At 42.9% G+C, this 122,518-nt stretch overlaps 4 protein-coding genes across 7 annotated transcripts in view; 2 read left to right on the top strand and 2 right to left on the bottom strand.

Annotated features, from left to right (window-relative positions):
- The window catches only part of Dync1li2 (dynein cytoplasmic 1 light intermediate chain 2), a 23,897-nt gene extending 14,368 nt beyond the window's left edge, over positions 1–9,529 (top strand). Inside the window, exons 7-13 of the mRNA XM_047528983.1 lie at positions 1–123; positions 1,907–2,018; positions 2,571–2,630; positions 3,611–3,652; positions 3,949–4,066; positions 4,891–5,007; positions 6,580–9,529. The exon at positions 1–123 is cut by the window's left edge and continues 13 nt beyond it. Coding sequence (XP_047384939.1) covers positions 1–123; positions 1,907–2,018; positions 2,571–2,630; positions 3,611–3,652; positions 3,949–4,066; positions 4,891–5,007; positions 6,580–6,680 — 673 coding nt within the window. The 3' untranslated portion in view covers positions 6,681–9,529. The remainder of the gene's footprint in view (positions 124–1,906; positions 2,019–2,570; positions 2,631–3,610; positions 3,653–3,948; positions 4,067–4,890; positions 5,008–6,579) is intronic.
- A 16,324-nt stretch (positions 9,530–25,853) lies between these two features.
- Cmtm4 (CKLF like MARVEL transmembrane domain containing 4) lies at positions 25,854–84,307 on the top strand. Its single transcript, XM_047527874.1, has 4 exons — positions 25,854–26,235; positions 71,675–71,851; positions 75,714–75,812; positions 76,829–84,307. Exons 1-4 carry the CDS (start codon positions 26,050–26,052, stop codon positions 76,991–76,993), a joined length of 627 nt encoding a protein of 208 aa, XP_047383830.1. The 5' UTR covers positions 25,854–26,049; the 3' UTR covers positions 76,994–84,307.
- Positions 82,923–93,387, bottom strand: Cmtm3 (CKLF like MARVEL transmembrane domain containing 3). 4 transcript variants are annotated; one of them, XM_047527876.1, is made up of 6 exons: positions 93,289–93,387; positions 92,716–92,909; positions 89,460–89,615; positions 88,489–88,584; positions 87,974–88,094; positions 82,937–86,058 (listed from the first exon to the last, which is right to left on the bottom strand). In XM_047527876.1, the coding sequence occupies exons 2-6, from the start codon at positions 92,860–92,862 to the stop codon at positions 86,030–86,032; spliced, it is 549 nt and encodes a 182-aa protein (XP_047383832.1). In that variant the 5' UTR covers positions 92,863–92,909; positions 93,289–93,387; the 3' UTR covers positions 82,937–86,029. The 4 variants fall into 4 exon arrangements, with proteins under 4 accessions (XP_047383835.1, XP_047383832.1, XP_047383833.1 ...); XM_047527877.1 differs by lacking the exon at positions 93,289–93,387 and adding an exon at positions 93,230–93,248; XM_047527875.1 differs by lacking the exon at positions 93,289–93,387 and having other exon boundaries at positions 82,938–86,058; positions 92,716–92,990.
- A 5,156-nt stretch (positions 93,388–98,543) lies between these two features.
- On the bottom strand, positions 98,544–103,333 carry Cmtm2 (CKLF like MARVEL transmembrane domain containing 2). Its single transcript, XM_047529012.1, has 4 exons — positions 103,199–103,333; positions 102,906–103,064; positions 99,185–99,286; positions 98,544–98,651 (listed from the first exon to the last, which is right to left on the bottom strand). The coding sequence occupies exons 1-4, from the start codon at positions 103,331–103,333 to the stop codon at positions 98,544–98,546; spliced, it is 504 nt and encodes a 167-aa protein (XP_047384968.1).
- Positions 103,334–122,518: the final 19,185 nt, after the last annotated feature.

Consider the following 122,518-nt stretch of genomic DNA (forward strand, 5'->3'; position numbering starts at 1 on the left):
GATTTACACATCAGTGAAGGAAGAGAAAAATCTCGATTTGTTGTATAAGTACATTGTTCATAAAACATATGGTTTCCACTTTACCACACCTGCCTTAGTTGTGGAAAAGGATGCAGTTTTTATGTGAGTTCTTTAAAGGTGATGCTTTTAACTCCTTCTCTTTTTATAGTACATTTGCTATTTACCTTTTACCCTTTCAAATTCAGTACCTTTTGTCCCTGTCTTGTGTAGGCAGCTCTCTTGCTATGTGGGGAAAGTGCTTGGGCTGCACCTTAGAGGTGGTAGATACACCTATCTTTCCCTTACTGCTCTTTCTGGACTATGAGACATTTTGCCTGAGGGAAATAAGTGGCATAAGCAGGGGTGCTTCCTTTCTTCATTGCCAAAACATAAGCATGCCATTTTTGGCACTTGTCAACTCTGGAGAAGTACTAACAGGGGGAGATAGTTGAAATATAGGGGATTTCATTTAAGGATCCTGAATATTTTCTGTTCCTCTGCCCACCGACAGGGGTGATCCTCCCACATCCCTGTCAGTGTGGATTTTGGCCACACTCAGCGCTTAATTTCCAACACTTCCTATTGGGAGCCACTGGGATTGATTGTCATGCCCGCAACTTGCCTACTTGTTTTCTTGAGTTTGTGTCTTTCATTAGAGAACTGTGTTTCTGAATGTATAAATAATGATGAAACTGTGTTCTCTAAGAAGGCTTGGACTAGCAGTAGATGTTCAGGCTCAGATGGCCTTTTGGCTTAACAGCTACATTTGTTCATTCAGCAGTTCTTACTTGGCATCTCCTAGATGCCCATGTTCTCCACCGGGGACAAAGAAATGTATGAAATTTGTTCTCTGCTATGGGACTGAAAAAGACACACAGCCAAAGAGGGGAAGGGCAACAGAGAAAGGCAGAGGGGGTGATGCTGGAAGATGAGTAGTGTATCCCCCACAGACCAGAAGGGTGGGGGCAGCCATGAGAGGCTGGAGAGCCAGATACCACCAGGAAACTGAATAGGTGACTTGCACATTTGAGGAGAGCCTCACTTAGCCTAGACAACATATTTGCTTTTGGAGAATCATCCAGAGCAGTCAGGGGTACTGAAGGCACAAGCTCAATGAGTGGGATTTTTTTTTGTAATTCTTCAATGCCCAAATCACACATGATTCTGAGGAACAGAAGGAACTGGGAGCCTACTTGAACCTGGGGCTGGTCTAGAATGGAGAAACATCGTGTGGCTTTTTTTTTCTTTTTCTTTTGTACTGAGGAATTAACCCAGTGGTGGTTTATCACTAAACTACTTTTTTTTTGAAACAAGGTCTCAAAAAAAAAGAAAAAGTCCCAGTGACTCAGGAGGCTGAGGCAGGAGGATCTCAAGTTCAAAGCCAGCCTTAGTGACTTAGCAAGGACCTGTCTTAAAAAGGACTGGGGATGTAGCCTAGTGGTAAATTGCCTGGGTTCAATCCCCAGCACCAAAAAAAAAGAAAGAAAGAAAGAAAGAGAAAAGAGTCCTCAGAGAAAGACAACCCATAGGAGGGAAGATTCCATACCAAAGCTCAAGAGAAACAGTCCCTACTTAAGCTTTGTCCTCTCTTTTGCTCTCTGTCAAAACAGGGTCCCCTTATGCCCTTGCTCCTCTTTAAGGGGAGTTGTGGGAGAGCTCTGATTGCTTCTAGTGGGGTCATGTGTGGTCAGTCGGATATCACACTGACCCCTTGGACCTGGGACCTGTGAGTTCTGTGTGGAGCAGGACCTGCCACACTGATCTGAAGAGGTGTATCTGCTGTGGAAGTTGCAGACCAGATCTTAACGGGAAAGAATCTCACCCAGGAATGCTTTCTAACGTATGTGCTCTGGGCATGATGTGAGGTAGTCCCAGGAAAAGCAAGCCAATCCCTCTTTGCCTTTAGACCTGCAGGTTGGGACAATGAAAAGAAAATAGCTATTTTACATGAAAATTTCACAACCGTGAAGCCAGAAGATGCATATGAAGACTTCATTGTGAAACCTCCTGTGAGAAAGGTACCCATAACAGTCACTTTCAATGGGGAAAGAAACGTATAATCAGGTCTTGGGCTGTGGTATAGCTCAGTGGTAGAGTGCTTGCCTAGCATGCATAATGCCTTCGGGTCCATCCCTAGCACTACAGGGGAAAAGGAGGAAATAGGTCATACATTATACTACTTTGAAGAAATAAGTAGTACAGGGACCTCTTGTTAGCCTTTAAATGAGGCCTGGTGTTATGTGGATGGCTCAATATGTTGGAAAGCTAGCTGGCATGTCCCAGTAAGTCCTGACAGTGTTGTTGCCATCTCTGGATTATTGTTACTAGATCCCCTCTCTACTAGGATCTGAAGACCCTGATCTGCCAGGCTTTAAAACTATCAATTGACCCAATGCTGTGGCTAATTTTGGGATACTGTGCCAGGAAAGAAAATGTAACTGCCATCTCAGGAATGATCCTCCAGGCCCATGTGGAGGCCCTAGCTCAAGATTCTCCTTACAGCATGAATTTTCACAGTTGCTTGGGAGTGTTCTTGATCCGTGGCTACAAATGTGTATGTCTCTTCTCAGCTGGTCCATGACAAAGAGTTGGCAGCGGAGGATGAGCAGGTGTTCCTAATGAAGCAACAGGTAAGAAGAGAGGGAGATCAGAACAGAGGCCTTCTCATGCCTGAAATGCCAATTCCCTAGGATGGGGCTGGGACTATCTGCTTGTGAGAGTCACAAAGAACTTGCAACATTACAGGGGTTGAGACCAGGTCTCCTTTTCACCTCCTCCTCTTTCTAGGAGTGGTTGGGGTTGGACCACCTGCTTCAGAATATCTGCCACCTGCCTTACAGATTCTTAGAGGAATTAATAGGCTTAATATCTTTTTAAGTGTCATTTCTCTGGAAGTTTAGGTTTTCTGATACACTGTCTATATTGAAAGTTACACTAAGTAATCTGACCTCACTTCCATTATTTTACATAGCTTCACATAACTCTGGTTATGTGAAAGGCATAAAGGCAGTTAATGCCCAATTTGTAGGGTTGGAGAGTAACTTCCTAAAGCTGACAGTTTAGAATGCAACCCAGTCTCACATTTCTTTCACCTAGATTATTATTAGACATGTCATGGGTCTGCCTGAGCGTCCAGGTGGGTCCAGGGAGGTTTTGATAATTGTTTTTCCAACTCTTCCTCCTTTCTGTGCTCTGCTTGCTTCCTTAGCTTCAAAACTGGTTAACTCGAGGCAGGCGTGGTGGTGCATGCCTGTAATGCCAGCCACTAAGGAGGCTTAGGCTGGAGGATCACAGTGCTAATGCCAATCTGGGCAACTTGATGAGACCCTGTCTCAAAAATAAAAAAGGACTGGGGCTGTGGCTCAGTGGTAGAGTGCCTCTGTCTTCAGGTGCAATCTCCATTACCACCAAATAAAATAAAATAAAATAAAAAAATAACCTGGTTACTTGGATAATCTTTTTCACTATATACCAAATAGGTTTTTTGCCTTCAGAGTATATGACTTGGTTAATGGCGCCCTCTAGTGGAATACTAGGAGTAAGTTTTTCTCCTAACCTCAGTGCACTCTGCCAGCCTTGGTTAATGGCCAGTTTGTCCCTCTCTTTGCAGTCACTCCTTGCCAAGCAGCCGGCCACACCCACAAGAGCCTCCGTGAGTACCTTATACCACACAAAAGGGTCATGGCCTAGTGTCATAGGTGTCTTCAAAATTTATACCATTATTTATGAGAGCTTATGTTTATCTGGGCTTTTCATATTTTCAGAGGGAATTTGGTTTCTCTGAAGATCCTCTTAGGAGAAACTGAGACCTAGGAAGGGGCTGAACTAGGACCAAACTCACAGTTCCTCACCTAGATTGTGGAAAATATCTGGCAGAAGCATGTCTTCATTTTTAAAATTTGCATTTTTCTGTTATTTTTATGTCCTCTGGGCTGGTTTTGGACTTAGGAATCCCCTGCAAGAGGACCTTCTGGCTCTCCAAGGACCCAGGGCCGGGGAGGGCCAGCCAGTGTACCAAGCGCCTCCCCAGGAACGTCAGTAAAGAAGCCAGACCCAAACATCAAAAGTAAGTATCCTGTTTATAGAGAATTGTTTAGTCGTAGGACTGGAGGGGTGGCCAAGGTCTCTTCAGTTGAAGCTCTAGGAAAGCTTGGGGCTATTCTTTCCCCGAAGTAGGGCTGCTTTCCCCTTCCCCTCTCCCAGAGGGAGGGATTTATGGATGGCAGCAACCAGGGCCTGTTCCTTTGTTGGGATTGGTACCCTGTGAATCTGTTTGTTTATTTGTTTGTTTTTTGTTTTTTTAAGACTTCAGGTCCTGCAGATGCTTTCAGAAAGGAATACAAAATAGAATGTCACTTTAAAATGTGTATTTTGAGTTTTATGTCTCATGTTTATATTATTACTATTTATGAATTGCAAGTTTTTTTTCTCCTTCACTACTCTTGTCGAACTAAATTACTTATTAGTTTAAGTAGCTGTTATTCCAGCAGCTTATTGATAGCCAGAGATATTGGTTGCAGTAAAACCACCAAAACAAAATTCTTTTTAATTCTTGAATGTTTGATGGGTATCTTCTACTTAGGTTGTGAGCTTTTTATGGCAGACTGGGAGTGTTAAGGGCTTGTAAAACTTTGAAAAACACTGCTTTGAGGACAGGGAGATGGTGTGGAACACATGGTATCCTTATGCTTAGGTAGGAATTATAAACCTGTTCCCACATAATAATCATGCCAACACATAATTAGCCTCAGCATTGGTGCTGTAAGGACTCAGAATAAATGAATGTGATCCTAGGATGGTGATAGCCACAAATGGCCAATTTCAAGTTGAGAACTACTTTTTGAAGTTGTCCCATTTGTGTGACACTTTCTTTGCTTACTGTTTCCTTAGATAATGCAGCAAGTGAAGGGGTGTTGGCCAGCTTCTTCAATAGTCTTCTGAGTAAAAAAACGGGCTCTCCTGGAAGTCCTGGTGCTGGTGGAGTGCAGAGCACAACCAAGAAGTCAGGTATAAAGGGGCCTTTAGAGACTCGTGGCCCTTGTGGCCAAGCTGTGCTAGAAGGATGGGAATGCAGACAGGATTACGTGCCTTCATCTGGCCTGCAGACTCAGTGTTCTGAACAACCATGTGGAAGTAGATCGTTTCATACTGAGCTGGATGCTTTCAGTGGGTTTGCCTTATTACCATGCAGGTTTCCCAGGCACATTTAAAGTGGGATGTGTATATATTTAGGCTATTCGTTGAGTCAAGATACAGCCTAAATTGTACATGTGACCCTGTTACAGAAGCTCTTTCTACTGGCGATCATGGTCTAGGGTAAACTATTGCCATTTTATTTATTCTATTTATTTTTCTGTGATGCTTTAAAAGGATTTTGTTTAGTGCTCTTAGTCTTGCCATGGGCTGGAGCCTGTGAACTCTCAGTGTCACTAAAGGGTCATCATCTCTTCCTCTCTGAACTCTGTGGTGGCCCACCCACTATCTTTCCATGTAGGCTAGTAGACCAAGTTTTTCTTGGAGATACCTGAAACAAAAGTTCCTTGAGAATCCCACATTTTCCCAGAAAGCTGGAGGACATTTCATTTTATTTGTGGTACTAGAGATTGAACTCAGGGCCTTACACATGCTAAAAGGACATTTTAAAAGGGTCTTTGCCTTATACCAGGTGCTGTGGCACATGCCTGTAGTCCCAGAGACTCAGGAGACTGAGGCTAGAGGATCATAAGTTCAATGCCAGCCTGGGCAACGTATTGAGACCCTGTCCCAAAATAAAAAATAAAATGGGCTGGAGATATAGCTCAGTGGTAGTATCCCTGGGTTCAATCCCCAGTACCCAAAAAGAAAAGGAAAAAAAGGGTCTTTGCATTTAATTTTCCACTGACTAGAAGGTGTATTAATACAGTGTTTTCCCTAATTAATGTTTACGGAGCATATGAAACCCTTAGGAAATCACTCCATTTCCTGGACAGTCTGAACCTCCAGCAACTCCAAAGTTCTTAGAGTCTGGTCTGATGGCTTTGGCCATGGCCATGACCATTTTTCCCTTGTTGGAATTAGGGATCATTTTCCAGGCTCCTGTTAGCATTTGAAATAGAAAAATGTGAATACCAACTGTGCAGGATTGAACTGCCTGGCTTTGGTCTCATCTCATTATTGACATGGTGTTTTCAGACTATGCATGTGAGTCAGTCCATAGTATTGTGATTAGAAAAAAAAAAAACCTGAATACCTCTCCAGCAAAGAAAGCAGTTTGCTGTATACCTGAAACTCAGGTGACCATTTCTAGGAAGATGGCAGTGAGTGCACGGGGGTTGGTTTTCAGAAAGGCCTTTTGCATTTGGCACAGAGGTACCCCCTTGCCAGGGGCAGCCACATAGTTGGGGGAGCACAGACTTATGACATTTGGAATTAAGAAAGACTGAGATAGGGTCTGTTTCATGATCCTTGAAAAAAGGGCTTTCCTATTTTTGTTTCACCACAAATGATTATAGAATTCTGTATAATTTTAAATGTTTCTTTTTAAAAATTCCTTTCTGTTCTCACACTGCTGCTTTTCTTTTTTCTTTTGCCTTTTTTAAGGACAAAAGACTGTGTTGTCAAACGTTCAGGAAGAACTGGATAGAATGACTCGAAAACCAGACTCCATGGTAACAAACTCCTCAACAGAAAATGAAGCCTGATCCTCCTGAAAAAGTGCACATGTCAAATGACCAAATAACTATGTATATTGATCTGCTAAGACCAGGATTTTTCTGATACGGCACATGCTATCAGTTTTTTGGGGAAGGGGAGATGAACTTTAAAAAAAAAAAAAAAAAAAACTTCATTGGCTTGTCCGAGTGTGAAATGCACATTTAGGAAGGTTATGTGGCAGACCCCTTGTTAGGGATAACCCTTGGACTCTCGGGCATGTGGCTCTCATGGGAAGCCAGCATAGCTAGGCTCCTTGTAGTGTGGAGAAAGGGGGCCCACTTTCTCTCGGGGTGGAGCAAATGAGACCAGGAAATCATTGATCAGATGGCGGTTAGTCTGACCAGTTGTGTGTTAGCAAATTCTCTTGTTCTTGGGAAGCAGATTAAGTAGCAGAAAGCCCAGAAAAGAAGGATTGAAAGGAGAAATGAGAGATGTGATGGTGGGGAAGCCGGATGTTGAGGTAGGTGGAGGAAGGAGGAGATGAGCAGTGTTAGTAAATACTGTGTGTTCAGTAGAAGTCGAATAATCATTGTTTAAGACTTAAAATTAGAAGCATTTCCAAACTAAACACTAAGCAAAATGGAAAATAGACTTGTTCTAAATGCATCTTTAGCTTATGGAAGATATGTTAAATTGGGGGGCCTGAGTCAGGTGGAGCTGACACAGGGGTGGGAAGATGTCAGTTGCCCAGGACCCACATGCCTGACCCAAGCCTTGTCCTTAGGGAGATGTTGGGCTCCATGCATGTGCATCGTGGAGCAGGCAGTCACTGTGGGCTGTGATCAAAGTCAGCAAAATTAGTTTACTTTGAGTTGTGTTTCCTAAATAGCTCCTGCTTTCTTTTTACTTTTTTATTTTTTATTTTTTTAAATTACCACAGGCTGGCCTACAAGTAGAAAATGGGTAATCAACCTCTCATTCTACCATAATGCAATGTGCTACAGAAAGTTTGGGGGATGTTTTTAATGTAATTGCACTCTGGTTAATTGGCTTGCACCAATCCCTGCCTTACAGTCCGTGGAAACTCACGGGAGTTCCACTGATGCAAAAGGGTCTTGTCCTAGCTCCCTGGTCTGATCATTGCTATCAGATGGACAAATAAGTGTGAATGTTTTATAGTGAAAACAAAAATGATAATTTCTTTTGTGTTTTTCATAAAATGTAGCAATTTTTTTCTTATGGAAATGAGAGTTTTAGGTGTCTCCCCATTTAGGGCAGATTCATGCACATTGTCATGTCACGTCACTATTCTGGGAATGACTTCTGTGGATTTAAAATGGCACTTTTAATTTTATATATGACACAGCATTTAAATGCAAACACTACCATGAAGTTAATGTATAAAACATTTGTTGTCAAACCAAGGGAAAAACCACAGTTCACTTATGTGGCGTTTACTTTTTTTATATAAATGTTTGTTGTACTGTGTCTCAGCATAACTTCCCTAATGTCATAACTTTTACATACCAGATTTGATTGACCACTAACATAGTAGTACTGGGCATAACTTAATATCCTGTTATATAACAGAACTCTTAAAATTGTCTTGACTTGCTTTTGTAAAGGTCTGAACACTGTTAAGGAGAAAGCTGAGTATTCACTTGCCTTTCTGACAAATGAAAAAATGTTTATTGTGCCAGTTTTATTGTTGAAATATACTATTTTTTTCTTTTTTAATTCTTCTTTTTTTTTTTTTTTTTCCTTTTTAACATGTATTGTGGCTTCCAATTTCCAGGTTGTCTAGGTGATGGCAATAAACTGACTGTGGAGTGGTAGTTGTGGTATAGCAACCAGTAGATGCCAAACAGTTCATGGCCACACTTAAGGTGGGGGTCACTTAATCCCTCTGTAGTAATTGGGGGCAAAATGAATAACCTCAGAAACAATAAAAAATTTTTGGAAAGGCACATGCCTAAGAGGAGGGATACAGTATGTTTATAAATAGTAATGCAAAATTTAAATTTTTTATCATTTGAACTGATAAGCACTTTTTGTGTCAGTGTAAAATGTCGTAAAACCTATGAAATACTATGGTGCCGGTCTTGTGAAGGAAGGTTTCTTGGAGACCACTTTTATTCTCATGACCAGTGGATGTTCCCAGTATCAGAAGAAACTGATGCGTAGTGTCATGTGCTCAGTGGTTGCCAAAGTCTACCAACTTTGGGGAGCTTCAGGGTTATTTTTAGGGGGTGGAGGAGAAATGATTTCTGTTATTTTGGGGTTTTCAAGCATTGGAACCAAAGGCAAAATAATAAGCAGCCTTTACTTTTTAAAATAAAATTCATTTTATTTGCAGAATACACTTGTATGGTAGACTGTTAAAGACAATTTTATGACTTATTTATATACATTATTATAGTGATTACATCTGCTGTTTGTCTTTAAAATGGAAAAATCGAAGAAAAATAAGCCCAATCTAGAAGATGTGGCCCAAATAAAGGCCATGAATTGGTCTTTCCTAAAAATGCAACAGGTATGCTGCTAGATTATTTTGTTTGCACTTTTTTTTTTGGATTGGCATTTTAAAATCAGTATTTAAACTGAAGACATTGTCATGTTTTATTAATTTAATGAATTCGGAAGTGACTGCTCTGTACATCATGACCTTAACAATGTTGATGCTGTAAGTGAAAGTTCACTGTCGTCTATATGCTAAGTTCATTGGTGTTTTTAACTTAAAATAGGACTGCAGATTATCCCCCACCAGCCTTAGTCCAGGGGTGTGGCTCTATCCGGGTGCAGTATGCAGTCATGTGGAACCTTACTCTCTAGTGCTGGGGAAAAAAAAAGATGTCTCTAATTACTGGCTTCAATAAACACGAATCCAGACTGCTTACAATTTTGGTGACTTTTCTTTTTGATAAATCATTCCACTGGAGAACCACCACTGTTAGCTCATCATATGGGGTATCTGATCATGTAGCTAAAAATACTCTCACTTGAAAATCCAGGAATTCTGATAAAAAACATTTTAAAACCATAGTTTATAGGTTGTGGAGTTCAAAGGTATGTGTAGAATGCAGGAGGGTTTGTGAGTTGTCTGTGTTTCTGGCCTCTTTTATAAATTTTTCATTTTGAGTGATTTGCACTTAGCCAATTTAGAAGCATTAAGAATTCATAGAGGAATTCAGAGTAACTACATTGTAATGCTTTCCACTTACTTAAAATGGAGCACAGTAAAATTTGCTCAAGAAAATCTGGAGCTTTTATATTTGACTACATGAACTGCATATCTGACTGTTGCACTCATACAAATTATCTCAACTTATTTTGAAAATTGCAAACCAACAGAAAAGTTGAAAAAGAATATATTGAACACCCGTATTATTTTTCATACGTTCATTAATTTTTAACATCAGGGTATTTTACCCCTAAATATATCAGATGAGGTCAGGTCAGTTGTCTTACAAAAAATTCTGGATTTGTTGTAGTGTTCCCCTCATGATTTGATTCAGGCTTGACATTTTTGTAAGAATGCTATACTCTGCATAGTGTACATGTTCCACTGTCACATTGGGTTGTCCCTGAATTGGTGATGCTGGTTTGATTCCCTGGCTAAGGTGGTATCCCTCAGGTCTCTCAAGCAATCAGTAGGGTTGTTTGAGGGATCATTTCATTTTATGATACGAATAGTTACATTGTAATAGCGAATATTTATATTAGAGGTTGCTATACAGCAGCCACTCTTCTGGATGTTTTGTACAAATTGATTTAATCTTCACAACTCTGTGAGGCAAATATAACTCTGTCCATCCTGGTTTCTAGATGAGGACACTAAGGCCAGGGACAGGCTAAATAGCTGCTGAGTTTAGGGCCAGGATTCATCCCTGGCAGTATGCTCTGCTGGCACTTGTGTTGCTACCTCAAAGCAGATGGTGAAATACAGCAATTGAAAGTGTTCTCTGTGGTGATGCTCACATGTAATCCTAGCTACTTGGGAGACTGAGGCAGGAGGATCACAATCGGAGGCCAAGCCTTCACAACATAGTGAGACCTGACTTAAAATAAAACGAAAAGAAGTAGCTCAATGGGAGAGTGTTTGCTTACGTAGCATGTGTTAGGCTCTGGGTTTGATCCCCAGTACTGTCAAAGAAAAAGAAAGTGTTATCCGAGGTCCTCTGCATCTACGTGCTGCTATTCTGCCTCTCCCTTGCTGTCATGGATGGAAGAGTCACTCTTATTAGGTGGACAAAAGTGACAGAGTGTATCCAAAGAGAAAGTATCCAGTGCACTTGTGCAAAAGGAAAAGGGGCTGTAGTCACATTATCTTACTGGAAAAGTCAGAATGATGTACCTGCCACTCTCTTATCTAGAAGGAACTTCCCTCTTAATAACGTGAGGGCTCACGTGAGCACTGGCAAGTGCCCTTGGCAGGCCCTGCACTTCACCTGTGTGAATGTCCCTGGGTGTGCATGCTAGGCCAGGGGGCTGGTCTTCCTGGCCTAGGGACCTGCCTTAGGGACCCTCACACACACAGTGATAACCCACTCTGGATTCCCTGTCCTACCTTCTCTAGACTGGAAACAGCACATGAAGGGAGACAACTGGAATGTTGGGAGGGTGTGAGCTCAAGTGGGTTCCCATCCCATTCTCTCATCAAACCAAACAAGTACAGTAGACAGATTAGAATATTGATGAAGAAACAAAGCAACACAAACAAAATTTGAAATTTCTCCCCACTGAGGCCTACTTTCCTGAACTTCGTAAAGTGGGCATGAAATTTCTAGTCATGAACACAGAAGGTGCACATATGCTTGGCATATGGTAAGTCTTCAGTGTGGTTGCTGGTTGAAAGCAATCCCTAATTAACATTGTTCTAGCAACTCCATCCTTTGCCCCCACCCATTTTATTTGTGGCATCTCGGTTTATAGTTTAATCTCATCTCTTAGGAAAATGGAGGTAGAAGGATTGATTCCCTGTGACTATTCATAATTCTTGGTGCAGTTCCTACAAGATGCCACTCCTGAGCACTGAATTCTGGAAGCAAGGACAGTGGTATTTGGTACCGTTTTCTTTACCCTGCAAGGACTGCAGATAACCAACAGGATGCCAAGTGCTGTCTTGAGATGCTCTGACTGCTGGGTGAGGCACAGATGGTGTTTTCTAATGGGAGACTGAGATGACAGGCAGTAGCGGTCCAGAGAGTGGTCCAGGAAGAAGTGAAAACTCCCACTAAAGATAAGTGGTGTGTCCTGCTGCCTCATAGTAAGCCAGGCCATATCATCTCATGGAACTGGTAGGGCTGTGGTTCTGGACAGTAGGGATCAGGGCTGTGTGCATAGGCAGTGTTTTTTGGTATTGGGGATTGAACCCAGGGGCCCTCTATGATCGTACATCCCCAGCCCTTTTTATTTTGAGACAGGGTCTTGCTAAGTTGTAGCCAAATTTTGTATCTGGCCTTGAACTTGCTAACCTCCTGCCTCAGCCTCCTGAGTCACCGGGATTATAGGCATGCACCACCATACTCAGCCCTTCCAAGTATTTCTAACCCTGTTAAGAAATTCCTATGTGGGACAGACTTACAAATTTTTCCAGTACTCTTAACAGGACTTTGTGTTCCATCTTGTTTTTATCAAGTAACTAAAGATAAATGAAAACAATGAGATATTTTCATGTGCAATGCTTTTCTGTGACATTTATTTAATGGAAACTTTTTTACATAGAACCGAATCAAATCCCTAAGTGATCATCAGTCTCCTCCATCTTCCCCACTGACCTTTGCCCACCCCACAACCTGCTCATCCCATCAGCATCTGCAAAGAACTAAAGTCCTACTAGAAACAAAATGTGAAGCATTTTTTTTTTGGAAACAATTCAACAATTTTAAAACTGTGTTCCTTTTTAAGGCAATAATTTATTTTAAAGAGTAAGGGTGCCTTGGTACATCTGTCAGCAGCCTGTGTCATGTTACATCTGTCCTTGATATTTAAAATATTTGGCACCATTTGACTAGGAATCCATTTCTGACCTATACAGACTCATCTAACAATACTAGCCTGGAATTAAGCTTGGGTGTATATGGGAAACTAAACAACTGTAATTATTTAAATTTTGCATATAGAAAACGCATGCATATTGAGATGGTATTTCAGAGGTTCTAGTTCACGTCCCCTGGTTTTGTGCCTAGAGAGGATATCTTCTCTCACGCGAACAGACTGCAGTGCGGGAGCACAGGCTCTGCCCCCAGTTGGCTACCTCCTTGACAGTCCTATTCCCATTTGTAAAAGCTGAAGTCTAGGGGTTCTGAGAACATCATCTAAAATGGGGTTGAGCAGTTTTGGAAGACTGAAAACTAAACAGACTTGATTTATTTTATGGGTGATTGGTTGGTGTGACTCTTTAGAAAGACATGTTTGGAGTTTCCCACCTGGCTTTGGAGAGCCTCCAGGTTCCACAGAATGTTCTTGAAAACATTCATTCACATGCAAGGTTCTGAGGCTCTGTATAGGTATGTGTTTCTATGATCCTTGGAATTTGGATTCTACGGCCAAATGGATGGTTCTTGCAGCTTCTCAGTACTCTCTCTCCTGCCCATTCTTTTGTTATTTTAGAGGAAACCAGCATTGTAAATTGGTGGATTTGCTATGACTAGGACAGCCCTGGCAGTTTTTGCCCCCAAGAGCAGGTTTCTTCTATTGTGCTCTTGGGCCTACTGTCCTAGGCACAAAGGGAAGTTAAGCAAACATTTCCTCACAGTCCTTGTGGGAAGTATCACAAACAGCTTCAATCCAGCCACTCTGCCTGCCAGAACTGCTTTGACAAAAGGAAAAACAGCCCACAGTCAGCTCTGACACCTGGGCTGGGAACCCAAAGTCAGGTAGACTGGTTTGAATTCTGGCCCTAGGATTTAAGAGTTGTGTGACTGGGGAGAAATCCCCAGTATCCTCCTCTGAAGTGGCAAGGAGATGCTCACTCACTTCCCAGGGAGGCAGGATGAACTGGTCGAGGTGAGTGCTTAGTGCAGTGCCTCTCCTGCACACAGGATCCTGAAGCAGAACCAGCCCTGGATTAACTGTGGGATGAGAGATCTTAGTTCTTGGAAGGGCCTTAAAAATTGTCACCTTAGAGATGGGAAAGTAGGTCCAGGGAGGGATCTTATTGCCAAGATTCACAGAAAGCAGGATTAACATTGGAACAAGAATCCCGGTATTACCACGGTTGCCTTCCTCTCCCACTCTGCACAGCCCCCAGGCCAGGCAGTGCAAACCCCAGGTCTTAAAGCCAAAGAAATAAATTACTACTTTAGACTGAGCAAGAAAGCTATTTTAAGCCAGACAAGCTCTCAACACCATAAATTCCATCACCTGGGCAACTGCCTGCTGTCTTGGGCAAGGCAGCTCTCTGCCATCTGAATGCATGAGCATTCAGATATGTGGTTGAGGTATGGCCTCCTGAGGCTTCTTCCTTACCTCTACTTGGCAAGGAGTTGTGGGCATGGGTGGTGACACACTAGATGCTGGTAATGGGGAGGTGCACAAGGCGTGCCCTGTCCCTACAAAGCTGGTAGTCTCCTGGGAACAAAAGACAACCCAAATGGTATCTCTGACACCACAGTCAGCTTATCCCCACTAAAAAGCCAAAATATTTGTAGGGCTCTTCTCCCTGAACAGTTTGGCCCTAAAGCCTTTAGGTAGGCATGGCTTGGTGTTTGTGCTTGGGGGTGGAGTGGGGATCTGAGAAGACCCAGAGCAGATTTCTGGAACTTAAGCAGGATGAAGAGTGTCCCTATGAGTGGGTTTGGGAGAATGGCCTGGCATGTAGTGTTAGTCAAAGCAGGGTGAAGAGACTTCCTGCACAAGTGGGACAGGTGCAGTTTGGGTGAGAATATCCACATGGAGTAGAGCAGCCAGGCCTGGGCGTGAGAACCTGAGTCGGGTGGCCCCATCATGTCTGGGCAGGGCATCTGTGCAGGGATGGGTATGACAGTGGGGATGGGAGATCAGTTAAATAACATGGACATCGGTCCAGTTAGTTAATGAAGGATAATAGGGGGTTTCTCACCACCAGGGAAGGGAGGCATAAATACTGAAAAGAGGATAAACTAGAATGAACCCTATGATGTTGGATTGGAATTGGAGGGGTCAGTGTGAACTCATGGTTTTTAATACACACATAGGACATAAAAACAATGAGATGTAAATATGTACACAGATATGCATGTGTTCATGTGCATACACATATCCCTTAGCTTTTTTCACTAAGAGGACCTGGGAACAGCAGCAGCCCAACAGAAATGAGCACATCTTGTGCCAAGATCTTGCTTTCTAAATACCATTCTCCAGTAAAATACACTGAGGGGCTGTGTGTAGTTCAGTGATTGAGCATATGCTTAGTATGCATGAGGCTCTGGGTTCAATCCTCAGTACCTCAAAAAGAATTTGGGGTTCTTTGGAGAAATGACAGATGCAAGGGCTGGAACAGGAAAATCAGAAGATGAGTCTGGAACTTCTGTGCCAGAAAGTAAGGGCACAGAGAAATACGGAGACCAAGACATATCAAAAAACAAAGTCACTGGCCAAACCAGGGACAATTTGAGCATTAAAAAATAAACAAATAAGCCATGCACAGTGGTGCACATCAGTAATCCCAGCAACTTGGGAGGCTGAGGCAGGAGGATCACAAGTTCAAGGCCCAGCTTGGCAACTTAGCAAGACCTTGTCTCAAAATAGAAAGGCCTGGGGATGGAGCTCAGTAGTAAAACACCCCAGGGTTCCAGTCTCATTACCAAAAAAGAAAAGAAAGTAGGTAATGGATTATAAGCCAGCAAATGAAGTAGAAAGTCATGTGTGTCTATTGGTATAAATAAGTAAATTGAAAGTTCCAGGGGCTGGGGATGTAGCTCAGTGGTAGTATTTGCCTAGTATGTGTGAGGTTCTGTGTTAGATCCCCAGCCCTGTAAAAGAACAAGTTCCATGTGAATCAGTATTCCATTCCTTACCAACTTAAAAGCTGAGCTTGGCACATTGGTGGTGCATCCCAGCTACTTGGGAAGCTGATGCAGAAGACTTAAGAGTTTAAGGCCAGCCTGGGTACCTTAGTGAAATCCTGTCTCAAAAACAGAAAACAACAAAAATAACATTAAAGTTATAATATTTATTGAAATTCATTACAATATTTATTTTGATTTACAAATTATCCCAAATGTATTTATTACAGAGTATATTGTGGTGGAGAAGCCTGGACAAGTCTAATCAATTGTTCAAAGTGAACATCATTAGTAATGAGACAAATGGCAATCAGAAGCCTCTTGATAAGATGCACTTAAAAGAATATACCACTTTGAGGTTATTTCTGCCAAAAATGTATAATCAGAATCCAATTGTGAATAAACATCAGACAAACTCATATTGAGGGAAAGCCTAGAAAATAATTTTCAACTTCCAAAATGTTAAGGTCATGAAAGTCAAGCAGGGTCTGAGGAACTGTTCTAGTCTGAGAGAGACTAGAGACACAATGAAGGGCAACTTGTGATTCCTGATGGCATCGTTTTGCTACAAAAATCATAAGGACACTCGGCAAAACTCTAATAATTGGATCTGAGGGTTTAGATGATAAGAATATATCAGTAGCAAGTTCCTCATTTTTTGTGTATTCTTGGTTGTAAAAATGTACACTAAAGTATTTGAGGGTGATGAGGTATTAGTTTGGCAACTTACTCTCAAATAATTCTGGATAAAAATGGTGGTCTTGGTATTCTAACTTACTTCTTTTGTAATTTTGAGATTGTTTCCAAATAAACTAGTTAAAATAACCACTATTTAGGTCTGCCCATGTATGTGGGATAAGAGCAAAAGTGGTATGACAGGCCTTTCACAATGGCCCCTGAAACCTCCCCAGCCCCACTGCTTCTTTAATTCGTATATTCTTCAACTCCTCCCCAATCTCTTGGTCTCCCACTCTGCCCTTGCTATGTCCTACTACCATGTGTTCTTTGCCTGCCTTGACCACTTGCCCAATCCTTCCCTCAAAGTTTAGTTCAGCCTCAGAAAACTTGGAATGGAATGACCCAGTTATCGTACTTCTCAGCATATACCCAAAGGACCTAAAATCAGCATACTACAGCGATGCAGCCAGATCAATGTTTATAGCAGCTCAATTCACAACAGCAAAGCTATGGAACCAACCTAGGTACCTTTCAACAGATGAATGGATAAAGAAAATGTGGTATATATACACAATGGAATATTACTCAGTCTTAAAAGAAGAATGAAATTATGGCATTTGCTGGTAAATAGGTGGAACTAGAAAATATCATGCTAAGTGAAATAAGCCAATCCTCCAAAAAAAAAAAGGCCAAATGTTTTCTCTGATATACGGATGATAATTCACAATAAGGGGTAGGGGAAGAGAAAAGTTCATTGGATTAGACAAAGGGGAATGAAGGGAAGGGAGCGGGGTTGGGAACAGGCAAGACAGTGGAATGAATTGAACATTACTTTCCTATGTTCATATATGAATACACACCAGTGTAACTCTACCTCGTGTACTACCACAAGAATGGGAAGTTACAGTCCATGTATGTATCATATGTCAAAATACATTCTACTGCCATGTCTATCTTTTAAAAAATTCAAAAATTAGGGGCTGGGGTTGTGGCTCAGTGGTAGAGCGTTTGCCTAGCATGCATGAGACACTGGGTTTGAGTCTCAGCACCATATATAAATAAATTAATAAAATAAAGGTCTATTAACATCTAAAAATATTTTTTAAAAATTAAAAGAAAATAAAAGGTTTAGTTTATATGTTCATGAATCTGGCTCCCTGAACTCTTGGGGCATTCTAATTGCTCCAGGATTTTCCCCAATAGGTCTGGAGACCCCTAAGCATCCATAGATGTACTCTTAGGGTCCCTGAGGCTGTTTTCCCTCTAAAAGGACTCTACAAATTATTCAAGGTAACACTGTCTCTACTGTCTATTTGATCCTAAAGAGATAAGACTTTGAATTAATCATCTGTACTTACTGTTTTCACCCAAATCTGATCACTTTAGTCCCTTGCCTACAGAACAAAGTGCAGCTCCAATGGATCCCCTAATGGCAAAAGTTTTGTATTAATCGGTTTTTTTAAATTGCTATAACAAAATACCTGAGATAATTAACTTAGAAAAAGTTTATTAAGCTCATAGTTCTGAAGGTTCCAGTCCAATATTGGGTGGACCCATTGCTTTAGGCCTGGGATGGCAAGGACATGCAGGGAGAACGTGGTAGAGCAGACTGTTAGCTCATGCAAGGAAGCAAGAGAGACCTGACGGAGTCGGGTCCCAAATTCCTCTTGGGGGACATACATTCAATGAGGGAAGGACCCTCCTGCAAGGTCCCACCTTCCAAAGATTCAACAACCTCCCAACAGTACTACTCTGGGACCAAACCTTTAACATATGGGCTTTTTATTTTGCCAGTACTAGGGATTTGAATCCAAGGGTGCACTACCACTGAGCTACATGCCCAGCCCTTTTGTTTCTTTTTTATTTTGAGACAAGTTCCCAAGACTGGCCTTGAACTTGTGATCCTCCTGCATCAGCCTTCCTAGTAACGGAGACTATAGATGTGTAGCAGTATGCCCAGTACACATGGACCTTTGAGGGACCACAGCAGTCTTTCAGAATCTGTTCCCAACTTACCGTTTCTGCCCATTTGTTCCCTTCCTTTCCTTTCATACCTCTGAACCCTCCCCATGTATCAATAAGAACCCAAACTACTTCTTCCCTTTGAACCCCTCGGCCTTTCCACCAGGGCCTGAGCTTAAAACAGGCTCCTCTTTCCAGAATGCCTTGCCCTGCCTTGCCTGGTCAGAACCATGACACCAACAATGAGTGAACATTTGCACAGTGTTGACTTTGTCTCAGACACAAGTCTAAACCCTTTTCAATTTGCAGATTAGGAAACTGAGACCCACAGACGTTAACATTTTGTCTGAGGTTACGCTGCCAGTTAAGTATGATCCTGTGTTCTATGGGTGGTTCCTACCATGCTTTGGGCCCTGAACCAGGCCAGAGATAAAAGAACATTGCCCTCTAGGAAATCATGTTCTGGAAGGACAGCGTATAAATAGGAAACTATGAATCATAATGTAGTGTAATAAATTCTTTGATGCAAGTACTGTGAGAGCCAGGACAGAAGCATTTGACTGAACCTGAGGACTCAGGAAGGTGTTCCCAAATAGCCTGAGTCTTACAGAATGTCCAGGAGCTAGCCCTTTTCACTGAACTGTCCTGAGAGTTAAATGAGTTAATATATGAAAACCAAGTACAGTAGCGTCTGGCACAGAGAAGGCACTACGTAAATGTCATAGCCTGTCCTACCAGAGAGGAAAATCCTACCTGGGGTTTATAAGCAAGCAAGAAGACTGTCTCAAGAGGATAGGAGCCATGTATGAGGCCCTGAGTTCAATCCCCAACACCAAAAAAAAAAAAGGCAGTGGAGAGTCAGGGGCAGTTGGCAGGATCACACACACCGTTGAGTGAACTCTTCCGTGCTCTCCCCTTGCGGTTCCATCAATATCTGTAGCAGCAGACTCCTATCCCCACACATCAGACTGTCTGGAGGAGATACTGAGAATCTACCCCTTGAGTAATTCTTATGTACCTTAAATTTGAGAATCCCTACATTCTAAAGAGGAAAATCCCAGAGTAGGATTCTTATTGGCTCAACTCAGGTCCTATATCCACTCTAATCTAATCATTAGGTAGGTGGAAGGGAACCATGATTGATCTTTCTTGGGTCGGCCGTTCACTATTCCTGGGTGGGCACCGTCTGTCCAGGAACATGGTGGGTACTTCAGCATCAAAATGAGGGGGTAGCATAAGAATGATGAGCAGATCACTATAGTTCCACAATCACTCTCCCAACCCCAGTGCTCTGTCAAGAGCCTGGCTCTCAGTACATGGCCCAATACCTGGCTAATGGGAGTGGGACCTCAGTAGATACTTGTTCCCTCGTGGTTACCTCAGTGGCTCCCTGAGGTTCACATGGCTAGTGACACCTGTACTAGAGTTAAGTGAAGGCAGTTTCCACATTTCCTTGTGGTCACTTTTTCAACTTCTTCCCCAGAAAAACACTCCCGTTCCTCTCTGGTAGAAGGGAAGAGGGGGCAGCAAGGGTGAAGCTCAGCAGCTCCTGAGCAGATGAATTCTCCCTTGTATTGCCAAGCACCAGCAGGGCCTGGAGATGTCAGGAACCATAAATTGGGGTCCCATAATGTAGGATGCTGTTGAAGGCTACAGTGAGGGGTGAAAAATGGATTGTTTTGGGTTGTCCTTGATTATAGGAGTCGAAGGAATGTCAAACTGGAAAATCCCAGCAAGCACTATTTTTAGAGGAGACTTGGAAAGCACTTTTCCGGCTGAAGAGACAAGTTCTTGCAGAAGCAGCAGTTAACTCTAACCCCTCAACCATTCCTGCTTGGAATTTGCTCAGGCCCTGGACCTTCGCCCTAGGCATGTGGGAACATTGCTGGAGGAGTCTGGCATTGCCACAGAGGAAAAGGACAGGACATTGACTTCTTTCAAACACAAAAATAGGGGTTTTATCTTTATATCTTTGAGTCTAATCTTTCAGACATAAGGATGTTATACTGGTACCTTGTTTAAAAGGCCTTTGGAAGTAGAATCATCTCAAACCAAGTTGTTAGTCTTGAAACATTAAATATAAAATTTATTGTGCATTTGGTTTTTGTGCTTAATGTTGATAATTGTTAATATAAACTTTATCAGCCTTCCCATTACATACTTTATGCTTGAAATCTACTTAACCACCACTACTCTATTTTCAATTTAAGGTAGAAGTCTCTCAGGGCTCCTCCTAGTTACTGAGTTTATTAAAAGTAGATTAGATCAATTGCTTAATTGAAGTTACAGAAAAAGCTACCCTACCCCCAACACTGGCAGGAATACAATGAGGAGAGGCCCAGATAAGAAATGAAGTGGGAACCCCTCTCGTTATTTTCAGACACTGCCTTTAGGAACAAAACATGAAGGGATTAGAGTCTGAGAAGGTGTTTGGTCACATCCCTTTGTGGAATTAGAATCTAAACTTGTAGTACCAATGCTTTGAGTTCGCGGGTCTCCATGAGTCCTGCTGCTCAAAGGAATCAGTGTGTGTGCATGTGTACACAGGGGGATTACCAGATCTCGAGGTTGTTGCTCTTGGAGGGAGTTAAGCCCAGGGCTAAAGGGGAGGAGGCTAAATTTGATCCAGGTGAATTGAAATATCCATAAGTAAAGATGCTACAAGTTGGGCATTGTCTGAAGAACAGACAACATTGTCCTCTTGTCTGGCTAGCTGGTGCTGCGAAGAAAGGTCATCCAAGAACTGCCCAGGCTGAAAAAGACCCTGTTGTAAGAGCCTCCTGAAGCCCAAGCATGACTGCTGGTGTGAATTATCCCTCCACATAATCTGGCTGCTCTGAGGATACATCCAAGATATGTTCAGGGTCTAAGATAAGAGTCTGTAAACCTGGCAGAGTCTCTACTCTGGCAACAATGAATAAGAGTAGCATCTGGCTTCTTCATCAGTCTCTTCTCAGTCTGGGTGCCTTGAGTCAGCCCTGGACACGTGGGCCAGATCCTGGAAGGGGGACCTGTCCAAGGGCCATCTGTTTCTTTGTCAGTTATTGTCTTCATTTTGTTTTTAGCACTTGTAGACACCAGAAGCACAGTTTTGCCAGGGGCTTGTGATGTATTACAATTTAACACAGAGGAAGAAACCATAATGCCAAGTTTTATCTACTATTTAAGGATCCATGTGGGATTCCCAACAACACCCTTTGGAAGTCTGTGAACTTCTGTTAAAAACCAGAAGAGAAAATTTTGAGTCTGTTTCTGGAACTAAAAATAAACTTGGGCGAGTGTCCAGGAACAGAGCGCAGTTAATGAGTCCTGGAGAAGAGCCTCCAGTCTTGCCTCTGCTCCATCCGCGTCTTCTGGCACCAAAGCCAGAGGGAGCATCCCACAAGGCAGGCCCCCTGGGAATGCTCTCAAGCTGAACACTCTTTCAGTTGGAGTCCACCCTCTAATATGGCCCCTAAGGCCTTGCAAAGAATGGTCCCTGGCTCCATTTCAGTTTCTGGTCTTCTCTGTCTGTCTCTTTCCCTTGAACTCTGCACTTGAGTTCTTCAACAATGCTGAATGCGTTCATCTCTGGGCCTTTGCACATGTTGTATCCTCTGCCTGGAATACTCTTCCAGCAATCCTTACCGTCCTCTTGTCTGGCTACCTGGTGCTCATATTTCTGATCTCAGCTCAATTCTGACCCACAGATGCAAGGAAGTCCTTTTGCTGTTATCTGACACACCATGATGAATACTCTCTCTCCCTCAATAACTCAGCATACACTCTGTCCTCTCTACTGGTTTTGGTACTTGCTCTCCATGTTCCTGCAGGCAGACTTTGTTTGCCTTGTTTACCACCAACTCCCGAGATCCTTTCTAAAAATTTGTTTTAAACTTAACTTTTATTTTTATCAGAGTAACATGGGCACATAGTTAAGAGAATCAAATAGTTCTACAAGGCCCATCACCCCCTCGACATTCCTGCTTCCCAGAGGCAACACTTTTTAACTTTTAACTGACTAGTTTTTGTATTTCTTTTCTTTCTCCCTTTTCCTGTCTTTTGTGGTGCTGGGGATTGAACCGAGAGGCACTCTACCACTGAGCTACATCCCCAGTCCTTTTTACTTTTTTTTTGAGACAGGGTCTCACTAAGTTGCTGAGGCTGGCTTCACACTTGGAAATCCTCCTGCCTCAGTCTCCGGAGTTGCTGGGGTTAGAAGCTGCTACAACACACCGGTCTTGTACTTAGAGATTTAATTAACACACATACACTGCTATCCTTGATTTTTCAGTTTAAGCATCTGCTGATCTCCCCAAGTGGATGGAGTGTGTTCAGGTCTCTTGCCCATCTTCTCTTCTTATCACACATACATACTGCCTGATCCCCCTCCTCTCTTCCCAAAATGGGTATGTCTTTTAGGTAAGTGCTTCCTTCATTATTTATGCCATTATAATTATGCAATGCTATTCACAGTTGAGCCATGGGATTTGCCATCCTTACTTTCCCCTTTATGTTCATCATTTTATTCTTCTGGAAGTTAATATAGACATTTGCTTAGTTTTCTAAGCATTTATCAATAATTTATCTCAAACTATACCCAAACTATGTATTTTTCCTTTCTGTGTGTTCAGACATATTATTTATTTATTTTTGGGTGCTGGGGATTAGACCCAGAGCCTTCAAAGCTTTGTACATCTAGGCATTTTTTTTTTTTTTTTTTTTTTTTTTTTTTTTGAGATAGCTTCTCAGCTGTTGCCCAGGTTGACTTCAACTCCTGGGCCTCAACCTCCATGTAGCTATAACTACAGAAGTCGAGCTATCAAAAACATTTTGTCTTAAAGAAGTCTCTCTCAAAGACTCTGGCCCTCCATTCTGGATTCCCCCCCACCCCCCGCCCTCTTACACAGTGCCCTGCCACTTCATCCTTGGGTCCCTTATCACCTCCCTCTTGCTGCATCCACTTTTTCCTGCTAATCTTCCATTACCTTGGTTTAAATTCTTGTTTTGGTGTTCTCTTCCGCTATACTTAGCTGAACCAGACTTCTAGGTGGGGATCATTTTCCTGCAGGGTATGAAAGGGTTTGTTCCGTTCTCTCTTTGGCACCAGGGATTGAACCCAGGAGTGTTTAACCACTGAGCTACATCCCCAGTCCTTTTATCTTTTGTTTAAATTTTGAGACAGGATCTTGCTAAATTGCTTAGGGACTGACTAAATGCTGAGGCTGGCTTTGAACTTGTGATCCTCCTGCCTCAGTCTCCTGAGTCACTGGGGTAACAGGTGTAAGCCACTCTGCTCCACTGTTTGTGATTTCCAAAGTTGCTGTGGAGAAGTCTGCCTTTCTGATTCCTGATTCTTAATAATAAAACCTGTTCTTTTTTTGGAAACTCAAGGATCTTCTCTTTGCCTCAGTCTGAGGGGGTTGGGTGTGGGTTCATTTTCATTCACTCAGCACTAAAAAGAACTTGTTCTTTTTTTCCTCAAGAAATGTTATTGAATTATCATCTTTTGTTTTCTCTTCTCCATTTCCTCTATTCTACTTTATGGAAGTCTTATTCTATTATTTTCTTGGACTAGTTCTCTAATTTTCTCATTTTTTCCTCTCATTTTCTTTCTTTTGAAAATTTTTTTGAAGTGCTAGGGTTTGAACTCAGGGCCTCATGCATGCTAGACAAGAGCTCTACCACCAAGCTATGTCCTCGACCCTTTTTAGTTTGAGAAAGGGTCTCATTGAATTGCCCAGGCTGGCTTTGAACTTGGGATTCTCTTGCCTCAGCCTCCTGAGTGACTGAGGATCACAGGGATGCACACCCACACAGAACATTTTTAAAAATTAATTAATTAATTAATTAATTTTTGTGATGAGGTCTTACTATGTTTCCCAGGTCAGTTGAGAACTCTTGGGCTCAAGTGATTGTTTCGCCTTAGCCTCTAGAATGCTGGGACTAAAGTTGTGTGGTACCATGCCCAGTCCCAGCTTACTCTAAAATTTTATGGTTACATCTTCTAATTTTCTTTGAAAACACAAATATCTATCTATCTATATCTACACATAGATATATATTCATGCACAGTGATTATGTATAAAATGGTTTATATATGTATATACATGTTACAAACATTTCATGACATATATCTTATTTCGTCCTTGCTTTTTCTTGCGTTTTGATCTCTACTATATTACAGGTTATCCTCAAATGTTTGGTGACTCTTAGCTGTCGTTTATATTTCAAAGTAGGGCCCAAAAAAGTTCATTGGAAAGTCTGTGCCTGTAGGTGAGATTTCTCAACTGTCCATGTTGGGTAATCATTGTGTTGAGTGATCCCTGACTAAAAGACCTTCTGTTTTACTTTCTCCAGAGAACACAACTCCAGATTGGAGCATGGGTATGGGAGGGGATCCAGGGAGTCCAATGCTTCTTTAAAAAGTTTTCAATTGCTCGTCTTATTTTTTGTTCCTGTCTTCACCCCCCACTTCTAGACATACTTGGTACCAGCAGATGTCAGAGCCTAATCCAGCCTTATTCAACCTGTTGAACTCGTACTCTCTCCTCAATTCTTAGTATATTGCCTAATACAAAGTAAGTGCCCCCAAAATATTTGTTGGTTAAATAAATTATTAGTCATTGTCCTTCCATCTTTGAAAATAGTTGGTACCTGTGCTCTGCCCACCACTTAGTGTGTGACCTTGGACAAACCACTTCCACTCTGGAAGTTTTAGTCCTCTTTTCTATAAAATAGCAATAATAACACCCTATCCAAGTGCCTTGCTCAGTGCCTAGAGCTGGGGAAACTCTCAGATATTTGTGGTGTGGAAGAGTTCAGTATCCAAGTGACAATTCTTAGAAAGCTAGCGTTTTACTTAACTTAAAATTAGTCTTCACACTTGAATTGCAAATTGGTCCCTAATTAATGTCTTCAGGGCAAAGTCTATGCTTAATCTGGCTTGATGTTGACACAGAGGTAGCAGAACCTTTTCAGGCAAGAGAGGAAACTAGCATTAGTTACCAAGAACTTACTGTGTTCAGCAGGCCGGGGGTCCAGAATTCATAGGGGACCAGTGTGGGTCCTGGAGACTCTACTAATCCCGATTTCTCACTCCAGTCTGCTGTTCGTCAGAACTGGCTTATTGCAGGGCGCCCCGCGCAGAAGCCCACACTTACCCATCTTGTCCTTCACACAGTCTGGTGGCACAGTTCATCTTGGTCCTCACCGATAAGTCCCCCAGTTTACCTGTTGAAGACTCCACTTTCTCGAAAGGAGAGACTGATGCCCTGGGAAAGGAGTTCCATGCTTCCTCGGCCGCCTCGACCCTCCCTCGATTCCTCCAGGTCCCCACCACCGCTTTTCCGGAAGGCTGGTGCTCCAGAGCTTGGACCGCCGGCGCCCACCAGTGGCTCTGCCCGCGCGCGCGGCGCAGGTGAGGGCGGGGCCTGGGGCGGGGCCGAGAAGACGGCGCCCCGCCCCGGAGGCCGAGGCGCTGCCCCTCCGCCTGCACCTCGCCTGTCCGCGGAGCGCCGCCGAGCGGCCAGCGGGCGGGCCCTCGCTCCGCCCCCTCCCGGCCGGCGCGCGGCTCCCGCCTCCTTCCCTCTGCGCCCGCTCCCGCCTCCCTCCCTTTCCGCTGCCGAGGCGGCGGGAGCCGAGCCCGAGCGGACCGAGCCGCGGCCGCAGCGGGCGGCGGGCGCAGAGGCGGCGGCGGGCCGCGGCGGGCAGTCGTGCGGCGGCGGCGGCGATGCGGCGTCCCCGCTGAGCCCGCCCGCTCCTGGCGCCAGGGGCCCGCCGCGCGAGGCGGCCCGGGCCAGGCGGCAGCATGCGGAGCGGCGAGGAGCTGGACGGCTTCGAGGGCGAGGCCTCGAGCACCTCCATGATCTCGGGCGCCAGCAGCCCGTACCAGCCCACCACCGAGCCGGTGAGCCAGCGCCGCGGGCTGGCCGGCCTGCGCTGCGACCCCGACTACCTGCGCGGCACGCTCGGCCGCCTCAAGGTCGCCCAAGTGGTAGGTGCTGGGCGGGGCCCCAGGTGCGGGGCGGGCGGCCTAGCCGCGCGCCTTCCCTCGGCGCGCCCCGCTCCCACTCCCGCTGCGGGGGCGCAGGCCCGCCGGCCTCCGCTGCGTCCCGGGGCCAGAGCGTCCCGGGTCTTCGTATCCCTCTCTCCGGCAGGGTTCCCGGCCGCCCTCCCTTCGCCGGTCCCTTGGCCCTCAGCCAGAGCCTGCCCTCTCCAACCTGGTAGCCTCAGGTGTGCGGTCTACCTGCATACCTGTCCCCGGGCCTACCTGGCCACTCCCGCTCTCTTTACTGGACTAGGTGGTGTGTGGAGCCTAGCGCGGGGATCATGCGATTTTCTGGGTACTACTGGGCTTAGCAACCTGTGGCAGGTTTTCGGGGCCCGCGCAACCTCCGCACGGTCCTTCCCTGGGTCTCTGGAGACTGGGGACTGCTGCTTGGTTTCTTCCCTTGTACCTAGCAGGGTGCCTAGTGTACGGTGGACGCTCAGTAAATGTTTGTTGAATGCGGAGGCTTGTAGCCGAGATGCAGTGGGAGAGCCTAGATCTGCCTGCTTTCTCCAGTTTATACTGCAGAGGTTTGAGTCCTCCTAGCATCCTGGAATCCTCTGCCCAACACCGGGTGTCAGGCACTGCCCAGTTGGTACCCAGAGTTAAATCACTCCAGTAGGGCAGCCAGTTTTGGAGGTAACAGAAATCGGGAACTTTTTGTTGGACTTGTCCGTAGTAGAACTCATTTCTCAGGGTCCTGATTTTTAGCCCCATGATGTTCAGGGGAGGGGTCTGTCACCCCTGTTCCTGTTATGGGGTTTTTTTTGAGAGGCCTCTCTGGGCTGTTGCTTAGCTCTTTTGTGGACAAGGCATACTGCAGCTTGGAAAACCTGTGTATTCCACATTTTCCTCTACACAGGTAGGCCTCCCCAGCCTCAGAAGCAATTTGTACGGAACTGCAATGTATGAGCATTTTATTTCTTGAAGCATTGGTCTTGATGTACTTACTTGGGTGCATACATAAACATTCCTTGGGAATAACATCATGTGTGAACACCCCTTAAATAAAGGTCCCAGTGTTTGTAAATTACCGAATCACAGACTGTTTTATCTCTCTCATGGGTGGGAGGCTTGTTCTGCTGATTGCTGGGGGTATTTTTGAAGAATTTTAAAGAAAGATAAATGGAGTAGGTTATCTGTCTAGACTTTTAAACTGAACTTAATTTAGTAAGCCAGAATGTTCTCAAAGATGTATTGGTTTTGTAGTTAGGTATTGCTGTCAGCAAAGAGAATGTAGGAGGTGGGGAGGAGGTATGTAATCGCTTTTTAAAAGCAGCAGCTAGCCAGTGTTTGAGTATAGTACAGATAATCAGAAGTGAACAAGAAAAGGCCCTGTGAGGCTGAACTTGGACCTGGTTGGAGTACAATACCTTGTCAAGTACCTTGCTTTGTTTACCCTGTTGGCCTTTGAAAGTAAATAGAACTTGCCACTGGAAAACTGTAACTTGCCACTCAACAGATCTGGTAAAAGAATTGAAAATCAGTTGTTTGTACAAAGTGGGGATTATCAGCTTATTATTGGGACATTGTCACCTATGGCCAGGAATGGAAGTCAATGGTATTTATTCACCTTTCAGAAAAATACTATTGTGTTTTGTGGGGCTTTAATCTGGAAGAACTTTGGGGCTCAGCCCCTAAAATCTCTCCTAAGTCTGCAATTTGTTCTTATAGAATTTAAACATCAAGAGATAGCCAGTTAAGGAAAGGGACCCATTTGAAGGGTGTGGCAACTTGGTAGTCTTGGCGTACTTGGCTGCTCAGCCTTAATAAAAATCTGGGTTTTTTCTGGGTGTGGTGGTCTCTGCCTGTAATCCCAGTGACTTGGGAGGCTGAGGTAGGAGGATTGCAGATTCAAGAGAAAAACAAAAACAAAAACAAAAAAACCAAACCAACAACAACCCTAGGTTTTTAGGGGAAAATTCCTTATAGAACTGCAAAAAATTGTACTCCAAACTGGAAAAGAAAACAAGAAGTCATTATGAAGATAGTTCTACAGTGTTACAAAACTCAGAATTCCATCAAGAATTAAGAGTTTTAATAAGTTCCAATTCTCTGGGGGTAGGGGTATTGGGTAAAATTTGACTTTTAAAAGTTTTTTTTTTAAAGATACTTTTTGTGGTATGTGGCCAATTGCAACCTGTAGATAGATTCTTGCTGCTGTGGCTGCGGCTCATAGAGAAGCAGCATTGTTATTATCATCCTGAGAGCTTTTTAAGAGTTAGTGGCTTCACCTTGACCTTCTGAATCATAATCTGCATTTTAGTAAGATTCCCCAGGTGATCCAACATGTGTGAGACTTACCTGTGTGTATCATCTTAATGGTAAAAAAAGTCTCCCAGAGCTGCTCACAACCAGCTCTATCAGTACCACTCATAATAAAAGTCAACTATTAGCCCGAGATTTTTCTGTAAAATGAGCTGGCACCTCTCTCAAAAGATTTAGAGAATGAGGTAACATAAAAACCAGCAGTTATTTCATTAGATGTTTAATTGGTGTGTAATAAATGTTAACTGTCATTGTTGTTGATTAATATTTTCTGTCTCTAAGGAAATGTGATTGTCCCCCATCATAATTATGTATTTTAATTAAATATAGTTTACTTCCTGATGATTTAAGTTTTTAAGTGGAATGTCACTTGATAGTGAAACTAATCTGAATTATTATGGAAATTAATCAGTGCAATTGCATAGATTATATCTTTTCAGAACAAAATCTGGACCTTTATTGGGGAGAATGTCAACAGTGTTTATATCAAACAATAAATGTTCACATTTTGTGGAAAAAGTTTGAGCAATTGACTTAAATGAATTTCCTTCTTTGACTGATTTCTGTGAGAGCATATTGGTTTTTAGCTCCCAGACACCATTTAATGAAATACCTGTAGTTTATGTAAGCCATTTGCTTATTATTATTTTTTTATCAACTTGATTGAAAGCAGACTTTTGCTCTTGGGATGGGGTGGGCATACTATCGTATAGACTGTAATGTGGGAACAGGCCTTCCTTGGATAGGACAAGACTTTTAAAATAGTGAAGTCCTCCAGATCAAGATGTTTTTATGATCTTTAGGCAGCCCAGTATCCTGTGTGTCAGTTTTTCCAGTGCTAGAGTGATAGACTTGATTAGAAGGGTTTTGCCTTCTTTGTGGGCTGTTCCTAACTTGGAGGTCTCTTGTGGCACTGGGCTCTTCCACTGATTGTGAACTAGTCTTCTCAAAGGCATGTGAGTTCCAGAAAGACCCTTCAGGAATCTCTGGTTGCTTCATATCCATTTATTGAGTCCCTACCATGCCCAGTTGACCTGAAAATGCTTTGTTTAGGAGTTTATATAGCATAAGATGGGTAATAGGAAATGTATAAATTAAAATTTTAGTTCTGTTAGCAGGGCATGGAGGCACATGCCTGTAATCTCAGTGACTAGGGAGTTGAGGCAGGAGGATCCCAAGTTTGAGGCCACCCTCAGCCATTTAGTGAGACCCTGTCTCAAAATAATAAAAAGGACTAGGTAAAGCTCCCCTGAGTTCAATCCCCACTACCACCCCTCACCCTTCCCAATTTTTAGCTCTTTTGATTTTGAAATCTCTCAACCATATCTTCTCTGGCTTCTTTGTGCATTTCAGGAAGTGTAAGAATTAAGGGGTTAAAATAAGGTGCTTAGGTAACTCAAAGGCAAATTGAAGTTATTTGCATTTCGGGTTGGGTAATGGCATATCTTTTATTTGGTGGAAACTTTGTCAGTTTTCTATCTCAAGACAGTCAGCACAATCCCTGACTGAAACCTGCTTTCTGGAGGATGTGCTGGGGTGGGATAGTATTAAAAAACAAATAACAAAAACCCAGACTGTGTGTTTACTAAAATCCATTGGGAACATAAATTAAAGGAACTACACAACATAAAAATAGCTACATTCATAAAGCTATAATTTTGTGTCCTAACCATAGCCAAGGTGCAGAGCTTTTCAGTTCCAGATTCCCTCAAACATACAGTAACAGGTACTTAATAAATTTGTTGCTGCTAATGGAAAACTTCCCCCATTTTGTTTATTAGTTAAAACATTGTAACATTAAATAAAATTAGAAATCATCTTAGTATGACAGACTCAAATGAACAGAACTTTGAAATTTTTTTCTTTCCAAAGGCTATGTAAGGTCCTCTGTGGTGAAGTCCTGTGACATGATTTCCAAACTTTTGGCTATTAAACTGTATAGTAAATGTCCTCATGAACAGAGCCTGAATTCCTCTTTGAATTGTTACTATTTTTTGTTGTTAATTTTTTTTTTTTCTGGTGGAGGTGGGGGTCCCAGGGATTGAACTCAGGGATACTAGACCACAGAGCTGTTTTGTATTTTAGGACGTGAGTGTGCCTTCCTGAGTCCTGGATGTTTCTCTCCTGTCAGATGAATGTAGCCATGGTTTGAGTGTGTCCCCCAGAAGTCAATAAGTTGGGACCTTAATTCCTCAATGCAGCAGTGATTCAAGGTAGGGCCCAATGGGAATTGTCTGGGCCATGGGTTTGGAGCCTTTGTGGATGGATCAGTACCTTTCTTCTGTGAGTTCTTGCCCTCCTAGGACTTACGGTTATTGTGAGAGTGGGTCATTATGAAGCAGGTCTATTACTCATGTTCTCTCTCTCCCCTGTTTCATGTTCATTTGCCCTTCTGCTTTCCACCATGAATTGAAGTAGCACAAGCCCTCACCAGAAACTAAGCCACTGTTAGAGCCTTGCTTCATTTTAGTTTTTTCCCTGCTGTGACTAAAAGGACCTGACCAGAACAACTTTAGAGGTGGATAAGTTTATTTAGGGGCTCACGGTTTCAGAGGTCTCAATCCATCAAGAGTAGGCTCCATTCCTCAGGGCTTGAGGTGAGACATCATGGTGGAAGAGTGTGACAGAGGAAAGCAGAGAGAGAGAGAGAGGTCTCCACTTGCCAGATACAAATATATACTCCAAAGCCATGCCCCCAACTCCCATCTCCTCCAGCCACACCCTACCACTTAAGTTACCACTCAGTAAATCCCTATCAGGGGATTAATTCACTGATTGGGTTAAGACTCTCACAACCTAATCATTTCTCCTTTGAAGCTCCTTGCATTGTCTCACATGTGAACTTTTGGGGTACGCCTCACATCCAAACCGTAACACTCCTGACTTCTCAGCCTCCAGAACTGTGTGTCAAAAGAAGCCTCTTTTCTTTATCAATTACTCCAGTCTCAGATATTCTGTCGTTGACTAAAACAAATGCCTACTTGAGTGCCTGAGAGAGACCTTTTTCCAGCCTAGAGGTAGTACTGGATATACCTGAGCTGCACCATATGCTTTGTTTATACCCTTAGGACTAAGGTGTTTATGACAGCCACAGCTGATTTTTTTCCCCCCCGACAGTGATCCTCCCAGAGATGTTAAAGTAACTTGCAGTAGCAGCTCTTTGGCCTTCAACAGCTGCTACCACTGCCTCTTGTGTCCTTATTAAGTAACCCCAGATCCTTTTGTAGGATGATGTCAGATTTCATTGTAAAAATAAAGTTATTTGGTATGGAATAGAGACAGAAGGCCTGTGACAGTGATCACAGATAATACATTTTCCTAAACAGTCTTAATTTTCTGTGTTTCTTCATCAGAATATAAGTAGTCTTAAGTTTTAAAAAATTATTTTACTTTAAATTATGAAATATCTCAGACACTGAGTTACAGCAATTCATGTATCACATACTTGTGTATTCACAATGTGTCCTGATATTTTTATTTGGAAAAATTAGTTTATTCCTTGGAGACAGGCTGTAAATGTAAGAGAAGTAAAAAGCAGGGCAGGATAAGATGGGATTTGGATTCCATAGCAACATGGGACTTCGGAAGCAGTAAGGATAGACTGGGAAAGGTACAGTAAAGAGCAAGGCACCCTGTCCAAGGGAGTGACTGGTGACCTCAGCATCCTGGGTGCAGCAAAGAGCCAATTTAAACTTTGAACTCAGTGTAGAATGGTTCAGGACTCAAGAGTGGGGGGACTGCAGCTGGCTGAAGAGGGGACAAATGAGTGGAAGGTACAGAATTCAGAAAGTAGCACCTCCTTGGGGAACAGATTGTGCTGTTTTAGTGTTTGGAAACTACCTTTTAAGCAGTTTACTCTCTTGATGGGAAGGATTTTTGTGTGAAAATTTCTCTTTTCAAAGGGGGTTCAGCCTTTATCCCAGTGTGCCTTGAGTGTGGATTTGTTTTACAGAAAATGAGGGGTTGGTCATGGATTTTCAGAATGGGGTCCCTAGAGTTTATTAAGGAAATAATGGGGGACTGAGTCAGAATCAAGGCTGAGTACTAATTTTATTTCAGAAACACTAATACAAACTACACTAAGCAGAATAAAGCAAGTTCTTTTGACTAGAATTTTATTGTACTGACTATTTATATGGATTGAATACTTTAACTTTTTTTTTTCCTTGTCTGTGGTGCTGGGGATGGAACCCAGGGCCCCACACATGCTTGGCAAGTGTTTTACCACTGAGCTATATCCCCAACTCTTAATATTGGTTAATGTTTTGAGTAATATACTGCTACCTCAGTCTTGGCACTTCGGATTTATTTTTCTGTTCCCTCACTCTGTTCCGGAAGATGCCCACTTGGCTCTGTTCTTTAGGTCCCTGCTCAAGAGAGCCCTTCCCTAATGACCATGTTTATGGCAGGACACTGGTCCTGCTTTTATCCTCTTGAGCTGCTTTATTACTCTTTATGGGTGGGTCAGCTCCTTGAGAGCAGAGTCTTCGTGTTGAATTTTCTGTTGTGCCGTGTCTAAAACAGTGCCTAGCATATAATAAGATGCTGAATAAACAGTTGGATATGTGTGTTTTTGATAAAAGAAAGAAAAAATAATGGATTATTATCACAGTTTGTAAGGTCAAGTTATTTGATAACATGGAATTCATGGAAAAACAATCTATTTTCACAAACTAATGGACTTTTTTAAGTGGAAAATATTGGGGAGAAAATATGGAAATAAAATGCTATCGTAATGACTTTTTCTGTTTTAACATTTTTCAAAAAGAGTGTCTACTGCTACTGGGAAACAGAAGCTTTTGCTTAGGAGACAGATTTTTGTAAAAGTGGGGGGGGAGCATAGGAAGCTTTGCCAAGCTTTTTGCTTAGAAAAGTGTAAAATGAAAACCAGGGATTCTGTCGTCATCAAAACTGTCCGCTTTCTGATTAACATGTCAAGAGAGTTGCTCCTGTCTGCCAAGCAGTCAATATATTTTGAGACCCCCTCAGAGTGGAGTAGACAGTGTAAATGTAAAGAAAAACTCGAGCTGGAGTTGGGGCTAAGGGTCATAGTGGCTGTTCTTACAAAGGTCTCTGATTAAAAGTAAAGACCAATTTCATGGGGCCTGGAAGGGGAGATTGGCAGTCTCCACTGAGAGCTGGAGAGGGCCCTAAGAAATCCTGTAGTCCAGAATTTTGGGGGCTGTAGGGTAGCTTAGTGGTAGACCACTTGCCTAGTGTGTATAATACCCTGGGTTCAGATTGGGGAAAAAAATCCAGAATTTGTTGTCTGAAAATTTCATATGACTGATTAAATTTGGGGCTTAAATGAGTTAACAAACACTTAATATGCTCAGAGTTGAATCGTGGAGTGTTCTGGATGATTTCTTTATTGCTACTGTGATTTGATGACGGGAGCAGTAGAAGCCTTCATTTTTGTGGTTTCCCATTTATTCCAGGAGCAGAGCTATGAAAAACAGTTTGAAACTCAAAGATTTCTGTGCTGGCAGAGGGTGAGGAGGGCAGGCAGGGGAGGAAGAAGAAAAGAAAAAAAACCCCAGGGATAGGGACTCTTCTAGTGGTAGTTGTTTTTTTGTTTTGTTTTGAAGATAGGGTCTAAGTGCCCTGGTCTAGCCTCAGACTCCAGACCTCTGGCCTCTGGCCTTGGCCTCCCACCTGAGTATCTTGGATTCCAGTCATATGCCACCACACCCAGCTTGGTGGATGCTTCTTTATATAAATTTGAGTGCCAGGACCAAGCTAGGTACTTAGACCAAACTCAAGAGGATGATGCAGCCCCTGATTACTGGTAGGGGAGAGAGAGGTAAGATGGGCCTCTAGCTTACCAGCAGGCTATTGGGATTAGATTATCAACCTCTGGGCCTCTACCCTTTCTTTTTTTTTTTTTTTTTTTTTGGTACTGGAGATTGAACCAGGAGTACTTAACCTTGCTTTACCTTCTTAGAGCAATTATTACAGAATATTGTCCTCCTTTGGGACTTGAGTTTGTAAATTTCATTTTCATTTTTTATCTGTTTATTTTTTTGTGGTGCTGGGGGTTAAACCTAGAGCTTCATATATGGTAGGCAAGCACTCTAGATCCTCAGCTCTGGGTTTGTGAGTTTTAGAGGATAATTTTTCAAAGATAATGTCACAACTCATACAAATATAAATGATTTATTAATGAGCGAGCCAGTAAGATGTTACAAGCTGTTCAAAGATAAAATTTAAAGTAGGTATGTACACACTCTATGAAGTGATTTCAAGTGGATGCAACTTTGCTCATAGGGGGTTCAGTTCTTTTTCTCATAATTCATTTGCCTGTCTATGACAGGAACCTTTTGCATTGCTGTTATGTACAGTTTAACAGTTGTAAAATAACTCAGAGATATGAAGGGTGCAAGTTCTATAGGATTAGAATTTAGAAAGGTATATTCTAACAAGGTCTAGTTTTCCATTGAAGTTCCTTGGTAACCTTTTTGGTTCATTTCAGAATTATTCAGTTTATCTTGAGATGGTGACCTTGGTGACCTCCCAGGAAAGGGTTTGGGCAGGCAGAATTTTAAGCCATACATGTTAGATTCTCCAGGTTTCTTTTGTCCTCTTTCTCCCTTTCTTCTGCTCCTGTAGCCTGAGGGTGATCCTGAAGTATCTGGGTTGCTGGATGAGCATCCTTTATGGTCTTCTGGTCCTCACTCTAGATTTCCCTATTGGTTTTTGTTTGTTTTCTCTGGTTTCTTTTCTTAAGAAAAGTAGATCTTGATTGCCTACACTTAGGATCATGCCCTTTAGGCCTCAGTCTGGTTTTCAAGAGCTTCAAGTGAGGCCCTGATGGGTCAGGAGTCCAGGCAGGAGGGTTACCTGCCCGTAGAGTGTTGGTGCAAGATTGAATGGAAGCTGTCTAGCCCAGAGCCTGGTACTTGGTGAATATTAGCCATTACTGATCACCAGTGTCTCCTGCCTTATCTGGCCAGGTTCTGGTCCAGTCACTCTTCCTTTAGGTTCTTTCCAAATATATTTGTCCTCCCAGCCTGGCTGGAAACGTCTTGTTCCTCTGCAGTAGCAGGCTGCTGCTTGCAGGACTGCTTCACCTGCTCAGCCAGGAGCCCCCCAGAAGTGACTGGGTTGGAGTGAGGGAGGGGCCTGTGTCCCTCCCTCTTCCTGTTGGCCCTCCCTCAGTGTGTCTTCTTTGTCTTGATCGATGTCCTGGCTCCTGTGATATACTGTGATACAGAAGTAGCTTACATCACATATGTCCTTCTCCCAAGACACTGGTTTTCTGAACACACTTGGATGATGAATATCTGTGTTTTATTGTGATAAGTTTGTACTTATCTATATAGCAGGACCCTATTTTCTTCTGTTCAGGATCCCTGGTGATGAGTTCTTGACTGTTTAGCAAGTGTTTGCCAACTCATCCAAGTTCAGTCTGATGGATTAAGTTTGGTATAAGTCCCAAGTGCAGGAAGAAAAGAAAAAACAGCTCATTCATGTTGAAGGTGACAGCATGGTGTTAATCAATAATGGACATTTGATGTGGCTTAAAATAGTTAGACACTCAGAATTTTTAGACTATCCACAAGTGTTTCTCCCTTGTCCTCCTGGTGAGGAATCTGACCATTAGAGAAGTTTTGACTTTGCCAGTGGCTACCCAGTTTGTTGGTGGTCCTAGAACCTGAATCTTGGGCTGGTGTTCTTTCCTTTGGCCTGGGTACAGGTTTGATCCTTTCCTTCCTAAACCAGATATTGGGACTGTAGTAGTCAGAGTTTTGTCACTGTGGCAACATATCGGAGAAAATTAAAAGGAAGATAGATTTATTTGGGTTCATAGTTTCAGTCCATGGTTGCTCGATCCCATTGCTTTGGGCATGTAGCAAGGCAGAACATCATGGTGGGGAGTACATGTGGAGCAAAGCTACTTACCTCATGGCAGCAGCAGAGAGACAGAGAAAGGGAGGGAGGAAGGGGTCAGTCCAGTGTTCCCTTCAAAGTCATGCCCCCAGTGACCTACTTCCTTCAGCTAAGCTGTACCTCCTAAAGTTTCAGCTGCCTCCCAATAGCACCACCATCTGGGAACCATTGGGGATATTCCAGATCCAAACTATAACAGGGAGGTTCTATGAAATTTTCATCATAGTTCTTTTTTTTTTTTTTTTGTGATGTTGAGGATCAAACCCAGGGTCTTATACATGGTAGGCAAGCACTCTACCACAGAGCTATTCCCCCAACCCCTTGATAATCTTCCTTATCCATTATGTGATTATGGGAAGATTAATGAATTGTGAAGAACCTTAGGCAATTTTAGGATAGTAGCTTAGGAAACATTGTACATGACAGATCAAGTCTTCATCTGTGCTCTTCTGTTTAAAGGACTCCAGTCTAGGCAAATCATTTGAGTGAATGTACTGGACCAGGGAACTGGTGAGGAGCCCCAGGTTTGGATTATAAGAGACTATTCTTGATAGATACAATTTTGCTTTCTAGTTCCTTTATTTTGATGCTAGTAAAGTGAGATCAGGATAATTTGTCCCCAAATTTATCTATATTCTTTGTAGAGTGTGGTTTCGGAGCTGATACTGGGCAAAAAGGCCCCCAGTGTCATAGGTAAGTCATTCTGTATGATCGTGTATGTGGTACTGATGTGTGTGGTGACGGTGGGGATGGTGGTGATGTGTTCCTGTGGCGTGGTGGCTCCAAGGCTTTGGTAAGGTTGCCTGGCAAATGCTGCATGTTTCTGCACCTTGCCTCCAGCACCTTTGCTGGATTCCTCAGCTTGGAGGCTCTGGAGCTGTCAGGTTAGTTAAATGAGTGAAGTTGCCAGGTTGAAGGAAAGCCTGAGCGGAGCCCTGTAGGGCCAGTGGTTGTAGAACATTGTATCTAGCTCCATGGAGTTATGTAGGTGGAGTGCACTTTTTTTTAAAAACAAACTATAAAATCTATTATTGTGTCCCAATAACAGATTGGTATAAATGAAAAACTAAGTTAAAATTTGAAAAATTTTTTCGGTAGTGGGGATTGAACCCAGGGGCAGTATACCACTGAGCTACATGCCCAGCCCTTTTTATGTTTATGTGTATGACCCTGGAACAGGATCTCAGTTGCTTAGGGCCTTGCTGAGTTGCTGAGGCTATCTTGGAACTTGCTATCCTCCTGCCTCAGCCTTCTGAGCTGCTGGGATTATAGTAGTGTGGCATTGTGCCCTGCAACAGTAAACTTCTTAATACTTAACACACAGATCATCAAGACCTGCCAAATACAAAGTTTAGCCAGATTGGCTTCATGATCTTTTTGTCAAGAAGAACAAAGAAAGTCCCCAACATCCTACTGTAAGTCACTCTAGTCTAAGGCCACTATGTACAGTTGGGCAGGTTATATACTGCATAGCTGGTCCAGTTGAGAGACTGAAGACTGAGGGAGGCTGAGATCCAGCTTGAATGCTCTGTTTGTCAAGTCATATGTCCCAACTCTGAGAGTGTCCACTGGGAGGAAAGTTTGCCTATTCCCAATTCATCAGCTCAGAGAAGGTTGCCATTTTTAATTTGGTAGCCTGTGCCAAGCTAAGCTCCCATTCAGACCAAGATCCCTTCCACACTGACACAAAGGTACTGTATGAAGCAGCTTAAGTAATTTTAAAATTTTTATTTTTTACTTTTTGATAGTGCTAGAGATTGAACCTAGGGTCTTTAGAATACTAAGCAAAAGATCTGCCAGCAGCTTATGTCTTCATTATTTAATTTGGGAAATTTATTTTACAGATATGGCTTAACTGTGATGTAAGTTAAATAGGAAGTGAGTTATAAACCAAGCAAAATGTAAACTTCAGATATGCTCCAGATACGGTATTTAAAAGATTTTTAAATTTTAAAAAATTTTATTTGTTGTAATTAATCATACATGACAGTAGAATGCATTTATACATTTTGATAGATCATACAGAGTGTATTCTCTTATTTTTCTGATTATATGTATTGCAAGATCACATCAGTAAAACAGATTTATTTGAATTAATAAGCATATGCAGCACCTTTCAGCATTTTCTTCCATGTATGCAGTGATGATGCATTCAAACTAACTGAATGAATACAGATAAGCAGATAACTTGCTAACCTTATTTAGCTAGAGTTCTCACTTGTTGGATATAAGGGTTCCTCTCAAAATCTAAGTTATCAAAATGTCAAAACTTAAGTTATTGCCAGCCGATGGCTCACGCCTATAATATCGATGGCTCATGCCTATAATATAAATGGCTCAGGAGGCTGAGGCAGGAGGATCATGAGTTCAAAGCTAGCCTAGCAACTTCGCAAGACACTAAGCAACTCAGTGAGAGAGAAAGAGGAGGGAAGAGGGGAGACTGGAGAGGGGAGAGGGAGAGAAACTTCATGCTCCAGATACAAAATATATACCCCAAAGTCATGCCCCCAATTAACCACTTCCTCCAGCCACACCTCACCTGCCTCCAGTAACCACTCAATTAATCCCATCAAGTATAAATTCACTGATTAGGTTAAGGCTATAACTCAATCGTTTCTCCTCCAAACCTAATTGCATTGTCTTACATGTGAGCTTTTGGGGGACACCACATCTAAACCATAACAGTAATAGAGGTGAATGCAAACTGCCATTGGCTTTCCACTCTAGGGGTCCTGCTGGGAGTGTGTAAGATGACTTTGTGAATGACCAGGCTGCTGCTAATACTGCAGCTGGTGCTGGTCAGCTCTCAGTTGTCAGGTGCAGATACATGGGGTTGGATTTACTCCAGGAAATCTAAGCCTTCCTGAGAACCCTGGAGGGGCCGGGGTTGTGGCTTAGTGGCCAGGCACTTGCCTAGCACATGTGAGACACTGGGTTCGATCCTCAGCACCACATAAAAATAAGCAAATAAAAATAAAGGCATGTTGTCCATCTATGACTACCAAAAATAAATAAAATAAATAAAATTAAAAAAAGAGAGAGAGAACCCTGGAAAGCAGCAACTGAGGCTTCACAAATCTGAGGTTTTTATTTGAGTCAGTGCTTTACTCAACAGCACTCAACTTTTCTTTCTAGCTGCCTGGTCAACGGCATCCTGTGGCCCCTGAACCCAAAGGACCCATGAGCTCCCTTCACAGACCAGACTGTGACCTGATTTTGTTTGAAAGTGAAGTTGGCTCTGCTGGGCGCCTCTCTGGCCCTGCTTTAGCCTGAGGCCAAACCAAGTGCTTCATCCCCTGCCAACTTGTGGAAGGTTACCCGTCTGTCAGGCTTGTCTGTGCTTGGCAGGGGCTCATGAACACTGACTGCCTTGGTCTGAGACTTGGGACAAAAATTAGCTGGTTGGTACAGGGCCCACAGCTCCACAGTGGAGGGCAGGATGTGGCACTGTCTTGTCTCGATAGTTGAGGACTGGCTGTCATTGGCCTGAAAGAGACCCATGAATGAGTCTGTCAAGGAGCAATTGGAAGGTGCAGGCTAAAAGGGAAGGAGTGTTCTCAGTACCTGTGGATGCCTTGTGTTGTTGCTGCCAAGAAGAGCAAACACTATGTTTGAAAATGAGTAGACTGCAAAGGGAAGTATGTGAAAAACATTGCTGCCTGACTCGTTTGCAATGGAAAACAATCCCTGGCTTTAAGGAATGCCTTATTAAGAGGCCCAGAAGAACAAACCACATTGCACTGTTTTAAGTGACTACACACAAGTGTGGTACAACATTCAGAATCTGTGGTATGTACACCTAGGCATTTTCTGTTTTATACTACCATAACCCAAAAAACCAACTTTTTCGAGGTGGCGTTTCTGGGGATTGAACCCAGGGGGACTTTACCACTGAGCTACATTCCTGGTCATATTTTTTTAAATTTATCTTTTATTTTGAGGCAGAGTCTCATTAAGTTGTATAGGGTATTGCTGAGTTACTGAGGCTAGCCCGAGCTTTCTATCCTCCCACCTCAACCTCCTGTGCAGCTGGGATTACAGGTGTGTGCCACTGTGCCCAACCCCAAAACATAACTCTTAAGGGTCAGAGTAGTCTCAAATGTTTTTTTTTTTTTTTTTCAATTTTTTTCCCTATAGCTTTATTGAGGTAAAAATGAAGTACAATAAAATGCACATATTTGAAGTATGCAACTTGATCAGTTTTGACATGTATGTAACCAACACAATCAATATAAAAAGGATTTCCGTTACTTTTTTTGAAATTTGAAATCATGCAGACTGGGTTTCCTGCACAATTTATTAGAAATCAATCACCTTAAGATATATAGAACACCTCCCCCACGTCAATTATTTCAAAAATAAATGGCACACTTATAAATTACCTCAGAGGTCAAGGAAGAAAGCACAAGAAAATAAAAAGTGCTTTGAACTAAGTGATAATAAAAGCTTAAAGCATCAGGATCCCTGAGATGAAACAGTGCTCAGATGAATACTTATAACTTAATGTATTTGTATCAGGAAGAAGCTAGGATAACAAATTATTTTCAAATTATGTAGTAGGAAGGAAAAAATAACCCTAAGAGCAGAAATATATGAATAGAGAAGAAATAATACAGCTAAAATCTGATAAAAAATTAACTAGTCTGATCAAGAAAAAAACAAAAAAAAATTAATATCAATGGAAGGGAACTAAATAACCCTGCAGATGCAAAAAACATATTAAGGTAATATGACAATTGCATGCAAACATGATAGCTTACATAACATGGTCTATATTAGAGACGGATCTGTGTGCTGCTGAGAAGTGTATTCAGTCATTGATGGATGAAATATTCTGTGTATGATTGTTAAGTCTAAATTATCAATTTAGCTTCTTTAGTTTTTGTTTGGAGATCTATCCAGTGGTGATAATGTGAAAATGACCCAGTATTATTGTGTTGTGGTCTATTTGACTCTTGAAATTGAGAAGGGTTTGATGTATGTAGATTCTCCATTGTTTGAGGCATAAATGTTTGATTGTCATGTATTGATGTATAATCCCCTTACGCTGAGTGAAAAGTTCTTCTTTGTCCCTTCTGATGAACTTTTTTAAAATTTTTAGTTGTAGGTGGACACAATACCTTTATTTATGTGGTGCTGAGCATCAAGCCCAGTGCCCCACGCATGTGAGGCAAGTGCTCTACCCCTGAGCCACAACCCAGTCCCCTTCTGATTCACTATGCTTAAAGTCCTCTTTACCTGATAAAAACAGAAATCCCTGCTTGTTACACAATCTGAGTGATATGTTTTTTCCCATCTTTTCACCTTCGGTCTGGATGTCTTTGTCTGAGGTCTCTTGGAGACAGCACATTGTTGGGTCTTGTTTTCAGTCTCAAATGTTAAAGCATAGTTGCAGGCATTACATTTTCTACACGTAATAGATTATATGGATGATCTGTTCTGATAGACTGTATTTAAAATGTTCATTTCTGATCACCTGCGCTCTCTGATGCCAGTTTCCTGTTGGTGATTAAATCCCTGAGAGTGTCTGACTGGGTGGAACTTTCCCAGCGAGGCCCAGTTAGAGGTGCTGGCCAGCCTGTGGGTTGATGTCCTGCTGTCAGGTACCCTTCCTCCTTAGGTATGACACCTCAGGGTCCTGAGCTTGACACCCTGTGTGAGGAACAGCCTGGGTCACTTCCCTAGGGGCAGGAGGGGAAAGGAGTAAGGATGGGATGGTCAGCTTCAGGAGGGGTCAGTGACACTGGTCTTCCATAAACCACTCTTCCTCTCCCCATGACAGACCTTTGCTTAACTCTGCTCTTTCCCTCACACTTCTTCCACATGTCCTGGTCTCCCCTGCTCCTGCCCCTGGCCTTTGTTCCCCTCCAGTAGCCATTCTCCTTCATCATCACTCACAGGCCTCCTTCTATCCAGTCACCCTTGCACTCATCTGATTCCTACTCCCCTTTATTTGGTGACTCCCCAAGTTACTGCTTCTCTTGAGAAACCTTTCCCTATTTCTATTTTTCCTGCTCCAGCCACACATCTGGTGAAGTGTCTTTGGGGAATCTGTGCTGGACAAGGCTTACAAAGCTCCTTTATGTCAAGGAGCTCACAGTTTAAAGTCATATACACATTTGTCTGTGTTATAAATAGCACATTTTTAACTTGAATGCCATTTCCAGGATGGAACAAACTTACTTTCTGATTATAACAGTATCTGTGTCTGTTTAAAAAAACAAAACAAAAACAGACTATTGTATAATGAAGAAACAAGTAAAAATTTCCACTGTTCTCATCAATTAGACAGAATGACCTTCATTAGTAATTAGGTGTATGGCATTCTAGACTTGTTTCTATGTGTGCAAACCTAAAGAAATGGGCTATAACTCATCATTGGGTATAAAACAGACTGGTTTTTGGAATTCAAATACAGATTTACATTATTACTTTTACGAACTTTTGTTTTACTGGGAATTGGGCCCACAGGAGCTTTACACCTGCAAAGATCCTAACCCTTTGTATTTTGAGATAGGATCTTGCTAAGTCATTGAGGCTGGCCTTGGATCCTCCTCTGCCTCAGCCTCCCAAGTTGCTGGGGTTACAGATGCGTGCTTCCGTGCAGGTGCTTTTAAGAACGTTTTATGGAAATACAGAATATGTACCAAAAGAGCATAAATCATGTGTACAGCAAACTTCTGAACAGTTTGCTTCATTGTGCCTCTCTGGTTGGCCTAGGCTAGTGGACACTGTCTTGCTTTCATTTTGGTTACCATTTTGAAAATTCATCTTGTGTTTCAAGATTGAGTAGCAAAATTGAAGACTTTGTTTTCTCTTTTGAATCTGGAAGAAATAACTAAAACTAATTTATAATTTGTCATATCTTGATTTTGAATTAGGGAATTATACATCATTTTATTTGAGAGCATAACTAAACTGTCCAAAAATTTGCATTACGGAAGCTTGGGCACATGCCAACAATGGTGGTAGTCTTCACTGTTCTGTTTTTAAAATCAACATGCTGTAAATCATAAATTTCTGGTGTACAGTTCTATGAGTTTTAATGCATACATGCGTGTGTGCACATATGCACTCATGCACATATTCACTTAGTCCCTACCACAATTAGATGCAGAACAGTTTCATCAGCCCACACATTTCTTCCTCCCAATTTTTGGTGACCACCCATCTGTTTCTCATGACTGTAGCTTGTATTTTCTCAAATGTTATAGAAATGAACATAGAATGTGTACATTTTTAGACTATCTTTCACTGGTGTAATGCACTTGAGATTCATTCAGTGGTTGTGTTTATCAATAATTCATTTCTTTTTGTGAACGAGTAGTTTGCCATTATAGGCATGTCCCTCAGATTCTTTCTTCTTTCCTTCCTCCCTTCCTTCCTTCCTTCCTTCCCTCCTTCCTTCCTTCCTTCTTCTCCACGTAAGGTAGGAGTCTATGTTGTCCAGGTTAGCTCTGAACTCCTGTGCTCAAATATCCTCCTGCCTCAGCCTCCTGAGTAGCTGGGGACTATAGATAACCCGATGGTACCTCAGTTTCTTTAGTCATCACCTGTTGAAGGACATTTGGGTTGTTTGCAGTTTTTGGTGACTATTATTATGAATAGAGTATAAATAATCATATAATGTTTTAATGTGAACATAATTTGTTCTTTCACAGGCTTAGAGTTCCTGGGCATAGGGTAAGAGCATGTCTAATTGTTTAAAAAACAAATAATGTTAGGTACCATTTTGCATTCCAGTTGCTCTGTCTCCTGGTCAAGCACTTGGTATTGTCTTTTTTCCCCCAAAGCCATGCTAATAGGTTTGTTGTAATATGAGTAGCTTTGGTGGTTTTAATTTGCATTTCTCTTAATGACTAATGATGTTATGTACTGTGGCTTATTTGTAATGTATATTATCTCTTGGATGACTTATCTAAGTCATTCTGTTCTCTTGGACAGTTTATTTTCTTGGTTGATGAATTTGATAATTCTTTTTATACTCTGGATCTATGACTATTATCAGATATATCTGACTTGCAAATATTTTAGTTCTGCCTGTGGCTTGTCTTATCATTCTATTAGTAGTAATCTTTTGCAGAATAGGTTTTTTTCTTTTTAAAGTACATGAAATTTCCATTTATTATACACTTATATCATAGTAGTTCAAATGCATTCTCTACAACTATGCTTCCATAACTTCTTTGGGATTAATTGAGTCGTCCCCAATGTGGACATGACTTTACCACTGACCCTGAAGTTAAAACAAATAAAATTCCAAGTATTAATAAACTAACAAATGGCCCTCAGCTACATAGGGTTGTTAATCTCCAAGACATATGTTGTCGAAATATTTCTTCTGATTAGCGGTTGTAAGACAGAATCTTCAAAAAAAAACAAGGGCGGAACAAAAGTACAAAGACACTTATGCAGCTTAAACCTCCATGGTCCTAAGCCCAAGAGAAGCAAGGCCAAACAACTTTCCTGCAAACTAAAAGCGTCTCTAGTATTTTCATCTAATTGACTTTCAGAGATAGATACCTAAAACCTATCATCTTGGCTGTGGTTGCATTAATTATTCTAAACAGTTTAATACCCATCCAAGTCCAAAGGTGAAAGAACACATACACCGGTATGGTTATCTGCAGGAGCAGACTATAAAAGCAAAGTCTACTTATCTTTTTATGTGGTGCTGAGGACCAAACCCAGTGCTCCACACATGCTAGGCAAGTGCTCTACCACTGAGCTATGACCCCAGACTCACGTTTTACATTTAGATCTGTGATCTCCTTTGAGTGTTTATACAAGGTGAAAAGTTTAGGTTGAGTTTTAGATATTTACCTGTTGATGTCCAACTGTCCCAATACTGTTGGAAAGGCTAACCCCCTTTGAACCATCTCTCCACCGTTGTCAACAATCAGTTGGCAGTATTTGTGATTCTGAGCTTTCTATGTTTCATTGATTGGTGTATCCATCCTTTCATTATTCAGTCTTAATTATTGTAGCTTTATGGTAACTAAAACCAAGTAGTAAAGAGTTCTCCAATTTGGTTCTTTTCAAAATCACTCAGACCACATCTTAGTCCATTTTGTGCTACTAAAACAGAAAAAATAGCACAGACTGGGCCATTCATAAAGAATAGAAATGAATTCTTTCAGTTTTGGAGGCTGGGATGCCTAAGAACAAGGTGCCAACATCAGATGAAGCATTCTAGCTGCATCCTTAGTAGCAGAAGGTGGAAGGGCAGATACAAACTAACAATGTGTCCTCACATGACAGAAGTAGAACAGTGAGCTCACTGCTGTATGTTCTTTTATAGTGACAATAGTCCATTCTTAGGACAACCCTTATAGGGATCCAACATGACTAGTCATCTTAATTGTAACTGCCAGTTTGCTCTACAGGTGACCCTGGTGTGCATTCCAAATTGTGAAGGATGAACAAACTTATTGAGATTGGGGTGGTGATGGTTGCTGGTCATGGTACCATACCTGGGCTGTTTCTTAACTGAATTGAGATGTTAATGTGTTTTGAGAAAGCCCAGGTAGTTCTAATTGGCTGTGGCCTACCTGTGTTAGCTTAGCATATAAACTCCTTCCTCCTGCCTCAGGGTGCAGAAATTCAGCCATCTTTCTACTGTCCAGCACATACTTTGGTCCCTAAGTCTCTAATAAATTACACTGCAATCCTGTATTTGTCCACCTTTTTCTTTAGTCTTTTGGCACCTTCCACCTTTGGCAGCCCATTCTTCTGCACCAGGTTTGCCAAAATAGCCCTCGTGACCAAAATATCTCTTATTAGGTTCCACCTACCCAACACTGTAGCATTGGAGATTTTTCCCACACTTGATTTTGTTTGAACAAAAACATTCAAACTAAAGCAGCTGATTTTGGTTCCTTTGACTTTGTATATAAAGTTTAGGATCAACTTGTTTCTATAAGATACATTGCCAGGATTTTAAGATTGTGTTAAATCTGTAGATTAGTTGTGAAGAATTGTTATTTTAATTATATTTTTTCCAGTCCATGAACATAGTATACCTGTTCACTTATTTAGGCTATCTTCAATTTCTTTCTTTAGTGATTTGTAGTTTTCAATATGCAGTTCTTGTGTATGGTTTGGTAGATTTTTATCAAGTATTTCATTCTCTTCAGAGCTGTGGTAATGAGATGTACATATGCACACATATCACACATATTTTCTTTTGAAAATTACAGTTTATGAATCATTTATTGCTAGGGTATACAAATATGATTGATTTTTGAATGTTGGCTCCATATCTTGCAGTCTTGCTAAGTCATTTATTTTAGGAGATTTTTATAGATTACTTTGGGATTATCTACTTATCTACATCGACAGTTATGCTTCTGTGAATTGGAATAGTTGTGGGTTTTTTGTTTGTTTGTTTTTGGGTACTGGGAATTGAACACAGAGGAGTTTTTACCACTGAGCCATATCCCATCCCTTTTTATTTTTATTTTTTAAATTTTGAGATAGGTATCACTAAGTTGCTTAGGGCCCTCGATAAGTTGCTAGACCTGGCTCGAACTGGGACCCTTGTGCCCTCAGTCCCTCTAGTCCAGTGGGATTATAGACTTCTTTATGATTTGTATGCCTTTTATGTTTTTTTTGTTTGTTATTTGTTTGGATTTGTTTGTTTTCCCCTCTGGTTAGGACTTTAAGTATGATGTTGAGTGTGAGTGGTGATGGCAGACGTCAGTGTCTTATTTCCTAGGAGGAAAGCATTCATTCTTTCCCACTAGGTCTGATGTTAGCTGTAAATTTTTTGTAGATGGTCTTTTTCAAGTTGAGGAGTGCCCTTCTCTTCCAGGTTTGCTGGCAGCATTATAATGAGTGAGTTTGAATTTTTGTCAAATCAGTTTTTCTACATCAACTGGTATAATCATTTGCTTTTTTTTTCTTTTAGCTGTTAATGTGGTGGACTACATCTTTGATTTTCAAAATCTACCAATCTTTTTTTTATTTGCCTTTATTTTATTTATTTATTTTTGTGCGGTGCTGAGGATTAAACCCAGTGCCTCATACATGCTACCACTGAGCTATAGCCCCAGCCCCTGTGCCAATCTTTTTGATTGTGGGTGTTTTACTCAGCTTTTTCACTGCTGTCTGACCAGAACAGTCTTAGAAGAGAAGAGGTTTATTCAGGGGCTCACAGTTTTAGATGTCTTAGTCCATAGAAGGCCAGCTCCATTCCTCAGGGCTCAAGTAGAGGCTGAACATCATGGCAAGAAGAGTGTGGCAGAGGGAATCAACTCACATGTTGATCAGGAAGCAGAGAGAGACTCCACTCTCCAGATACAAAATATAAACCCCAAAGGCATGCCCCCAATGAGCCACTTCCTCCAGCCACACCCCACCTACATTCAGTTACCACTTAGTTAATCCCATCAAGGATTGATCCACTGATTATATTAAGGCTATAAGCCAATCATTTCTCCTCCAAACCATCTTGCATTGTCTCACATGTGAGCTTGTGGGGACACCACAACTAAACCACAAAATTCTGCTCCTGGCCCCCAAAAGCTCACAACCATCTCACAATGCAAATTACATTTAGCCCATTCCCAAGAGTTCCCATAGTCTTAAGAGTTCCGAGATCGTTCAAAGTTCAAGTCCAAAGTATTCCCTGAGGCTCAAGGCAATCTCATATGTGAGCTCCTATAAAATTAAAAGCAATCTGCAAATATCCGATAAATAATGGTACAGAGTAAACATTTCTCTTCACAAAATTAGGGGCATAGAAAGAAGGGATAGGACCAAAGCCAGACCAAAATCTAGGTGGATAAGTAAGTCCTGTAGCTCCAGGTCCAGCATGTAGGGCACATGGCATCTTGATGTTCTCTCCCAAGGGCTTCTGTGGCTCCACCCCGTGACCTTGTTTGTTGCAGCCCAAGTTTTGGCTTGTATCTGCTCGATTTCTGCAACTTTCCTGGGACAGTGTTCCATGTTACTGGCATTTCTTAAATCTTGGGGTTCTCCACTGCAGCTTCAGCTTCTTCCTCATATCTCCACACTTTGACTTCTCAGGAGGTGCCTGCGGGAACTCTCACCATGCTGCACCTTGACTAGCCTCTCCGGCCTTCCTTTGAAATCTTGGCGGAAGCCTCCATGAACCCCTAACTCCAGCGTCCTGCATTCCTGCAGAACCAGTACTACATGGTTGACGCCAGGGTCTGCTGACATCCTGAACAGTAGCTAAGTCTCCAGGGACCCTTGCTGTAGCAGTCTCTGAGTGTCTGGGTGTCCTGAGCATGTTGATAAAACTTTGTGGGCCCCCTTGTGCAAGAAGAGTGCCCACTGGTCTCTTCTCAAGAGAATTTTCACCTTTATTCCCTTGAGCTTGAGATGGGTGTGGTCTTGCCAGCTCCTGAGATGCCCTCATGCCATCTTTCTTATTGTTTCTGGACAAAGTCTATAGCATTTCTTCAGTGGCAGTAATGTCTTTAATAACTGCAACTTCCTTAGCCCCAGTTTTACTGCCATTTTCAATTCCAAGACTTTCAAATCTTTGTGCTTTGCTTTCTGCTCCTGATTGTCACAATAAATTTGACTAAAAGCCACCAGCAATATCCATGCCACTGCCTGAATGCCACGCTATCTGGACACTTCTTCTACCAGATTAAGAAATTCATTGTTTTTTAAAATCAGCCTCACAGAAAGTCACAGAAAGGACACGGGCAAGATTCAGACAAATTCTCAGCCACAACATAACACATATGGCCTCTAGTCCAATTACTGATAGTGTTCTCTTTTCCTCTATACCTTGAGCCCTCCCTTCACTGTCCATGATCCTATTGGCATTCTTTTTTTCTGAGCTTCCACCAGAATAGACCAGTAAACTCCCTTTATAGCAACCTAAAGTGTTTTTATCTTGCACTGTTAAACATCTCAAAATTCCTCCTGCTAATTCCAAAAAGCTCAAAAAAGCTTCTGAACCCACACGATCAGATTAGTCACAGCAATGACCCCACTTCTTGGGACCAATTTTTGTTTTAGTCAGCTTTTTTGCTGCTGTGACTAAAAGATCTGACCAGAACCATTTTAGGAGGAAAGTTTATTTGAAGGCTCATAGTTTCAGAGGTCTTAGTTCATAGAAGGCTGGCTCCATTCCTCAGGGCTCAAGGCGAAGCTGAATATCATGGTGGAAGAGTATGGTGGAGGGAAGCTGCTCACATCATAATTAGGAAGCAGAGAGAGAAAAGTTTCTACTCTCCAGATACAAAATATATACCCCAAAGCCTTGCCCCCAACTCCTACCTCCTCTAGGCACACCCTATTACTTCAGTTACCACTCAGATAATCCCTCTCAGGGGATTAATTTACCAGTTAAGATTCTTCTAACCCAGTCATTTCTCCTCTGAACCTTCTTTTTGGGGGACACCTCACATCCAAACCATAACACTGGGATAGACAAGTCACAATTGGTTGTGTATATTCTTTTTACCTATTGCTAAATTTGAGGATTTTTGTGTCGTTGTTCCTAAGAATATGTATAATGTTGTTTCTTAAACTGTCTTTGGTTTGTTATCAAGGTAATGCTGATCCTATAAAATGAGTTGGGAAGTAGTTCTTTTTCTTTTTAATGCTGCCTAGCATTTGCTAGTAAAACCAGTTGGGCCTGGAGTTTTTTATTTTTTTAGCAGGGTTGTAACTACTAATTCAATATATTTGATATAATACTAAAATTATCTTTTACTACTTGGAGAGTTTTGATAATTGTGGCTTTCAAGGATTGGCCCTTAGCCAGATGTGTGGCACATGCCTGTAATCCCAGGAGACTGGGGAGGCTGAGTCATGAGGATCAGAAGTTCAAAGCCAGGCTCAGCCATTTGGCAAGACCCTGTCTCAAAATAAAAAAAATTAAAAAGGGCTGGGATGGGGATGTGGCTTAGTGGTTGAGCACATCAGGGTTCAGTTGCTGGTACCACTGGGGATGGGGGCAGGACTGGGAGAATTGGCTCTTATCATTGTTATTTTTTTGTGCAGAGGTTGTTTGTAATATTCTTGTGTTATCCTTTCAACTTTCGTGGGGGTTGTGGGGATAGCCGCCTCTCTTATTTCTGGTGATTTGTAAATTTTTTCTTTCATCCGTCTGCTAGTACACCAAGTTTTGCACCAATTTTTGGTTTTATTTGATTTTTTTGTTTGCCCTTTTTTTTCCAGTAGATTAATTTCAGCTATGTATTCCTTTCTTCTACTTGGGATTACTTTGCCCTTTTCTGTTTTCTTCCTCTCCTATCCCCAGGGTTGGGGATTGAACCAGGGGTGCTCTACCAAGACCACATCCTGCCCTTTTTATTTTTAATTTGAGACAGGGGTTCACCAATTGCTAGATTGACCTCAAACTTGTAACCCTACCTCAGGCCCCCAACGAGGATTAAGGAGGTGAGAAACTGGTTTAGCTGGGTTGAACCCCAGGGCTTTCACCACAAGCTACATCTCCAGCCTTTTTTATTTTTTATTTTATTAATTAATTAATTAATTTATTTATTTATTATTTTTTGATACCAGAATTGACCAAGGAGCACTTAACCTCTGGGCTACATCCCCAGCCTCTTTCGTATTTTATTAGAGATAGGGTCTTGCTGAGTTGCTTAGGGCATCACTAAGTTGCTGAGTCTGGCCTTGGATTGTGATCCTCCTGGCTCAGCCTCCTGAGTTGCTGGCCTGTGCCATCATGTCCTGCTTTTTTATATAGTTTTTAAGTGTTCTATAAATTACATTATACATAATCAACTTTACATCAACATCTACAGTCTATTTTATACTTTAAAATATTTTATTACTTCCAATGAAATGTAGAAATCTTGTCACTATGTACTCCCTTTCCTACTCTTTATTTGTCACAATACATTGAAACCCTATCAGATAGCGTAATTAATTTTGCTTTAACATCACACAGTTTAAAGAACTTGAGAGGAATTATATATTGGTTTTACCTAGGTTTTTACCATTTCTCTGGCTTTTCTTTTATTCCTGATGTTCCCAGTTTGCCTCTGGATTCACATTTTCATTCCATCTGAAGAACCTTGCAGCATTTCATATGTAGCAGGTTTCCTGACTGAGTTCTTGTCCTTTTACTTGAGGATGTCTTTATTTCACCTGTGTCCCTGAAGGATAGAGCATTATGGGTTGTCAATTTCTCAGTACTTTAAAAAGGTTATTCCACTTCTTTCTAGCCTCCATTATTCCTGATAAGTTTCTGCATCATCAGTCAAATCATTCAGATAATTGTCTGCCTATTAACATGCTCATTTCCTCTGGCTGCTTTCAGGACTTTATTCATTTTCAGTGTTTGATTATGATGCATTTGTACACAGATCTAGTTTTTCTTGAATCTTTGTTTTTTTATACAGTGAACTGAACCCAGAGGTTCTTAACCACTGAGCTATACCTCCAACACTCTTTATTTTTTGAGACAGGATCTCACTAAGTCCTCTGAGAGCCCACTAAGTTGCCAAGGCTGGATTTGAACTTGGGAAACCATCTGTCTCAGCCTTCCCCAACCACCCAGATATAGGCATGTGCCACCACACCTGACTTGAATCTTTAAATTGATGTATTTGCCAATATGGGAAAAGGTTAAAACCATTATTTCTTCAAAATCTTTGTTTTATAATCTTTTTCCTTTTTTTTTTTGGAACTCCAATTCCATAAATAGTAGATCTTCTCATGTTGTCCCATCCATCTGTAAGGTTCTGTCACTTTTTACCCCCTCTGTAACTCAGATTTAGTAAATTCTATTAATTATTTTCAAGTTCACTGATCCTTTTCCTCTGTCAACTCGTTCTGCTATTGAACTCATCCTTTTTTTTTCCCAATGGAACATGTGCTTTATAGTTCTAAAATTTCTACTTGCTGCTTCTTAATATCTTCTGTTTTTTTTGGTGAGACGTGTCTTTCCATTCATTTTCCTGGTATTTCTTTGTTTGCCAAGTAATTTTGGTTATATCATGGGCATTTGATGGTTTTATTGGGAATCTGGTCTTATTTAAATCCTATGAAGAATGTTGATTTTGTCCTGTTTTGCTTTAGAAAGCAGTCAGCCTGGTTGGATTCAGGTGGTAGGTTTGGACCAGTTGTTTGGGAGGTGGGGATTCCATATCAATTTTTTCAAAATCTTTGCAGCGCTATTTGGATCTTTCATTTCAGTGGTCCGTCTGGGACCTGGGTGGTGATCTATCCCATAGTTAAATTCTCAGTCTCTGCTGTGCTATTTAGAGTCAGATCTACATGTGTACAATTTGGGATGAGTCCAGAAGTTTATAAACAACTTCTGAATTTACTTTCCATTTATGCTATCTTAGACACTCTCTAGTTCTTTAGAATCCCCTTTCAGTTCTGTGAACACAAAGCTGGCCATTTAGTTACCTGGCTCTCTTGTACCTTTCCCACGCTGTGTTCAGTGTCTAGGTCACATGGTGGGAGGACAGGGAGAGACAGAAAGCAGTGGTTTCTGGAACCCTAGTTCCTCTGAAGGTATAGGAAGATTCTACATTCTCAGAATTGTGACCATTCACATCTGCCTCTGCTAGGATTGTCTGGGGTCTAGGAGGTAAGAGAGAATTAGGGGGAAAATTTTTAGAAAGGAAAATAAAACTCAGGATTTCTCCAGTGTCTATGATTGTCAGGAATCCCCTTGCTATCTTCTGTAGCAGAACCAGAGGGCTTGTCCTGACTTTGTACCTCGTTCTCTTTTCTGCATGAGGTCACCTTGGGTCTAAGCTGGGAATATTGGAGGAAAAACAGGAACCTGACTGTTGGCTCAGGAGTGCTTTGGATTCTGGTTGTCTTCTCCATCTGCCTACTGCTATTTATTTTTCAGAGTCCTGCTCTGAAAACCTGCTGCAGGGCTTGTTTTCAGGATTGGTAGCAGCATTCAGTGGGAGAGACAGGCTGGAGATGGACCTACTTTATAAATTGAACTGTAGTCCTAAAACTGATATTTGGAAGCTTTCTAATTGGTTTTTATTTTCTGTAACAAATAGGCTATTGGCTTCCAGGTTGGTTTCCTTAGGCTAGAAATAAGTCACAGTGTTGTAGTGTTTTGATTTGATTTTTTTGTTCATTTTGTTTTTATAGTAAGAAAATGTTTTAAATATTATTCTGGGATATTCCTGGCATGTGCAAGGAATCATGTAAAAGTATCCATTTTAATAAAATTTGTGCTTAATATGTCTTTTCATATTAATGAATAGAGTTTTGCTGTGAATGTGAAAACAGAGCATTCTAGAAGAGAAAAAATTTGTAAATCCTCCTCCCCACCAGAGAAAAGTGAAGAGTCTTTTGCTTCATCTGTAACTGACAGGCATTCAGCTTCAGCATAACTGATGTCACCAAAATCTCCACCCGGGCTGGTGCTACAGGTGGACTCTACCTGCACAAATGAAGGTACAAAGGTTCAGTGACAGGAAGAGACTATAGGGGAGGGATTGGGAAAGGCTTTCCAGAGGAACTTTCCCTTATCTATCTCCTTGTCTTAAAACTACTTTTTAAGGAAATCACATAACACCAATTTAAGGGGGAAAAAAAATCAGAAAACCAGTATGTTAAAAGAAGCAAACAATTTCCTGGAATCTCACTAATCAGAGATGATCACTATTCATATTGTAAGTAATACTTTTGTCTCTGTGTTTATTTATTCACATGTGTATGCCTCTGCTGGGGATGGAACCCAGGGCCTTGTTCATGCTGAGCATGTGCTCTACTTCTGAACTACATCCTCTTCCTTTCCCTCTTCTGCAGCTGACCCCTGGCAACCAGTGACCTTGATTCCATCCTTATGGTTTGGCCTTCCCCCAAATGTCACATAAATAGAATCAGACTGTATGGAGCTTTTTAACCTGGCTTTGTTCTCTTAGTATAGTTCATTCTTGTTATGTGTGTCAGCAATCTGTTCCTCTTCATTGCTGAGTAGTATTTCATTTTGTGAATATACCATTGCTTGCTTATGCACACACTGAAGAACATTTGGGTTGTTTCCAGTTTTTGGTGATAAGAATAGAGCTACTATCAACATTTGTGTACAAGTGTTTATATGTTTTTAATTTCCATTTCTCTAGGGTAATACCTATGTGTAAGATTACTGGGCCATGTGGCACATATATACTTATACGAAACTGCCAAAGTATTTTCTGAGTAGCTGTACCATTTTGCTGTTGTACCATTCTCAACAGTAGTATGTGAAGTTCCACTTACTTTGCATCCTGGCCATTCTTTGGTAATTGTTATTTTTTTAAGTTACAACTATTCTAGTGGTTGTGAAATGTTATAGTGGTTTTAATTTGTATTTCCCTAATGGCTAATAACGTTGAGGATCTTTCATGTGTTCATTTGCCATCTCTGTCTTCTTTCATGAAGTGGTCTGTTCACATGCTTTACCTACTTTTTAGCTGGATTACTTTCTTACTAGATTTGAGTTTTGATGTTATATTCTGGATACATTCTTCAACATTCTTCAAAAATTTGAATTTTTAACATGGAGATTTCCAAACATATGCTAGTAAAGAAAATAGCTTAACAAATCCCCATGTGTCTTTACCCACTTTAACAGTGATCACCGTTTTGCCTTTTTGTTCCATCAACTCTCCACTTCTTTTTTTGTTGTAATATTTTAAAGCAAGTCTGAGATATCATACTATTTTAACTGTAAATAGTGTGTGTCTCCACCAGTTAAGAACTTTTTCTGTGCCAGGCAAGAAAAAGTTCACATTCCTGTAATCCCCACAGCTCAGGCAGGATCCTGAGGCAGGAGGATGGCAGGTTTGAGGTCAGCCTCAGCAACTTAGTGAGACTCTGTCTCAAAAAAATAGAAAGGGTCGCGTTGTAGCTCAGTGGTAGAGCACCCCTCAGTTCAACACCCAGTACTTCAAAAACCACAATTTTCTATATTAATATGCATCTAAATAATAATTTATTAATATTATCTAATAACCAGTATATATATATTTACTTTGCTCCAGTGCCTTTTTAGTTTGTTTGAATTAGGATCTAAACAAGATTCACACGTTGCATTTGCTTGATATATTAAGAGCGCACCCCTCCTTCTGTGTTGTTTGTTTGTTGAAGCCTGTTCCAAGGTTTGGCTTTGACCAGTGGCCTCCTCAGAGTAGTTTTAACCTGCTCCTTTCACTCTTCTATTTCCCATCATCTTGTGACCTCTGGAGGTTTGGGTGAGGCTGGGGGGCAGCATAAGAGAACTATATCAACTTGCCACATGTGTTCCACTGCAGCCACATCAGCAGGCAGTAAAAACTTGTTTTCTCAGTTTCAGTGAGATTGCTTGGTGGGGTGCCTGGTCCACTTATTTACAATTCCTCATCAACCTTTTACCTAATGGCTTTAATAGTCTTTGATGATCATGGCCCAGATCAGTCCTTTCTCATGGGGGTGAGAGGAGACTTTGCCTCTTCCAACCAGTATCCCCTCTAGATATTTGACATGTTTTGTTGCCCTGCCTGGAGGGCGGGGTGAGTACTGGCACCTGGTTGGTGGAGGCTGCTAAGTATCTCATAGTATACAGGACAGCCCCTCACAAGAAGGACTGATCCATTCAAATGATCAATAAGACCAAGTTGGGGAAACCTGTTCTGGAATGCAGCATGGGTATTGGGACTTTGAAGATTCCCAAATGAACCAAATGTATGAACCTCTGACCTAGAGCAAGGGCTACAGGAAATCAGAGATTAAATGGTTTGGGCCGAGAAATGAGCCAGATAAATCTTTAGTGGAGGAAAGATATCTTGATGGGGATGACTTTGGTAAGTGAATAGATGAGATAGAATATTTTTCGGTTGAGTCTAACAACCAAAAAAAGAGACCCTGGACTCCATTACAAAATGGTGGTTTTCTTTTTCTTTCCTTCTGTGTTTATTAGCTGGAATTCTTTAAGGAATTTTTCTCATCATCCATTTGATTACCATGAAGTGCAGTTGTACAGGAAGAGCAAGGGAAATGCTTGACTCTTTTTTGATAAGTTTTCCTGATAACAAACTGATACTTTCATCAACTTTTCACTAAAAAGTTGATGAAGAATTTTAATTGAACAGTAGGGTTCTTCCCTTCATAATCTCATTACAAACTTGTGGAACTTTACACATTTAATGAATTTCAGTATTTGGTGGTCATTAAAACTTTATTTTGAAATAATTTTAAAATGGTAGGAGTAGTACAATATATTTTTTTACCTAGATTCTCCAAATATCAAATATTTATCACATTAGCTTTATTCTTTCTCTTTCTTTCTATATTTGCATATGTATATTTATATAATGTTTTAAGTCTCTTGAAGGGTACATTGCAGACCTGATGCCTTTTTATTCCTAAAAGCTTTAGTTTCCTAAAGACAAGACCACTTTCTTACCTAATCACATTATAATAACCCAAACCAGGAAATTAATACTCATTTAGTACTGCTAGCTAATCTGTGTATCTTATTCATGTTTCCTCTGTCTCAAAAGAAAGTCTGGATTGTGTAGTACGTTTTACTTGTTTCTGATCTCCTTGTGTCTAAAGTACTCCCTCATCCTTTGTTTCATGCTGTTGACATTTTGAAAGAATACAGGCCAGTTATTTTGTAGAATGTCCCTCAGTTTGGGTTTGTCTGACATTTTCTCCTGTTTAGATTCTGGTTATTCTGTGGTATGGTGAGGAATACCATGGAAGCAATGGTGCATCTTTTTAGTGCGTCATATCAGAGGTGAATAGATTTGTTCCATTACTGGTGATCTTAACCTGGTTAAAGCCATGTCTGCCAGTGCTCTCTATTGTTAAGTTACTGTTTTTCCTATGTGATGAATAAGTATTTTTATGGGGACATACTTTTAGATTATGTAAATACTCACAACTTCTCAAACTTCCGTCCATTAGTTTTAATGTCTGTTGGTGATTGTTGCCTGAATCAAGTATTATTATGATGGTTGCTGAAAGGTGATTTTATAAATCCACACTTCCTTCTGTATTTATTAATTGAACTTTTGAATGAAAGAAAGAGTTTTCCCTTTTCCCCTCCTATTTATATTCATGTGAACTCTTGAGTTTGGGTTTTATTCATAGATTTTAATACTTAACACTTTCTCTTGCTGGGGATTGAACCCAGGGCCTTATGCGTGCTAAGCACATGTTTTACCATTGAGCTATAACCCCATTATTATTTAGTCTGATGTTCACATTGTCCCAGATTTGGCCAATGGGAGCCTTTAAACTGATCCCCAACTTTGTTCCCCTTATTCTCTGAGTATAAGATATTCAGATGCATCTTGGACTCTCTTACCTTAGTCCTGGAATTTTCCAAGGAGCCCTGGTTTCTTTAAGTGAAAAATGGTAGTATTTAGAAATCAAAATTTGGATATACGTATATATCATATATATATATATGTGTGTGTGTGTGTTATCCTCCTCCAGACCTGAATTAGCCATTTCACCAAGAAACCCTTGTTCCTTTTAGTTGAAAACAACATTTAGATATGTCAATCTGGGAACTAAGGGGGCTCAATATTGCTGAGTTGTTATTTATAGGCCTTTTTAGTGGATATAGCTATTTTTAAAAAAGAAAAAGTTACTTTGATTTTCATACTTTCATCTCTTTTCTCTTATATTTAAATTTTTGATCCCTGAAAACTAAAAATAGAATTACCATATGATCCAGTAATTCTGTTTCCAAGTATATACCCAAAAGAATTAAGAGCATGGATTTGAACAGGCATTTGTGCACTGTGTTCATAACAGCATCATTCACAATAACTAAAAGGTGGAAGCAACCCAAGTGTCCACTGACAGATGAACAGATAAGCAAAATGTGGTGCAGACAAAAGGCAGGCAGTAGGCAGTAGTGATACATGTTTCTTGTACATGTTCAACCCCCAGACCTGAGCATGGTGAAGACAGGTGTGTCTGAGTTCTTTTGGACCTTCTACGTATCATGATACTGGCTGCTGTTAGCATTCACTGTATGTCGGGCATGGCACTAAGTATTTTACATTTAATCCTCACAGCAACACTATGAGGTCAAAATTGTCCCTTGGTCAATTTTATCGATGAATAGGAAAAAAACACCGATTTCACAATTTGTAAAGAGAGGCCCAGAGAAGAGTAGTAAATGTGCCCAGGATCCCAGAGCTAATTTGTGACAGAGCTGAGGTCAAAACTTGGGACTGTGGGACTCCACAGGTCTCCAGCTATTAAATTGCTATGCTAAGTGGTGATGCTGTCCACTGAGTTAGGAAAGAGCACTTTGCACTCATATCTGTGGGTGCCTGGGATGTTAGGGTAGAGAGCCCTAATTTTGGAGGGGGATAATGTTGAGGCCTAGGGCTTAGAGAAGACTTTAGATTAGAGAGGTAGATCTGAGAGTGGGAGTCTGAAGCAGGAAATTGATTGTATCTGGTTATCTGGTGAGAGTACAGCAGAGGCAGAGCCCTGGGGAGCACCCACAGTTTGAGGGGAGGCAGGATGAAAAGGAGCAGTGGAACTCAGGGCAGATGGGGGATGTTCACTAGTACCCAGCACTGCAAAGGGTTTGGGGACTGGATTTGAGAACTCATTCTGCTGCTAACGAGATTGAGTGGTCTTTGGAGTGTTGCTTAATCTTTGCCTCATTTTCCTTATCAATAAGAGGAGGATTAAAAATTATGCTCCTAGCTCAGTGGAAGAGCGCTTGCCTAACAGGTACAAGACCTCAGGTTTGATCCTCAGCACTGTGAAAAACAAAAACCATGTATCTTTTGGGTGATGAGAATGTTCTGGAATTATATATAATAGTGATCACTACACAACTTTGAATATACCAAAAGCTATTGGATTGTGAATTTTGTAAATTATATCTCAATTAAAAACTAACCAAGCCTGTTCCTCACAGGATGGAATGAAGATTGAACAGAGTTCAGTGGTGTGTACTGTAGTCCCAGCTACTCTGGAGGCTGAGGCAGGAGGATGGCAAGCTTGAGACCAGCCTGGACAGCACAGACACTGTCTCAAAAAAAAAACACAAGTGTAAAGGAGCGAATGCTTAAGACAGTGTCTATCCAAGCACAGCATTTGACCTGCAGTGGAGGCCACAGTAGAAGCTGATGTTTTAAGGAGGGCCATAGTGTCACACATTTTAAGGGCTACTGTTATCATCTCTGGAGCTGAGGACATCATTTAAAAACACTGCTGAACAGTAGTCCCCCAATCTGTAGGGTAAGCGTGGAGGCTCCAGGGATGGTGACTTTGGGCACATAGAGGCACCTCTCTGTTCAGTTACTCCTTAGCTCACTGCTTCCTTCTCCAGCAGAAACATAACTGGGACCCCCTCAGCTGGATGATGCAGAGCTGCTGGGGCTGTCAGGACAGTGGGTCTCAGTGAGCTAGGCTTTCCAGACTTGTGCCTGGCCTCTGAAGATATGCAGTTCACTTTCTTGGCCTTAATCAGTCTCTAGTAAAAAGCTGCTGGAGCCTGCTGGTTTCTCATTCAATGAGAAAAGCAATGCCCTGTTTCCATTCGACTAAGCGGGGGTGGTTGTCAGGGTTGTTGGGGTGGGGAGATGCCCAGGACTTAAAACAGGAAGGAGGAGGGAAGGGGATGTGTGCCTGTCTTCTGGGTTTCAACTTCATCCATAAAGTAGGACCATGATAAAGGGAGACTGTAAAGAAAATCCTAATGCCAGCAGCATTGTTAAATGTCTTCAGATGTATGGATTGAAGGCAGTTGGCTTCCTGTGTCCTGTTCGTGTGCATTGTTTTTGCTCCATTACTAATCTAAATGGTCTGAAAATGGAGCTTTTGGGGCAGGGTGGCATTTGCTGTAAAATTCTGTGGATATTCTCTTGGCAGGAAAGATGCTGACCATCCTGTGGTTTTCTGAAATCATGTGCAATTATATCATCAAACCACATAAGATTTTCTAGATTCTTTTTAAAACGAGAGTTTTGCACTTCATTGGATAACCCTGTTTGTGTACTCTACGTAGTTGGCTACCCAAAAATAAGCCTATTTTAATTTGCCTGACACCGATATCTTAGGATCAGCCATTGTTGGTAAGTGTCTTGTGGGTTTAAAGTTTGTATCAAAGCTTATTTATGATGGAAGTTTTAAAATGTATGATAAAAAAGTCTTACCAAAAAACTGAAATTGAATGCAATCAGTTCAACTCATAATTTATTTATGGCTTTAGGATTCCAAAATAGCAAAATTATTTAAATGGGAGAACCCAGCTTGAAAAATCTGTCAGGATCACTGGTTGAGTAGGCGTTTATGATGGGGGCCAAGTTCAGATCAAACCAAGCGACAGCTTCCTGGGGCATTAACAGCCTACACCCTTCTGCCTTCCATGGAAACAAAGCCTGCAGGGGCCAAGGCAGCCCAGCTGGGAGTGTGGCTGTCGCTGGGGCGCACACCCTGCAGTCCTCTGACAAACCCCATCTGCCTGCCCCGCCTGCTTTCTTCTGAACAACCCTGAGCCCTTGGAAACCCCGCCCTTTTGTCCTCATCTCTTTCTTAACAATAAAGAACTTATTTTACTCTATCTCTTGACTCCTTTGCTCACCTAATTGCTACTCATGAATTAGTTCTGCCCGCCAGTGTGTGTGTGTGTGTGTGGGGAGCGAGGAGAGTGTAGTTAGTTCCTGAGGGCTGTCTCTGCCCTTTGGGAGCAGGTAGTTTTCTTTTATTCTTTAATTCCTTTGCAATTCTTAAAACTGTAGCTTGGGCACTGTTTATTTAGCTGGATAAAAACAGTGAAACCAAAGATCATATGCAGGGACATTGGTTGCAGGTTAAATAATTTACATCTGCAGTTAGCTTCTTTGTTTCAGAACCAAAAAAATATTTGCTCCTTGCTCTATTGTCTGAGGGGAAAAGAGGGTATTATTTTAAATCCATTTTCTTCTTGAGATAACCTCTCTCAAGAGGGAAAAACCCATGGATTATTTTGGAGAATGAGTGATCCTGTTGGAAGAGAAGTCATAACCAGTGGTTTCCCCTCAGGGCCAAAGGTATGGGAAAACTCCAGATAACTTAATGTTAGTTATCTTATGCGAGAGATCATGATACTAGGGAGAAGAACTATACTTGAGCCCTTGGACAAACCTGGGCCACACATAGTTGCCACTTGCTTCCTGAATGTGAGAATGAGAGATAATGTGTGGTGCTAGAGCCAGACAGCATCTTTACATTATCAGTGCTCTTTAGATACGAGTCCTTGTTATTCTGAGGTGCCTGGCAAGGCACAGCTAATTTGGGCCTCTTGGCAGACCATATAATATGAATTCTAGTTTAGATTTTAAGGGGATCTGCCATTTAACCAACATAGACACTTGCAGAGCAGCATAAAAGCCCTGTTCTAGGGACTCAGAAAGTGGGGAGAGGCCTTCTTCTATCTGGTTGCAGGATCCCGTCTTAATGTGTTCTGTGGGTGCTGAGGATGCAGCTGGTTTCTGAAGAGGAGTCACCGTCCCCTCCACCACACTTCCTGCCTTCTCTGCCTGGTGCAGTCACGAGGGCTTTCAGCAGAAGCAGTGGTGGAACAACTTGCCTGCTGTGGCTTTGTGGCTGAATCCAAACCAAAACCATATCTCTCTCCTCAAGTATGTTTTCAGTATTGGTGGGAAGAGAGATGTTTTAATTTTGAATGTGCTGGAGCTGATTAGAGCTCTGCCTGGTTCTGAAGGCACTGTGAACTCTGCTGTGTGCACATGCGGTCATCACCCAGTTAGCAGGGTCCTGTGTCATGCCACCCTGCTGAGTAAATGAACTTCTGTGTTTTGGTCTGAAAATTGTGCATGACTTGACGAAGGTGAGTATGGATCAGCATGTGCTTTTCGTATTTCCCAAACCAGTTTCCCTCCAGACACCTCTGTGCCAAGTGTTAATAGGTATGCTGAGTTGGGAATTCTGTGCTCGCATAACATAATCCATGTATCAAATAAAGGTAAACAGGTTTGACTGCACTTTTCAGAACTGTTAAGATGCTGATGTGCTATGAGTACCAGGGATGTAGTTAAGGTGGAAATAGCACAGGACTTAGCATGAGCAAATGCAGAGCTGCGTGACTGCTCTGGCCATGGCCATGCACACTTGTGTGAATGTAGAGCTGCTACTCCATAACTGAAAGGATCAGCCCGCGTCAGTAGTTTCAAAGTAAGCACAACAGAAATATTTCCCTAACATAGAAATCAGAGTGATACTTTGCAAACCACTCTTCCTGGGACATTAATTTAGGCGGCTGAAAGAAAAACTTAGGAACCACTGCTAATGGGAATGTAAAACATAAAACAGAGTGCTTTGGTGAGGGACTAGGTTTATCCCAACCCTTCGTGCCTCCCCCAGCCAAGGATGCAGTTGGAGTTCATGCCTCATGAGTTCTCCTGCCTGCTTGTCCAAAGTCCAGCACTGTCCAGGAAGCCTTCTCAAGTCTTCTGCCACAGTCTTCAGTGACCCACCTCTTCCACACCACAGCAATGCTTTTCTACCCCTTCCTGGACACCAAGGCCCTGGCATCTCATTAGTTATTTGATTTTGTGTGTATAACAGAGCTTATAGGTTGGCTGGTTTGGAACTGAGACCCAAGCACAGCAAGCCTCCAAGTGCCACAGAGCAATCAGGATCACAGAAGCTGTTGTCCCACCTCGCCTCCAATTTGTCTGGTGCTTGACCAACCTCCATTCAGGATTCTGAGGTGTACCCCAAGTGGGAGCCCAAAGGAAGCCATGCTGCCAGAAGAAGAGGGGAGCAGATAAAGAGCTTGCTTCTACCTCACTTGAGCAGACATCTGGGCTCTGTGGCCTGTGTATCAAAGGAAGGGGGACACATTTGCTCTCTGCAGTTTGTTCACTGCTGCCTCCCTAGAGTTAGAGTAGTACCTGACCCACAGTAAATGATCATTTAATTTTAGCTAAATAAAGGGATGATACTCACTTAAATATTACTTTGAGACTTTTTAAAATTTAAAGACAAATGCCCTACAAATCTAAGGAATTTTTGAGGATGTAGTGTCTTGGAGCCAATGGGGGGACTAACATTCCTTAAGATATTATGTGGAAAACTCCAGATTTAGTAGGTATTCCCAGATTGGGGAAGGCCCCATCTCTGTATCAGTCAGGATGAGCTAGATTGTGCTGCAGTAACAGCAGACCAAGTTTGTTCCATGCATCCTTACTTTGGGACTCAGATTGGTAGAACAACTACCAAATCTTGTTCCTGGAAGAGGAAAATCTCATTGGCAATAAACTCTTGCCTGAAAGTGATACACAACTTATTAGCTAAAATTATTCCCATGGTCCCATGCTACTTCAGGGAAGGTAAGAAGAGGCATCTCATGTGCTAGAATCATCAAATATTTGATAATGAGCACTAAGGACATCTACAGCTATCATGACAGACTGGAATTCATTTTACATAGTAGTGATTATTTCTCAGTGTGATGTTGTTATGAAACATGACCCTAGATATATTTTCAGTAGAAAGTTTGTTTTGTGGAATGCTGGGAGACTTACCTGCTAATGTCACACAGTACCCTTCAGACTTGTGTTGCTGCAGACATTTCAAATAGGTAGTCATTTTAGCATTTGGTGGTTTTTAAGGCTTCTCAAGTAGTTCAGGATTTAACAATGTGTACTAAATTGCTGCTATTTTTGTAGGTACATAAATTTTAAACTGTGCTTCATCTGATCCTTTGATAAATTGTTGATTCTGACCGATCTTTGGAGCTGTCTTCCAAGATATTAAGGGCACTGCTCCTTCCTGGGTGTCTTTGTCAGCATGTTCAGGAGCGAGACTCTTACTGTGTACCTGCTTTATCAGCTTGTAGTTTGTTGGTGGCCAGGAAATAAGTTTGCATGCCATGAAAGAGACTTTGGAATGATGAACTCTTGAGATAAAGAAATGGAATCAACATAGACTTGCAGGGTGGCTTTCATTTTCCATGAACATTTTTAATTTCATTGTAAAATATTCATGAATAAATTCAAAACAGATAGGGATTGATTCTTAGAGGTCACTGACATTTAACTCATAATAATGGATATTTCAAAAGTGTTCATAATGGAACATTTAATTTTTTCTGGTTAAAACACACACTTTTTATATGTAGAAATCTTAGATAATAAAAGAAGTCTACAAAAATAAAACCACCTATCCTACGTGGTTGTAGATGAATCCACTGTTAATAGTTTACTGTAGAATCTTCCTGAATTTATATACATGTGATAATATATATATAGCTGGTTATACATGCATTTATATTTCTAATACATTATTTAATATATGCAAGTGTATATCTTTCTTAATATAATCACACACTACAGGAGTGTTTAAAATAAAAAAGAAAATGTCCCTGATTCCCCTGCACCCTAGTCAATTCTAACCCATAGAGGTCTCCACTTTTTAAGTTTTTAATGTAAATGCTTCAACACGCATAAATATGTTTTTGTGAACACAAATAACCTCAGGCTTTTTGTGCCTCACCACAAATGGGGTCACTAGAGGCCTAATGTTCTGCACTCTGTTCTCTAAGTTCCCTGGATGTCTTTCCTCACCACCACACATAAGCCCACCTGTTTCTCTGCCTCACTTCTCACTGTTTGTAGATGTGTTTGTCACTTAATTAACCCCCACTGTCCTGCCGGACACTTACACAGTTTTGACAAGGATCTCAAGATTGCTCTTATGCTGAACCAGTCTGTATGCTAGATCTCTCTGTTGGTGTAGGGGTGGCCTGCTTGATCACCAGTACAATATACCACTGTATGTTTTTATGAGTCTGTTAGGTGACAGTGATATCCCAGTTTGCATTTCTTTTGTTGAGTGTGTGTCCATGTGTTTATTTATCGTTTGCCTTTCACCCCCTGCCCTGGTCTGGAGCATTGCTGGCTGCCATGGCGAGGGCTAAAGGCACAAAGTTAAATTGCTCATGGCTCCTAAATGCTGCTCTCAGAAGTAACAAATGTTTTACCCACTCATGTTTCATTGTCCAAACCCAGAAGTAGATCCAAGTTTTGTGGGGAGGGGATCTTGAGACTCATAAAGATTTTTGAGGGCCACTTTAAAGAAAAATATATATAATTACAATAAAACTAGGTACAATAGTAAATATTTATTTAGAATAAGATGCACACTAAATTATGAATTTAGAAGGCATTTTTTTCTGTTTTTGTTTTGGCCTCCACTAAAATGGATCCTTCCTATTGTTTTTGAACTTCAGTGTGATCAGTTATTCTGAAAAAGTATTGAAAATCACTGAAATTTAGATTTATTAACAAGAATCTCTAAGATTCTAGTTGGCAGTACATTATTGTACAATCAGTATTCTCTTCTAAGGGGCATAGCTCAGTGGTCTAGTGCTTGCCTAGCATGTGTGAGGCCCTGGTTCAATCCCTAGCACGTGCCCCCTCCCCCAGAGCTCTTCTACATACATTGACTTATTGATGAATATGTGTAGGAGTTTGTCACCAGAACACTTGTTTCTTCAGGCTGTTTCAGTAAGTTGCAGGCAGTTTTTGTGTGCCACTCTAGTTGGAACTATAAGACTTTGTCAGTTCGAAATTTGTCAGAAATACCAAAATTTAGTATGAATCATTGAGATATGCAAAACTGCAGCCTCCCATGTGTCTACTTGCTATCTGTTCTGCACTATGCTATAGGTTTGTACCCTACAAACCCTGGAATGAGTTCAATTTCATGCGATTTCCACCATGACAAGGAGAAAAGGTAGAGTGTGTTCATGGTTGGAGATGTGGCATCACTGAGTATATATCCCTGATAAGGCACAGCTTCCATAGAGGCACTGGTGACAATAGGATTCTCCACTTGCAGTTTATGAGTCTAATGAATTTCCCACAGGTGAGCTTCTGGGTCCTCATGTTTCAAACCCCACTGTTCTCCACTGTTCACAGACTATTCTAGTTGGGCATTGTGGGGTGTGTTTATCTCATGAATTTGGGGACCTGTCCCTTTGTTACAATGTCAGGTCAGTCAGTGCAGTGGATGTTGAAGTCTATATGGAAGCCATTCTTAACCTAGGAGGACAATAGGAACTTAACCATATGTGTGAATTTCAGCTAACCCCAAATTTAATGTTTCCCTCACTCAACTTCCAGTTAGCAGGATCCCCAAAATGCCCTGGCACAAAGAGCTGTGATGGAGGAAGTTGGAATGGAAGGAGGCAGTGAATGGTCTTAGCTAATTGTAGTTAATATAACTTGCTTTTTTAGGTTTTACGAAAAGAGAACCCTGTGAACACACTGCTGGAGCCAATGCAAGGGAGGGGTTCTGAAGCATGAGCTTCATCTTCTAGAGAAAATCTGCCCCTGGAAAATCCTGCAGCACAAATCTGCAACCCCTCTATGTGCCTGGTAGGGGAGACTTGGGTGTGTTGGTGCACAGTACTGTTGACATCACAGTCTCCAGAAAGGCCTTAGCAGTTTACACCCAGATCAGTGGTAAACTCAGGCTTTATGAACATTTACAAAGTATTGTAAGAAAATCACCTGCCTGCCCTCCCCTTTCCCTCCTTTCTTCCTTTTTCATGTTGCCAATCTTAATTAGCCACAGTCATGTAAATCTGACAACCTTATAATGCCAGTTTATTTATCAGCTATGAAAATACTCTAGGTCACCTGTGTAAGAACTACACAGAAAAAGCTCTCCAGGGTACCCATGACCTCCTGATTAGCAAATACCTTAGTGTTCCCATATTTATATCTTGTTAAACATCTTTATACAAATTTTTACACTTGACATTTGTGTATTGCAAAGTTGCTAGAAGTTAGGTCTTTGATTCCTCTGTCACTACAAGTTGTTGGTGGCCCAGTCTGACTTGGGCTGAGTCCTTGTCAGACAATAGATGGGCCTACTTCAGCAGTGATTATTAGAATTCATGATGCTGGAAGATGTTTTGATATTTTGCTGTGCCAAATATCAGGCAAAAAAATGTACTGCTTGTAATGGCTGAGTATTAGAAACCATCTAAACACCTATCACCAGGGGATTGATAGAATTATGGTATGTGTATAGATGTGTGTGTTTATGTATCTTTGTCCTATGTAGTCATTAAGAATAATGTGTATGTTTCTTTTTATGTGGAAATGCTTACAGATATTATTTAGAAGAAAAGACTAGAAAACAAGATGTATAATATTTTCTGATTTAAAAACTGTGTAGATTATAATTGTATTTCCTTATTTGATAGATAGCATGTTAACTGTTTTTATAGTTCTCTTTTGTATATTTTGATTTTGAACATAGTGACCATTTGAGGTATGCAAAGAAGGCAGCTATTATATTGTGGATGAGGAATTGATAAGAAAAATAACATAGTGAGGCAATAAGAACTAGAGAGAATGAGGATCAAATCTTGGCTGTGAAATCTTGGCATTCCCTCTTGCTGTCTGTGTCATAGGACCTCTGTTTCCTGGTCTTTAAAATGGGACTCATGTTACCTCATAGGTTTGTGTCAGGGACTAAATGGTAAAGAGTGAGAAATGGTAGCTAAACAGTGAGCAATAGGTACTTCTTATTGACATTAGTGGTTATAATATTAATGGTTATAATATTAAGCAGTTATCCATTACTGCTTACCTAATTACCCCAAAACTTAGTGGCTTAAATCCACAGAACTTTATTATCCTTTAGTTTCTGGGGGTCAGGAATTACAGAGTGGCTTTGCTCTGGTTCTCTTGTGGTTGTAGTCAGGCTGTTGTCTGGGGCTGTATCACCTAAAGCCCACCTGGGACAGGAGAACCTGCTTCCAAGACTGCTCATTCACATGGTTGTTGGCAGGTAGCTTTAGTTCTTTGACACTTAGACTCCAAGTGTCTTCATGACATAGCAGCTCATTTCCCCCAGAGTGAGTGATTCTAGATGACAGAGAGGAAAGAAGAAACCACAGTGACTTTTTGGCCTAAACTGTGAAGTTATTTCTGCAAGAGGGTCGGCCCTTTTCATTGTGTCACAGATATGAGACTTCTAGGGAGACTACTGGTTGGGCCAACTTGGACAGGCCCAGCTACCACACCCAGTTGGTAGCTGGCAAACTGAAATTGGAATTTAGGTGGTCTGGATAATTCTGTCATGAACATGTTGGAGTGCCACAGCGTTTAGCCCTCTTCTTTTCTGACTATACTCCCACTTTGGGTGCTCATCCCTTCTATCTCCCAATTCCCAGTTGCATCTTCATTCTAGTCTTTCCGCAGAACTCAAGGTTCACATATCTAACATCCAGCTCTGCTTGAAGCCTAATAGCTGTTTCAGTGTCAGCATGTCTCAAACTGAACTCCTGATCACCTCCCCAGACCTTCCTCCCTGCAGGCTTCCCCATCCCAATATGGCAATACCATTCTTCCAGTTGCTCAAGTAGAACCTTAGAATTACCAACCTTCCTCTTCCTCTCACATCCCATCATCTGTCAGCAGATCCTGTGGGCTCTGCCTTCAACATACACTCAGAATTCAACACTTCTCACCATTGGTGCTGATCACCTTCAGATGCCACCCTGATCCACCATCCTTTCCCCAGGGTATTGCAGAGGCCTTCCAGCTCTTCTCTAGCCTCTACCCTGGACCTCCCTCTGGTCTGTTCTCCCCATAGGAGCTGGTGGCCCTTTTAAGATCCAAATCAGATTGTGCCTCTAGTTCTTTCCTCACACTGAAAGCACGTAGGCTACAACACAGCCAGGTCTGCCCACATCTCTGGGCTCTGTGTAGCTGATCTCCCGTCCTACAAACCAGGACCTTACTACTGCCCCTGCCGCACCTGCCCTTCCAGCCAACCCGGCTTCCTGAGGCTTTCTCAGTCCCTTCTCAGCTAGACCTTCTAAGGTCGCAGGCCACTGTTTTTACACCCTGGCCCCACTTCACTTCACTGGCCTTCCCTACTTTTCTCTTTTGTTCTTATCATTGTCTAACTTACTTTATTTTTTATTTAATGAAAAAAAAGCTTATTCCTTACACTATGAGCTATCAAGCAGGGATTTTTATCATGTTCACTGCTAGAACAAGCAGCCTATAGGATTTGCATTTTCTTGAAACCATTTTTTAATATTTAAGAATTTAGGGGGCTGAGGTCATGGCTCAGTGGTAGAGTGCTTGCCTGGCATGTGTGAGGCACTGGGTTCGATCCTCAGCACCACAGAAAAAATAAATAAATAAAATAAAGGTATTGTGTCCATCTACAACTTAAAAAAAAAAAAGAAGAAGAAGAAGAATTTAGGTGTTACCTTTCCACACAAATATGGTTGAAATTAGCATACCAGAAACATTTGTAACTCATCAGTACAGTGTGTTATTTCTTGCCCAAGATTAGTAGATCCGATTACAGGGGTGGGGGAAAAAAGGATGTTTAGGAGTTTGCCTTATATGAACTAGTTCTTTTGTGTATTGATTGCAAGTTAGGCATGTAATTCAGATTGAGAATTAAAGGCTGTGGTCCTGTGGAGAATTATAAAGAGAGTCATTAGGAAAAGCACAAAGTATGTGCTTAGAGATCTCTGTCTTTTGTTTCATTTTCTAATGGATGACTAAAAATTGTGCATTTTTATTATGCACAAGATGATGTGAAATACATATACATTGTAGAGGGGTCCAACCAAGCCAATGAACATGTGCATCACCTCACTTCTTTTTTTCTAGTGAGACTTAAGCCCTACTCTCTGTCATTTCAAAATAAATTCATTGTTATAAAAACTATAGACCTTATATTGCACAATAGATCTCTTAAAATATTCCTTGCTAACTGAAATCTTGTAACCTTTGATCAACAAGATTTGTGTCTTTAATGTGTTAACTTGGACTGGAAAGGTGAGAAGACCACATAAAGTTAGCATGGATGTTTCCATGGTGGTAATAGCAGAACTCACCTTCCTTTCACACAGCAACCCTGACAGGTAGGTGTGGGGCTTTTCAACTCATTGTGTAAGTTACTGTGCTTGGTGCCTTAGGAAGGGACAGAGGTGGCCTGGCCTGCCCCACTCAGGATGCAGAGAGATGCATAGTGGTAGATGTAAAATGCTTTCCTGGGACAGAGTAGGATAACATGACATGTGGCAGGGAGAAACTCAGGGACAGCATGGGGAGGAGGTGGCATTGTGAGTGGAGCACTGGGAGGTGTGAGTGGAACTTGAGTAGGCAGGGAAGAGCCCTGGAACAACCTGTGTCTTGGCCGCTTTTCGTAGTTAATCTGGGGATCTTGTCAGAAAGCAGATTCTGACTCCGCAGGGCAAGGAAGGAAGGCAGAGCTTCTCCATTGCTCACACGGCCTCTGGAAGGCTAGGAGGCTGACCGTGGAGGACGTGTCTCTGGAGGATGTCAGGGCTGCCTGCATCAGCCTGTCTGCTTCTGCTGCCTTGAGCTGCAGGGTGGGGATTGGCCTGGACATGGTAATGTGACATGAGGTGGGCTGTGAGACAGTGGGGAACAGAGGTGAGGCCAGGAGCCCAAGGCCAATCTGGTGTTTATTGCTCAGGACTACTTGACCTCCATTGATCTTAGGGCCATTAGCTTAACCTTGAGGCCACCTCTTCTCCTGAACTCTACCTTTAAAAGTTCATTAGTAATTGCTGTTGATATCTGTTTGACTTCATGATTTTACATTCTTCAGACATATTGCCTAGAATGTTACTTTGGTCCTTTGGGAAGAAATTGTTTCTGTTAATGGTAGATTTTTAATTTTTTTAATAAGGTGCCACTCTCTTCTTGTGATATACTGTCACAAGCAAATGGGTTAATTTGGGGGACTCTTCTTTTTGGGGGCTTCTAATTGAGGAAGGAAGAGATTGTACCAATCACTCTTTTAAAACCAGTTAGTCTATGTGACTCCAACATGAATCACCAAGGTAGATGCAGATGGCACTGAATTCCGCCGTCTCAGTGTCGGCCATAACTGTGGTAGAGACCATAAATTGGAAACAGGCATAGGCAATACTGAAATTATGGTGGCAGAGGAAGAAATAATCATGGAGGTATTCCTTTCTGCTTCCTCCTTCCTCCCCAGGGCCAGTGACTCACACGGCGGCCACTCCTCACTGAACTGGTTTCAGGGTTGTGGTAGAGCCTTCACTATTTACATTAGGAATTCCAGCCTTTCATTCATCCCCCTCTACCTGTTTCTACCTAAGAACTGAAGTAGGTCATCCTGACAGTTACACTGCTGTCCCCAAAGGAAAACTCTGCAGCTGTACATAAATATGGCGGGCATGTATGTCCCCAGATGTGTACTAAATATACACATGCATGTATGTTTCCAATTTTCTTCCTAGATTTTGGCCCTAATTGCATTCATCTGTATCGAGACCATCATGGAGTGCTCCCCGTGTGAAGGCCTCTACTTTTTTGAGTTTGTAAGCTGTAGTGCATTTGTGGTGACTGGAGTCTTGCTGATTCTGTTCAGTCTCAACCTTCACATGAGGATCCCCCAGATCAACTGGAATCTGACAGTGAGTACAAGTTACCATTCTGACTGTGAAAGGATCAAATGTTGCTTGGCTCCAAGGGAAAGTTGGAATCTCTCCATGTCGTGTTTGGTTCGAGTTTGTTTTGATTCTTAAAAATTCTCTTATAACTCAACTGTGAAATTTTAAATTTCTTTACTGGGTTGAGTAAAAAAAAAAAATAAATTGAATCTTAACTAATGGTAGAAACATCATAACAAAATTATGTTGGTTCTTTTAAATTCGTCATTTCTATTTCATGGTAATCTGAGAAGAGTAGTTATACTGGTGTTTGCAGAATATGGGGAAGAAAATGGGATTAATACATTTGCATATTTTTCAGACTACACACAAAAGCCATTTATAAAAATATTGATTCTGGAAGAATTAAAAATATGAATGAAAATGCCACTAACATGTAAAGCGTAGGAATATAAGCAACTAGGAGGACTGGAGGGTTTGGTGGTTTGATCAGAATGTCTTGAGTGGATACATGTCCTCTCGTCTCCATAGTTTGAATTCTCAGCCCTGTTTGGACAGCCCTATCAGATGGCACAGGAAGCTGAGGGCAGGCCAGTCCCAAGCCACTTCTTCTAAACTGTGTTAGTTGTCCTTATTTGTCCTTAAACAAGATGGAATTTTAACATCATTTGGTTTTTCTTGATATTTCTTTGCAAATAAGCATGTGCAAGAGCTCAGGGGGAATCAGTGAGGGAGAAGCTCAGAAGCACAACCAGCCGCCTCATGCTTCTGTGCTTGTGAGAGAAGCCTGTGGGCTCACAGCTGCTAGGGGGTGAGGAGGGCACTGAAAAGCTCCTCCTCCCTGGGGGAGCGGGTCCAGAACCAAAGGAGAAGCCAGACATGGCTTCTCTGTCTCTCTCTGGCTGCTCCTTTCAGCAGTTGGGGGGGGGGGGGGGGGAAGCACAGTCCTGTGGGAGGAAGCCTGAGCTGTCACTATGCCTGGCAGGGCTGCTTGCATGGTGTCCCTGTGTGTGCAGATAGGAAGGTCTTCCTGACAGAATGCTCCCACAAACTCCTTTGAGGAGAAAAATGAAAGGAGAGTTACTGATCTAGAAAAGTCAATGTCAGTTGAAAACCCTACTGGTTTTGTCTTAGCATTGAACGCTGAAGAAAATGTGATGGTGTTTTAAATTTAACTTTGGTCTAAACCCAAAAGATAACTGGAAGTACTTTGTCTAAGGTTTTGTGAGAGGTTTTAACACCTCACCTATTTTTTCGATGAAGGTTGTGTTACCTATAAGAAAATGCTTACAGTTGTGACCTCAACCAATAGTGTAGTAGATAGAGAGCTTAAGAGAGCCTTGCAAACCTTTCCCAATTAATGCACACTCTGGGGACAAGGTCAAGGTGTCCATCTTGTTTGCTGGTATCCCAGTCGCCTGTTTTTTTCCAAGGTCCTCTCAGTAGGTGCTTTCTGAGGGTAGGCTGGACTGCAGAGCAGACGGCACCCTATAGAAGGACCTATTTGACAAAGAAACAGCTTCTGGGAAGGTTAAGATCAGAGAGGCTTTAAGCCAATGGACCTGGTCACATCAAGTCCAGAGTGGCTCTTAAGGCCTGTACATGAACCTGGGTTAATCACATGAGCCCTGTGTTAGTGAAGTCTCTCCACTGGTAAAGTGGAGATAATACTATTTTCCTTGCAGGGTTATTTTAAATATAAAATGAGAAAATGGGAATAAAGTCATATAGTAAGTTCTCAAACCAGTGGGGCTGCTGCCAGCTTGAGAATATTCTTCTTGTCTCAAATGTTATTGATGAACTACACAATTCTCCTTTAGACTTTATGCCCCTCCTTCCATTTTGTCAGTGTGTGTGATACCATTAATCTAAAGGGCTCAGCCCAGGAAAGCTGCTCAGCTCATGGCAGAGTCAGGAAGCAGAGAGAGAGAGAGAAGGGGCTGCAGGGAAGATGAATACTTACAGGACACACACCATGTCCCACCTGCCTTTAGTTGCCACCCAGTTAGTTCTTTCAAATTATTAATCCATTAAATGGATTAATCCACTGATTAGGTCACTGCTCTCTTAATGTAATCATTTTACTTCCCCGTTAATAGAGAGCTTTGGGGGGAACACCTCATATCCAAACTATAACAAGCTACATCATTATTTTTAATGACTACATTGTGTCATTATGGAAATTCTGTTTTATTTAGCACAATACCCTAAACTTGAGCATTTTGTTTGCTCCCCCCTTGTTTCATCTGGCCTGCTAAATAATGTGGTAGGGGATCATAGTAGGATATTGTCCTGTCTTTTTAAAACATCCTTTTTGAATTTTTTTACTGTAGTCCCTGATCATATTTATCTTTTCAGTCTCCATTTAATGTTAATTGTTATTGCTAAAACAAATTTAAAATCACTGGTACTCCTACAACTTTTACATTTTTCCCCTTAAATTTCCTAGACCTTTATCACATCTGTAGTTTTACATAGTCACCATTAGTGTAGATACTATTTTACTTGATGCTTGACTTCAACATTATGTCATAAAATATGTTCCCTTTCTGAATAATCTTTGTTTTGGGAAGTATGTTTTATATTCTTTTTAAACCACTACAGTACCTTAACCCAGAGCCAAGTATATCTAGACACTTTCTGCCTTGAATTTGTGAGAAATTTCCCTGGCTTCACAGATCACATCTGAACCCTCTCCTGCTGGCAGAAGTTCTGAACAGAGCCTCACAGTCCCTGCCTTGCAGTTTTGCCCCAGTCCATGCAGAAGCTTGGCAGGAGCACTCCAGGTGGAGTTTCTACTACCCAGACACAGCACTATTAAATTGGAACTTGCCTCTGTGCATATTTAAAAAGAGCAAGTGAATCTTGAAGTCAGGCCAGGCCAGATGAACCACCAGGTGTTGGTGTAGTCAACCGGCACTTAAGCAGTTTGGTTTTTTTCCAGAATTTTCTTCCCCTTTATAGATCACAGAGACCATACGGTGTGACCCAGGCTGTGGAGGCCTAATGCCAAAGTAATAACAGAAGTACCAGTAAACGTGTAAAGAACCCTACTGTGGGCCAGGTATTGTGCTTGGCTTGTCACCTACATAGTTCTGCTTGACCTCCAGAACAGCTCTGGGGGGAAGGGGCTGCTATTCCACATAATATACGTAGGAATAAAGCAGCTTATCTGAAGTTATAGTGTTGGTTAGATCCCAATCTGGCTGGAACTTTTAATCACTGTGTTATGGTCTTTCCATAAGTAAGACAGAAGTTAAATCTGTGAAACACTAGGTAAGTAACTTCATTTGCTTTTGCAAGAGGTTTAGGAGAAAATTCTCCAGTGACTTAGTGACATAGAGGTTTGAAAGACTATGTGAGAAAGTGTGTTCTCAATGTCTGAAAATAGTGTGCTTTAAAACTTACACATGGAGGCGGGGAATGCTGGGGACTGTACCAGTCTCAGTACATTTGAACCCTTGGGATACTTTGTTCATACCAAGACCATTGTGTGAGCATCTTTTTTAAAAGGATGACACTAGAGAGCTAAGGGTGTAGCTCAATGCTGGGGTGCTTATCTAGCACTTGCAAGCCTCTGGTTTCTATCCCCAGCACTGCAAGAAATTAGAAAGACACCAGAACACTAAACAGTAAATAGTGGCTGCTATTTAAGTCAAGAATTAGTGATGTGGTAGGTTAAAATGTGGGTTTTGTTGTGGTGGTTTGCCAAGTAACCATTAACCATGAACTGTTATTTTTGTCTTCCTTCGTATGACCAATAACTCTATGACATCAAGAGTGAGATTTGGGGCCATTGGAGGTTGCATGTTGTGCATCTCATTTTGAAAATTCTTCAGTTAATTTTCAAATTGTTCTTTTCAAATTATTTTATCTTTTTGTTTAGGATTTGGTCAACACTGGACTCAGCACTTTCTTTTTCTTTATTGCCTCAATTGTACTGGCTGCTTTAAACCACAAAACCGGAGCAGAAATTGCTGCTGTGGTAAGAGAACTTGGAGCATTAAAATGCAGGCTGACTTCATACCTCCGGTGACTTTCTGTCCTTTGTCCCCTGGCATGCATCCTACTGTTCATCATCCTTGAGTTTTTTCTTTACTGAGCGGGGAGGCCAATGTGGAGGGTAGGGAGATGTATGGGAGCTGCTCTCTCCCCAGGCTCTGAACTTCTGTGTTGCTGTTGATTCATAAAGAACATGTTTCATTTTTGAAGTTGGAGAGTTAAAAGGCTGCTCTCCCAGTGCCACTCATTAGATTCTCCAAGCCTTACCAGGTAATTAAAACCCCACTGTGTCTCACCTGGAGTTGCCTGGGTGAGAGGCAGCAGGTGGGGGTGTGACTTGGCATTCAACCCTGTGGCTTGATTTGAGGTTCACATGTGAGACTCTTAATATTCTTTTTACATCACATTTTGTCTATTTTATAGTCTCACATTTGAGACCAAAGGACATGAAGATACAAACAGTAATGCTTAAAGAAATATTCACAAGCCAGATGCAGTGCCTATAATCCCAGTGGCTCAGGAGGCTGAGGAAGGAGGATTGTGAGTTCAAAGCCAGCCTCAGCAACATTGAGGTGCTAAGCAACTCGGTGAGACCCTGTCTCTAAAAAAAATACAAAATCAGACTGGGGATGTGACTTAATGGTTGAATGTCCCTGAGTTCAGTCCCTAGTACCCACCCCCCAAAAAAAAGGTCCAAAATGTGTTTGGGGGTTACTAGAGTTTGAACTCAGGGATGCTTTACCACTGAGCTATATCCCCAGCCCTTTTCATTTTTTTTTTTTTTTTTTTGAGACAGGGCCTTGCTAAATTGCTGAGTCTGGCTTTGATTCGGGCAGGATTTTCTGTGGATCACATGAGTAGCACCTCCACCAAGTACGACAGCCACACATTGCACAGGGCTGAAGATGGAGTACAGCTAGAAGGGGCTGCATGTGCCTGGGGTCCCCATGAAGCCACTTGGATTGCATGCCCAAGGTAAATTGTACCTTTGTATTTTAGATATTTGGCTTCTTGGCCACAGCAGCCTATGCAGTGAGCACATTCCTGGCTGTGCAGAAATGGAGAGTCAGTATCCGCCAGCAGAGCACCAATGACTACATTCGAGCCCGCACAGAGTCCAGAGACGTGGATAATCGCCCTGAGATCCAGTGCCTGGACACGTGAGGATTGCTGGAGTCCTTCCTCCCACCTTCATGCTCATCTTTCCAATCAAATTTTCTTTCCCTCAGCACGTCAGACTTTCATGTGATTTAGTTGAATTTTGTCCTCTAAAGTTCACTTTGGGAAAGGGCATCCAGAACGGTCCTTCAGGCAGGTCTGTGGTGGGCTGAAAAGACCCATGTCCTCCTGTGTTGGGTGGCTGTGGGAGCCTCTGGCCTCACTGACTGCCTGTGTCCACTCTAGGGCTTAAGTGTCCCAGAGTGCAGGCTCCCATCTGACTCTGAGCCATCCTGTCATGTATTTGTGATGCATCAAGACTTTGGGTTAAGTGGGGCTGCTAAGGAGGGGAAGTACACGTCAAACAATGAAAGTTAGGGTTCCAGTGGTCACCAGTGCTCTGGGTGGGTACTGAAGTCTGGCTACCAGGATCCACCCTCCTTGTCTTACCTGCCCAAGGCATCCAGGCAGCCAGCACATCCTGAAGGCCACGTGGGACTCTTAGGGTCTTGGTGATAGATATGCTGGTAGATCTTTTTACCAGGCCTGGTCATAACAGGGACAGGCAAAGCTGGTGTCTTGTGGGGGGTCAACTATACAGGATTGCCTGATTCACAGGAGGGTCACCTTTTGTTTCTTATACCCTGCTGAGAAATCACGTGATCTTTCCTCAAATGAATCATCTTCCTGAGTCCCAGAGTCTTTTCCAGGAATATGGAGACCACCTTGTTTTCCAGTTTCCTGCCTACCCTAAATACTTTGAGAATGAATTGTGGGGTGTCTGTAATTTTACCGACTCAGGTAAAAGCCGCAAAAGAAACAATCCATTTCACCAGCCAAAGCATTTGCCTCTTTGCTGGCTTCACAGACCACATGTGGGGGTGTGTTTTTGTGTTACATATCAGCACACACAAAACACTCACCTCTGTTTTAGGGGTGTGTGCTCATTTTCTAAATGAGTTCTAAAGTGATTCCGAAAAGATTTGTCTAGCATTTGAAAATACTTGAATTTGCACCAGGACACATCCCCCCACTGATGTTTCAGAAGGCACTGATTGTTGCCCTGGGGGCCTGAGCGCCATCACTATCAATAGCAGCTCTTGGGAGCTGTTGGGGGAAGTCCTAGTTACTTAAGGTTTTTGATTGATTCTTGATAAAGTGAAGATTTTTTGTGTGTGTGGTGAATGAGAGGGTTAAATAAGACCCTATAATGTTATAGGTTTTTGTTGTTGTTATTGTTAAAAACTAATATCTTTTATGGAAAAATTATTTTAGTTTGTCAGGTTTTCACTCTTTAAACTGTTTTAATGTTTACAGACATCACTGTAGCTCTCATATTTTGTGTTTAGCCCTCACTGAGGAAAAGGCACCACTGGTAGGAGGATTTTCTAGTAGTCTGGAGAACCCCCAAGATCTCCTACCAAGGGCTGTTTATAGCCTTGGCAATGTCTTGTGAGATAGACAAGAAGAGAGGGGTGGTGTGTTTGGGGTAAGAAGAGGAGAGGTCATTGGAAGGCCCCCTGCCCAGTGCATGCGTGGCATTGTGTTCTTCAGAAAAGAGCAGTGTCCTGCTCCATATTGAGGATGGGTGAGTTCTAGGATGGGACTCCACCAGAAGTGGTGCCATTCTATGCCTGGTAGTGGTTAGGGTTTAGCTCCCTAAGCCCAACATCCAGTATACAGTCCAGTTCTGCTGCACTTCCTGTCTAGGCAGTGACCCAGGTCACATGTTCAAGCACAAGTCTGCATCAGGGGATGACCCAGCTAGTCTGGTGGTTACTCCCCTCTTCTCCCACAGAGGTCAGCCTGGCCTGGTTGCAGCTGGGTGTCGTGAGCAGTGTGACTGATAGAGCCCTCTTCCCATGCCTGTTGTGAGTCAATACATATCATGCTTCACAAACTTTGAACCTGTTATATGTGATGACATGTGGGGAGCTGATGACATCTGGATTTTATCTGTTCATTTTACATATTTGTTCTGCATTTGATAAGTGTGTCTGCATAATCAAAATTGAGGTTATCTTCCACTTAAAAAAGAGAATTCCACTTAAAATAGGGTCACAAAGACGTGTCTGCATAATCAAAATTGAGGTTATCTTCCACTTAGAGAATTCCACTTAAAATAGGGTCACAAAGACTGAGCCTTGCATTGGATCAGGCCTACTTGGAAGGACCACCCTGAACTTCATCAGAAATCTGCTGGGAGTCAAGTTACTTGGCCTTTTATTAAAGCTATTTTGAAGTGAGACTGAAAGAGAATACCATTCAGACAAGATTATTGTTCAAGTTTTCCAAGTCATTTCAATAAAACCAGTTTATCACCTGGTGAAAGAAGACTGTTGATTTGCCTCCTGATATATACTGTCAGCTGAAAGTAGTAGTTCTGAAGCCAGTCAAGACTAGAAATGCTGAGGAATGATAAAGTGCTGGTTCCTTATACTCAGAGAGACTTTGAAGTTGATTTGCATCTTAGTGGCAGAATATTTGGATTATTTATGTCCCTGTAACTATTTAATATCCTTTGTTATAGGCCTCCCCATATTATTTCCTTGTGCTGTTTCATTAGCTCCCACTAGAATGGGAAGTGGCCTGTACACTTTCTAGTTAGTGTAGTGCACTGCCCTGTCTCTCACATACAGATAATGTGGTGAGGGAGTTAGGAAGGGAATACGGCTGTCTACCACAAATGTAAAGATACCTGCATTTTTCTATGTTGCCTGTTGTCAAACAGAAGATAATCTAGATTTAGAGATCTTAAAATGATCTCTTAGGAAATTGAAGGAAACAGTTTTGCATTTAGAAGTTCCAGTGTAGACCAGTGTCACTTAAGTGTGATGTATTTTAAGGCTAAGGCAACCTTTGTTTCTGGTAGGATGAATTGGCTTTCATTGTTGGAGCACAACTTGAAGGGAGGTTTGTTCTTGGAGATGTGGCAGCCCTCAGCATTTGGTAGAACTTCTGGTGATTTTGATGGATGCAAACGTGGACACCTTCAGAGAAAGTTTATTTGGGCACTGATTTGGTTAGCTGGGTGCTTATCGCTACTGACTCCTTTATCCTGTTTTCATGCTCCTAAAGTTATGGAAGGCAACCTCTTTTCCCGTTCATACAGAGAGACTGCAGTCATGAAAACCTAAAGATACTTGTTGGCCCCATTATGTTTAAACACATAATCTTGTCAACAGAGTTTGATTTAAAATAAACAGCCGGCGCTGGAGTTGTGGCTCAGTGGTAGAACGCTTGCCTGGCATATGTGAGAACTTGGGTTCGATACTCAGCTCCACATATAAATAAATAAAATTTTAAAAAGATCCATTGACAACTAAAAAAATATTAAAAAATAAAATAAAGTCATCCAAGGGAGATTGTTTTTTATCTACAAAAAAAAAGGGGGGGGGGGCAAGAATGTAGTAGTAACCCCACTTCCAGCCCACATCTTCCTTATCAATGGGCACTGAAGTGCTGCTTTGCTGCCCAGCCACAGGGAAGGGGTCCCAGGGCCAAGCCCTCAGAGCCTAGTGCCCTTGCAGCAGCCCAAATGTGTCTGACCTCCACCTTGTGCTGGATGCTTCTGGTGAGAGCTTTGTGAAAACATTCCTGCTCTCTTCAAGTCTGCAGTTTTATCTGCCTTCTGTAAGGCTTTCCTAGTGACTCAGAGCTGGGTTAAGCCACAGGCGTTCTCTGAGGAGTTGAAGCCCTAACTCTTATCTGCACATATATGTGAATTCGTGCTTGCTGTGAATGAGCCTTAGATAACCCTGGTGTGTGTCCCAAGCTCACTTCTACTCCTAGTTTTGCATGCACTATTTGGAAGGAACCTCTCACCTATGCATGTACTTTCAAAGGTGGACCAGGGTCTCATGTCTGTCTGGGCCAGATTTCTTGAGGGTAGGTCCTAGGACCTGTCCTAACAGAAAAATGGAGCATGAAGCCTTGTGGCCCAGTTAGTAGACAGTATGAAGTGGTTCCTGCTGTGCCATCTGTGTCCAAAACAAAGCAATCATGAAGTCATTGTGCCACTACTTCATTGTCATTTTCTCTAGACCTTGTCTGCAGAGCAGTAATGACATTGAACAAATAGCAGAATGGGTAACACACTTTGTAGGCTGAGAGCTGCTGGTGATTTTCATGAGCAGAAGAAAAGTTGCTTCTGGCTCCAGGAACCACTGTTACCTTCTGAGGTCTCCAGGTGCCTTTTCAGTTCCTTGTCAAATTGCAGGATCCAAGGCTTCTCTCTCCTTGGTATGTCCAATTTGATCAGCACCCGCTCCTAGGACCAGGTAGGGAAGGGGCTTGATGGGCAGGTGAGGTCCATGCAGGGGCCAGTAAGAAATGAGGAAGAGAAGGGAAAGGGGGCTGTTGATGGCACCAGGCGTTTAGCTCAGGCTGCCTAAGGAACATATTCTTGGCTCACCACTTTCCTATGTGAGATCTTGGGTTTCAGAACCAGCCTGAAGAGCTGACCACTGGGGACTGGTATTCCTCTGTGCTGTGGGTGGCCTCCTGGTATTTAGTCTGGGTTTGAGCTGGCTCAGGTGCACCCCAGGCAGGTTGCAGACCCAGGGCCACCCTTTCATTTTATAAACTTTCCTGACTATAAAACCTTTCTTCCCTTCTCAGCAGATACCTTAAAAAATTAGAAGATCTGACTGGTTGAGAAAGTAATTGTAAGTTTGTCCATTCATGTTTCCTTTACTTAGAAACTGTCTCTAAAAGAAAATTATAGTGTGTTAGATCTAGAAGAATTTTCTTCTGAAAGGGAATATTCCCTCAGACCCTTGCATTCTTCATGGCAGTAAACAACATTTGCACACACCTTGGCTTGAAACAGAGGCAGCAGTCTTTACGTTTTCCCTTCTTTGGTCTGGAATGTATTCTTTTTCCATTTGAATATAATTCTCAACTTTTGGAATTTTTTTCCTTTCTAGTTTTTCTTATTCCCTAAATGTAACAGTAAAGAAAAGAATGACTCCCAAGCCCAGTGAGCTTGACTCAGGCAGCTTGCTCAGAATGAAGCTTAGCAGATCTGTTTGACTGAGTTACTTGTCCACACTGTAGCTGAGACTTGAACTCAGGCAAGCCTTTAGTTAAGGGTTAATACTGCTTGGACTCTGGTGAGCTATTGGAACTTTTAAGGTTCTAATTCTTATGGTAAGAATGTATCTGGAACTATCTTAATCAGCTTTGTTGATGGGATTTAGAGCAAGGCCTAGAGTTTCTTTTCATAATTGTGCCTGAAAAGAGATGGTGTGAAAGAAGGTTCTGATGATTTTGTAGGTTCAGTCACAATCTGAAACTGTCTAGTGTGAGTTGTCTTTGGCTGCTGCTGCTGACATCCTGTAGAAACTACCCCTATTAATCAGGCAAGACGCCCGAGGAGTGACCAGGAACTGAGGACAGTGGAAGGAGATCTGGTGCCCACACAAGGCCAGGCCAGGCCTAACCGATGGTTGCTTCCCTCTCCACACTCTGCTTTGCCTTCCTGATTTTTCTCAAATTGATATTGCAAGTGTCAAGACTCCGTTCTCCTCTCTGTGGAAGTGTGGAATGCAAATGTTCAGGGCTTGAAGGGAAAACTGCCTGATCCCAGAGCTGGGGAGGACATGGTCTAGGGCACGATGCCTGGGATTTCCCCCTACCCCATGCTAACCCAGGCCCACAGAGGGGGCCACCTACTTTCAGCTTTCTCTTCTCAGCCACTTAAAAATGAATTTGCAAATCATGATGAAGTTGATCTATTTGCATAAAATCAGTGCTTTTCAAAACTTGATTTAGTTTGATGTGGTTCCCTCTAAGAGAATGCTAGGGATTAAAACTATTTGTATATGTTGAAATTTGTAGGCAAAACACTAAACTATTTATTACAGGTATGACTGTATTTTTTTTCAAAGCAGTTAATTCTGTCTTTGTATATTTTAAGATAAATAATCACTTCACCTTTGGTGCCTTCCATGTGTCACATAAGCACTCTTGTCAATCATGGAGTTGGAAAAAAAGATGTACATTTAGTTAAAACAGATAATACTATTTTTGTAGCATGATTTTAGATTGTGTCCTTTTAATATTGCTTTCAACAATGTTGATCTTGAGGCTTGGGCCATTTTCCCTTTAAACTTAATATGTATTTTAAAAAAGAAAACAACAACAAAAAATTCCCCTGCTACTCCTGTCTCCTCTCTGCTGAGTCTCCTCCACATCTTGTTTCTGCTTATTTAAATAGTCTGAGAGTAAGAGTATATTTCTGTGAAATAATTATGAGTCAGTATAATTGCATTTGGCATTGTTTAATCCTTTGCTCAGTTTGAAGAGACTGAGTGTCACTCACCTCCAACATAAGAGGAAAGTACTTCCAAAAGAAAAGGTCACCCGTGCTCTAACTTCCCATTCATTGGGTCTGAAATGGTGGAGAGTGCGTGTTTGGCTCCCTGCCCCATTTCTCTGGTGAACCCGAAGGTGTTCTAAGGCCTGGAGTCTTCCAGGGTAATCTCTGTGTCACCTGCTTCTTAGAAACACAGTAGCCTGTCTCTAGGCCTCACCTTCCATTTGGACTTCATGGATGCCCTGGGTGGCTCATGGCCCTCTGGGGGTTTCAGGCTTGGAGGCAGTAGATGCTTTGCTGTGAGGAGCTGGTGAAACCAGAGCATAGGCAGACTCTTTAGTGGCTCCTTCTGCCTTCCCACCCTACTAGGACTGAGTTGTGTCTGGTCAAGGATAATCTTGAGTAAAGCAGTTGAGCCACTGCAGAATGAAGGTACATATTTACCAAATCATGAAATTGTAGCTTTATTTTCTGTTCTTCTGAAGATTCTATAATATGACAGAAGTCCAGTCAAAAGTTAAATAATAACTTTCCAATAGGGTCATTCATTGGTACTTTACCTAGTGGCACTTTTGGGGGGCAATGCTAATTATCCCATTTTGCTTTGGAAAAGTCTTCTTGGCAGTTCATAGACATGGCTGTGGGGCATTCTGAAGTGATGGCCACTGGACAAATGTTGATTTGAGCTCCTTGGGAAAGAGCTCTGTCCTGGCCTCTGAAATTGTGGGGTGGGCCTCCCATGGCTCTGACTGGCTCTTGGGTTTGACCCTATACATTTGATGTGGTTTGGGGGCCCCAAAGCATTTGTTCCTGTTGATTTGTCCCTGACAGCATACAAAGCCTAACATTGCCCTTGATCTTCCCCCTTTATTTCTTTTGAAGGACCAATTTTTCATGGTACTTGTCTTGATTGTTTTCATTGTTCAAATCTGTATTTTTGTATGTAGAGGGAAATAATTTTCTCAACACTAATCGCTAATAAATATTGTATTAAATTGTCATGAAGGAGTTCTTGTTTAATAAATGAACATATAAAAACTGTTTTCTCTTCTCTCTGCCTTGCTGCCCCTGCCCCGTAAAAGGTTGTGGACTCATCTTCTGAAATGGGCTGGCTCAGTGGAGGTGGAACAGAGCCCCAGTCCACAGGATGCAGTGGCCTCCGTAATACCAGCTCTGCTGGACTGACAAGGCCAAGCAGAAGTCTACCGTGTGCCTGTAAACTTCTTCCCATTCAACTATTGGTCACATTTTCAGAATGTGTTGTGTGTGGCACTTGGGGTAAAATGCCTTGCCTCTTCCCATCAGCCTGGGCCAGACACTGACCAGGGTCCTCCAGACTGCAACTCTGAGGTCCCCTGTGCAATTTCCAAATCTCAAAAGGCCTAGTCTGGCTGCTGTGGGAGGTTACCCTGATGTGTGAGAGGGTCCTGGGCCAGTTACGTATTACCCTTTCTCTCCATTTCCTTGACTATGACATGAAATAAGAGGACCAAATGCGGGACAGATTCTTATGCCAGCCCTGGCATACAGTGAATATGCATGCCTTGTTGCTCAGACCTGGAGCTGTTAGGGTTCACTCATGTGTTACTAGTTGTGTTGAACCATGTTAGGATATTGCATAGCATTACTCTGGGTGGTAGAAGAGTTTTTCAGTCACACTCCAAGCAGGTAGTCAGTCTGGTTTAATCCAGTAAGGCTTTTTTCAGGGTAGGAGATTCATATGCATGAGAAGAATAAGGTTATAAATGCCCAAAACATGGGTCCAGAACTCTGGCTCATTCATGAGGCCTCCTGGCTCACAGAAAATGACTTTGTTAAAGCTGCTTTTGTATAAAAAATTTCTAAAAAGCTACAAAATGCCATAAAAAATACATAACAGTAAAAAAATTTCTTAGGCAAACACAGAGGGCTCATCTCATCTCATGAGGTGGTCAGTAGACCTGCCCTGGCGTCCAGAAGGAGGGACGATGTCCTCAGTGTTCTGAGAACACTTGCCACCAGAAAAGTTTGGCTGGGCCTGCCCAGCTGCCCATGACATGGTCACTGCCACGGACTGATGGTTTTCCTCTGTGTTGGCCCTGACCTGTGCGTCTGTGAGCTCTTGTCTGAAACAGGGTTAGACTTGGAACAGTCATCTCACCTGAAGATGTTTCCAGGGTTGTGAAGTGCTGGGTGGGTGTCATCCACTCCTGGACAGTAAGGCCAAGGTCAGCTTCCTTCCTGTTTCACAGTGAGGAAGGAACTTGTGCTCCTTGAACAAGATTCCTCACCAAAGTGCTGTGTGAGCAGGGGCACGCCATGTAAACGGCCCGGGTTGGCTGGCCTGTGGTGGCTTCTGTCTCTGTTCATGCCTGATAGTTGAAGCAGACGACCCCCTCCTGTCCTGACTCCGCCCTGCAGCATGAGCTGATTGCTGTGGCAAGCAGTACCATGGCTCTGTCTGCTGCAGCTCCCTGTGCTTGTCTGTGGTAGTCAGGTTGAAGGGCTTAAGGACAAAAACCGCGAGAGGTGGAATCTTCAAGGTGCCCGTGTGGAGCGGTTCAACAACACCAAGCCGAGGGGTGTGGTCTCATGTGCTGGGCACAGGAGTATAGCCTTGAGCCACACACAGCGTGTGTCTCCTAACACACAGTGTCCCCTGGCCATGCTCCCCAGCCAGCCCTGTCAGGCAGGTGCTGACCTGCAGGCCCTGTGTGGCTCAGGTTGCTGGCACAGGCAGGCCTTCAGTCGGAGTCAGAGTCGGAATTCTCCTCTGAAAGGAAAGCAGAGAGGATGCTGGGCAGGAGTCCCCTGGGAACAGTCCCTGGAGAGGCACAGCTAGGTTGTTGGCAGGAGCCCTGGACCCCTCCACAGGCAGCTGCTTACTTCTGGGTACTGGGGTGGGGGATGCCCCTTCCCTATACCCTCACAAGACTCCAGAGGATGTTCCCAATTTAGCAGAAGATAAAAATACCTTCTTGTTCCCCAAATTAAAATATACTGGAAAATCAGCAATCCATTTTTAGCTGTTTCATAGTTTCAATTCCCTTCCTCTTCCTTGTTTGATATCGTGGTCACAGTTCTATGTTAAGGGCCTGTCAGTGAGGTGTGACTCAGGGTTCCTGAAATCCTAACTACTGAAGATCGTTCTGCAGCGCCCTCTGGAATTCCCTAGTACTCTTAGAATCTTCAGCCTCATGTTTGCTACACAGATCTCCATGGCCCCAGAGCCCAGCTGTTGGGAACCTGGTGGTTCCTAAAAACCATGAGTCCCACCTGGGATAACAGACACTCAGTGGGGAAGGTGTCAACTCCAAGGTTGGACCTACAGGCCTTTGAGAGCTCCCTTGTCTATCTGCCCAGCTGCGGGCACTGGTGGCTCCAGAGGAGTGTCTCGCCTAGACCAAGCATCTTACACTCTCTGCTTTCCTCTCCCTCCACCAGCCCCATTTCTTCTTCCTGCACACTCCTATGCATCCATCAAGACCCAGCTCCAGGGTTTCCAGGGTTCTCTCCATAAGGTCTCTGGCCAATCTGGCACACAGGGGGCCGCCTCAGTTGTTTCATCCTTACCTGCTAGCTCCCATTTTATTGTAATTGCCGCCCCATTTGGAGACCTTCTCTGGTACCTCTTCCTGTCCCCTAGTATGGCACATGCCCTGCTGTGTCCAGTGCAACTCTCCTTTGGGGTTCAACTCCTCTCTGGACTGTGAGTTCTCATGTCCATCTGCACATACCTAGTACCAGCATGTGGTAGTCAAAGAAGGGGTGACACAAGGGCCTGGGCAAGCACAGGGGACACCAGGATGGCGAATTTTGTGCTGAGTCAAACATCTCATCAACTGAGTTTCGAGGTCTTTGAGTTACTGGCCAACAGTGGCACTCGCCTCTGTTTCAAGTCTTCCTGGGGGTGGGGCAGGGAAATGGGCAACAGTCCTTGGAGCCCTGGAGTAGGGCTCTATCCCAGGTCAGCACATTGCACCTCCTGCCTCTGGGCTGTGACTGAGGAAAGCCCAGGAGAGGCTACAGTTCCAAACTAGCTGTGGCATCTCCTGATGAACCTGTGCAGAGCACAAGCACCCTAAAAGCATGACAGTATAGCTGTGTTGTCAGACAGATAAACAAACCTTCCAACTTTCAGCATTTTCTTTTTTTCCAAGAGATCAAGTCACCTACATGCTGGCTTTTCTGAGCTGGACAAGGATGGCTTGAGGGGCCAGAATGTTTACTGTACTTCCCTTAGGAATAAAATCCAAACGCTCCTGGGTTTGCCCAGGAGCTGCAGATGAGGATGAGAGACTGGGTCCCTGGTTCCCTAGGCCCCAGGCAGGCCAGACTACAGGGGAAGCAGGATCCAGACAGGTGGTCACTCTGGATCCCAAGTGGAGAACTGTCCCGAGAATGACTGGCTATCCTGATAGTTCATCCAGGACGGGAGCCTTGTAGGGCCAGAGGCACTGGGCATGTGCTCAGCTTGCCCCCTCCTTGAAAGCCTAAGGCCCCAGGTAGGATGGACTTTGTGACTGTCTATATGAGGGATATGACAATGAGGCTATAAAAACACTTCCTGGCCTTATGTCAGCTTCAGACTAGCCAAGAGTGTCCCCAAGGGAGGACAGGGCTCCAGTAGTGATCCTAGAGGCATTCAGCTGGGTTCCCTAGCAGAAACCTCAAGACAAGTCACTCACCTTCTGCCCTCTGGGCCGTGTTCTCCTCTGTGGTGTCTCCTTGTTTAAGGAATTTGGCCACATTGTTGAAGATCAGGTAGAAGTCAATTGCAAACACAATGGTAGCAAAGAAGCCAAAAACCTGTGGGACAGATGGAGGGAATGTGGCAGAGGACACTGCTCAGGGTGGATGGGACACATCACTGGAATTGTGGAGTCCCTGGTACAGGGGGCTGGGCATGGTGGGGGGCAGCACTGAGAAGCTGCCCAGCCAGATAGGCACAAACCCTCCAAGGAAGGGGAAATGGGGAAATGAGCTGTGAACCTAGTTTGGCAACCAGCCTTTTAAAACTCAGGTCAGAGTAAATCTGTACTAAGAGGACTCTGAAATAGTTGAGACCTACGTGGGAGCCCAAGAGGCCCAAGCAGGAAAAGGATGTTCCCAGGTCCCACCCCAAGCGAGCATCCAAAGCAGCAGAGCTTCAGGAGGGGATGCTGCTTGGCACCCTCTTCCCAGAGGCAGGGCTGCTGCTCACCCCGGCTGCTCTGTAAGCCCCATCTGAGTATTTGGCGACAGCTGTGATGGAAATGACGAAGTAGATGAGGGCAGCGGTGACACAGCGCAGGAAGTCCTGGGGAGAAAGGAGCATGGCCAAACCATCCTGAGCTCTCTCGAGTGGAGCACAGTGTGAAGGGGGCCAGGTAGCCAGGTCACACTCCCAGGTCCAGCAACCATGGGGTCCTGCCCTGTCCTGGCCCTCGTTCCCCCTGCCATGCTTCCTGTCAGAGTTGACCCTGCCCTGACCCTGCTCAGGCTGCAGCTTGTTCAGTGGCTTGGCCCTTTGGTGGAGGTGAAAGTTGGAAACCTGGTCAACTTGCTCCTTTCAGATTCTCCAAGATGGAGACCTGGCTCTAGGCCTTACTTTGCCACATACTGTGGCCAGTCCCTTTATGGATCATGGTTTCTGCTTATGGATGGAGGTGCAACCCTCCCCAGAGGGTGAAAGGATGGATACTGGGAGGTAAAGTCAAGAGACCAGGTTCGAGCTCAGCCTTTGCTGTCTCTTCTCTACAGTACATTCATTTAGCAGAGGCTACTGGCAGGGCTCTGGGGCTAGGTGATTAAACAAGGCTAGGATGCCATATGGTTTAAGTCTGGTTAAACTCTGCAAATAAGCTAACCTGTCTCGACTCTGAAAATGGCTTGAATTCCTGTGGCTGACATGAGTCCAAGGCCCCACTGGGTGCAACAGCGCCACCTGGTGGTCAGAGATGGCCTCCAGGTTCCCTGCTTCACAAATCTGCCCTACAGGCACCACAACCTGCTTTAGATCCAGCTGCTGGATGGTGGGGCCTGGATTATTTGAAGACTACCAGCTGCAAACTGTCCCTCCAGTTCTCTGAAGACAGGGCAGGGCTGAAATGCAGGACTCAATTCCTCATATGGATGCTCTGTGATGAACATCATCACAGCCCACCCCTCCCTTTTGGTTCCCCTGGTCCTCACCATCATAGGCCAGCACAAGCCCTGCCACTTGTCGTTCAGTTGCATGGCATCAGCAAAGAGGAAGTAGAGGGCCAGCAGAAACTCCAGCAGAGGCACTGTGAGGAAGGCGGACGCTGAGGATACCACATAGCAGATGAAGGTGATGAAGGAGAGACCCTGCAGGGAAGTGGGGGACAGTCAGGGCCTCTCCTTGTCCTGGTTCAGGCCTTCTGAGCCAGGCCCTGCAGTCCAGAATATCTCACAGTCCTTTAGCTGGAAATGGCAGAGCTAGGATTAAAGCCCTCATGAGGCCCAGGCCCACACCGAGGCAGCCCTCAGTCCTTCTGGGCATGGCCCCGAGTCCTGGCCCCACACCAGCTCCTCGCCAGTACCCAATTTTGAAGCCCCACTCTCCCATGTGCATTTAGCCCCCCAGAAGGCCATTTCCTGGGGCTGCTCACCCTCCCCTTACTGACTCTATGACCCAATGCAAATGGTGCCTAGTAGGGGCAAACCAAAGCTAAATAGCAACCAGTTTCAAAAAGTAACATCCAACTCCCAAGATACGGGCTTTTTGCTGAATATAAATTTTACCTGAAAAACAAAACAAAACAAAACAAAAGCAAATCTTGATCTGTTAATGATATGCTGAAGTGTTCAAAGTTGAAATGTACTGATGTCTGCAATTTTGCTTGTATCAAAACATACAATGGGTTGGAGATAGGTGATAAAGCAGATACAGCAAAATGTTAACCACTGTACAATCTAGGTGGTGGCTGTATGGGGTTAATGATGTACATCTTTCAGCTCTTTTATGAATTCACAAATTTTCGTAATAAGAAGGAAAAAACTACCCAGGGGAGGGTATGTTGATCCAGTCTCCTGGGCCCTGCTGCATCCTGCATACAGCCAGCCTTTGTGAAAGGTGGAAATATAAGAATCAAAATGTTCACTCCATCTTTGCCCACAACCCTGTACATGTAGAGGATGCTGAGGCCCAGCTAGTCCTGCAGATTGTGTGCAGTACAGAGCAGACCAAGAACACGGGGCTGTAGGATGGGTCAGTGGTTCCTCCATGCCCAGTGCCCACTGAGACTGCTGGGTATCTCCTCTGATCCTCACCAGCATCCACCGGACAAGCACTGCTCAGAACCTTCTTTATAGATGAGCAGACTCTCACACAGCTAATAAGAAGCCCTGGAATTTGAACCAGGGCTTGCTGACCTGTGGGGCACTGGAGGCCTTCATCTACCCAAGTTTGTCACTGTGGTTGGATTTGAGTGTCCACGCTGACTAACTTGAAGTGGGGCTCAGGGATGGGCTGCATGGAGCCCCATAAGGACATCCAGATGCCCCACAGGAAGCCCTGTGGCTGTTTCAGACAAATGAGCTGCAGGAACACCAGGGAGTCCCCAGGGCACTCTGGTCTGCCCTGAACAGGGCCACGAGTGTAGCTGAGCCTCCCTATGGCCCTGTCGCCACCTTGGACAGATTGGAAACGAAGGCAGAGGGGCTCTGAGGCTGCCAGGTTATGCCAGGAAGGCAAGGCTCTGCGGCACAGCCCTGTCCAAAGCTCCTATTTCCTCAGCCAAAGGCTTTCATTGTCCCTCCCCTTCTGTCTTCCATGCCCCCTCAAACTGGATTCTGGGGACCCCACCTCGATTCCCATTTTATTATTCCCCCATTTTTGGTGGCCACTTCCTTCCCTCCTCCTCTTTGTCCATGTCAGCCTTCCCACTTGCTCAGGCTTGCGGATGGGAGAAAGGTGACCAGGGGGAAGGAGGACCAGGAAGATCTCCCTTGTATCCTGAGTTCCCACCCCCTACCCTTCCTTCCTCCCTTCCTCCTCCTCCTCCTGGATTCCTGCATTCAGCTAGGCCAAAGGGCCTGTGTGCCTGGTTGGTATCCCTCCCTCCTACCTAGGGGGCTGTCCTGGTTTGGTGGGGTTGAAGCTCCACCGTATACTGAGATTTCCCACCCAGATTGGCTCCTACAGGTCTGGGGGTGGGGTAGAGGTGGCCAACCTGGAGGTTGTCCCTGGGAGTGTAATCCCTGGGCCTGCCTGGTGCCTCACTTGGGAGCTGAGTCGGTGCTGGGTTGCTGACCTCTGGGCTTACTCCAAGGCAAAAGAGGCTGTAGGACCACCTCCTGCCCTGCCCTCTGCCATAGGGTCCAAGGGAGAGGTCCTGGGGCAGAATCTTTCTTCGATTCCCACACTCCTCCTCTCACTAGTCCCCTCAACCGAGCCACCTGCGAAGCCCCTAACCCACTCTGCTTGCATTCTCTCCCCTGCTCCACAAGTGGGAAAGAGGACAGGTATTGTCAAGTTGCAGGGGATCCAAGCAACAAGTGGCCGCGGCCTTAAGAGGGCTAGTCCCTCCTCCGGTCTCCCCTCTGCCTGGCCTCTTCCTCCCCCTCCCCCCCCCCCATCCGGGCTGCCCCACGACAGTCCCCACCCCACACGCGACAGTGGGGGAGTTATCAGGAGTGTCGGTTGGACAAAGAAGCCCTGCCCGGCGGGGTGGGGACGAGCGGGAAGGAGGAAGGAGCCCAGCCCGGGAGGGGAGGAGGAGGATGAAGTCACCCCGCTGGCTCCCGCCCCCCCGAGCCGCAGGGGCTACCCGCGCCCCCACTGAGCGATCCAGGCCTCACCCAGTCGCCAGGGAGGGGGGCGCTTCCCACTGTACGCGGTCCCCTCCCAGCTCGTGGCCCAGGCGGGTCCCCTGTGCGCCCGGAAAGCAGACCCTTCCCCGCGGCCGCGAGTCCTGAACGTCGAAACGGGCAGATTCTCTCCGCCCGCAGTCAAGCGCGGCTCCGGAGATCGAGGCCCGAAGATGCCGAGGCGCAGTCTTCCCGCCGGCCCAGAGAGGGTGGAGGCGCCCGAAGCCACACAGCACCAGGGCCGGGCCACTGCGCCGGCGGGGACAAACTCCTCAGCGGGGTCCCCCACACCGTGTTCTTGGGCCCCCAACTTGGGCCTCGTGTGTTGAGGAGCTCGGGAGGGTCTGGGTTCCAGACCCGCCTCGCCGCCGACTTGGCTTCGGGTTCAGTGAAGACTTACAAAACTTGAGGGCGTCGGTCCAACTTCGGGGCTCTCAAGGGGAGGCGGCGAGTGGGGCGCCCAGATGGGGGTTGGACCACGACATCCGTCCCGCCCCGCCACCTCGACGTCAGCCTCCGAAAGGAGCCGGCGGGTCGCAGCTCAGCGGGGCTGGGGTCGGGGCGGCCGGGGCAGGGTCGGGGGCAGGGTCGTGGGCAGGGTCCCCACCGCACTCACCGACTCCGCCAGCAGGAGGCGGCCTTTGAGCGAGCAGAGGAAGGCGCGCGCCGGCAGCAGGGCGCGGAGCCCGGGGACCGCCGCGCCAGGCCGGGAGCCGCCCGCGGGCTCAGGCTCCGGGTCCGGGTCGGGGTCCGGGGGCCACATGGCAGCGACTGCAGGGCCGAGGTTCGGCCTCCCTTCTCACTCCGCGCCTGGGAGGGAAGCGGAAACCCAGACCGTGCGGAAGGAGAAAAAGGCGAGACCGGCCCGGAGCGGGTGCATCCCTCGCCGCCCCGCCCCCGGCCCGCCCCCGGCCCGGCCGCCCTCCCTCCCCCCGTCGCACCCCCACCACCAGGCGGCCCGGCCGGCGCCGCCTCGCACCCCGCCTTCTCCGCCTTCCCTCTCGCCGGGCCGCCTAGACCCCCTATCACCGCCCTGAACACTCCGACGGAGCTCCGGCCCATCTGTCCCTGCCCAGGGGCTTGGAAGAACTCGCTGTCTCTGTCGAACTTGCCAGTGCCCGTGCCCTGACCCAGGCGCGTAGGCAGCTCAGCAGCAAAGACCCCCGCCTCGTCCTCCCGGTGCTCTGACCGTGCGGTCGGCTCCGCGCGTCCCGCTCCATTCCCGCTCTCCTTCTCGGAGCTCGAAGTTTCCCCACGACTTCCTGGGCCACCCTCCTGTGCGTCCTAGTCCAGCCCCTCCTCCTTCCGGGCCTCTTTGTTGGCTGCCCCAGGCCTGGGTTTTCCAGCCCCCTCCCCAGTCCATTCCGGGGAGACTCCCAGAGCCCCAGCCCCAAGCATCGCTGTCTCTGTCTCTCTCCTTTCCTCCCCATCTTTCTCTCTCCACGTCTTCCCCTCCCCCCCCCCCAATCTCCCCCTCCCTCCCTCTCTCTCTCTCTCTCTCTCTCTCTCTCTCTCTCTCTCTCTCTCTCTCTCACACACACACACACACACACACACACACACACACACACATACACACACACGTGTCTCCAGGGCGGCTACAGTTCAGCGTGACTGAGACCCAGCCTATTACATTTCCCGGGCTCCTGGCCTCCGTGAAGGACACTACCATTTGTCCTGTGTCTCACATATACAGACCTGGGGGTTGTCCTCTTTCTCCCTCACCCTCAACAGTCAGAACATTACCAAGGCCTGTCCAACTTTCTGATCTTTGCCCACTGTTGTTTTTATTTTTATTTTTTGTACTGGAAAGCCTCTCGCCTTCCTCCTTTGGCAGCCAGAAGGATGATTAAATCACCAATCACCCTCCCCCCGAATCAAACCACACCAAATCTGGGCAACTTCCCATCTTGCTCAGGATTTGTCATACACAAGGTAAAACCCCCTGTGGCTCTTTCCTCCCTCTCTCTCCCAACCATTGACCTTCTTATAGTTTAACAAACCATGCTCTTTCCTGTCACAGGGCTTTTTGTACATGCTCACCCTTCTACCTGGAATGCTCTTTCCCAACCTTTTTATCTGATTCAATTCTTAATTCCTCTGTGACCATAATGCAGTGTCATTTCCTTGGAGTCTTCCCCAACATTCATTTGTTCATTTAATAGCAATTCTGGAAGCCCAGGCTGTGGAGAAGCTCAGCTGTTTGGGGAGTTGCAGGGGAGCAGAGTCCAGTGGAGTCAAAGAATTCCAAATAAGATGATTCCTGGTAACTGGTGTCTAGCAGCTCAGAGGACAGCCTGGCAGATAATATCAAGAAAAAAGGACTGAAGGGGAAAATGATCTGAGAAGGGGCAGGATGGGGTTGTGGAGAACCTGGTGTTTGGATTTTACTCACAATTCCCTGGCAGAAAGCCAGGCTCAGGGGTCCTAAAAGAGCACAACCTGGTTCTGATTTGTTATTAAAAATATGGCTGACTGTACCTCAATAATAAGGTAACAACCCAGTTTTTAAATGGGTCAAATATTTGAACAGGTATTTCACCAAAAAAGATACATGAATGCTCAATAAAGTGTATAAAAAGATGCTCAGCATCATTAGACATCTAGGTATGCAAATGAAGACTGAAGTGAGATACTACTAAACATCTATTAAAATGGTGTTAAATTGCAGGGCGGGGGGGATGTAGAGCCACTGGAACTCTCCTATGCTGGGGATAGAGGTGTCAGTTATTACCACTGCTTTGGTAAAGTTTGGCCATTTCTGAAACAGTTTAACATTGGCTTCTGTGTGACCCAGTCATTTTACTAAGTATTTACCCAGTAGAAGTGAACACACATGTGTGTTCAAAGACTTCCTTACACATTACAGTGTACTGGGCAGCTGTATTTTTAATAGTCAACTCTAAAGTCTTGACTTCATTCCTGTGTGTGCCGAAGGACAGATAACTTGGCCTAGGATGGGGAGAAAGTTAATCTTGCTCCCCCCAGGATGAGGGGAGAGAGAGAGAAGGAAAAAAAATGTCAGTTTAAAAATAAGCTGCAGTGCCCGCCCCAGCAATAACCAGGGGAAGAGGAGGAGTCGCTGCCCGGCCAGTTGGTGTTGGTGTGCCCTGTGGCACTCCAACTCCCACAGCAGTCCTGTCCACCCAGGGATCAGTGAGTCGGGGGAGAGACCTTCTCACTCCCAGAGCAAGAGGGGTGCCCCCCACTGGGTACAGACCTCCACCGCCACCCCTACACAGGAGACCTACGGAGATTATGACTACGATGATGGATACAGCACTGCATATGACGAACAGAGTTATGATTCCTGTGAGAACAGCTACAGTGCGCCAGCTCAGTGTGGGACTGATTATTATAATTATGGATACCGACTCAGTGAGCAGACCTATGATTCCTATGGGCAAGAGGAGTGGACTAACTCAAGACACAAGGCACCTTCAGCGAGGACAGCGAAGAGCACCTACAGAGACCAGCCATGTGGCAGATACTGATTGTACTGTCTGATGTTGTGAAATAGCCAGTCTCCACCCGTCCTGTATACTGTTCAAAGTAATTTTTTTTCTACGAACAATCCCTTTTTAAATAAATCAAAATGCTTAAAATATGAAAAAAAAAATAAGCTGTAGTGGCAGAGGAGCACTGAAGAGGGAAATATTACTTTATAGCTCGGGTTTTGTAAGAGTGTTAATTACTGGTCTTAAGAGTGTAGCTGAAAGACCTGTTTCAATTCTGACATTTCTGTGGTAGGCTTTTGATATAGCTCTTAGAGATGTAAGCTCACAGTGATCTTGAGAAACTGGTGCCCGTGGGGAAGGCCCCTCCCCAATGTCACTCACAGGTGTTTCACGGCTTTTGTTCAGCAGCTGGGAACTACTTATCACGGGAATTCCTGTGTAGGATCTTTGGTCAAGAATTCAAACTCACCAATGTTGTGATGGTTAAGAAATGATGTCAAATTTCCTATAAAAGCCCCATGTAACCTCAGCTCAGGGTACAGAATTTCAGAGCACTAGCTAATTCGGGTCCACCGGCATGATAAACCTGAGTTCTCCAACCTTCTGAGTGGTGCTTGGTCTCTCGCTGAACACGATTTCCACAACAGCACAGTTTACCTTTTTAGTTTTTTCGCTGTTAGGAACATTTCAGTATATTGAAACTGGAGTTCAAGACAAAACCAGATTCTCTGCTTCTGCCAGTGGGTGGGTAGGATCTATGTAAGTTATAGGCCTCTGCAACTGAGAAAGCCCATTTTTGGTGTCAGCAACTCTCAGTGGCAGGTTATGTCCCCTAGCATTGCAGAATGACCCTGCAGTTCGCCCACAATTTCTTTCTGGGTTCTTCTCTTGTGAATTTGAAGAGTGAAATCCATGGACAAGGAAGAGTGAGCATAAAAGAATAGAATTTATTCAAGTGATATATTCAACAGATATAGCTCCTGCAGGGCAAGAGGGGACCCAGCAGGTATTGCTTCTTAAGTGTACTAGCTTAAGTATATGTAGCTACTGGGTAGAGGCATTGATCGGTATCTATGCTAATCAGGAATTGGAAGAGTACCAAGACTATTGGTCAGCCCTCGAGTCTGTAGCCTACACTTAGGTCTATCTTGCCTCCCTTTTCTTGCAACCCCGGGATAAAGGAGTTGATTGGAATGTTTGGTTTGCTTCTATAGGTTAATCTCTCAGAATGACTCCATTTAGAGAAATCTTCATGGAATTCATTTCCTTTATTGTCTGCCTATTTATTATCTAGCCTATCTTCTTCAGTACCATTCCTCTTGGCCTAAATTCTTAGCATGCTGGGTCACATGGCAGGGTAGATTTTGTTTTTTCCTACCATGGGACTCCCTCTAGTTGCTTTCACATTGTCTGCAGCCTGCATTGGGGTGGTGTGGGGCACAGAGTAGTAGTGGACTGGTGGGGTGGAGGAGCCAGGCTAAGTCCTCCACATTCAGGGTCTTCGCTGTCCCAGCTGCCTGTCTCCGTGACTTGCACAAGCTGCAGCCTCCTTCCAGTTGCACCCGCTCTGCAGCAACAGCCAGTCTGGTTTTCTCCTGGAGAAAAGTGGACCTGCCACGTCCTCATCTTCATGGAGTCCCAAGTCACTTGGCATAAAGGCCCAAGTCATTTATGTGGTCCCCAAGCCCCAGGCTACCCCGCTCCCAGCCTGTCTCCCACCATGTCCCTGTCTGGGCTTAGGGCTCCAGGCAAGCCTTTTCCTCAGGTATCCATTTGGAGCCTTAATTTCTTTTCATGACAATGACCCTTCTCTAGCCAGGAGGGCTGGACTTCCCAGTGAGAGTGGGGTCCTGGTGGAAGGGCCCAGGAGGCTGTTACGGTTTGGATATGAGGTGTCCCCCAAAAGCTCATGTGTGAGACAATGCAAGAAGGTTTGGAGGAGAAATGATTGGGTTATAGCCCTAACCTAGTCAGTGAATTAATACCTGATGGGATTAACTGAGTGGTAACTGGAGGCAGGTGGGGTGTGGCTGGAGGAAGTGGTTAATTGGGAGCATGGCCATGGGTTATATATTTTGTACCTGTAAAGTGGAGTCTTTCTGCTTTCTGATCATCATGTGAGCTGCTTCCCTCTGCCATACTCTTCTGCCATGATGTTCTGCCTCACCTCAAGCCCCAAGGAATGGAGCTGGCCTTCTATGGACTAAGACCTCTAAAACCATGAGCCCTCAAATAAACTTTTCCTCCTCTACAGTTGTTCTGATTTGGTCCTTTAGTCACAGCAGTGAAAAAGTTGAGTAAAACATCAACTCAAGTGGGGACTGTGGCTCCAGAGCTCAGCTGGAGCCTGGTCCCAGGTCCCAGAATGGTAGCTGACCATCATCTTTGAGTGAAGTACCCCCAGGATCCCCTTGTGCCCAAGTTCAGCCCATATTTCCAGCCCAATTCAGGCCCCAAAGTGATAACATTCCCAACCCCTCTTCAGTGAACTTCAAATGAGGATCAGCATTAAACTCCAATGTGAGATCAAGGAAGTCCAACTAACTTATTTTTCTCACAGTGACCACTTGGATGCTTTAAAAAATGTAAAATGAGAATATTAATGTGAACAAAATGTATGCATTCTTTTGTTTTCCAATTTCTCATTTTCCTCTGGCCCCTTTGACTGGTCAGTGTTGACAAACACCAGTGTCACTGGTGTATCTGGTCCCCCAGACCCTCTGTGCCCTAGCCCAAGAGTGATTTAAGGGAGCCCTGGGTCCCAGGTCTCTCCCTCTGCATCATAACTTCCAGTAACTTTCAATGAATAAATCAAATAATGTTTACATCAACCTCGAGTTTTAAGATTCATTTAAGGAGAAAATTCTTTTCCAAGAAGAGGTGGTTGTAAAAACGGAAAAGAAAACCATTCTAGAAAGTCGACCAAGAAGACAGTGGAAGTGTCTGACTGTAAAATACACTGCCATGTCTGAAACAGGAGTCTCCTTCATTTCTTTGGTTCTGGAGGAACTATCGGCGGGCCCTTCTTGCTGAAGTGTTTTCTTTGAAGACAGATATCAACAATAGCAAAAAATGCTGCCACACCCATAAGGCCCTGGAAAACAAAAGGATCCACATAACATTGGCATATTTTCTTCCAGTTTGGGAATTCATCCGTTGATACTAGTTAACCTATCTTCTAGTCCACTCAAACTTCCTGACTGAGATTCTGAGTTCAGCCCTCCCTCTGCGCAGTCATCAAGTCTTTCTTTTTCTCTTTAGACCCGACCAGAATGGGGCCATTTGCTCTGGGGTCAGCAACTAGGGGAAGGAAGCCATTAACTTGGGTCAGCTCCCTGGGCGTCATAACGAATGGCTTCTCCACTGGAAACATTTACCAACTTTACTTGTAAACTTTGCTTCCAGGGCTGGGGTTGTAGCTCGGTGGCAGAGTGCTTGCCGAGCACCGTGAAGCACTGGGTTCGATACTTAGCACCACATAAAAATAAGCAAAATAAAGGTATGCTGTCTACCTGCAACTACAAAATAAAAAAATAGAAAACATTGATTTCATCCCAAGAATTTTTGTGTGTGTGAAAATGAGCCCTTTCCATAAACAGGGAAAACACCCCTATCTTCAAGACTCACCAAAGCAATGATGTACTCCAATGGCATTATTTCTCGACTGTTCACAGCAAATACTATGCCTCCCACAAGGAACCCGAAGCAGCACAGGTCGTTGATGAGGTCCTGATGAGGGAGAGAGAGTCAACCTCTGAAGGGCCAAGCCCCAGGGACAGCTGACCCAGCAGAGCTTTCTCCACAGGCACTGTTTTTCAAACTCCTACCTGATTTTTAAAATATATAAAAAGGTAAATGTGGCCCAGCCTGGGTGGATATACCAGTGCCTCCCAGCTGGGCTCTCTGAATAGGGATTCAAAGTCCAGGCTTTACTGCCCTGGGCTGGAGCCTGGGAAGACACAAACTCCCACCTGCCAGATGGCAGGTACAAAATCACACATCTGGCCCCCTACCATTACTTGTTTAAATAAACACACATACAACTTCATGATGTTCCTTTTGAGGACCTCCCGGTGTGGTCTTTCTGCTCTCAGGGCATGTGTCAGTCTCTGGAGCAGGTGGCCCCTCACTAGGAGCCTCCCTCTTCAGCCCTACCCCTGCCTTCCTTCCTACACCCCCTGCCCTCTTTGTGAGGCCGTAAGGCTGCCTTCTTCGGAGACCTTTCGCTCCATTCCTGTGGCTTCAGTCTTGCACTTGCCATCTTCTTGTCTTCCTTGCCCTACTGATAAAAAGAAAAGTCACACTTTTCTGAGTTGGCCAAACGATGGCCATGTCAGACCAGCCTCCCACTCTAATACATCTGGGGTGAGCGTCTGGGACGAAATGCTCTTGCGGTGAGAGGCAGCCAATCCTACAGTGTTTGGCTACACCACTTTCCCTTGGGTTTCCTTAATGCCATCTTCTGCCAGTTTTCCTTCCCTGGCTACCATGTCTCGGATCTTTTGTATTGTTTTGAATTTGGTACAGTTCAAATACACAGAAAATAATGAACATCCTGCTTGCACCAGATCCCAAGCACTGAAATTTAGTAGATATTAACAGCTTGCAGTATTTGTTTCAAGATCTCTTAAAAATATGAAAAGACCTGAACTTTATAGAATGAGCTAGAGTCTCACCCTCCCATCCCTCTTCCTGTCCCTCTGCTTCCCAGAAACTGATGTGTACTTTTCCTGAGTTTGAATATTCCTACATATTGTATATTCATATACAATATATTTGTGTTTCAAAAGTTTAAAGGTAGCATACTTTTAAACTTTTGCTTTTTGCTTTTAAACACTTGCTTTTTATTTTTTTATTTTGTTTATTTTTTTGGATGGTGGGGATTGAACTCAGCGGTACTCAACCACTAAGCCACATCCCCAGTTCTATTTTGTATTTTATTTAGAGACAGGGTCTCACTGAGTTGCTTAGCGCCTTGCTGTTGCTGAGGCTGACTTTGAACTTTCGATCCTCCTGCCTCAGTCTCCTGAGCTGCTGGGATTACAGGCATGTGCTACCATACCTGGCCAACACTTGCTTTTTAAAAGTTTTAAAATTTATCCATATTGAGAAACATAGATTTATTACTGTTAATTGATATAGGAATGAACCAATCTAGACAGAGTTTGTTCTGCCTTTTAAAAAAAAATCATTCTTCCAAACTCTGCTGCAATGATGATCCCCCTTGTCTGTCACCCCACCCACCCCTGTCCATCTCCTTAGCTAGGTTTTACCAAGTTTGTCTCTGAATTGCTAGTGTGCATTTACACTCACACCAGGAATGGGTAACAGCTCCTGTCTCCCTGTCCTTGCCAACACCCAAGATCATCTGGATTATTAACATCTTTTAAATCTGGTGAGTTGAAATGGTGTCTCTGTGGTATTTGAAGTTTGATGCCTTTGGTTACTAATGAAGATGAATTTTTTTTTTTTAAAGCATGTTTTAGGCACGCGAACCTCCTCTTTACATCCCTTGTCCTATTTGTCTATGGTTTGTTTTAAAATTTTTATGTCTTCTGTTGTAAAGTTTTAATTTTAAGGGATATGTAGTCTATCCCCTCTCTCTTCACTCCCACCTCTCTCTCTCCCTCCCCCTCCCCCCAGTACTCCCAGGAACACTTGATTACTATTCTGTTCAACTGTTTTGTAATGCCACCTTTTCAAATATCAAGGCACTGTATTATGGATGTCTAAGGTCTAAGTTCTCTTTTCTATGTCTGTATTGCTCTGCTTAGGCTACCATAAGAAAATACCACAGACTGGGTGGCTTAACAGCAGACATTTATTTTCTCACAGGTCTAGAGGCTAGAAGTCCCTGAATAAAGTGCTAGCAATTTGGTTTCTGGCAAAGGCTCTTCCTGGCTGGAGACAGTTGACTTTATCCCTATGTCTTCATATAGTTTTTCTTCAGAGAATGTGTGTGCATAGAGAGGGAGGGGGCAGGGATATTGATCTGATGTCTCTTCTGACAAGTATATGAATCTCATGGGATCTAGAGAGAGTTTGTTTCTGCCTTTAAAAAAAAATCATTCTTCCAAACTCTGCTGCAATGATGACCCCCCTTGTATGTCACCCCACCCACCCCTGTCCATCTCCTTAGCTAGGTTTTACCAAGTTTGTCTCTGAATTGCTAGTGTGCATTTACACTCACACCAGCAGTGGGTCCCCACCTTATTACCTTTAATATTAATTACTTTGAGACCCCCATCTCCAAGTATAGCCACATTAGGAATTAGGACCTTGGCATATGAATTAGGAGAGGACACAAACATTCAGGCTGTAACAATCCCAACAGATTTTTTATCAGTCTCTGAGCTAGGAAATCTGATGTCTCACTGGGCAAATCCATCCTTATAATCCTTCTTATTCTTCCCTAAGATTTTTAGAATTGCCTGGTGAAGTTCCATGAAAGCCCCTACTAAGTTCTGAACTGAACTGTCATCTCTATGATAGCAACTCTTCACATCTGTGAATGTGGTATATTTCTCTATTTATTTAGGTTTATCATTTATCATTTATCATGATTCATTAATAGCATTTTAAAATTTTTACATAAAGTCACTTACCTTTCAGCAGGTTTATTCATTTATTTGGTGGTACTGAGGATTGAACCCAGGAGTGCTCTATCACTGAGCTACATCCTCAGCCCTTTTATTTATTTGTTTGTTTTTGAGATGGGTCTCACTAAATTGCTGAGGCTGGCCTTGAAATTTCGATCCTCCTGCCTTAGCCTCTGGAGTTCCCAGGATTATAGGGTGTTCCACTATGCCCAGTCCACAAGGATTATTATTGTCCTCATGTTATAGATGAGGAAACCGGCTGAGAGTAGTTCAGTAACTTGCCCAGCAGTTAGATGACTGCTGGGCTGACATCCTTCTGAACTAAACATCCTTTATAGGAATATTCACTGGTGAAGTAAGGCTGCTTTTGAAGTAATTTTTTTAAAAAATTCTCATTTTACCTTATTAACTTACAAGTAGATTGATTTTATTCTTTGAATTCTGCAACAATCTTCCCAGTGTGTGCCGGAAGAGCTGATTGTTACACCTTTGCTTCCTCCGAGGACAGCAAAACTTTTGACCACCAATAAGAGTCCCCTCCCTACCCAGCCCATCCCAACATACACAGCTAAGTTTTGGAGAGGATTTTCCGCCCAGCTACCCATCTCCTGCCCAGCTGACCCTGCCTGGACGGCATCTGGGCCCTGAGCTCCAGTATGTGAAGGAGGCTGTTCTCCTCACTCTCCAGGTGCCACACACCCATTCTGGAGGGCACACCAACCCGGTCTTCCCCACTGCCCCTCACTTACAGAAACGGGCCACATGATGAAGGACAGGTATCTTTGGATGGCAAGGGTGTTGATGAGAAAGAAGAAGAAAAAGATGAACAACTCCATAGTAATGAGGAGAGTCAAGGCTGGGTGCACGGGGGTTGCGTTGAAGTATGCCATTGCCCCAAACAGGCAGCCCTGCGTGGACACATAAACGTGAGCAGCAGCGAAGGGCTGACCCTGACTCCCCAAGACCCACAGCCCCTCTGAAGGCCCCGGCGGCCAGCTCCTCCCCTCCTCTTTCCTGGTCTTGGAACCACAGCCCATCTCACCACGCTGATGAGCTTGACCTCTGCGTGTCCCATGAGCCAGAACTCTTTATTGCTGCTTTTGAATTCCCACTTGTAGCGGCGAAGTCCTGTCCTTGTGCCCACTTGGTCCTTGGGCTCTTCCTTCTTCGGGGCCATCTTCGGCAGGGGCCCTCACCGTCTCACGACCTGCTAACCTCTCCTGCAGTCTCTGGACAGGCTGGGCCTAGTAGAGAGTCTGGTGCTACTGACCTCTTAGGAGCCCCCGCTCAGCTAACTGCCATCAGCGAAAACCAACGCCTGTGCCCTTTCCGCGCGCCCACCTCGCCGCGTGGCCCTGCGCAAGTCGCACCCATTCAGCAGTTGCCAGATCCGCGCACCCTCCACGAAGGAGCCTCCACTGGGTCCCACTTCACGGAGGAGCTTCCCTCCGGGTCTAGCGAGGCTTTGCAAGGCAGCCCTAGTGCCGGCCGCCGCTCGCGCCTTGGGGCCGGGTAGGCAGGAACCCAGGGGTCACGGCGCTCCCCACAGCCTCTCCGGGCTTGGGCTGCGCCGGCGCAATACGGTGCGCAGGGAAATGTAACGCAACTTTCACACAAGGCAACACGAAGAAGCAGGCGTGCTCCCGACTTAGCAGTCCTGATTTTATGGTCACATGTAGGCCGGAATGGGTGACAGTGGGTGAGCTCAGCGGTAGCGTGGAGGGGGTGATTTCACGCACAGCACAGACAGGGGTATCCGCGAGGGCGCTGGCACGACCTTCAGCTTGGCTGGGGTTTGGGTGGCTGGGGTTTGGGTGGCTGGGGTTTGGATGGCTGGGGTTTGGGTGGCTGGGGTTTGGGTGGCTGGGGTTTGGGTTCCTGGGGTTTGGGTTCCTCGGGTTTGGGTTCCTCGGATTTGGGTTCCTCGGGTTTGGGTTCCTCCGCTTTGGGTTCCTTCGCTTTGGGTTCCTTCGCTTTGGGTTCCTTCGCTTTGGGTTCCTCCGCTTGGGAAGGCGTGGTTTTGATTCCCAGGATGACTTTCATGTTATTCCTCATCTTCTTGGTGACCAACAATGCATCGATGAGACACAGGATTGCCGCTGTGAGACAGAAAACCTGACAGACACAAGACCACAGGAGGGAAGGAAAGGTTGGGTTACTTTGCAGCTCAGCACCAGTCCCTCAACGCAGGAGCTGTTGAGGGGGTTCTTCTGTTCCCTCCACCCTTCCATACCTTCTCTGTGCCTGCTAGGCCTTTCTCAGAGAAGGGGATCTTGAAAATGGTGATTTTACTGCCAGAAACACAACCTCCCCACCCCATCCCCCCACCTTCACGCCTTTCCTGCCTTGAGGCATCAGGAAAGCACCAGGGGAGACTCCTGCCGGGGTGGATTCTGAGAAAGTCTCAGTGGAAAAACTTTTGGCCTGTTTGCTAGAGCAGAAAGGAGTGCCCAAGGGGCCCAACTGGGAGGAAAAGAACTCAGACACTAGACTGGAGTGTCCTGAATGCGGTGAGGTCAAACCTCTGAGAGAGGGCTCAGGGTTGAGGCTGCCCAGGTGCTGAGACTGGGACTCCATTAAGAGGAGAGGAAGGTTTGAAACTCAGAAAACCCACTTGCAGTGGTCAGGGGGTAAATGGAAAGGAACTAGGCTGGAGCAAGGAGGAGTGTGTGTGTGTGTGTGTGTGTGTGTGTGTGTGTGCGCGTTGGGCTACTGCCATTTAGGCAACAATGGGTGAAGACCTGAGGTGGGAACCCCTGCACAAAAGCCTTAGTTGCTGAGTTAGCAGATGGGGACCAGGACAATAGAGCTGGATATTCCAGGAGTGGATGTTTCTCTTCATGGTCACTTGATCCCTGGCTGCTTAATGGAGTTTGCCTGGTAGGTCTTGCCTCAGCTAATGTGCAAGCTCCCCAGGGTGGCAGGGCCATACTATCAGCACTGAGCTGGGGTTTGGCACAATCCAGTGGTACTGACAAATCTGTACTGATGATGGAATGAATTCAAAGAACTTAAACTCTTTTTCTTTCTGGATTAATTTCTGTCCCCATTTTTTAACTTCTTGAACCAATGTTCCCAACTCCCCACTCCCCACATCTTCCAAGCACTGATCTGCCATTTCTTGTGTTCTTCCATATGACGTGGGTTTCAGTCCCAAACTGAGTCCCAGTCTGTCCCAGCCTTGTGACCCAGGGCAAGGTATTTAACCTCAGTTCCTACATCTGTAAAAATTAAAGTTGTAAAGATGAAGTGAGAAAGTGCCTCATCTGGTGCATGGCACCCACCTGCACTTACTTCAGCAGGAGGCCACGCTTCATTCAGGAGTTCCTGAATGAACTGGATTACTCACAGCTGACCATGTGCTTTTTTTCCATCCCCTACCACCTCTCTATTCATATGTTTTTAAAATATAATTCTCTAGTCCAGAAAAGTCAATGACTTACTTATGGGCAAAAATAACTTGTAATATTTCAAAAGTAGTGTATATGATTCTCAAATAGAGGTCTGCAAATTTGGGGGGGATACTTATTTGGAAAAAGCATATTAGAATTGTGATTTTCATGAGCTTAGAGTTTGTGCAACTTACATCATCTGAAGAAGTCACTGCAAAAAGACAAGAGGTGGAAGTGGGGATTTCATTCTGTTAATGACATAATGACAGTCTGCCAGTTTCCTTTTTTCAGAGTCTTAGAATACCCATCTCAAATGGAGTCTACTTACCCCTCCAATATAAAATAATGGCCTTCTTTCTTTTTCTTGCCATGTCAAGACAGCAACTACTAAAAGGAATACAGCTGAAATGAAACTGTTGATAAGATCCTGTAATAGAGTTAAAAATGGTCAACTTTTTATGAAAATGTAATTTCATAAAATATTTAAATTGGTCAATTACACATCTAAGAATGATGCCTTTTAAACACGTTCCCTTTGAGATTAAAAGGAACCTTCAGAGCATAATTCTTATATTTTCTAGAGACATTTTTGTAATATTTATGTAATATTTGGGATAGGACTTTGCAGAAATGGGTTTCATTGGAACACCATTAAAAACAACTACAACCAACTTTTCTTAAAGTGCATAGGAAAGTGAGCATAAAAAAATCTAATGGTCTAGGGGCTAACCCAAATTGGCATTGCCTCAATGTGATTTTTTGAAGTCTTATATTTTAAATTTATGTTAATTCTGCATTCTATTTCATAACACATTTGTTAAGGAGGAGTGTAATTTTAGATTATCACATTACTGACTTAATTCCACTCCTAAATCTTGAAGTGGCGTTAAATTTATTCTGAGTTTACATGCTCCGAGGACCAGGCCTGGTTTTCTGGAGTGAATGACTGTGTTGTTGACTTTTGTTCTTTCCTGAGATGTGGCCAAAATTGTCTGCCCCCACTTCTGCAGGTTCTTCGAATCTTTATTGTGGATTTCAGTAGCGAGTTCTTTAACTGCCAGTTCAACCTGCCTCCTGTGTGTGTGTGTGTGTGTGTGTGTGTGTGTGTGTGTAGGGGCCAAAGCCTGGGGTGCTGGAATCACCCAATGGCCCAGACACCTAATTTGAATACTTTAAATCTTGATGGCTCGACTGGCACTGGGAGGATGTCTGGGGCTTAGACACAGGCAGGAGGCCTGCCATTAGGTGTATGGAATCATGATGGCTGTAATGGAACCCATCAATGTACCAAGCATTTCCCATTTTCTCACTTAACCCTCACAAAGCAGCCTCCAAACTCAGTTTTGTTAGGATCCCCGTATAACAGAAACCAGCTCACTATTGCCTCCCATGAGGGACCTAAACTCGAAGTATAGTATGTAATCTAATCTTTTTTTTGGTATCAAGGATCGAACCCATGGGCGCTTAACCACTGAGCCACATCCCCAACCCTTTTCATTTTTATTTTGAGACAGAGTCTTGCTAAGTTGCTTAGGGCCTCACTAAGTTGTTGAGGTTGACCTTGAACTTGTGATCCTCCTGCTTCAGTCTCCCAGGTCACTGGGATTACAGGCATGTGCCACCATGACCGGCTTTAATCCACTTTTGACATTTTCTGTGGAATGTGTCTGGAGGGTCAAAATGTACAGAACAAATAAGTTGAGAGTGTTTTTGTTGCTGAATTCTTTTGGTCTGCCATTTCTTAGATGTGTGACTTGAGGCAAGTTTTGTCACCCCTCTGCCAACTTGATGTTTAATATGGGAATAATCATTGGGTTGATCTGAGGATTAAATGGTACAATGAATCTGAAAACATCTGATAATATGCCTCTAGTCGGTAGTGGGAGTGCATCAAAGTATGGATTCATGGGCTGGGGTTGTGGCTCAGTGGTAGAGCGCTCGCCTAGCATGTGCGATACACTGGGTTTGATCCTCAGCACCACATAAAAATAAATAAATAAAATAAAGGTATTGTTCCATCTACAACTAAAAAAATGTTTAAAAAATATGGATTCATGACATCTACCCCCAAAATATGCAGAGGTAGTAAACTTTCTGCAAACTCCAGGTGTTCTTCCTGTTGAGGTTGGTGAGTAAGGAGCTCTATCATGGAACATGACTTTGCCTCTCCAAAAAAGCAAGTCCTGCAGGGTTCTGCAGGCTGAGTGAGAAGTCTACCTACAGGGAGTAGGCCTAACTAAAGCAGATACAGGGTTTACAACTGTGCAGAAGGCTGAGCACTTGAGGGCTGTGTAAACCAAAATATTCAAAGATGCAAATGAGAACTCTTACAGCTAAGAAGCAGAGTGTAAACCTTTAAAAATCCAAATGAACCAGCCATGGTCCTAGAATTTGGATGAAAGCACATTAATAATGATATAATAATATTAGTAAACCAGCCACCAACTAGGCCCAGCTGATCTTTGATTCTATGTCCTATCTCCTCAGTAGACAACAATAGTTCACTTTAGTCCCTGCTCACAAAGAAGTGCTCTCCTGAATTGTCCCTTGGAACTCAGAATCACCTTGTATCTTGCTACTGTAGCTCACATTTATTGAGCACTTACTATGCGTCATGCATGGTGCCACGTTGTCAACATGTGTTTTCATTTGATTCTCACAACAACTCTCATTATCCCCAATTTCCAGATGGGTAAGCAACTTGCCTAAGGGTAGCTGAGCCAGTAAGTAGCTAGGACCCTCAGCAGTTTGACTCCAGTGCCCAAGACCATCTTCTGGACCATCTTCCTTCCTTTGCCTTAGACACAGACCATCTTAATGACCTCGTCTGGAGAGACAGACAGATGTGTTCTCCCTGACAGCTGGGCTGCAATTGCAGCTGGACCCAGCCACGTGCTGCAGGACTTCAGCTTTCTCTGGCTGCCGTCCTTACGTATTATCTTTCTCATTTTTCCTAAATATCCTATTGATTCAAATAGTGTCCTCTGACTAAAATGCAAAATAGGTTTACTACTTGACTATTATTTTCCAGATAACTACCAAATCAGTCTCTCAGATATACAAAATTGTATAAAATTGTAACTGGGAAGGAAAAATGTGCTTTAATATTGAATACTTATTTGTAAAAATCACTGACTATCAGAAACAAATTTAAACATTTATCATTTGTTTTCACAAAATATGGAATTTGCAATAGGTATTTACAAATAATAAACAATAACTAAATGCAACTTTCATTGGTTTCATTTATGCCTAGAGTTCTCCAAACACATGACAGAAGCTGTCAGAAATCACCAAAATTGTTGTTTTTCAATAAACTTACTTGAAGGGACATTCTATTTTTATTTTTATTTTTTTTTTTTTTTGCTGTTACTGGGGATTGAACCCAGGGACACTCTACCATCAAGCTACATTCCCAGGCCTTTTTATTTTAATTTTGAGGTAGGGTCTTGCTAAATTGCTGAGTGTCTCACTAAGTTACCGAGGTTAACCTTGAACTTGTGATCATCCAGTCTTAGCCTTCTGTGTGACTGGGATTATAGGTGTGCACCACCACGCCCTGCTGAAGGGGACATTCTAAAGTGGATGCTATTTCTTATAAATGTAAAGATGTTGCTGATAGTTTTGGAATCATCACTTCTATAGGGTTTTAGTTTAAAATATGTTTATCATATTCTTTTTTTAAAAAGAATTGCTTTCTATTGGCAAAAACATCTCCTTGACATGAACTCAGTTTCTCTGACCATCCTGGGTAATACTTTTTATAACAGAGAAGTGTATGGGCTACTCAAAAGACAATAGTTATAATCCATCCTTTTTTTTTTTTTTTTTTGACTATATTGGCAGATGACAGGAGACCATGATAGGTAAAGTTGATAACCCTCAAAATGATACCTCCCCATAGTGTCAGTGTCCTTGGCACAGACTTAAAAAAAAGAAAGTGGGCAATTAAACGCAGTCTGAGTGTGAGACTGTCCAGGGGTGGCCCTGGCAAAATAAAATCCCAGAGCCCACAGATCTCAGCAGATCACCCGTATCTGAGGTCAGTACTCTTTGAGGCTGCCCTGCTGAGGGTCCAAAGCCCCCATGTATTAGACTTTCTATCTCCCTGGTGGGGATCTATATCCTCAGCCCTTTGCCAAACAAGAAGGAGAACAGGGAAACAAGGAGCTCTATCCTGGTGTTGGAAATTACCACTTACCCTAATCCTACCTCCTGGGAATAAAACTATTTTCCTGGGAAAGAAAGGCTGAAAGGAAGCGCCAGCCACGCATATTGGGTGCCTCTTATGGCGGACAGGCTGTCGAGCCTGTGCAGAGCGTAAAAAAACAGTTCCAGTATGAAACAGCTTGCCTGTTCTGTGGCTTCCTGCGCGGATCTTGTGACAAGATCCCAAGTGATTCCTGCAACTCAGTGCCTACACATTTTCAAGTTCACCTACACTCTGAAGTACCAAGTCATCACCTCCTAGCACCAACACCCTCACTAAACCAGCACGTTACCTGCTGGGCCAAGGCCTCCCTATTATATCATCTAGTGGTAGCTACCTGTCCCCTGAGAAATGGGGTATGTACTTGGGATCCAAAAGGGAAGGTTAGAAAGGAAGGAACTGAATAGAGAAGAATAGAGTTTGGGTTCTGTTTCAGTGGGTCTTCTTTAAACACTCCCAAGTCAATTAGATCACTCACCATCTGACCAACTGTGCTCAGTACACTTACTATTAGTTAGCTGAGCATCAGAACTGGGTAATCTTGGTAAGACAGAGTTTCCCCACTATGAAACTTCTGAGAGCTCACCAGGCATATCTATATGCTGTGACCCTGGCCTGTGCCTTGGAGAACAGTAGTAAGAAAAAAGGCGGGGGCTCTGAATCATACCCTCGACTCTCACAGCCATCTTCAAAGAAAAGAGGGTTCGCTTCTTTCAGACAGACGTGGCAAGGGGACCTGGCTTTACTGAGGTTGATCAAACACTAATTCTATAAGAGCTGGTGTGAGCTTCCTGTGGCCACTGTGAGAAGACATGACATGGTTCATCCTCAGAGACCCTACCTCTAACCTGTCTAAGACATTTCCAGAACATTGCCTCTGAACCCTGGTGATTCATGACCCTCTCCAGCTCTCCAAAATTTTTTTTAATAGGCAAGGCCTCAGTAAGTTGCCCAGGCCTGCTATGAACAGCTCTCCTCTTTATGGCAGTGATTTAGGCTGTTTGAGTCCTTTTCTCAGAGGGCTCTGGTCCTCCTGACTACAACCCAGTGCTGTGGAGCCCTCAGGCTCTGCCCCAAGGGCCCTATGTGCACCCACCAAGATAATTGATTCATCTTTGGCTCCACATTTCAAGAAAAACATGAGGAAATAGAAGAAGATACAGAGAGAAACTTTAGAGAATCTAAGGATGAGGGAAAGATGTAGTCTCACCGAGTTTCTTGCCTTAAGGAAGGGTTAGGCAGGAGGGAGCTGGAGAAACCATCACAGGACAATGGACGACAAAGTCTGAGAAGAGTCTGGGATTGAGAGACAGACAGACAGACCTGGGCTTCCATCTGAGTTTCAATGCACCCACATATGACCATGGGCAACTCCATGTCTTTAATTTTCTCATTTGTCAAATGAGGGTGGGGGATGACCACATCCTCACTGGGTTGTTGTGAGGATTAAATAAGGCAATATAGGAAGACATATCTGGCACATGGTATGTGCTCAAAAACGGTTACTTTACCTTCCCTTCTTGAAAATTTCCATGGACAGAGATTTTAGTTTCCCCTCAGAAACCTCTCCATGGTTATAGCTTTCCAAAACTAAGAGGGTCTTCCAATGTCCAATTAAAGTTGCTCAGATTTTGCTTTGTCTGCTTCCTGTTGCTTGGTACTCTGTGGGACAGAGAGAGCTCAGCAGCCTTTTCAGAAAATCCCTCATCCATTTGAAGAAAATATTTGACTTTTAGTTCAACAGCAATCAATCCTACTTCAAGGTTAGAAAAAATGTGCTAAGAGGAAGTGAGGTGTGGAAGAGACCTGAGCTCTGAGCCAGGATTGTTCGCTGTGCAAGATGGAAGGGCAAAAGCCCCCATTCACCTTATGGGTGGGATGGGTTGGTCTTTTTTGGACAGCTCGTAGTGAATGTGTACCTGGGGTCAACTCCTGTGCCAGATCTATACACATTGAAATATCACAGGAACACTATGACTTAGTTACTATCATTACACTTTCCCTCTCTGCATCTCTTAGATGGGGAAACTGAGCCTGAAGATCGTATAGCTATTAAGGGGGAAAGTCTAGGGACAGGGCCCACGTCTACCTCTGGACAAAACCCGTCTACCTCTCTAATCTGAGACCTGAACAATTAGCTTCAGGAATTTTTCAGTTGGTAAAGAATATGAGTCTGGGAAGAGCAACCAAAGGAGGGTGTGCAGTGTCCTTTCGCGGACACCCCTTAACATACTCAGAAAGGTTGACATCTGTAATCTTTCGGGGTTTTCTGAAGGACTTTCTACCACTCTGCCAAGCCAGCTCTTACTTCTGAGGGAGCTTGCATTGCATCACAAGAAATGGGTGAGAAATGTGTTTACCTACAGAATGTGCTAGTTAAACTTTTCATTAGGACAAGCTAAAAAGCACCTTGTGTTTGGTGCCTTAACAGATAGGTTTCACACTCCGAAAGGAGGAGTGTGTGGTGCTGGCTTTCCTGAGGCAGAGGCTGGTTTTTCCCCTAGGAGAGCTCTGTTGTTTTGCCTTGAGGAGGGCCTTTACTCTTGGGGCCGAGGGCAAAGCTTATGTTTGAATTATGAAAATGAACACTTACAAATAAAGTCCAATCTAAAAAGACGAGCAAGTGTTGAAGGGTTACCATATATATTAGAATAAAAAAAGGACGATGCAGGCTTCCTGAATTGTGATTGCTATAAATGTCTCATGGGCTTGGCCAACCACAAAAGAGACAACTGCTGCTATGATGAGAATCTGCAATGAAGAAACAGAATTTCTTTTAATGCACATGCTATTTAAAAAACAAAAATAAATGATCAGAATGTAAGTCTGATTGTATTTCAATGGTCTGTATTGCTTTGTACATACATGTAAAAATTTCTTACATTTTTAAAAAATGAACACAAGATAGAAAGATTAAAAAGAGGTCAATTTCTTTCTCCTCCTCTACCCCAACACCAGTTTCTCTCCTTTTTGGATTGCTATTTTATTATTTTTCCATATTTTTTATTGGTACGTTATAGTTGTACATAATGGTGGGATTTGTTGTTACATCTTCATACCTGCACATCACATAACAATATAATTTGGCCAATATCATTCTTCAGTATTTCCCCTTTTCCTCCTCTTCTCCCTCCCCTTGGTCCCTTTCCTCTAATCTACTGGTCTCACTTTGGTTTTCATGAGATGCCCTTGCCCTTTCTTTTCCTTTTTCCTCTCTAGCATCCATATATGAGAGAAAACATACGACCCTTGACTTTCTGAATTTGGTTTATTTTGCTTAACATAATGGTCTAAAGTTCCATCCATTTTCCTGCAAATGACATAATTCATTCTTCTTTATGGCTGATAAAAATCCCCTGTGTAGCTATACCACTTTTCTTTATCCATTCATCCATTGACAGACACCCAGACTGGTTTCATAGTTTGGCTATTGTGAATTGTGCTGCTAAAAACTTGGGTATGCATGTATTGCTACAGTATGATGACTAACTTTTTAGGTTGAATACCAAGGAGTGGTATAGCTGGGTCACATGGTCGTTCTATTCCTCATCTTTTGAGGAAACTTCATACTGATTTCCATGGTGGTTGTACTATTTTACAATTCCAAAAGGAGTGTAAAAGTTTCCTTTCTCTCCATATCCTCTCCAACATTTATTATTGTAGTATTCCTGATGGATGGTTGCCACTCTAACTGGAGTGAGATGAAATCTCAATTTAGTTTTGATTTGCATTGCCCTAATTGCTAATGATGTTGGGCATTTTTTATACATTTGTTGGTCATTTGTATTTCTTCTTTTGAGAAGTATCTGTGTAGTTAATTTGCCCATTTATTCATTGGGTTTTTGGAGTTTTCTTTTAGATCTTAATATATTCTGGATATTAACTCTCTGTCAGAAGAGTAGCTAGCAAGAATTTTTCCCATTCTATCTTCACATTCTTAATTATTTCCTTTGCTGTGTGGAAGCTTTTTAATTTGAAGCCATCCCATGTATTAAATCTTGGCATTATTTTTGAACTTTAGGGGTCCTATAGAAAGTCTTTGCCTATGCTTGTATGTTAGAATGTTGACCCTATGTTTTCTTCTAGGAATTGCATAGTTTCTGCTCTAATTCCTAGGTCTTTGATCTATTTTGAGTTGACTTCTACATATGGATAATGTTCTAGTAAGCCCTTTGCTGCTATGACCAAAAGACTTCACAAGAACAATTTTAGAGAAGGAAAAGTTTATTCAGCTCACAATCTCAGTCATCCATAGATGGCTGAGATGAGGCAGAACATCATGATGGAAGGGTATGGGGAAGAAAAGCAACTCAGGACACAACCACCACGAGGAGGAAGAGGAGGAGGAAGAGGAGGAGGAGGAGGACAAAGAAGAAGGGAGAAGATGAAGAGGAGGAGGAGGAGGAGGAAGAAGAAGAAGGAGAGGAAGAGGAAGAGGGGGAGGAGGAGAAGGATGAAGAGGAGGGGAGGAAGAGGAAGAGGAGGATGAGGAGGATGAAGAAGAAGGGGAGGAAGAGGAAGAGAAAGAGGTGGAGGAGGAGGAAGTGGAAGAGGAGGAAGAGGAAGGGGAGGGGGAAGGGGAAGGGGAAGAAGAAGAAGAAGGAGAAGGAGAAGAAGAAGAAGAAGAAGAAGAAGAAAAAGAAGAAGTAAGGGAGAGAGAGAGATACCTACTTGACTTGCCTGGAGACAAAATATGAACTCCAAAGCCACGTTCCCCAATGACCCACCTCCTCAAGCCACCCCCTACCTATCTACAGTTACCACCCAATTATCCCTATCAGTGGATTAATGCACTGATTAGGTTAAGTCTCTCATAACCCAATCATTTCACCTCTAAACTTTCTTGAATTGTCTTATATATGAGCTTTTGGGGGACACCTCATTTTAAAACCAAAATAGATAACCAGTTTTCTTAGCACATTTGTTAAAAAATCTGTCTTTTCTCCAACACATGTTTTTGCCACCTTTGTCAAGGATCAGATAACTATATCTGTGTGGGTTTGTCTCTGTGCCTTCTAATCTGTATATTTGTCTATGTGTCTGTTTTTATGCCAGTGCCAGCCATGCAGTTTTTGTTACTACAGCTCTGGAGTATAATTTGAAAATGGGCATTGTGATGCCTTCAGTATTGTCTTTTTTTTTTTTTTTCTTAGAATTGCTTTGGCTCTTCTGGGCCTTTTATTCTTCCAAATGAATTTTAGAACTGTTTTTTTCCTACTTGTAAGAATAATGTCATTAGTATTTGATGCAATTGAATTAAATCTGTAAATTGCTTTTAGTAGTATGACCATTTAACAATATTAATTCTATCTATCCATGAACACAGATATTTTCATCTTCTTGTGTCTTCTTCAATTTCTTTCTTCAATGTTTTGTAGTTTTCATTGAAGAAGTCTTTCACCTTTTTGGTTAGATTTATTCCTAGGTACTTTATTTTTGGGAGGCTATGGTGCATGGGATTGTTTCTCTGATTTCTTTCTCAGCAGATTCATTATTGGTATTTAGGAAAGCTGTTGATTTTGTAACCTGCTACTTTGCCGAATTTATTTATTAGCTCTTCTGTTGGAGTTTGGATCTTCTAACATAGGATCAGATCATATGCAAACAGTGTTAATTTGACTTCTTCCTTTCCTATTTATATCCCTTTTATTGCCTTCTCTTACTTACTTGCTCTGACTAGAATTTCTAATACTATATTGAATAGAGTGGTGAAGTTAACATCCTTGTCTTTTTCCATATTTTAAAGGAAATGCTTTCAGTTGTCTCTCCTTCACTATGATATTGACTTTGGATATTGACTTTTATGATGTTGAGGTAAGTTCTTTCTATGTCTAATTTCTCCCAAGTTTTTTTCATGGATGGGTGCTGCATTTTGTTGAAGGCTTTCTCTACATTTATTGAGATGACTAAGTGATTTTTGTTCTTAATTCTATTTATGTGATGAATTACATTTATTGATTTGCATATGTTAAATTATCCTTGCCTCCCTGGGATAAGAACAACTTGTCATGAAACAATCTTCTTAATATGCTGTTGAATACAATTTGCTAATATTTTATTAAAGATGTTTGCATCTAAGTTCTTCAGGGATTTTTTTTTTTTTTTGCAGTACTGGGGATTGAACCCAGGCCCTTGTGCTTGCAAGGCAAGCACTCTACCACACTCTACTGAGTGTGGTACTGGCTTCGTAGAATGAATTCGTAAGTGTCCCATTCCTTTCTATTTCACGGAATAATTTGAGGAGGTTTGGCATTAGTACTTCTTTGAAGGTCTGGTAGAATTCAGTTGAGAAGCCATCTGGTCCTGGGTTTTTCTTTGTTGGAAGACTTTTTATTACTGCTTCTATCTCATTGCTAATTACCATTGGTCTGTTCAGGTTTTCTATGCTCTCTTGATTCAGTTTTGGTAGGCTGTATATGTCTAGAAAGGTATCCATTTCTTGTAGGTTTTCCAATTTATTGGCATATAAGTTTTCAAAATAATCCCTAATTAGCCTCTGGATTTCTGTGATGTCTGTGGCGATTTCTCCTTTTTCATTTCTAATTTCTTTTGGTTAGTTTGACTAAGGGTTTATCAATCTTGTTTATCTTTTCAAATAACCAATTCCTCATTTTGTTGATATTTTTTTGGTTATTTGTTTTTCTCAATTTCATTGATTTTGGCTCTGATCTTGTTTTCTTCCTCCTACTGGTTTTGGAATTGGTTTATTCTTATTTTTCATGGGCCTTGAGATGCATCATTAGTTTATTTATTTGGAATCTTTCTTTTTTTCTTATGTAGACACTCATAGCTATAAACTTTCCTCTTAAAACCACCTTTATAGTGTCCCAGAGGTTCTGGTTTGTTGCATCACTATTATTGTTTGATTCTAAGAACTTTTAAATTTTGCCCCTAATTTCTTCTACACCTGTTCATCATTCAAAGTGTACTGTTCAATCTCCATCTGTTTATATAGTTTCTGTAGGGATTTTTTTTTGTGTTGGTTTCTAATTTCATTCCATTATGATTCAATAAGATGCAAGGAGTTATATCTACTTTCATTTGTATTTGCTAAGAGTTTCTTTGTGACCTAAAATATGGTCTATTTTGGAGAAGACTACATGGACCACTGAGAAGAAAGTGTATTTAGATGTGAAATAAAATATTCTATTCATATCTGTTAAATATATTTGATTTACAATATTTTTTTCAGGTCCAAAGAAGCTGTACTGAGTTTATGTTTCATGACCTATTGGTGAGAAAGATGTGTTGAAATCACTCAGTATTATTGTAGTATTGGGGTTTATGTAGTAGTAGGGTTCACTGTAGTAGTGAGTCTTTGAGTAGTGTCTGTTTTATGTAATTAGGTGCATCAACATTTGGGGCATAAATATTTACTAGCATTATATTTCTGGTTAGATTGTTCCCTTTTGTCTCTTCTGATTAATTTTGGCTTATCTGCTTTGTTGAATACAGAGTAGCTACTCCTGATTGTTTTGGGGCTCCATTTGCATGATATAACAATTTCTTTTGGCCCATGACTGTCTTTGCCTGTAAAGTGTCTTTTGCAAACAACATAGTTGGGTTTTGTTTTTTAAATCATTCTGCCAACCTATGTCTTTTAATTAGCAAGTTGAGACCATTTACATTCATGTTATTATAGAGAGATGTTTATTAATTCCTGCCATTTTGATTTATTTATAATGTTTAATATAGTCCTGTTTCTCAATTGCTTAACTACTCAAAATGATATTTGTTCATCTTTGAGTTCTGGGGCTTGTTTTTGAATTCATCTCTGTGAAATATTTATTTATTTATTTTTGGCAGGGGGATACTAGGGATTGAACTCAAGGGGCACTCAACCACTGAGACACATCTACATCCCTATTTTGTATTTTTTTAGAGACAGGGTCTCACTGAGTTGCTTAGCACCTTGCTGTTGCTGAAGCTGACTTTGAACTTGCAATCCTCCTGTTTCAGCCTCCTGAGCCACTGGAATTACAAGCATGTGCCACTGCACCCAGATTATGAAATATTTCTTTAAGCATTTTCTGTACTGCTGTAGTCATGAATGTATTTTGTTTCTGCTAATCTTGGGTAGTTGTTTTGTTTTTTTTTTCCACCTTTGATTCTGAAGGATAGCTTTGTTAGGTATACCAATCTTGGTTGACTATTGTTTTCTTTCAGTAATTCTGATTGACTTGTCTCTAAATTGACCTGACATTTTTCTCTCAAGGCTTTTAAAATTCTATCTTTGTTCTATATTTTAGGCATTTTAATTATAATGTGTTCTGGAGAGATTCATTTTTGGTCTTGTCTATTTGGGGTCCTGAATGCTTCCTGCATCTAAATGTCCATCTTATTCTCAAGTGTTGCAAATTTTTGTTATTATTTCCCTGAGGAAGTTATCCATTTCATTAACCTGCATCTTACAACCCTCTTCAACTCCAGTGATTCTTAAATTTTGTGTCTTAATGTTGTCCCAGAGTTCTTGTATAATCCAGTCATGGTTATTTTCTTTAATACTGTCTGAATATTCAAGGTCAACCACTTTGTCTTGTAGGTCTAAGAGTCTGTCTTCAGAATGGTCTACTCTATTAGAGAAACTTTTAACTGAACATTTTATTTGATTTATTGTCTTTCATTTCTTTATTGAATTTATCATTCATATCCTCTACTGAATTCCTTGTTTTTCTGTATTCCCTTGGACTTCATTGATCATTTTTGTAATCATTTTTGAATTCTTTACCTATTATTTCATCCACTTCAAAATCTTTGGAGTAAGGAGCTGATAAATTATGAGCTTTAGGTGGTGTCACACTACCTTGTTTTCTCATATTTTTTGTATTCCTGTGTTGGGTTTTATGCATCTGTTGGGATGGATATTTCTTCCACTCTATGTGTGGACCTTTTTAGGGTACAGCTTTCTCTTGCCAAAAGTGTTCTAGAGTGATCTAGGTTCAGATCTCTCATAGGTGTGGTATTCACAGTCTTTGTGTTAATTCTCTCTGTTTTTGCTGTGGGAGTGGATGTCCATGAGTGGGATCTAAGGAATTCCCCAGCCATTCATACTTGGGGCTGGTCATACTTAGAGGCTTTTTGTTTCTTCTATTCTTTGCATTAACATATAGATGAAGTTTGAGAGTAGTTAATTCATATGTGGAGCAAGGTGCACTGTTTTGGCTGGGTTTAGTTTAGTCTCTTGTGAATGGGCAGTGTCCCTGTAAATTTCCAGCACCTCACAGAAAAGGAAGAAATACACACATACACACACAAACCCATCAGCACACCAAGAAAACTAAAAAATACATTAAAAGGAAAAAAGATCATTAATGAAAAATGAAAGAATTCTTCACTGAAGTAGTTAAAACAGTAGACAAGGATGGATGGTTACTGTTTACCCCTGATTGTCCTTCTTTCCATTTTTTCTCGGGCTATGTAGAGATGAGGGTGGCAGGGAAAGCAAGGTCTGGAGTTTAATCCCTTCCTCTTTTGGGGTCACTCACCACACTGCCAGATGGAATGGCCTAAAACCAAAGTTGGTTGAAATAGCTCTCAGCTTCCCTTCTCAGCAGTATAAGGTAGGATGGAACGGGAAATACTGCTGATTGCAGTTTTGTCTGGACAGATCAGACCAATTCACTCCCAGGGTGCACTTGGGTGTTATCTACTCTGGAGAAATTAGATGAACACACCCCTAAGGCCTGGCAGATGCGGATCTCTGCTGGGAGTGTATATCTTGGGAGCCTCCCAAGAATTCTACTCGGGGCAGGGAAGCCAGTCCTCATATACTCTGCTGCCCACAAACACAACCTTCCCAGGCTTAGTCCCTGCGTGTATTCACACCTGCCTGTTCAGTTTCCCAAGCTGCTTCAGCTGGTCACGTGGGCTGCCACACTCGAAGGGAAAGTAAGTTGTAGCTGCCTTCATTTTTCTGACTTGAATTCTCCTGGGTACAATCTTCTCTGTGCCTGTTTCACTCACATTCTGGTAAGTATACCCTAGGCCACACATTAGGCACATGCTGGGGCAGTATGTAACGTCTGCCACGATTTCCTGGATTCCCACAGCGGGTGCTGCAGTGTGGCCACCTCAAGATGGCTCCTGCCTCAGCTCTCTACTGCCAGTTAAGAAATAAAGAGCAATTTTCAAACACCAGTTTGCTGTGCATCCTTTGAAACAGGTAAGTTCAGGCTGCTTTTCTGATCTATGGATGTTTTCTATGCCAACTCTGTCCATGGTTTCTCTGTTATTCCTTTTCTCTTTGGTGAACCAACATTGCTACTGCTGCACATGACTTGGCTTCAAGGTACTATTTATTGCTCTTTGTTCAAGACATGCAAATTTCTTAGTCTCTAAGAGATTCAGATTGGCCATTATTGAATTTGAGTGAATTCTCTCTTCCTCCCACCTTGCTGAGAAACACTACTCCTACTGCTTGAACATGGAGCCTTGAACCAACTGGAAATACAACCTTCTTCTAATCCACCATCTTGAATGTCTCTCCTTAAAATGAATCACTATTGACAGTTTATATTTCTAGAAAGAAGTCTGTACATAGACTGGTAAAGTGAAGTAAATATGTGTTGGTTTTGGTGAGGTAGAGTCTTGTTTTGTTATTGTTTTTTTAATTTTTTTTTCCTTCACAAATAGCTGTTGATTATCTCAACATCATTGATCGGGAAATGACAATGTTTTTCCAAGGGATCTGAAGTCCAACCTTTATCATATACTAAGTTCTCAGATGTACATGAATCTGAGTGTTTGTATCGAACTGTCAATTCCTTTGAGTACTTTTAAAATGATAGAAAGTTCACCTTATGCTGTGTGGCCCAGTCTTCCTCTTGTTTTTCATTTTCAGACTGTTTATGTCTCCCATGTTTGTCTTGGTTGTTCCCCAAACTAAGCCTGCTGGTATTTTGATTGGGATTTCACATACCCTCTAACTTGGAAAGATTATAAAACTCAGTCTTCCTATTCAAGAACTAAGTATGGGTTCGACCTGGCAGTGCATGCCTACAATCCCAATGACTCCAGAGGCTAAGGCAGAAGGATCGCAAGCCAGAGGCCAGCCTCAGCAACTCAGTGAGACACTCTTCAAAATAAAAGATAAAAAAGACTAGAGGTGCAATGGGGTTGTGATTCAGTGGTAGAACACTTACCTACCATGTGTGAGGCACTGGGTTCGATCCTCGGCAACACATAAAAATAAATCAATAAAATAAAGGTATTGTGTCCAACTAAAAATAAAAAAATATTAAAAAAGAGAAGTCTTTCCACTTATTTTAGTGTTTCTTTTTTCCTCTCAGTAGTCTTAATATTTTCATCATACAGGTATTTCATATTTATTTCTTTTGCTCTTAAATATTTGATCAGTGTGATTATTGTGAAAAGAAATATTTTCTTATATTGTAAGTGGTTATTTGTCTAAAGAAAAGCTTTTAGATTATTCATTAACTCACTTATCACCTAAATTATGATGTTCTAAATTGTTTGCCAGTTGATTTGGGGTTTTTACGATCATATCAACTGAAAGAAATGATATATTTTGCTGCTTCTTCTCGAATGTTATTTCTTTTTTTCCCAATTGTGATGATTAGTGATTCCAGAGAAAATATTGAATAATATTGTTGCTAGTAGGTATCCTTTTTCTCCCTCATTTTAATAGGAATACTTCTGCTGTTTAATTAAAGACAATACTGACCTTTGGGTTGAAATGCTTATTTTTACAAGGTTAATGAAATATCTATGTATTTTTGCTTTACTGGCTTGTCTTCTTCCTCATCCTTCTTTTTTGTGGCAATCAGAAATGAATGTGCAATTTTGTCATGTGTTCTGAACCCTATTTGACCTAATCTCATGGTTTTCTCTCCTTTTACTTATAATATGGTGGATTATGTTAACAGAGTCCTAATATTGAATCATGCTTGTGTTTCTTCCTTGTGGCATTTAAAAATACTGATTAATATTTTCTGTTAATAAATTATTATTATTATTGGTATTGCTGGGGATCCAATCCAGCACCATGAATATAAGCAAGCACTCGACCACTGAGCCACATCTCCAGCCCATTTATTATTTTGCTTTGAAACAAGTGAGACCTCCATTTTGTTTCATCTTTCTAAACTTGATCAGGTTTTGACACCAGTGTTTCGTAAAAATATTTCAGAAGTGTTTCTCCTTTTTCTATTCTCTGTAGTATCAGAATTATATTCCATGAAGGTCTGAAAGAGTTACCTGTGAAAATGTCTGGGCCTGATTCATTTTGGAAGATACTACTTTGATAAGGTTCTTATTTTTTTCTGTTTATATTGATTTGTTTAGATTTTTCTCTATTCTGGGATCAGTTTGCATAATTTATATTTTCCTAGTAAATCAATCATTTCATCCAATTATTCACACCTATTGGCTGTGGAAAGTCCTCCCACAGATTCTTTTACTTTCATTAGTGTTTGTGATTATTTCTCATTCTGGCTTCTAACATTAAATATATGTTCTCTCTTCCCCAGTTTTAATGGATTATTGGTCAGAGGCTTATCAATTTATTAGTTCTTTCAAATGACAACTCATATTAATCAAATCTATTATTTGTGCTAATATACAAGTTTTCTGCTCTTATCTTCATTGCTTCCCTAATTTCGGTTGTGAGGGGAAACCTGAGATATAGAGAAGACGGGGACAGGAGGAAGCAGGTAAATTTAGTAGTGTTAAGTGTGGAGGGGGCGAAGTGGGGAAGAAAGGTAAGGTGATGCAAGTGAGTGGCAGAGGGATTATGGAAGCT

Source organism: Sciurus carolinensis, chromosome 16, assembly GCF_902686445.1.
Source record: "Sciurus carolinensis chromosome 16, mSciCar1.2, whole genome shotgun sequence".
Classification (NCBI taxonomy): Eukaryota; Metazoa; Chordata; class Mammalia; order Rodentia; family Sciuridae; genus Sciurus; species Sciurus carolinensis.

Excerpts from the sequence above, each read along its gene's own strand:
- Cmtm4 (XM_047527874.1), top strand. The coding sequence starts at position 26,050 with ATGCGGAGCGGCGAGGAGCTGGACGGCTTCGAGGGCGAGGCCTCGAGC. Across the intron at positions 26,236-71,674 it reads GCCTCAAGGTCGCCCAAGTG|ATTTTGGCCCTAATTGCATT; the intron begins GTAGGTGCTGGG and ends TTTTCTTCCTAG. Across the intron at positions 75,813-76,828 it reads GAGCAGAAATTGCTGCTGTG|ATATTTGGCTTCTTGGCCAC; the intron begins GTAAGAGAACTT and ends TTTGTATTTTAG.
- Cmtm2 (XM_047529012.1), bottom strand. The coding sequence starts at position 103,333 with ATGGCCCCGAAGAAGGAAGAGCCCAAGGACCAAGTGGGCACAAGGACA. Across the intron at positions 99,287-102,905 it reads TCATCATGTGGCCCGTTTCT|GACCTCATCAACGACCTGTG; the intron begins GTAAGTGAGGGG and ends CTCCCTCATCAG. Across the intron at positions 98,652-99,184 it reads TGGAGTACATCATTGCTTTG|GGCCTTATGGGTGTGGCAGC; the intron begins GTGAGTCTTGAA and ends TTTGTTTTCCAG.
- Cmtm3 (XM_047527876.1), bottom strand. The coding sequence starts at position 92,862 with ATGTGGCCCCCGGACCCCGACCCGGACCCGGAGCCTGAGCCCGCGGGC. Across the intron at positions 89,616-92,715 it reads GCCTCCTGCTGGCGGAGTCG|GGTCTCTCCTTCATCACCTT; the intron begins GTGAGTGCGGTG and ends ACTTCCCTGCAG. Across the intron at positions 86,059-87,973 it reads CACGGCCCAGAGGGCAGAAG|AGGAGAATTCCGACTCTGAC; the intron begins GTGAGTGACTTG and ends CTTTCCTTTCAG.